Source organism: Tachyglossus aculeatus, chromosome 1 (genome assembly GCF_015852505.1).
Source record: "Tachyglossus aculeatus isolate mTacAcu1 chromosome 1, mTacAcu1.pri, whole genome shotgun sequence".
Taxonomy (NCBI): Eukaryota; Metazoa; Chordata; class Mammalia; order Monotremata; family Tachyglossidae; genus Tachyglossus; species Tachyglossus aculeatus.
This window is the reverse complement of record NC_052066.1, coordinates 155,298,450-155,435,457: the sequence shown is the minus strand read 5'-3', so window position 1 is coordinate 155,435,457 and position 137,008 is coordinate 155,298,450. Positions and strand designations below refer to the sequence as shown.

General features: G+C 46.0%; 3 protein-coding genes and 2 non-coding genes across 6 annotated transcripts; 4 read left to right on the top strand and 1 right to left on the bottom strand.

The window, feature by feature from the left end:
* The first annotated feature begins 25,354 nt into the window (after positions 1–25,354).
* Positions 25,355–66,959, top strand: CCDC197 (coiled-coil domain containing 197). The gene is given in 13 exon segments (XM_038746049.1): positions 25,355–25,462; positions 26,073–26,167; positions 27,371–27,444; positions 37,963–38,062; positions 38,064–38,165; positions 48,038–48,083; positions 48,273–48,449; positions 51,192–51,349; positions 54,555–54,637; positions 57,864–58,036; positions 60,582–60,692; positions 63,511–63,627; positions 66,700–66,959. Coding segments are annotated over 13 exon segments (1,557 nt in total). The 3' UTR covers positions 66,913–66,959.
* A 2,794-nt stretch (positions 66,960–69,753) lies between these two features.
* LOC119938025 lies at positions 69,754–69,891 on the top strand. Its single transcript, XR_005454328.1, has one exon. It is a non-coding gene; the product is annotated as a small nucleolar RNA SNORA7 (small nucleolar RNA).
* A 7,165-nt stretch (positions 69,892–77,056) lies between these two features.
* On the top strand, positions 77,057–102,980 carry OTUB2 (OTU deubiquitinase, ubiquitin aldehyde binding 2). The gene is made up of 6 exons (XM_038750774.1): positions 77,057–77,068; positions 92,029–92,124; positions 94,653–94,771; positions 99,478–99,562; positions 100,931–101,125; positions 102,750–102,980. Exons 1-6 carry the CDS (start codon positions 77,066–77,068, stop codon positions 102,957–102,959), a joined length of 708 nt encoding a protein of 235 aa, XP_038606702.1. The 5' UTR covers positions 77,057–77,065; the 3' UTR covers positions 102,960–102,980.
* On the top strand, positions 98,310–98,445 carry LOC119937755. Its single transcript, XR_005454201.1, has one exon. It is a non-coding gene; the product is annotated as a small nucleolar RNA SNORA7 (small nucleolar RNA).
* A 6,273-nt stretch (positions 102,981–109,253) lies between the features above and the next one.
* DDX24 (DEAD-box helicase 24) lies at positions 109,254–127,033 on the bottom strand. 2 transcript variants are annotated; one of them, XM_038750557.1, is made up of 9 exons: positions 126,952–127,033; positions 117,192–117,932; positions 115,160–115,507; positions 114,342–114,495; positions 113,212–113,730; positions 112,713–112,788; positions 112,214–112,402; positions 110,960–111,089; positions 109,254–109,624 (listed from the first exon to the last, which is right to left on the bottom strand). In XM_038750557.1, exons 2-9 carry the CDS (start codon positions 117,925–117,927, stop codon positions 109,395–109,397), a joined length of 2,382 nt encoding a protein of 793 aa, XP_038606485.1. In that variant the 5' UTR covers positions 117,928–117,932; positions 126,952–127,033; the 3' UTR covers positions 109,254–109,394. The 2 variants fall into 2 exon arrangements, with proteins under 2 accessions (XP_038606485.1, XP_038606476.1); XM_038750548.1 differs by having other exon boundaries at positions 117,192–117,929; positions 126,952–127,024.
* Positions 127,034–137,008: the final 9,975 nt, after the last annotated feature.

The following is a 137,008-nucleotide window of genomic DNA, read 5'->3' as shown; positions in this document are numbered from 1 at the left end:
GCTGCAGGGTGGTTTGAAGAGTAACTAATGGCAGCATTTCATCCAAAGGGAAAGCAACAGCTTCCTTTAGTGATCCATAAAATCAATATTTAGTAATTCACAAAATCATAAAATCACGCTTGGAGCGTGTTTGTCCTACAAAAATGTCTCAAAAGGAAACTGGCCTTGGTGGTGTTTGACATATATCTTCAGGGAAAAGAAGCCAACGTAAGTGAGTCTAATGTGCCATAATTTACCTGAAGCAAAGCAGCATGGGTAAAAGGAGGATGGGGACAAATTGTGGGAGCAGATCCAGGGAGCTCAGTTTAGCATTTCTGAGCCTGCTTAGGGATCCGCAACATCACCTCCAATCACCCCAACTTCTGACACTGAAGTGATGGTACTCCGTGACGGCTTGCCTCACTGGCAGAGCCCCCACTGCAGAACTGGCTTGTCCAGAAGAGCAGAGCTGGAGCAGCGAGGGCTCAGAGACTCTGGCTGGACCAGTGAAATACTTGAGAGTGAGAACTCCCTCATCAGAGCCTCTCAGCCCAGCTGTACTGCAGTAGTGGCTTAGGCAATCTCCAGAATCACAGGCCTTTCAAGAGACCTGCACCAAACTGCAAGCATCCCCGAGGAGATTAAGCCAATTCCTACTTTGGGGGCAGGTCATTCACTCAACTGTATTTATTGAGTGTTTATTCTGTGCAGAGATCTGTACTAAGCACTTGGGAGAGTACAAAATCACAATAGACATAATCCCTACCCACAATGATCTTAACGTCTAGATCGGGGGCTGGAGCGGTTCTGTCCACATGGGGCTCACAATCTGAAAGAGGGTAGGACAGATACACAGGGAGATAAAATGTGGTCTTCAGACCCCACGTACCGCACAACCCCTTTTTGAGTAGGGAAAGGTGTGCAGAAGGCAAGGATGTGCTGTGTTGGGGGCAGTGGCATCTGTTGGAGCAAGTCAGCTTGCTCTGTTTCCCATCTGCCCAGCCCTGCCCTTCATCATGCCAGTGAGGAAAAATGTGTTGTGCTTAAGGGAAGTTCTGAGCACCCTGACCCAGCCCTATAAGGAGGGTATCACATGCTTCTCCAACCCTTCTCCTCTCCAATGCCTAAACTCACACAGAAAAGCCCACACAAACTGCCAGACCCCATTTTTTTCCCATAAAGGAGAAACAGTAGGGATGAACTTATGTGGGGAGATACGGAACACACAGTAAAATTTGCTACTCGGAAACATGAGCAATTGGAAAAGGTAGATTTTTGAACTGACTGGGTTTGGAGGATCTAATGTTATGTAGCCTTTACAGGGAGCTGAGGAAACTCTGTGCTTCTAATTACATGCTAAGTTGAATAAACTGATATTTGGGTAATGAGATTTCAGTGGTGTGCCTAGTGTAGTAGCTACCTCCTGCTTAGATTGTGAGTCTCATGTAAGACAGGAACTGTGCCCAACCTCATTAACTTGTATCTACCCCAGCACTTAGAATAGTGCTTGATTCATAATAAGTGCTTAACAAATATAATAATAATCATAATAAAAATAGTATGGAAGTGGCATGGCCTAGTGGAAAGAGCATGGGGCTGGGAGTCAGAGGACCTGGGTTCTAATCCTGACTCTGCCACTTACTTGCTGTGTGACCTTAGGTAAGTCACTTAACTTTTCTGGGCCTTAGTCCCCTCACCTGCAAAATGGAAGTTCAATCCCTGCTCTTCCTCCTACTTTGACTTTGAGCCCCATCTGATTATCTTGTATCTACCCCAGCACTTAGTATCCTGCTTGGTGCATGATAAGCGCTTAAAAAATACCACAATAATAGTACCAAATGCAGTGTATCTCATGGCAATGTACTTTTTGCTCCAAAATAGTCAAGTGCTTTGTGAAAATTATAGAATCAATCAATCAGTCATATTTATTGAGCACTTACAGTTTGCAGAACACTATACTAAGCACTTGGGAGATTACAATATAATAGAGTTGGTAGACACTTTCCCTGCCAGCAACAAGCTTACAGTCTAGAGATTACTCGTGCCCGTGCCCTTTTCACTAAACCATGCCTTTTCACCAGAACCATAGAGGTAGAATCCAACTCTCCACAACCCTCTGCTCTGGCCTCCCTCTTTTTCTCTGGGCCCAGGGCTCTGATGGGAAGCACACGCATAAGTCTGTGCACATGTGTGTGTTTGTGGGTAGTTGGGCTGGGAAGCCTATGTGGTGAGGATGTTGGAGCACAAAATCCCTTGCCCCCATCCCCACCTCATCCCCTCACTGGTAACCCTGACCCCCCACCTCTCAACTACATTCTCGGCCATCCACAGCCTAGTTGTACCCCCCCTAGCTCATACCGATCAGGCTTTGCTTTCTTTGGCACCTGCTCTCCAATCTCCAACAGGTAAATAGAAAGTTGGAGAATCCTGGGCCTGGAGGTCATGAGAGATTGTATAATCCAGCCTCTGCCTCCAGGCAAATGAATGCCTAGAGCAGGTGGATGCCTGTTTATTTTTAGAGCTCTCCAGGGATAGGCTCCTCCACCCTTCCTGGCCAGCCACCTAGCCATGTATTTTCTCCCCTCAACAATTAAGAATTTCTTCCCTACAAACAGCCCAAATCCCTTCCTCTCAATTTGAAGTCCATTTCTTCTTGGGCATGAAAGGCAACTGAGCAGCATAGTGCTTGGCCTGTAGGAACTGCTTAACAAATGCCACAATTATTCATGATTACGAAAACCCTTCTTGAACTTTTAAAACCATTATTGTCATCTTTTTAGCCTTCTCTTCAAGCTCTACAATCCCTGTTCCTCCAACCTTCCCTCACACTGTTGGATAAATGAGGTCATAGAAAGGTGAGACTATTTTCCCCAGGCCTAGGAGAGTTACTGCCAAAGCCAGAAAAAGATATATGTGACATCACTTCAGCAATCATCACAGATGTCACCTCTCTCTCTCTCTCCCCCTCAGTATCTTAATTCCTTATCTTGAGAAATCTGTGGCCTTGGCTGAAGACACCTCACCAGGACACCACAGAATTCTACTTTTTTTTTTTTTGGTTGGGGTGGAGAATGTATATCATTTGCGATCATATTAAGGTGAATGACAAATATTTCTCAGTCGATCAATCTTTCAACAGATCCTCTATCTGCCAAAAAAATATCACTGGGAAATAGAAAGGCACAAGATGTGTTTTTAAAAATACATCTTCACAGATGGGATCAGGTTTAGACTGAAGCTCTTCTGTGCCCAACTAAACAAAGCTAAGGACCTTCTTGCTGAGAAAGTGTGAGTGGCATCGTGGGGGGTGGAGGTTGGTGGGTGAGAACTAGCTGCCCCTGAATAGCTTTCTCTCTGGCTGCTTCTTTTGAAATAGTCTGCTTGTGGAGGGACCCCCGCCTTCTCTCCCTCCTTTCTTCCTTTCCTCCCTCCTTCCCTCCCTCCCTCCCTCCCTCCCTCTTTCCCAGTCAGAAAAGCATTCTGCTGCCAGTGTGAAGTACTTAGCAGCACGGTCTAGGCTTTGGCAAGCTGGTAGCTGCACATAAGAACTCCATTAAAGCCATGGGAAAGCACATTCCTGACCACAAAAGGACTGACCACACATTCTCAGGCCTGCCTTTTTCCTTTCCTCTTCCTACCTGTGACAGGGCAAAGACACCCCAGAAAAAGGTGGACTGGTTGCTTATATGTCAAGAAAAAGGGGGTGGTGATGCTTGAGTTTTGTGCCAGGTCTGGAGGGGCAAGGTGGGGTGGCTCCTATTCCTTTCTCAATGACCTTCTAGACTGTAAGCTCATCTTCTAGACTGTAACCATGTTGTGGGCAGGGAACAGGTCTACCAACTCTGTTGTATTGTACTCTCCCAACCGTTTGGTTCAGAGCTCTGCACACGGTAAGCACTAAGTAAATACCATTGATTGACCAGATCCCATTTTCTTCCTAGCTGGATCTAAGCTCCTGTAAGAACACTCCACATAGAAACCTCCTTTTCTTAGGAAACCTGGGTAGCAATCGTCTAATCTGACTGGAACATCATGCACTGTGGAACACATTCTCCAGGGCTGTTAAGTGGCACCAGGTTTGGGGTAGAGGGTGTGCACACCTTAAGGTAAAACAGCCAACTTCAGGATTGGTTAAAAAATTAGGGGGAAGTAACCATTTGTTGGGGACCAGAGGGATATCACTAGCACAGCTTAATAGTTGGAAAGAGTCTAAATGCACGGGCAATTTTTTGATAAGCTGAATCCCATTAATATGAGTTATCATGGGCTAATCCCCAGAGCAAGGCTAACTGCCAGTGGAAACACTGCCAGATGTGATCATATTTTCCCTGGCACTTGGAACTCTGTGTCTGTTTATTTGCTTTTTTTTTAGACTAGCCCTCCATGCCCGGTTGAGACCAAAGCACGTTCAACTGCCAGCAATACCTGTATATATGTATATATGTTTGTACGTATATATTACTCTATTTATTGATTGATTTTATTTGTACATATTTATTCTATTTATTTTATTTTGTTAATATGTTTTGTCTTGTTGTCTGTCTCCCCCTTCTAGACTGTGAGCCCACTGTTGGGTAGGGACTGTCTCTATAAGTTGCCAACTTGTACTTTCCCAAGCGCATAGTACAGTGCTCTGCACACAGTAAGTGCTCAATAAATACGATTGAATGAATGAATGAATCAGGCCATAGTCAGTGACATCGCATTCTGCTCCTGGGCTTCCCTAGAAAAGAATCACATTAGGGGGAGTTGGGGTTGTGGCTCTGATCAGTGACTGCTGACTGACCATGGAACGATCTCGGATGGGGAATGCCACATACAGCTGGTTGAAACTGAGGATTTGGGGCTGGAGAGGAAAATGAGAGACTCCGGGAGTCCTGCAGGGTGTTTTAAAGACTGGTGAATGATTTGTAAGCTGCTGTTCCAGAATGCATTCTCTCCCCTGAGCCAGTTCACTCTCATGGAGGGGCCGGGGCAGTTGGGGTGGGGTGATACTCAGAGGTTACATTAGAAGAAAGCTCACAGGATCAAAGGTGCATCTTTTTTTGTTGGAATCGAGGGAAGGGGTTGAGGAATGTCTCTTCAGAACACTGGCAACTGCTTGCCTGAAAGCAGTGGTAAATGGTTTTAATTATTAAATGTATATGCGAATTTTGTTCTACTTCACTAAGATGGTCTAGGTCCTTATTTTTTGACTGTTCCAACCAGCTCTGATTTTGTAGTCGTAACTGTGGTCAAAAAAAATGAAAAGATTTTCAGCACTCTCTGATTATCTAAGGATGATGATAGAGTCTTTGAAATGAAAACCTGGAAGAACCCTGATTCAGGCTTTTGAAAAGTGAACAATGGAGAAAGAGAGAAAGAGAGAGAGAGAGATGAGAGAGAGAGATTGCATTGGATTGTTTGGATTTCTTTTTTTCTAGTCAAACAGGCAAGTTTGGGAGAAATCAGATCAACTCTTCCACCTGTTGCAGTTCCTATTGCTGAACTGCATTTGGAAGGAGACTGATGACAGTTGGATAATGGCATCAGTCAATCAGTGGAATTTTTTGTGTGCTTACTGTGTGCAGAAAACTGGACTAAGTGCTTGGGAGAGTACAATGCAACAGATTTGGTAAACACATTCCCTGCCCACAAGGAGCTTTCAGTCTAGAGGATGAATTTTGATTTTCAAAGGCCTGCTTGATAAAGCACCACCAAGGCTTAAGTCACTGTGCACCAGACCTCTTTTCACTCTCCTTCACCTTGGACAATCCATAGATGCTATTTCCTAAGCCCCTACTTAGCATCTAGTACTGCACTAAGCCGTGGGGAAAGTACACCAGAAGCAGAATGAATGTTCCTCTCCCACAAGGAACTCAGTTAAAGCTTTAATAAATGGGTCAGAGAACCTCAGGGTCAGGTGTATCTGGGGTAAACTGACTGGCAAACAGATTCCCTTCATTCACCTGCATTACCGAGTGATGGCCATGGCTCCCAGATCTCTCAGTGAGGCTCGAGTGAAGATCCCAAGTTATTCCAGAGCTTAGTACAGTGCCTGGCACATAAGTACTTAACAAATACCATAAAAGAAAGAAAAACAGAAAAGAAAGAAATGGAGGACATTTTTGTGTTAAACAAGGGAGGAAGTTAAGGAGACACAAAAATCTGGAGCAGATGTTAGAAAGAGGAGGCATGAGCTCTAATATAGTGTCTGAACATAATGTGTGCTTAGGATGTGGTCAGGTAATAGTTGTGATAATTATGATATTTGTTAAGTACTAAGTATGTTCCAAGCACTTTACTAAGCGCTGGGGTAGATCAAGTTATTCAGTTAAGACACAGTCCCTATTCCAAACAGGGTTCACATTCCTCAAAAATCTCCAATGGCGACCAGTCAAACTATGCATCAGGCAGAACTCCTCACCCTCTGCTTCAAGGCTGTCCATCACCTCACCCCCTCCTACCTCACCTTCCTTCTCTCCTTCTACAGCCCAGCCTGCACCCTCCACTCCTCTGCCGCTAATCTCCTCACCGTGGCTCATTCTCGCCTGTCCTGCCGTCGACCCCCACCCATGTCACCCCCCTGGCCTGGAATGCCCTCCCTCCACAAATCCACTCTCTTCCTCTCTTCAAGGCCCTACTGAGAGCTCACCTCCTCCAGGAGGCCTTCCCAGACTGACCTCCCTCCTTCCTCATCTCCCTCCCCATCCCCCCATCTTACCTCCTTCCCCTCCCCACAACACCTGTATATATGTATATATGTTTGTACGTATTTATTATTCTATTTATTTATTTATTTAACTTGTACATATTTATTCTATTTATTTTATTTTGTTAATATGTTTTGTTTTGTTCTCTGTCTCCCCTTTCTAGACTGTGAGCCCACTGTTGGGTAGGGACCATCTCTATATGTTGCCAACTTGTATTTCCCAAGCACTTAATACAGTGCTCTGCACACAGTAAGGGCTCAATAAATACGATTGAATGAATCAATCAATCAAGGAAAAACTCCTCACTCTCGGCTTCAAGGCCCTCCATTACCTCGCCCCCTCCTACCTCACCTCCCTTCTCTCCTTCTACAGCCCAGCCCACCCCACACCCTCTGCTCCTCTGCCGCTAACCTCCTCACTGTACCTCGCTCTTGCCTGTCCCGCCGTCAACCCCTGGCCCACGTCATCCCCCGGGCCTGGAATGCCCTCCCTCTGCACATCCTCCAAGCTAGCTCTCTTCCTCCCTTCAAAGCCCTACTGAGAGCTCACCTCCTCCAGGAGGCCTTCCCAGACTGAGCCCCCTTTTTCCTCTCCTCCTCCCCCTCCCTACAGCACCTGTATATATGTTTGTACAGATTTATTACTCTATTTATTTTACTTGTACATATTTACTATTCTATTTATTTTGTTAATGATGTGCATCTATCTTTACTTCTATTTATTCTGATGACTTGACACCTGTCCACACGTTTTGTTTTGTTGTCTATCTCCCCCTTCTAGACTGTGAGCCCGTTGTTGGGTAGGGACCCTCGCTATATGTTGCCAACTTGTACTTCCCAAGTGCTTACTACAGTACTCTGCACACAGTAAGTGCTCAATAAATGCAATTGAATGAATGAATGACTAATTATGAGGGAGAACAGGTATTGAATCCCTGTTTTACAGATGAGGAAACTGGGGTTCAGGGAAGTTAAGTGACTTGTCCAAGGTCACACAGGAGGAAAATGGCAGAGACAGGATTAGAACCCAAGTCAGAGGCCTCTGACTCCTAGGTTCACGCTCCTTCCACTAGTTAAGTACTTAGTGCAGTGCCAGGCACTTACTAAGCAATTAAATGCCACTAAAAAAAAAATTCCACACTACTTGACCACATCAAGCCTTAACCATAGATAAAATTCTAATCATCTCTAGCAGAGATAGGCTGTCTCAGCCATCAGCTTTCCCTGTTCTAAGCCCTTTGGAAGTGGGGGTTTCCAAAGCATGAACCGTTACATGGAGTCTCTTTCTGTTGTCTCATACTATTTAATCTCTTTGGGTTCAAACATGACTTAACTCCTGATAAGGTATTTAAACCTTTACCCTGAGTGAGCACGGTCCGGACCAATCCCAGAGAACAGGAGTTTGATGAGTTTAAATACAGCTCCCAGACCTTTACTACCGGCGGGTGGCTCCCTCAGGACTTGGGATAGAGAGTGTCTCTTGGAAACTCCATTCCTTGGTTTCTGATTAGTTCATCGTGTGCTGAGAAAAGGACACTGCCTCCAGCTGTCTGTAGAAACAGCTGGCTTTTACAGAACAAACCCTATGTGGTCCCTGACTTCAACACACATGTTCATAGGACTTAGCTGGGGGAGGGACGGGAAAAGAAGCCATGTTGGTAAAACGAAGATGACAAAGAATTAAACACTGGTCAGCTTGTTCTTAATTCTAAATTCAACAAGATAGACTTCCATGGCCTTTAATGAGTTTTTCAGAAGCAAATCTGGTTACTGATCAGTTTGAAAATGAGAGCCAAGGTAACAGGTCTAGACGACTCAAATCAGAGGTCAGTCATCTTTAGGGGCTGTGCATTAATCATTGGACAAGTACCATTCACTGGTACTTGAAGTGATATTGGCCCTGATTTATTGAGCCCCTCCTGGTTCATTCATTCATTCATTCAATCATATTTATTGAGCGCTTACTGTGTGCAGAGCACTGTACTAAGCACTTGGGAAGTACAAGTTGGCAACATACAGAGACAGTCCCTACCCAACAATGGGCTCACAGTCTAGAAGGGAGAGACAGACAACAAAACAAAACATGTGGACAGGTGTCAAGTCATCAGAACAAATAGAATTAAAGCTAAATGCACATCATTAACAAAATAAATTGAATAGTAGATATGTACAAGTAAAATAAATAGAGTAATAAATCTGTACAAACATATATACAGGTGCTGTGGGGAGGGGAAGGAGGTAGGGCAAGGGGATGGGGAGGAGGAGAGGAAAAAGGGGGCTCAGTCTGCCAGAGTACTGTGTTAGACATTAGGAGAAACTAATCAATTAATATTATTTTACCTAAGTGCTTAGTATAGTTCTCTTTACACAGTAAGCACTCAGTAAATACTATTGTTTGATTGATTGATTGATACTGAGCACTAACTTTGTGCAGAGCACTGTACTAAATGTTTGGTAGAGTACAAAATTATAGAGTTAGTAGAAATGGTTCCTACCTACCCACAAGGGAAGTAGATACTTCATTTCTTCCCTTAAGGAACCCCCATTCATTAATTTTCTTCAATGGGACAACCTATGGTCTAATGATCAGCCTCACTATTGAGTCCAGGACTCATTTCCTTGGAGAAGACAATAAGTCACCTAGATGACACTCTGCCTAAAATCAGCTAGACTCATTCATTTCACTCAGCCTTTCTATAAGCTCCTCATGGGCAGGAATCTTGTCTACCAACTCTATTGTATCATACTGTCTCAAGCGCTTATTTTGGTACTCTAATAAAAATAATAATAATGATAATAATAACAATAATAATAATAATAGTGGTATTTGTTAAGCACCTACTGTGTGCCAGGCACTATATTAAGCGCTGGGGTAGATACAAGCAAATTGGATTGGACACAATCCCAGTCCCACATGGGTCTCACAGTCTTAATCACCATTTTACAGATGAGGAAACTGAGAAACAGAGAAGTAAAGCGACTTGCCCAAGGTCACACAGCAGACAAATGGTGGAGCTGGGATTAGAAACCATAGCTTTCTGATTTGCAGGCTCACGCTCTATCCACTTTGCCATGCTGTTTCCCACAGTAAGCACTCGAATGCCACTGATCGATTGTTAGGCTTGGCCAATTCAGTGGGTCTTAAATTAGCTTGAGAGAGGCTGTTTCTTGAGATATTCTTGGTAAGAACAAGAAATTTATGGGAGCGCATTGCCCCAGGAGAATCAATCAATCAATCAGTGATATTTATTAAGTGCTTACTATGGGCAGAGCACTGTTCTAAACACTTGAGAGAGTACAGTACAACAGAATAAGCAGACATGTTCCCTGCCCATTAGGAGTTTACAGTCTAGAGGGAGAAATTCTGATCCATTTCCCCTCAGATCTTGATTCCCCACGGTGGGTCACACATGCAGAGCCCTAGGTTGTGGCTGGAAGGCTCTCTCTGTTGGTTCAGAGGTCAGATGGGGCCTGTGATTTTGGGGAGCATGAGCAATGGTCCATGAATCTGATTGTTCCCACTTGACTGGTTTTGGCTCAGTAAAACCTGTTCATGGGGAAGGGAGTACTGACAGTTGATCTTTCTTTTCCAGGAGCTAGAAGCAGATCTTTGTTTCCCCAGATGGGAATGGTGGAGGGCCCCAGATGGAGAGGATCTCAGTCTGAGTTCAAGGGGAGACAAATCGCCTTTCACCACTCTTTGGGTGGGGGATAACTGTGGGATAGCTCAGGGACTCAGACAGACTGGGGAAGCCACTCATGAGAAGTGGCTTTAGCAACAGTCAGTGAGCAAAGTGGCATCAAGAGCAAGGCTTAAGGAATTGGGGGAAGATGACTGAAAGAGGGTAAGATGGAGGAACTGGAGGAGAAACTAAGTTTTTAAAGATAAAACAAGGGGATGGGTGTGGTGGGGAGTGGGGAGACTACTTGAGACAACTGAGGATAAGGCAAAAAGAAATGAGATTCACTGGGGAAAAAGTGGCTGGAAGGAAAAAAAAACCTCTGGATAGTGAGGAAGATTAAGTGAGAGCAAGATTAAAGAGAGAACAAATGAGAAAAACAGAAAGAGGTGATGTGAGACAAGGGCAGTTTTGGATGAAGTAAACGCAAGCTTTAGAAATTTGGAGAAGCATAGGAAGAAAACAGTAGTGAAGTAAGAAATTTGCAAGAGAAGAGAAACAGTAGAATAAGGGGATAAAAGGGGGAAGAAACATGGAGTAAGAAGAGAGTGAGTCTAGTAGGGGAAATGTTTCATTTTATGGAAACTCTAATGCCAATAAATTAGTAGGCACACATGGTTCATTTTTCTCTTAGGTGTAAATTAAATGGCATCGACCTAATGAGAAATAATAATCACATCGATTATTATTTACTGAGTTGTTATTGGCCTCTGGTTTCCCCTAAGGGCAATGAATGCTGAACCTTTTGAAATTCTCCGTAGTCACTCATTCTGGGCCCTCGCCTAGAAGCCCACAGTCCCCGGGAAGGGTGGACTGTTCTCAGGTGGCCTAGGTACCCCCAACCCCTGCTGACCTCAGTCTGGTTTTAGTCCTAAAATGTCCTCCTACTCTCTATCAGATATATATACCTGGGCCTGAATTCCTACTTAGAGGACTGGGGTGTACATCGGATATTTGACCCAGTTTCTTCCTTTGCTTTGCCTTGGTTTGATCACTAGCCAAGTGCTGTTGTTATTGCAAGGAGCCCAGAAGGTCATCTGGGATAAAAAAGCTGGGCTTTCACAGTTTAGTAGAATTTGTGCTCCTAGAGGGTATTTCACTCCAACAGCTGTTGTGCCCCCCTTCTTCCCCCCAGCCAGAGCACTGCTCATAAACGTTAATTTAGCAAAGCTGACACTTTCAGGTTCAGTAAACACATGGATGGAATTAAGTCTTGCTGGGAGAGAGCATGGAAGCGGGGTCAAGGTTAATGGGGAGGTCTAGAAAGGGGTGAGTGAAAAATGCACTGAATTGTAGACTACCCTGCTCTGAAGGGAGGTCAGGGAAGAATTTGGCCACTAAAGCATAGATTTGTAACAGCAGGAAAAATCAAAGTATAACAGGCTTACTTTACAGTTTCTCTCAGCTCTGGAATGAGTTTCTCTCAGCTCTTGATTATGTTCAGCCTAGACATTATTCTCATGCTTTCTGGTGCTATGTCGAGTTTCTGTGATTTATTTTTTCCCTTAATAAATGATCCTCTGCTCCACCCCTGGCAAGATCACTGTGGTTTCAAACCAAAGTGGTGATTTTTAACTAGAGTAAATTCGAAGAAAGAAATCTCAGAGTGTATGCAGTATAATTTAGTAGCATGACTGTGAACTAGCATAATTCTGCAGTAACAGATGATGCAAAGCTTGAGAAGTCACAGCATATTGTTGAAGAAAACATCTATAGGCTTCTAGAGGAGCCTTTGCAAGTAAACACATCCCTGCTAGACCCAGCTGTCAGAACACATCCAACGAGTTTTGAAATAAGTTTGGCACATCTCATCATGCTGGCAAGTTGTGATTTGCAACAAGTTGTTGATTTAAAAGGCAATGTGGTTATCAAGCTACAGTTTAACCTAAATTCATTCATTCATTCATATTTATTGAGCGCTTACTGTGTGCAGAGCACTGTACTAAGCACTTGGGATGTACAAGTCGGCAACATATAGAGACGGCCCCTACCCAACAACAGGCTCACAGTCTACAAGGGGGGACAGACAACAAAACATGTGGACAGGTGTCAAGTCATCAGAATAAGTAGACATAAAGTTAGATGCACATCATTAAAATAAATAGAATAGTAAATATGTACAAGTAAAATAAATAGAGTAATAAATCTGTACAAACATATATACAGGTGCTGTGGGGAGGGGAAGGAGGTAGGGTGGGGGGAATGGGGAAGAGGAGAGAAAACGGGGCTCAGTCTGGGAAGGCCTCCTGGAGGAGGTGAACTCTCAGTAGGGCTTTGAAGGGAGGAAGAGAGCAAACTTGGCAGATGTGGGGAGGGAGGGCATTCCAGGCCAGGGGGAGGACGTGGGCCGGGGGTCGACGGCGGGACAGGCGAGAATGAGGCACAGTGAGGAGGTTAGTTCTTGCCTTGCCTAAGATGCCAGCAAAAAAATCATTCAGCAGTTGCTACCCTTTTGACCATACTCCCTCTGTTATATTCACTCCTGTGTGAAAACTTTTGATTCAGGTCATCGGGCAAAAACTACTCTTATTTCACTTGGAGATCCCCAAATTGGGTGGAACAGCTAGCTGCCCCCAGAAGCTTGTCAAATGATCTGGAAAAATTAGAAAGAAGTGGCAGGTAGAAACCAGAAGAACTTCAGACAGGATTGGGATAGGGAAGAAAAACAGATGTGAGTTGGGCAAGGAAAGGGCTTTTTGCAAGCACAGCAGAAAAAGTTTAGGGGATCATAGCTGTAACAATATATATGTCAAAAAACAACAACCAACCAAGCATATTGCTAGCATATATAAATAGGAGAATAGCAATTAGAAGCTATGAGATAATCCCATTTCTCTATCCAGAATCTGACGGGCTTTCTGGAAGTACTGTGTTTAGTTTGGGGTCCCATAATTGAAGCAAATGTGAAAAACTTGGAGACAGATCAGAAGACAACAACCAAAATAATTTAAAGTTTGGGAAATAATTTAAAGTTTTGGGAGAAAGTGCTAAAGGAACTTGGCTACTGAAGCCTAAGAGTGCAGTTGGAGGCAGAAACAGAATAGTCGACTCACGATAGGTGAGCTCTGCCATTTGACTCCTGGGTAAACCTTGGGCAAGTCGCTTAACTTCTCTGCTTCAGTTTCCTCCTCTGTAAAATGGGAACTGTATTTCTGTTCTCCCTTCCCCTTAGGCTGGATTATGCTGTATCTGTTCCAGTGCCTCACACAATGCTTTACAAATACCACAGCTATTATTATATAGGGTGCCTGGCTACAATATCTAAACTCAGAAGCAACTCCTCTCCAGATGAGGCATTTAGAAGGAATAAGAAATGTGAAATCTGATCAGAATCCTAAAAGGAGTCCTACCTGAGAACTTTGAAGAACTATTAAACTCATTAGTTTATGAAGCGCAATAACAACAGCCCCATCAAGCTAGTCAGTCAGAAACAGATTCCAGAAAAAAAAAAAAGGAACAGAGTCTAGTTTACTTAGGTTAAACAAATTATAGAGAATCTCTGAATTTTGAAAAAGAGTACGGGAAAGTGCTCCCAAATGGAGAGCTGATTTAATCTGCACAACTTTTAAATAGATGGAGAAAACCCTGCTATATTACCTAGAAGGCACTATGGAATATATAACCCCCACAACACTCTCTCTCTCTGTCTCCCTTGCATGCTCACACACAAGCACACACACACACACACACACACACACACACACACACACACACACACAAAATCAACTCAGTTATCTACCCTGAATGCCTTCCTCAGAGATAATCCTTTGCCTTGGGCACATGGTGCTAAAAACTCCAGTATTGTTATTATTATCGTTATTATTGTTATTATTGTTTTTAATAGCTGATAAGTATTTTTGCATTTCTAGTTTTAGAGATGGGCATTTCAAATGTGAGTTCTCCTTAGGCAAGGAAAACTGAACTCAGTATTCACTGCAACAGATTTCAACAAATCAGAATCCAAAGGAAAGAGCATTTTATATTACGAGGAGAACAAGGACCCAGAGATTAAAACAGGTCTCAACTCAATATCTGCATCAGACACATCGAGCAAAGCAGCCTTTGAGGAGTGCTGAAAAATAAAGGTGAAAGCATGCAAAGTTGTTTTACCTGCTTGGTTCTGAAACCAGAGAATTATGCAAAAAAAAGGAATTTTCTTGATTGTGTCTTAATTCAGAACATCCCCCTAAGTTTTCATCTCTCAGCCTTCCCTGGGTGTCTTGATCTACTGCAGTGCAGCTTTGAAATACTCCTCTTTGAAGCCTGGAGTTTATTTCTGGACCTCCGCATGATCGACGATGACAAGCCAAAATATAAGTTGTTATGAATCTCAAATTTCCTGTTTGAAGATTACACTAAAGAAGCTTTCCTCCACCCTTCAGTTCCTCTTTGTTGCATTAATTTGTACAACTTCACTTCATCAAGAATCCCGGAGCGAAGCGACACAGAATTGACCTTTCTATGTTACATCATCATTTGTGATCCTGGGCATGTAGGCCATATATGGATATGTTTCTGGAACTCCCCAAAAAAAGACTTGCTGAAAATATGGCTCTGAAATTGACCACGTGTAGGGGATCACTCTTTTGTTTTGATCTTTTTTTTTTTGAGAACTACGAAGCAGAGATGTGTGTTCTGTTTTAATCTGGTGATTTTGTTGTAAATATCTCTTTAAACTAGAAGAGGAGATCAAAATGGATGGGAAGAGGTGGCATTTGGTATTGTAGGCAGGCAGGGCTACAGTGCTGAAAATAATAATAATAATAATAATGGTAATAATGAGAACAATAGTCATTGTGGTATTTGTGAATCACTTTGCACCAAGCACTGTGCTAAATGCTGGGGTGGATTCAAGGTAATTGGGTTGAACGTGTCCCTGTCCCACAAGTAAGAGACTAATTGTAGAATGGCTCCTAAGACATAGGAGAACCACTGGGCATGAACAGGACTTAGGGAAGGGCTGATAAGCTGGTGAAGCATCATCAAGAAGTGGGGATCATTGATAAGAGATCTTCAAAAGGTGGAAATTTTCCACAGCATAACAGGAGCATCTTTAACAAAGTTTGCCAGTACCCGGAAGAGCCTAGGTTTTCTAAACTTTTGGTTTAAAACAGAGTCTATCCCGAACAGACTGAAAAGAAGTTGGATCTCTCAGGAGGCACGTAGTGTGGCTTAGTGGATAGAGCTCGGACTTGGGTGTCAGAAGGACCTGGGTTCTAATCCCAGCTCCACCACTTGGGCAAGTCACTTAACTTCTCTGGACCTTAGTTACCTCATCTGTAAAATGGGGATTTAGATTGTGAGCCCCACATGGGACATGGACTGTTTCCAACCTGATTAGCTTGTATCTACCCCCGTGCTTAGTACAGTGCCTGGCACGTAGTAAGTGCTTAATGAATACCATTAAAAAAGGAATGCTACCCCACTGCAGGGGCTGAGTCTCCTAATGGTATTTGTCCAAAAGATGTCAACGTTGTAGAGCTCTGACAGGGCAAGTAAAGCCAACCAGAATCATGGTTGGAGTAGACACAAGGTTCCTATAGCACCAGGATGAAGGACAGCCACTGAAGTTTGTAGGTGGCAGGTTTATCTAATAAAGATAATTATGGTACTTGTTTAGTGCTTACTATGTGACAAGCCTGTTCTAAGCACTGGGGTAAATACAAGTTAATCAGGTTGGACATAATCCCTGACTCACATGGAGCTCACACTCTTAATCCCCATTTTACAAATGAGGTAACTGAGGCAAAGAGAAGGTTAGTCGATCACTTGCCTAAGATCCCACAGCAGACATGTGGTGGAGCCAGGAGTAGATCAGGTCTGTGCTTTACCCATGCTTCTCATGCCACGGCTGAAAAAAGAGGCATGTCTCTACCGAGGAAGTAGAAAGCAAATGGAGTTCCTAGTCACAAGACATAGTACAGAAAAGAAAGGTCAATAGATTCCAGGAGGGTTTGGCTTAATTCCTGGAGGAGAGGTCCATTATGCTTTCTGAGATGAAGAAGAGGAAAAGTGTGGGGCTTTGAAGGGGCACAAGAAGAGCTGAATTTGATTTCTGAATGGTAAGTGCATGATGAATTAACAGAATGAAAACCTGGGGCTGTGAAAAAGTAGTCAAAGAAGGCAGTCAGGAAAACCAGTTCTCTTAGAACGTAGGATCGTGTTCTTGTAGAATATTGTGTGAAAGAAATCCTGTATCATGGTGCACACCCCATTTCCCCACTGACGTGTGAGCCCACAGCTCTTCCTTTATTCCCTGCATTGAGCTGAATCCAGATGCATATCATCAAAAGAATGCTCCCAAATTTGGCCAGAACCCATTATGACAACAGGTGTTCTGGCAGAACCTGTCATTTGTTGTTCCTCCACGGGTCAATCAATCAATCAATTATATTTATTGAGCACTATCCTAAGCACTTGGGAGAATACAGTACAGCAGAATTGGTAAATATGATTCTTGCCCACAAGGAGCTTACAGTCTAGAAGGGGAGACAGACAACTCTCAGAGACTGAATTCAGAGTTGGAGACAATTAGTCTGACCCAGCCAGGCCTTGAGAGTGGTCTTATGATCTTTGTGGAAACAGGAATCCTAGGGTGGGTTGGCAAATCATATACTACCAGCAACCTTTTCTGTAGCACCTGATTCCCTGATGACTCACCAGGAGGGGCCGGGGATGGGGTTGGTGTTTTCTTGGCTGAGGAGAAATAAAACACTGCCATCCAAACCACAAAAGCTATTCTGTGGCTTGGGGTTATGTCAGGGTTCACAGGAAAGTCAGTGTTCTTGGCACACGAAGAAGAAGACTAGGAAAAGGAATTCAACAGAGGAGTCAGAAGTCAACCCCATCAGAGGGGTTTAAGGCTGAACTTGGAGGGAGGGTTCTCTGAAAGGCATCCAATTGGCTGAAAACAGCCAAGACAGGGGGTGACCTCACTGAACTACCAGTTTGCCCATTTAGGGTTTTTTCTCTTCTGGATGCTTTTTCTTATTTTCCTTTCTGAAGCTCTCAGGGATTGTTCTGTTCTGGAAGGCATTCAGTAGACTGTTAGGTTTTTCATCAATCAATCAATCATTTTATTTATTGCCTGATTACTGTGTGCAGAGCACTCTACTAAGTGCTTGGGAGAGTACAATATAACAGAATTTGTAGACACGTTCCCTGCCCACAACAAGTTTTCTGTGTAGAGGGAGAGACAGACATTAATATAAATACATAAATTATGGATATGCACTTAATTAATGTGGGGCTGAGGGAGGGGTGAATTAAGGGTGCAAATCCAAGTGCATATGCGATGCAGAAGGCAGTGGGAGAAGAGAACATGAGCATTGAGTTGGGGAAGGCCTTGTGGGGGAGATGCGTGTTTAATAAGGATTTGAAGGTGGAAAGAATGATCATCTGTGGGATATATAAATGAAGGGTGTTCCAGGCCAGAGGCAGGATGTGGGCAAGGGGTTGGCGGTGAGATAGACAAGATCAAGGTAGAGCAAGTGGGTTGGCATTAGAGGAGCTAAGTGTGAGAAATGACTAGAAATAATCTAACCTTGCTTTTTGTAGAGTGAGTTTATTTTTCCAGAGTACTTTATCCTCTGAAAATCCCTGCAGGTGAGGGAGAGCCAAATATTATTACCCCCATTTGACAGAGGAAAATGAGGCCCAGAGAGGGTAGGTGACTTTCCAAAAGTCCCATAGCAGTTCAGTGGCAGTGCTGGGGCCAGGTCCCCTGAATCACAGTCCTGGGCTCCCCAGCACCACCTGTGAAGCCCACTTACAAGAAGCAGCGGGGCCTAGTGGAAAGAGCTTTGCCACTTGTTGAGTGACTTTGGGCAAGTCACTTAACTTCTCTATGTCTCAGTTTCCTCATCTGTAAAATGGGATTTCAATCCCTGTCTCCCTCCTACTTAGACCGTGAGCCCCAAGTGGGACAGGGGCTATATCTGACCTGATTAGGGATGTAGCATTATGTAGCGGATAGAGCACAGGCCTGGGAGACAGAAAGTCATGGGTTTTAATTTCGGCTCCACCACTTATATGCTATGTGGCCTTCAGCAAGTCACTTGACTTCTTTGTGCCTCAGTTACCTCATCTGTAAAACGGGGACTAAGACTGTGAGTCTTCTGTGGGATACGGACAATGTCCAATCCAGTTTGCTTGTATCCACCCCAGCACCTAGTACAGTGACTGGCATGTAGTAAGTGCTTAACAAATACCATAATTATTGTTATTACTAACTGGTATTTAACCCAGTAATTAACAAATATAATGATAATACAATTATATTATGGCTTCTGTGGAAACATGTAGCAGGTTAGTTTGTCCAGCTTCCTATGTTCCATTGAGAAGCAGTGTGCCTTAGTGAGAAGGAGTGTGGTTTAGTGGATAGAGCACAGGTATGGGAATCAGAAGGACCTGAGTTCTTATTCTGGCTTTGCCACATGTCTGCTGTGTGACCTTGGACTTGTTAATTAGCATCTCTGGGCCTCAGTTACCTCAACTGTAAAATGGGGATTAAGAGTGTGAGCTCCATGTGGGACAGGACTGTGTCCAACCTGATTAAGTTGTTTCTACCCCAGTGCTTAGAATAGTGCTTGACACATAGTAAGCACTTAACAAGTACCATTACTATTGTTAGGAGACTCCTTGATAAGGGTCCAGTTTTGGGAAAGTGTGGTTGAAGCTGCTTAGAGACCCAGGGTTGTTGATTATGGTTTCCCCCCAAAAAGATAATTTATCCATCATGAAGATTTTGTTTCTCATCAGCCGGCAAGTCTGGAAGATCCTGGAGGGAATGTCTGGAAACATTGTTTGCAAACTCTCTGGCTGTCCTTCTGGATTGTGCATTTGTGACAGTTGTGATGAAGGGAAATAAAAAAAGCTGTGAAAATAGGGGAGATCTGCGGGCTCAGGGCTTGAAATAAATCAGACTGGACTCATAAGAAATCAAGCAAGCATGTACACTAGAGCAAAAATTATCACCTGAAGCCTGCATTTGAACCCTGTCTCTGAGTTATTTTGGACTGCCCCATGTCTTCTGACAAACCTGGCCCTCCTGAACCCCCCAGACAGTGATATTAGCCATTCACCTGGAGATCTGCCTCTTAGACAACAGCCTTTGGGTCCCATTCTGACAGGCAGGAAATAACACCATGATCAGGCCTTCAGGAGCTTAGAAACTGACAGGCAGGAAGATTAGCGCCTCCCCCCATCCATTCCTTCCACTCCTTGGCAGGGTCATCCCCACAGCAGGAGGACACCTAAAAACACTCTCTGGGGCTTGGAGCAAAGTCCAAGCACCTGATGGGCAGAGGCTTCCCTGAAGGAATGAGTGTCGAGTGTAATAATAATAATAATAATGGTGGCATTTGTTAAGTGCTTACTATGTGCAAAGCACTGTTCTAAGCACTTGGGGGTGAATACAAGGTGATCGGGTTGTCCCATGTGGGGTTCACAGTCTTAATCCCCATTTTACAGATGAGGTAACTGAGGCTCTGAGAAGTTAAGTGACTTGCCCAAGGTCACACAGCAGACATGTGGTGGAGCCAGGATTAGAACCCATCACCTCTGACTCCCAAGCCCGTGCTCCTTCCACTGAGCCACGCTGCTTCTCAATGAGTATAGGTCATTGAGGACTGCTTTGCCCAACTCACAGGCTGGTGACCCTCAATGACACTCTGAGTAGAACACTATCACTTTACAGGAGGGGTGGGCCATTCTTCTGGATTCCTGCCAAGCATCCTGGTTTTCAGCTGGCCTGCCTCCTGGCTGGCCCCCAAATAACACCTCTGCCCGTTGTATTTGGTGGTAAAATGTCAAGTGCCAAGCCTCCCTCCTCTGAAGCTCCTGCTGCCAGATTTCCCTGCTCTGACACAGCCCCAGATCACATACAGACCCAGGATGGGACATGCAGTGGCTCTGGAGGAAGTGTGGAGGTTGGGGCTCCTCATGGAAAAACAAAGTACTTGTAACAATCTTGGGAGGTTACTTGGAACAAACTTGGGAGGTCTGTGACAAAGGTGAGATTTGCAAAAGAGGCATATGAAGTTGTCCGAGCAGCCTATCAATTCCACCAATCTCGAGGTGAAGGGGTGAAACTATGATCCAACATGGCCCCTCTTCCTCCTCTCCACCTCCATTTGCATCACCTTGAAGGATTTCACCTAAATAACATTTTGTAGAGCAAAGTGTGCCAAACTTTCATGGAATCAATTTGGAGTTCTTTCTGAAAAGGAGTACCTGAGATCTCATCCCTTAATCCTGCGTTTGCATGATGTGTATGACATCCTACATGTCCACCCTGTCCAAATTCCCCCCGATCCATCCATGGAGAAGTGGCCAGCTGCTGAGAGGGATTTTTACAAATTGAGTAAAAATGAGTGACTTTCAAACCTTTAAGTCAGTGGATCGGAAGCAGGGGAAAACGGACTTTGGGAGAGGGAAGCAACTGTTTACGTAAGTCCAGCCAGTCAAACTCAAGACAAACCCGTTCCAAGCAAGATGGAAGGTCAGACGGGGCCAGCTGGAGACTGGGGACGCCCCCCAGAGTGGGGACTGAGGAGAGTGGGTGTCATAAGTGACAAGCATCACTAATTTGGGGAGAGAGAGGGAATCAAGGTCCTTCCAGACCAGATCAGGCAGGCTTTCCCAGTAGCAGAGAGTCAGAAGAAGAGACCTAGAAGAGACACTCTTTCTGGATGGGTCCATCAGGTCCTCAGAGTACAGGTATCCTCTCTTCTCAGGGGAAACTGAGGCCCAGAGAGAAGCAGGGGTGGGCTTAGAGATCCCCCAAGGGGGTGGAGAGGAGCTGGACAGCAGCAGGGCAACACTGTGGCTGTGATGACGCCCTCAGGATTCCTCCTTCACTGCCCCAGTGTAGTGGGTACCCATACTTATAGACACCTGTTTGTCTACGGGCTTTAAAGACATGACCTACCCGGGCATGCCCTCATGGGCAGTCTGTGACACCCAAGGGACTGTGTGTCAGATCATGAGGACTTTAGGATACTACTACTACTTGTAATAGTGATAGAATTAATATTTGTTTGGTATTTGTTGAGCACTTGCTATGTGCCAAGCACTGTACTAAGGGCTGGGGTACATATAAGATAGGTCAAACAGAGTCCCTACCCCTCACGGGGCTCACAGTCTAAGTAGGAGGGAAAATAGGTATTGAAATACCATTTTATAGATGAGGAAACTGAGGAAACTAATGTGACATGTCAGAGAGTGATAATTAGCCACGGGATTGTCAGGGGATCAATGATCTGAGAGGGGCCCAAAACTCGTCCATAATCCCAGACATTCAGAACAGGTATCCTGTTGTTCAATTTCAAAGTATATGAGGAGAAAGAGGGGGAAACTCAAGCCAAACTCAAATTACCTGGAAACAATCAAGTTTTTATACCCTTAGAAGAAAGTTTCCCTCCCAGACAGACTATGTGTTACCTAAGCAGGTTATGGTAAAGTGTTGTCACACCCAGCACCTGGCAATTTCATGGCCCAGGTGACAAGAGGCCCAGCAGTGAATGGCAGAAGATAGGCCAGGAGTGATACTGGGCCAGAGACAGAAACCTCTGAAAGCAACAGGGCAGGTGGAGCAGCCACAAGACAAAGTCACCACCATTTCCAGTGTTCCAAAAGACCACCCGACCAAAATGGTTGCCAATTTCAGAAGCTCCTAAAATTGCAAGCCCTTTGCCTTTAAGAGATTTAGTTCCCTAGGCAAGGTTTTCAGACTTTTAGCTTGGTTTTTAAAGTCTGAACATTCCTGCGAAAACAGAGTGAGTGTGGGAAAAGATAGGGTGGAATACCTGGCTTTGAGATGCACACGACATAGTGGCAAGCTGCAAACCTATCACGTCACATCAGCTATTTTGCAAAAGTACAGAGTTCACTCATGGCCTAACAGGAGGAGCGTGGCATTGGGAGTCAGAAGACCTAGGTTGTAGTCTGACTCTACCACCCATCTGATCTTTGGCCTTGGTTGAGCCATTTAACTTCTCTGTGATTCAGTTTCATCATCTGCAAAATGGGAATAAAAAAACTGTTTCTCTCCCTCTTATAGCATGAGCCCCTTATGAGACAGGGGCTGTGTCTGAGCTGATGGTCATGTTTCCATCCCAGTGCCTTTGCACAGGGCTAGTTGCATGATGAGAACTTGAGGAAAACCATCATCCTTATTCACTGGAATGTAGAGCATTTCTATGGGGGCCCCCAGGCACCTAAAATGGCCACTCATCTGGCTTTATTCCAGACAGTCTGCTTTCCAGCGCCTCCATTAATAATAATAATAATTTAAAAATGGTATTTTTAAGCACTTACTATGTGCCATGCACTGTTCTCCCCTTCCGGTACCATTATGGAATCAGATGCTTTTTTCTCCATGTTTGGTTTTTTTTTGTTTCAGGGCCGAGTCTCTTCTCCACACAGTTCCTGCAACCGAGTTCCGTGGCTCAAATTTTCACATTGACCTGGGAGGGGAGTGTGGAGGCTAAAGAGCAGGTGGGGTAGTTCACATGTCCACCAGAGGAATGCTCTAGGATTGCGTAAAATTGGCATTCTTTCACAAATTGATGTCCATGAGGCGACATGTAACTTCAGGTGCCCAATGAAACCTATGTGAATAATAATAATAATGATGGCATTTGTTAAGTGCTTACTATGTGCGAGGCACTGTTCTAAAGGCTGGGTGGATACAAGGTCATCAGATTGCCCCACAGGAGGCTCACAGTCTTAATCCCCATTTTACAGATGAGGTAACTGAGGCTCAGAGAAGTTAAGTGACTTGCCTAAGATCACCCAGCAGACATGTGGTGGAGCCCGGATTAGAACCCATGACCTCTGCCTCTCAAGACCATGCTCTTTCCACTAAGCCATGCTGCTTTTCATGGAGTGAGAAGCACTCTATGCTTCTCATGAAGTCATCGATCTCCTGATCCAGAATTTGGGGGAGTGCTCCCATCGCTCCACAACCTTTCCGTTCCCCTCCCGGGCCCTGAGAGTGTGGATGTTGCATCTGAGCTGTGAAATATGGTGGTGGGATCCATGATGGGAAGGGGCTAGGTGCTGAAAATAAAAACTCCAGCCTCAAAGAAACCCAGTGCCTTATCTGTTACTGGAAAGGGGATTGACCTGCCAAAAATCAGATGTACTGATCTAAAATTAAATGAATGGTCCCTTCAGTAGAGATGCTAATATTTTTGAAGAATGGTTGATTTTCGAGTCTGCCAAGTTGTAATATATACCTGAGAGAGCAGCAAAAATGTATCTTGTCATTGACAAAACAGAAAATTAAATCTGAGCCCTGCCCAGCAGCCTGATAGTTTAGATAAACCCCCAAGAAATCTCACCAAGACTGGTACCTTGAAGAATGGCTTAGGAAGAGATTTTTGTGTGTGACTGAGCAGGTAATCTCATTTAAGCACAGAGCAAGAGGATTTTCTTTATGAAAATCCTATCAGTGTTGGGGAGGGAGGAAAGGAGAGAGAGAGAGAGAGAGAGAGAGAGAGAGAGAGAGAGAGAGAGAGAGAGAGAGAGAGAGAGAGAGAGAGAGAGAGAGAGAGAGAGAGAGAGAGAGAGAGAGAGAGAGAGAGAGAGAGAGAGAAAGAAAGAAAGACGGGAAGAATGCACATGAGGAAACCAGAAAGACTGTGGAAGAATGTCTTTGTTTCATATAGGATTCCGGGACATTTTTGTAAAAGTGATGGAATGTCACCTGCTAAAATAAATAAACCCCCAGTGTTAATGTTCTGGTCTGTGTTCCTTCTAGGGATCAGATGTTGCCTCATCATTTCTCTTTGGTTTTGTTTCAACAGAAGAAAAGAAATAATGAACCAAGCACCCCAGGGAGTATCTGCCTCAAAGCCATTCCCCAACTCCTGCTGTTGGGGTGAACCTCACAATCATGGAACACAAAGGGGAGTCCAAACCAAAAAGGGAAGAGAGGGAGCCAAAATGAAAACAGAAACTTCATCTCCCCTAACCCCGCCCCCCTAAAAAGTAAGTTCCTTGTCATCTGTGTATTTCCTCATTCCAGTGTAGACTGTGAGCCCCACATGGGACATTTACTGTGTCTGTCTGACCTCATTAATTTGTATCTACCCCAGTGCTTAGAACAATGTTTGGAAAATGGTAGGTTGTTAACAATTACTATTATTATTATTACCACTGATTTGCTTCCAATCAGGGTTTCCACTGAGGGAGTTCATTTCCTGCCTAGTTTCCCTTTTGCCTTTCCACTTTAGGCAATCCAGAACCAATGACTTGCAAATGGACCAAGGGTTCAAGTGAATATTTGAAGAGAATCCTCTTAGGAAAGAGAATTCTTGTCACTTAATAATCTGCAGAGAGCTCCCAAGGAGCTCATCTGGGGGTGGATGATCAGCTATTCAACTTTCCAGGTGTTACGGGCAGGTTTGAATTGGGGGCCAGGCCAGGGAGGTCAGTTAGCTGGAACAAAGGGGGTCGATTCCTGAAATGACCCAAAGTGCAGGGAGGCAGCTGAGTGGGGTGACTGAAGGGAGTTGGATTTGGGGAGCCAAGCTGACTCTTAACACTTAACACTTGGAGGCTTCTAACTATTGGAAAGCTCACCTCCTCCAGGGGAGACTTCCCAGGGCTGAGACCCCCTTTTTCTCTGCTCCTCCTCCCCTCCCTTTCACCCCGACTCCCTCACTCTGCTCTATCCCCCTCCCGGGAATTCTTCCCGAGACTCCCCAGTTCCTCTTAAGTGGCAAAATCCAGCATGCCTGGCAAGTATCTGCCTCCTATCATTTATGAGAGTACGTTTCAATCCTCAGACCCAAAGCTGAAGGTTTAAAATGCAGACACAGTTGCAGCCAGCAATTTAACTGTTTTCTAATACAGTATGTTCAACATTCCAGAAGACATCAAAAGGCTAACCTTTAGAATACCTGGTCATTTTATTACCTGTGGGGAAAGAGGGGTAAAAACCCATAAATTAAGAAAGATTTGAAAGCATTTCTCGTTAGAGGGTCGAGATGCTGGCATGAGGGCTTTGGCTGTGGCTGGACTGGGTACTGGTGGCAATGGGCCAGTCATCTCTGGTTACACAAAGATGTGTAACGTCAAACCCAAGCAACTGATCGTCCCCAGGGTGCAGATGGTTACTATAGCATTACTCTTTGTTGGCTCTGTCTGCCGAAGCAAAATAATAATAATAAGAAGAAGAACAAAAATAATAATAATAGTGGTATTTGTTAAGCATTTCCTATGTGTCAAGCACCATACTAACCGATGGGGTAGATACACGATAATCAGGTCCCAAATGGGGCTCACAGTCTGTGTGATCTCAAGAAGTCACAATTCCTCCATGCCTCATTTTCCTCAACTGTAAATTGAGGATTAAATATCTGTTCCCCTATTAAGACTATGAGCCCCTTGAAGGAGAGGGATTGTGTCCTACCTGTTTAGCTTGTATCTATCCCAGAGCTTCGAACAGTGCTGGACACATAGAAAGTGCTTAACATATGTCATAATCATAATAAGTAGAAGGGAGAACCGGTATTGAATCCCCATTTTGCAGATGAGGGAACTGAGGCACAGAGAAGTTAAATGACATGGCCAAAGTTGCACAGCAGGTTAGTGTCGGAGCAGGGTTAGACTCAGGTCCTTTGACTCTGAGACCTAGACTTTTTCCACTAAGCCACACTGCTTCTCTATCATTGCTCTAACATGTTGCTTTAAGAGGACAAGTTTTCTTCCAGTTTCAGAAGAAGCACAATACTGCCAGCCGAGCTCTTAGTTTACGAATGCCTCTGAGAAACATTCTTAGCCAGAATCTTTGCCCTCTCCCCAAAGAGTGTGTTCCCAGGAGTTCTTAGTCAAGGTCAACCTGGTCCTTAAGAGAAAGCCAAGATATGTTGAAGAGTGTCTCTGTGGGCTCTCTCTACTCTACACAAGACTAGCTCAATAAAAGTTTTTGCATTCAAGGGCCCACAAGGACAAGTGCTAACTTCTCATCCTCAACATGGAGAGGGGGTGGAGGGAGAAGAACCCAGGGAATTTAAGGGGGAATAGAGATTATGAAGCAGTGCGGCCTAGTGGAAAGTGCATGCAGCCTAGGAGTCAGAGGACATGGCTTCTAACCTTGGCTCTGCCAATCATCTAAAGAGGGGACTGTTTATCCACAATTTGGGTTAAGGTGAACATTTTATCCCTACTCAATTCATCAGGGTGAGGAGCCAGGAAATGGGGAGGAAGTGGTGGCTCTGAAGGTTGGAAGTGACCTGTAGTGACAGAGAAGGCATGGAGGTGTAGGAAGGGCAGTGGTTTGTGGGTAGTAGCTAAGGAAGTAAGACGGAAAGAGAAGCATGCAAGCATCAGAGTCACGAAGTGAGTAGCCTAGAAAGAAGCAAGAGCTGTTAGAGAGGAGCCATGGTTTGTTAGCAAAATGATTTAGCCAAATACTCTTCCTACAAAAAGATGTTGTTAGTCTGTGGGGTGTCTCGATGCATTGGATGCCTTTGGGGTCAGTGCGATCATGGAGGATCTTGGAATAAGACGATAGGAAGGGGTGGCTCTCCTTACCTCCCAAAATTTGCTCTTTTCTATCTCCAGGAACTAACCTTCTCACTTCTCTCTACTTTCCTGCTTCTGTCCCCTCCTTTTTACTGTTCTTCTGGACTGAAATTACCTCTCCCACCACACACACACCCTAAATCTGACAGGATATAGCTCTTCCCATGATCAAATCCTTCCTTATATCTAACCTCCAACCAAAAAACTTATATCCAACCAAAAAACTTATATCCAACCAAAAAACTCCTAACACCCGAAGTCATAACAAACATCAGTTACTTCTAACACAGAAATAGCATACAAATGCACACTTATATACGTTTTGACCTCCTTTGCCCCGTGTGTGTGTGTGTGTGTGTGCCTCTGACACAGTACCCTACACATCTTTGTTTTTTGTCCTTATGTTGTCTTAGTTTTTGTTTTATCTCCTCTTATGCATCACTCACCTCTCCCCCTTTTTATTTTCAGATGTGAACCCCTGAAGGACAGGAAACCTGGCAAATTTGGGCAGCTTGAGTTCTGGCAGCGGGACGCATGTTCTGAACTTTAAGCCATTAGGTGGGCTACTTGCTCTAGTGTTCTCTCCCCAGTGCCTAAGACAGGAAGAACTCATAGCACGTAGTAAGAGCTCAGTGAATTTGGATGATTGGTTCAGAGAGTACCGCCACTCCACAGGCCTCAGAGGTTGGGTCAAGCAGGCAGGGGATATAGCTTCAGGGTGATCCCCTTTTATTCCCTTCCCCATTGATTCTTCAGTTCCTTCAAAGTGGCATCCTGGAAGAAAAGGAAATTGATCCAGAGAGATGAATGGCCAGTCAGCTGAGAGAGCAAGCCGGCCATGGGGGTAACCAGGCTCTAGGCCTTGCCTAGGGCACAAATGCTGGGGGCTCAGTGCTGGGTGAGGGGCTGACACCAACTGTGTTCCATCTCTCTTGTATGCATATCTTTCTCTTGCTCCCTTCTCTGCCCTGGTTGTGACATGATGAAACCTTCTTGGATGGCCATTAATGACACTTAAGACTCTCAGACCCCTCTTTTCACTGAATTAAGAATAAATATTAAAAATATCACAAATGAAAACTAGTCTATACTTATCCCATGGAAAAAACTAGTGTTTATATTTCAGCCCATTCCTGGTGCCATTAGAGGGTTTTTTGTTTAGTAACTGATGAAAAGGTAATGTAACATGTTACTTTGTATATTCAATCAATTGATGATATTTATTGAGTGCTGACTGTTGCAGAGCATTGTAGTAAGTGCTTGGAAGAGTATACTATTAAAGAGGTGGTAGACATGTTCCCTGCCCACCAGGAGCTTACAGTCTAGAGAGAGAGACAGACATTTATTATTAATTGCAGATATGTACAAAAGCATTAAGGAAATGAGGGAGTCAGAGGCCATGGGTTCTAATCCTGGCTTTGCTACTTGTCTGGTGAATGACCTTGAGCAAGTCACTTAACTTCTCTGTGCCCGTTACCTCATCTGTAAAATGGGTATTAGGACTGTGAGCCCCATGTGGGACAACCTCATTAATATAAATACATAAATTACACATATGTACGTAAGTGCTGTGGGGTTGGGAGGGGATGAATAAAGAGAGCAAATCAGGGTGAAGCAGAAAGGAATGGGAGAAAAGGAAATGAGGACTTATTTAGGGAAGACCTCTTGGGGAAGAAGTGCCTTCAATAAGAGTTTGAAGGTGGGGAGAGTAATTGTCCGTCAGATATGAAGAGGGAGGGAGTTCCAGGCCAGAGGCAGAATGTATCTTTTTTGGTTCGGATACACGTGTGTCTCCTATCTAAACAAGCCCTGATCTACCAGAGAGGAGTGGTAAATAATGTCCAGATTTAAATATGGGAGAGGGATGACCCTGGGATGCCACAGCTGAAATGCACAGTCATGCCTACTGGCTCACTGCTGAGAAGATTATTCAGTCAAGGGTAAGCCAGTCTAATATTTGAACAGACCCAAAGTTCTCTACTTCTGCAGATACCACAAGGTTTACACATAGTCTCATCACTGACTTGAACCCAGGCTAAGTTATCTTTGATGTTTACAGCGAGGAAGAAGGCAGAAAGTTTGACATTTAATTCCTGGCTCTGTGGCAATCATGAAATGCTATATTTAGCCCAGGTGTCTGGGTAGACTATCACATGACACCAGGGCCCCTCCGTTGTGCAACTTGTCAAAGGAAAGAGGAATTTTCACCCCGTTAAAAATAGCCATCAGACTAAAGCGACAAGCTCCACGATAACAGTTCTGGAATGATTGACGATGCTACAGTCATGGAGAATAGCTGTTTAGAAAGAAATATGAACGGTGGACATGGTATTTTACAAGTCCTCTGGGCTTTGAGCTTTCTTTATTGGTGGCAATTTTCTCTCTCTGGGATAAAGACCAAGTTATGGCCTTGTGTTAAGGTGCAGTGACTCGTCCTTTAAAAATGCATTTCAGAGCCTATGGGCCAAATAAAAATAGGGCCTGAGGCTCTTCCAATTGGGCTGGCAATAGACAGTAATTCACTTGAGCCTCAGACTGCTGGGGTCACACAAATTATAGCAACTTGGGTTACATGAGCAATGGATTTTCGTTTGCCCGACTGGCAAGGTGACAGTGTGAACTTTGGTCTTTTTGAACTTTGGCACTTGGTTCCTTGTTCTTGTCCTTTAGGTTGTCCTTGCCCTCACCATACAAATAGTGCTTATCTATCAAGACTCACCAGGCAGGGTAGGTCGCCAAGTGTGCTAATGCTGAAGAAACTAATTCTGGGAGACTCTCTCGCTGGTTATGATAATAACAGTAATTGCAATTTTGGCTAAGTGCTTACCACGTGCCAAGCACTGTACTAATAACTGGGGCAGATACAAGATGATCAGGTTGAACATGATCCCTGTTCCACTTGAACTGGACTCCCCATTTGACAGAAAAGGAAACTGAGGCACAGAAGAATTAGTAACTTGCCCAAGGTCATGTAGAGGCAAGTAGCAGACACGGGTGAGAACCCGGGTCTCTTGTCCCCAAGGCTTGCAGTCTTTCCATGAGGCCACAGTGCTTCATTGTTGATTTTTGGATTTAAAAAAAAGATCTTAGTTAAAAAAGAGTCAGATGCTCCCTGAGGAGAGCATTACATTCCTATTGCATTGGTGTAGGGTTTTGGGGTGATTTTTATTTGCTGGGGTGGTATGGCGTAGTTTAACTGTTTGAATGTTTCTAATAGTGGAGGAGGGAGGCAATATCCAGCCTTTAAAAAATTGTAATGGCATTTATTACGCACTTACTATTTGCTAGGCACTGTACTTAAGCATTAAGGTAGATACAAGCTAATCATGTTAGACACAGTCCACGCCCCACATGGGGCTCACAGTATTAATCTCCATTTTACAAATGTGGTAACAGAGGCACAGAGAAGTTAAGTGACTTGCCCAAGGCCACACAGAAGACAAGTGGCAGAGCCTGGATTTTCTGTCTGCTGATGCAAAGTAGTTACTTGTCCAGTTAATCTTTAATAAGTTTTATTGTATTCGAAACAATCAAATCTAAAATGATAGAATTCTGTCATTCTAGAGCTAGAAGGTCCATTGAGAGGTCACCGGATCAATCAATCAATTAATGGTATTTATTGAGTGCTTACTATGTGAAGAGCACTGTACTAAGGGCTTGGGGAGTAAAATACAGCAGAATCAGCAGACATTTTCCCTGATCATAAAGAGTTTACACTAGCTCCCTGCTTTCTGACAGGTGAGTGAATAAACAATGTTAACCTTCTAATGCTAACTTTCTCACTGTTCCTCATTCACATCTATCTTACCGCTGCCCCCTCACCCATGTCATGCCTCTGACCTGGAACACCGTCCTTGCTAAAATATGACAATTCCTCTCCTCCCCTTCAAAGTCTTAGTAAAGGCACATCTCCTCCAAGAAGCCTTCCCTGACTAAGCCCTCCTTTCCTCTTCTCCCACTCCCTTCTCAGTCACCCTGACTTGCTCCCTTTATTCATCCCCCCTCCCAGCCCCGCAGGATTTATGTACATATCTGTAATTTATGTATTCATTTATTTATATTAATGTCTGTCTTCCCCTCTAAACTGTAAGCTCATTGTGGTCAGGGAATGTATCTTATTTTGTACTCTCTCAAGCACTTAGTACAGTGCACTGCACACAGTAAGTGCTCAATAAATACAATTGAATGAATGAATAAATGATTGAATGAAAACGATGGAGGGCTGGTCTTTAAGGTATCTAAGGGTGGAGCCTACCAGGCTTGGCCAATCCTGTCTATTTTCCTGCCTGACAGTGATCTGTCTTGCTTTCTTGTCAGACCAATTCACTTGTACAGTCATCCAATCATTTATGGCTATAGGGTGGCCAGCATAATTCTCATAGAAATCTTCCTTTCATTTAAAGATAGTGATCAGACTCCCCCTCAGCCATGTCTCTCAATCCACCGGTCACGTTTATTGAATGCCGACTGTGGCTGAGCACACTGAGCTCTCTCTCCTGGCCAAACGAACCAAATTTCTCCAGACTTACATCTAGGGACCTACTTTCCACCCCATTCATTAATTTTATCCATCCTTCCGCAACGCTTCACCTTAGCCCAGTGGGGTTCAGGTTCATCAGAGATTCCCAGAATCTGCCGATCCACCCCACCCACCAGAACTTGGAGGTCTGTGGCCTGAGAGAAAAGCTGCCCAGGCCCCATCCCATCTGGACATTTCATCCGCCTCTGTTCCAACTCAGGAAGGGAGAGGAAGCAGTGGGAGGGCAAGGCCCCAGCAGAGCTCTTTTAGCACCACATCACTGGAGCCTGCTTCCCGGTCCCCACAGCACTGAAATTTCCCATTAGCCTCAGCTCCAGAAGCAATGTGAAGCTTTCTCAACTTCAAGAATGTTGGGACCCTGCAGCCCCCCAGGGCCCAGGCCTGTCCTCCCATGTCCTCCTCCACTGGTGTCCACCCTCTGTGGTGTCCACATCTGGGGCTGCTGTGACTGTTGGAGACTGAGCCATCTGGAGTCTCTACTCCTCTAGCTACAGAGTCCTATTGCTCCTCTTTTGTATATGGACATCCCCCTCTTATCTTTTTTTTTGTGCTTTTAGTATCTTTCCGCCCTTTGTTCTTAGATTGTGAGCCCTGGAAGGCCAGGAGCTATGTCTAATTCTCATTCTTGTATTTCTTTCCAAATTTTACTTAGATTGTTTTTTAATGGCATGTGTTAAGCACTTATTATATCTTTAACACTGTTTTAAGTGCCGGGGTAGATACAAGTTAATCAGGTCAGACAAAGTACCTGTCCCACGTGGTGCTCACAGTCTAAATAATAGAGAGAACAGGTATTGAATCCATATTTTTCAATTGAAGAAACTGAGACACAGAGACATTAAGTGACTTGCCCAAGGTTACACAGCAGGCAAGTGGCAGAACTAGGATTAGAACCCAGGTCCTCTGACTCTCAGGTGCAGGCTTTTTCCACTAGGCCAAGCAGCTTACCTAGTTCAGTGATTTGAGCATAGTTGGCATTTAATAAATACTGTTACTCCTACTCATGTATTCAGTAGTACTGTTTGAGCACTTACCATGAGCAGATCACCATACAAAGAGCTTGGGAGGGAACAATAGAGTTAGTAGACATGATCCTCACCCTCACAGAGTTTACAGTCTTGCAAAGGAGACAGACAAAAACCAAATTACAGACAGGGAGAAGAAAAAGAGTTTAAAAATATTGACATAAGTGGTGAGGAGATAGGGGTTGGAGTAGGTAAGGGTTTAGGAGATGAGGGCTAAAGTGTAAAGGTGATGCGATTCTGGAGGGAAATAGGGTGGTGAGATGAGAGATGAAATAGGGCAGGCCTCCTGGAGGAGATGAGATTTCAGGAGATTGCTGAGTTCATTCATTCGTTCATTCAATCAAATGTATTGAGTGATTACTCGGTGCTGTGCACTGGTCTAAGCTCTTGGGAGAATACAATATAACAATCAAAAGACACATTCCTTGCCCACAATGAGCTTACTGTCTAGAGGGAGAGACAGACATTAATATAAATAAATAAATTAAAGATAGGATATAAATAAATAAAATACAGTTATGAGCAGAGAGAGCAGCAGTCTGCTTGCTGTGAAGGGTTAGAGAACTCCAGGCAGAAGGGAAGGTGTGGATGAGAGGTTGGAAGAGAGAAATGAGAACAATAGACTACTACCACTATGGTTACTAGTACTTGTAGGAATTTTCCAGTCTGGAAGATGTCTCCCAGGAAAAGCTGAAGAACTGGGAGGGCTGGAAGAGGAGGGGAGAAAGGTAAAGGATAGGAGGACATGTTCTGGAGGGAGAGAAGTAGGATCTTGAAGTAAGCTATGAGCCAAAAACAATGGGTCCCTTGACCCAGTGAAGGTTTGGGGACATTAGCTGAGGAGTAAAGGGTAGATTTATGAAACAGAAGCAGTGGCCTAGTGGAAAGAGCACAGGCCTGAGAGTCAGAGGACTTGGGTTCTAAACCTAACTCTGCTAGTTGCCTGCTATGATGCCTTGGGCATGTCACTTAACTTCTTTCTGCTATATTTCCCTTGTCTGTATAATGGGGCTTGAACACCTGTTCTTGATCTACTTGGACTGTGAGCCCTACATGGAATAGGGAATGTGTCCCATCAGACTGACTTGTATCTGCCCCAACACTTAGAACAGTTCTTGACATATAGTAATTGCTTAACAAATACTACACAGACACAGACACAGACACACACACACACACACACACACAGAGATCACGGATCTGGGAGTCAGAGGACTAGGGTTTATATTCCAGCTCTGATCTACATCTCCAATCCTGATCTCTCTCATCATCATCATCATCATCAATCGCATTTATTGAGCGCTTACTATGTGCAGAGCACTGTACTAAGCCCTTGGGAAGTACAAATTGGCAACATATAGAGACAGTCCCTACCCAACAGTGGGCTCACAGTCTAAAAGGGGGAGACAAACATACTAACAAAATAAAATAAATAGAACAGATATGTACAGATAAAATAAATAAATAAATAAATAGAGTAATAAACATGTACAAACATATATACATATATACAGGTGCTGTGGGGAAGGGAAGGACGTAAAATGTGGGGGATGGAGAAGGGGATGAGGGGGAGAGGAAGGAAGGGGCTCAGTCTGGGAAGGCCTCCTGGAGGAGGTGAGCTCTCAGTAGGGCCTTGAAGGGAGGAAGAGAGCGAGCTTGGCGGATGGGCAGAGGGATTGGGGGCATTCCAGGCCCGGGGGATGACGTGGGCCGGGGGTCGATGGCGGGACAGGCGAGAACTAGGCCCGGTGAGGAGATTAGCGGCGGAGGAGCGGAGGGTGCGGGCTGGGCTGGAGAAGGAGAGAAGGGAGGTGAGGTAGGATGGGGCGAGGTGATGGACAGCCTTGAAGCCCAGGGTGAGGAGTTTCTGCCTGATGCGCAGATTGATTGGTAGCCACTGGAGGTTTTTGAGGAGGGGAGTAATATGCCCAGAGTGTTTCTGGACAAAGATAATCCGGGCAGCAGCATGAAGTATGGATTCAAGTGGAGAGAGACACGAGGATGGGAGATCAGAGAGAAGGCTGATGCAGTAGTCCAGACGGGATAGGATGAGAGCTTGAATGAGCAGGGTAGTGGTATGAATGGAGAGGAAAGGGCGGATCTTGGCAATGTTGCGGAGCTGAGACCGGCAGTTTTGGTGACGGCTTGGATGTGACGGCTCTCTTTCTCTGCAGTCTCAGATTTCTTCCTGCTTTCAAGACATCTCTACTTGGATGTCCAAACAACACCCCAAACTTAACATGTCCAAAATAGAACTTCTTATCTTCCCACCCAAACCCTGTCCTCCCCATGATTTTCCTGTCAGTCTTAACAGCTCCACCACCCTACCTGGCTCACAAGCCCATATCCTTGTCGTTATCCTTGATTCATTTCTCTCATTCAACCCACATATTCAATCTGTCATTAAACCCTGTTGGTTCTACCTTCATAACGTCGCTAAAATCCTTTCCTCTCCAAACTTCTACCATGTTAATCCAAGCACTTATCCTATCCTGCCTTGATTACTGTAACAACCTCCTTGCTGACCTCCCTGCCTCCTGTCTCTCCTTGCTCTAGTTCATACTTCACTCTGTTGCCAACATCATTTTTCTACAAAAACATTCAATCCATGTTTCCCCATTCCTCAAGAACCTCCTGTGGTTGTCCCTCCACCTCCGCATCAAACAGAAACTCCTTACCATCGGCTTTAAAGCACTCAATCACCTTACCCCCTCCTACTCTACCTTGCTGCTATTCTACCACAACCCACCTCTGCATACTTGACTCCTCTAATCCCAACTACTCACTCTACTTCAATCTTGTCTAAATTGCTGCCAATTTCTCACCCATATCCTGCCTCTGGCTGGAACACCCTTCCTCTTCATATCTTACAGACAATCACTTTCCCCACCTTCAAAGCCTTACTGAAGGCACATCTCCTCCAAGACGCCTTCCCTGACTAAGCCCTGATTTCTTTATCTACCACTCCTTTCTGCATTACCCTTGCATTTGGATTTGCTCTCTTTAATAATAATAATGATGGTATTTGTTAAGCACTTACTATGTGCCAAGCACTGTTCTATGTGCTGGGGGAGATACAAGGTAATTAGGTTGTCCCATGTGGGGCTTACAGTCTTAATCCCCATTTTACAGACAAGGTAACTGAGGCACAGAGAAGTTAAGTGACTTGCCCAAGGTCACACAGCTGACCTGTGGCAGAGCCGGGATTAGAACCCATGACCTCTGACTTCCAAGCCCGGGCTCTTTCCACTGAGCCACGTTGCTGTTGCTTTATTCAGCCCTCCCTTGGATCCACAGCATTTATGTACAAATACATAATTCATTTACTTATTTTAATATCTGTCTCACCCTCTAGACTATAAGCTCATTGTGGGTAGGGAATGTGTCTACCGACTCTGTTATATTGTACACTTCCAAGCACTTAGTGTAGTACTCTGCACACGGTAAGTGTTCAATAAATATAATTGATTGATGGACTGATCACCCCACCGGTTGCTTGCTGGGAGAGCTTGGACAAGTCACTTTTCTCCTCTGTGCCTTAGTTTCCTCAACTGTAAAATGTGGATTCAATACTTGTCCTCCCTTCCCCTTACACTGTGAGCCCAATGTGGGTCAGGGACTGTGACCAAGTTGATTATCTTGTATTTACCCCAGTGCTTAATTCAGTGCTTGACACGTAGGAAGTGCTTAACAAATACCATCATCTTCATCATCATTATCATCACTATTTTCATAATCATCATCCTTGGATCCCTTCTAGACTGTAAACTTTTTTGGGCAGGGAAAGCGTCTACCAACTCTGTTATATTGTACTCTCCCAAGTGCTTAGTACTCTGTTCTGCACACAGTAAGCGCTCAATAAATGCTACTGATGGATTCTCTGATTGTTCCCCAAGGGAACAGACTGAGAAGAGAGGGTCTAATAGGTCTGCCATCTCCAGCAGCCAGATTTGTAGAACCAGATGGGAAGTTGGGGAGTTGAAGAAAAGCAAGCGATAGGCGTTCCAGGAACTGAAAATCAAATCAACTCTAAGCCTCACTGTCACCGCCTCAGTCCCTCGGGACTGAAATATTCTGCCCTTCTCATACCGAAGGTACTGGGTGCTGGGAAAGCTGGAATTTGTTCCATGTAACACGGGAAATCCTCTGTGCTCTCAACTTAAAATTGAGTTGCTGGATCGTGTTGATTTTGGAAAGCCAAGTTCCATTTAAACAAGAGCTCTCGTTTCTAAAATAAATTCTTTCAGCCCGTGTGGGACAAGAAAAAGGGTGCATTTGAACTTCAGAGTTTCCTTTGTGGCTGGAGTGAAATATTGATGCTTGGAGCAACCACGGCTGGGCCTGAGGCTTTTTCAGCCTAAGCTGTCCCTGATAAAGCTTGTCTACTCCTAGGCTGTGGGGAGGAATGATAGATAAGTGGGATTGTGAAATTTCCTGAAAATACCGAATAGCTCTAAGTGCCTTCAACACTCAATAAGAGCCAGAAACAGCCAAAGGACTAGATAAAAAGAGGAAAGGAAATGGTGGTGATGGTTGTGGGGCTGGGCAGGAGGGGGTGTTGAAGATGGAGGTGGTGGACAAAGAAATAGGTAGGTTATACAACTCCTTACCCCAAAGGCTGTCACTGGGTGAGGTGATACACAGGATCGTGGCTAAAGGCCCACTCTCAAACAACAAATCCTTCATCCTTCTTCATCAAATCCTACTTTTCCTGGAGTCCTGTTATTATGTCTCCACATGATTCAGTTAGGCGAGGGATTCGTGACCAGTTGACCGGGGTTCCTAACGGCCTTGCTGTCACCCCTCAGGAAGAAACAATACCACATTTGGAAGAGAAACTTGGGGGAAAGGAAAATGTAGCCCTATGAGAACACTACTCTCCCTCCCCATCTCCCACCCTACTTTAATTTTCTGCAATTTCAAATCAGTCAGAAATCGTTTTCCTGCATTGTTTTAGGACCAAAGAATTGTGATCTGTTAATATCCGGTTTCAGCCCAGGTTGACTTTAATGGGGAGTCAGATGGCAAATTCCTAGAAAATGGGCCTCCTCGATGCTATCGGATCCTGTCGCCGAGGTTGCAGGCAGTCCTGGCCGACCTGAGCTCTTTCTGTTAGAAAAACAGACACAGCCGGACCTGTCCTGCCCCATCCTTTGCACTTGGCCAGTCTGTCTCCTAAATGTCCTTTCTTGAATGCAGGCTTGGAGGTTACTACAGTAACGCTGCGTCCATTGGGGGAAAGCCATCTGGACATAAAAGTTGCCCATAGCAACAGTCCACTGCTTCTTTCTCTTTACCTTCCCCTGGCCTACGCCCTAGCTCTGCTGGCATTTTCTAGTTCTTAAAGTCAGTGAGGGGAACATTATTACTACAGTGAGGTAAGCTGGCCACCAGCCTAAGGAATGTCATTTTAAATGGTAGGGGGAGATGTGGGCTTTTGCGAGGAGGGCAAAGGAGGGGTGGGGAGGGGGTCAGTCGAGGGTCTTACATGACTCTCATTTTTTCTGACAGTGACTCAGTTCCCTTCCCCTCCTGGTAGTCTAAATTCAAGACATTCAGGGCAGGGAGGAGAAGGGAATCAGCCCGCCTGCTGTAAAATTCATCCGGAGAAACATGGAATCTTTCAAGAGGCAAAGCGAGCTGGGGAAGAGGGACCGCCTGCAGCTGGAGAACAGGAGGAAAAATGTGTTTGTGACTCAGTTAGAGGAACACAGGTAGGTGATTTTCCCCATTCTGTTACCTGTTTGGTTTGGCCCCCTGAAATTTATATCTGGAATTAAAGAGAAGTGTTCTTAAGCTGGCTACTTAAAGAGCTTTCGTATGGAAACTTGGTTTTTCAGCATTTATAGCCATTGAAACAAAATATCATTTCATAACTAGCTCTAGGGGAGTGTCTTGTCTTTCAATCCCACAGTAACTTGCTTTTGAAATACATGGGGCATTTGACCAAGTGCTTTTGAAAAGCGAGCGTTGAAACTCAAACCATTTTAAAGTTATTTATGAACATTAAGCCAGGGAATTATTCAGCACATAGGAGATAGCCCTCGGGAAACAGATGGGTAATGATCCTTTTATAGTTTGTATCTCGATTTCACCAAGATGAACCACAAATTACCAAAAAGTAATCATCATATATTGAGGCAAAAGCCCAAGACAATAATGTGGTGCTGTTCTATGAATAGATCAAAGTGAATAATGGACAGTGAGACTTCAATAATAATTATTGTGTGCTTAGTTCAAGTTGGAGTGAGCATCGAAAGTTGACAATTACTATGTGCTTAGATTGAGTTGGAGTGAGCATCAGAAGTTGACGAGAGGAAGAAGTGTAGAAATTTTCAACGGAGATTTTCCTAGACTATCCAGGATAACTGCTGTTAACAGACAGGCTCTGCTTTGACTAGAAGCCTTCCTGGGATGGCTTATAAGACTATTTAAAACCTAGCAATAATGACAGATGATATTTCCTGAATGCATTCTACACCGACCTTCCAAATAAGATCTTCAAATTTACCAGCCCAGTGGGCTCTTGTCAATCTGTTCTCTACTCAAGATGTTGCACAAGCAGAAAGATAAGTGAAGGCAGCAGTTCCTTGATATAAATTGCTCAGCGTGAGCGTGTGGAAAGCTTTTGGCAAGTTTTTTAATAAGCAGTGTGGCCTAGTGGAAAGAACATGGGCCTGGGAATCAGAGGATTTGTGTTCTAATACAGGCTCTGCCAATTGCTTGCTGTGTGATTGTGGGAAATTATTTAACTTCTCTATGCCTCAGTTTCCTCAACTATAAAATGGGGATTCCCTCCTACTTAGACTGTAAGCCCCATGTGGGGCAGAGATTGTGTCCAACCTGATTAATTTATATCAGCTCCAGTGCTTAGAACAATACATGACACGTAGTAAGCGCTTAACCATACCGTACCATAAAAAAAGATGGCCATGGAGCAGTTTAGGGCTTAGGTGATAAATTCCTTCAGGGCAGAGGCCCAGCCTTCAATCTGTACTCTCCAAAACTCTTAGTACAGTGGATGGAGTACCCCATCATGAGTAACAGTCAAGCCTCAGTTTAGCCATGAAGGCTTCGGGACAAAGAATTGATGTGACTCTGTGCCACTCACACTATCCTCTCCCTGCCCATCGCATTTCCCCGAGGGTGGTTGATGGAACAAGGAAGTAGGTGTTGGGCAGGGGTGTAGCACATTGCCAAATGCACACAAGAATTTGGCATATAAAAGTCATACAGTAGGCACTCTCTAAATGCTAACAATTTGTGGAAATGGCCCAAGTAGCCTGGCCCACAGGCTGAATGAACACAGACTCACCAGCCTTGTGGCCAATGTGCATGGAGAAGAGAATGAAGTGTCCCTGGGAATGCCACCAGTAACTTCATCTGCTTGGTAAACTGCAAGCCAGGAGCAACCTAATTGTGTGTGTGTGTGTGTGTGTGTGTGTGTGTGTGTGTGCGCGCGCACACGCGCATGCGCACGCTTGCGTGCATGTCTAGAGAGTTAATAATAATAATGTTGGTATTTGTTAAGCACCTACTATGTGTCAAGCACTGTTCTAAGTGCTGGGGTAGATACAAGGTAATCAGCTTGTCCCACGTGGGGCTCACAGTCTTCATCCCCATTTTACAGATGAGGTAACTGAGGTACGGAGGAGTTAAGTGACTTGCCCACGGTCACAGAGCTGACAAGTGGCAGAGCCAGGATCAGAACCCATGACCTCTGAATCCCAAACCCGGGCTCTTTCCACTAAGCCACTCTGACCGATTGATTGACCGACTCTTCTGACTCGGCAGCGCACTGCATCCCAACGGACCCATGTAGTCTGATGAAGAGCCCTAGCTCAAATGCATAGTGACAACACATGTTGGGGCAGAGTGGTACCCCCCAGAGGCTTGGTAGAGCTGGCTCCCCCCGGCCCAGTCATCAGTGGCACAGAGGTTGAATAGGCCTTGAGCAACGAAGCACGGGTCAAAGGAGAAAGGGGAAGGGGGAAGGAACTCCACCTCCATGGAGGGGAGAGGACCCCAGTTCCAAGGAAGCAGGAGAGGACCCCACCCTGCCTGTTGGTCAGGGTGAGCAGCTGGGAATCTTGTACGGCTTTTAGGAACCAGAAGGGGACCTTACCCCCTCCTACCTCACCTCGCTGCTCTCCTACTACAGCCCAACCCACACACCTGGCTCTTCTAATGCTAACCTTCTCACTGTACCTCCATCTTTTCTATCTTGCCACTAACCTCTCACCCACAGCTGCCTCTGGCCTGGAACGCTTTCCCTCTTCATGTCTGACAAAAAATTACTCTCCCCTCCCTCAAAGCCTTATTGAAGACATATCTCCTGCAAGAGGCCTTCCGTGACTAAGACCCCCTTTCCTCTTCTCCCACTTCCTTCTACGTTGTCATGACTTGCTCCCTTTATTCATCCCCCCTTCCTGGTCCCACAGCTAATATATATATAATGAATGAATATACGAATATGAATATATATATAATGAATGAATACAAACACACACACTATACATATATATATGTATAGTGTGTGTGTATTCATTCATTCAATTGTATTTATTGAACACTTTCTGTATGCAGAGCACTGTACTAAGTGCTTGGGAAGTACAAGTTAGCAACATATAGAGACAGACCCTACCCAACAACGGGCCAGCCTACTTGGGCCATTTCCACAAATCGTCAGCATTTAGAAAGTGCCTACTGTGTGACTTTTTATGCCAAAATCTTGTGTGCATGTATATCTGTAATTTCATTTATTTTTATTAATGTCTTTCTCCCCCTCTAGCCTGTAAGCTCATTGTGGGCAGGGAATGTGTCTGTTATATTGTTATGTTACACTTTCCCAAGTGTTTAGTACCATGCTCTGCACACAGTAAGTGCTCAATAAATACAACTGACTGACTGACTGACAGATTACTCGATTTGTTGTCTATTGCCTGCAGACTAGATATCTCCATGCTGGACTCAGGGACTGAATCTTGACCTTATTTGGGCCGGGTGAGGGCCTATGCCACCCCACCCTCAGCCTTCCCAGACAGCTTGTTAGGTGGAGGAGGCCCAGGTGTCAACGCCTGAGCCCTTTTTCCTCTCCTCCTCCCCATCCCTCCTGCCCTACCTCCTTCCCGTCCCCACAGCACTTGTATACGTTTGTACAGATTTATTACTCTATTTATTTTACTTGTACATATTTACTATTCTATTTATTTTGTTAATGATGTGCATTTAGCTTTAATCCTATCTGTTCTGACGATTTTGACACCTGTCTACATGTTTTGTTTTGTTGCCTGTCTCCCCCTTCTAGACTGTGAGCCCGTTGTTGGGTAGGGACCGCCTCTATATGTTGCCAACTTGTACTTCCCAAGTGCTTAGTACAGTGCTCTGCACACAGTAAGCGCTCAATAAATACATTCGAATGAATGAATGAACACAGAGCACCGAGCTCAGCAACTACCATATGATCTCTGTCACCCCCAGGGCTGATCTGCTCAGCCACCAGGCAGCTTCTGAAGTTGGGGTCATCATTCATTTATTCATTGTCGTATTTATTGAGCACTTACTGTGTGCAGAGCACTGTACTAAGCGCTTGGGAAGTACAAGTTGGCAACATATAGAGACGGTCCCTACCCAACAACGGGCTCACAGTCTAGAAGGGGGAGACAGACAACAGAACAAAACATATTAACAAAATAAAATAAATAGAATAGTAAATATGTACAAGTAAAATAAATAGAAAAATATGGAATGCTTCACGAATTTGCGTGTCATCCTTGCCCCCTTCACCTGACGCAGCTGGAGCGGCAACAGCCCCGACTTGGCTCTGGGCCAGGGACCGAGGCTGCTGATAATGGCAGTGGCAACAGCAATGGCACAGCAGTGGGATGAGGGTCAGGGACTGTGTCTGTGTTTGACTCTGTTATACTGAAAAGCAGCATATCCTAGTGGCTAGAACTTGGGCCTGGGAGCCATGGGCTCTGGGTTCTAATTCCAGTTTTGCTCCTTGTCTGCTGTGTGACCTTGGGCAAATCACTTGACTTCTCTGTGCCTCAGTTCCTTCATCTGTAAAATGGGGATTAAGACTGTGACTCCTATATGGGACAGGGACTGCTCCAAGCTGATTATCTTGTATTCATTCATTCAGTCGTATTTATTGAGTGCTTACTGTGTGCAGAGCACTGTACTAAGCGCTTGGGAAGTACAAGTTGGCAACATATAGAGACGGTCCCTAACAACGGGCTCACAGTCTAGAAGAGCTTAAAGTAAGAATACGGTAAGAGCTTAAAAAATATTATTATTATTATCGACCCAATTTGCTTGTGTCCACCCCAGCACTTAGTACAATGCCTGGCACATAGTAGGCACTTAACAAATTCCACAATTATTATTATTGTTATTACTCTCCCAAGCACTTAGGACACTGCTGTGCACACAGTAAGCACTCAATAAATTTGATTGATTGATTAATGGGAGGAGAAGAACTTCCCTCTTCTCCCCTATTCACTTTATTTCCCCCACTGTCCTAATTCTTCCCTTTCCCTACTTCCCTCATTCTTCTCCTTCTCTCCCCAGTTTTAACTCTCGGGTCCCCCCAAAGCCTTTACCTGGCTCAGCCAACATCTGTAGTGTATGAAGTGAGAAAAAGGTAGTGGAGTAGTGTGGTGAACATTAGGTCAATTTTATACCAGACAGTCTCATCTTCATCTGGTCTGTCCTCTGCTAAGTGTGGATAGGATGCATGATTCCTCATTGTCTATGTTCATTTAAATAATAATAATTGTATCTGTTAAGCATGTACCATGTGTTGAGTGCTCTACTAAGAGCTGTGATAGATAGAAGACAATCAGATCCCTGGCCTATATGGGATTTACAGTCTAATGGGAAAGGGGAACAGATGAGGAAACTGAGGTCCAGAAAAGTCCAGCAACTTGTCCAAGGCCACCCAATGGGCAAGCAGCCGAGCCGTGATTAGAACCCAGGTCTCCTGACCCCCAAACCTGTGCCCTTTCCACTAGGCCACGATGCTTCCAGTCTTAACATCCAGTGTCCCCCTGTCTCGGCTTCTGCTGCTGGGTTTCCCATTACTCAAGTTTTGAAGGACCCAGGAGAGGGTTATCAAGACTCTGGAGCTAGTATGAAGGGCAAAGGTGTCCTCCAAAGAAATACCTGAGGCTCAGGGGGAATTAGCACATAGGACATTGTTATGTTCCACTTTCTGCCCAGCCTGTTGGCCATGACATCACACGCCTCTGTCCTTCTGGTAGCCTCAGTGGCCATCGGTGGCCACCCTAAACCATTGCCCTCTTTGTGAAGATAGCCCTTACCCTCTAGGAACCCTCCTCAGGCAGCTCAACAAGATGTTGCTCAAACAAGGTGGAAACGCTATTTCTGGGCAGTGGGGAAAGGATTTTGAAGAAGTGGAAGGAAGGTTCTTTCCCAGTAAGGGAAGGTGTCTTGCCTGACCTCGAATTGACCCCAGGTTCTTCACGCTCACTATGGCATAGAAGGAAGTTTCTTCAGAAGGAACCTCATGTCTGTCACCGTCTGGAAAGTAGCCGGGCTTCAGTTACCTGGACTCCCTCTGACCCGTGGGAGAGGGTCAGCTGGAGGCTAAAGCAGCAGCAGCAACAGCAGAGCCTGGTGTGCTGCCAATCTCAGCTGTGAGAGGCCAGGAAGACAGCTAAGCTGCACCAAAAAGATGAGGTGAGCCTTCTCAGATGGTGAGGCTGTGAAATGGCCTAAAGTTGGAGCAGAGGAATTTGCACAGTTGCCCTTTGTGTTCAGGAGCACATGTGTGGCTGAAAAGGTCAATGTAGGGTCCATAGCCCTGGCACATTGGGCACACAAATAAGTTACACCCTGGGGTCTTTTGGTGCTCCTGGCACTGTTTTCTCTCTTGCCTCCTCCTCACCCTGGGCTTCAAGGCTGTCCATCACCTCGCCCCCTCCTACCTCACCTCCCTTCTCTCCTTCTCCAGCCCACCCCGCACCCTCCGCTCCTCTGCCGCTAATCTCCTCACCGTACCTCGTTCTCGCCTGTCCCGCCACCGACCCCCGGCCCACGTCATTCCTCGGGCCTGGAATGCCCTCCCTCTGCCCATCCGCCAAGCTAGTTCTCTTCCTCCCTTCAAGGCCCTACTGAGAGCTCACCTCCTCCAGGAGGCCTTCCCAGACTGAGCCCCTTCTTTCCTCTCCCCCTCGTCCCCCTCTCCATCCCCCATCTTACCTCCTTCCCTTCCCCACTGCACCTGTATATATGTATATATGTCTGTACATATTTATTACTCTATTTATTTATTTTACTTGTACATATCTATTCTATTTATTTTATTTTGTTAGTATGTTTGGTTTTGTTCTCTGTCTCCCCCTTTTAGACTGTGAGCCCACTGTTGGGTAGGGACTGTCTCTATGTGTTGCCAACTAGTACTTCCCAAGCGCTTAGTACAGTGCTCTGAACACAGTAAGCGCTCAATAAATACAATTGATTGATTGATTGGTTGATCTCTCTTTCCCTGTGAAGCTTTTGCTCAAAGACAGCTCTGGCTAGGTCTGTCCTCAGCAGTGGACTCCCAGTTTTCAGCTGAGATGCTCTATTGTCTGAGGTTTTGTTTGACGGTGTGCTGGGGAAAGATTGTCTTCAGGATGGGCTCAAGCTTTCATTGATCTCTGGAAAAGAACCAGCTTCTCTGTTTCAGAAAAATCTCTGACCCCCAAGCCACTTCATCTAATACAGTGACAGAAAAAGAAGAGGGGGCAATGGAGGACCTTGGGTTCCCATCTGCATTTTATTTTTAGTTCAGTGTGCTTCCCTAAGTGTCTGGTTAGTGCAGTGACAGCCCCGGGAACTGTGGAAATCAGGGAGAGAGATGGATAGGAGAAAAGGGAATTTCCTAACATTTTTCTGAAGGGTTCGCTCAGCATGAAGGCTCTCGAGAGATCGAGTCAGGCACCGACCCTCTTTCTCAATCTCCTTTTTGCTTGTCCCAACTGCATTTCTTCAATAGATGCCTACAAATCAAAAGGAATTAATTGACTTGTTATGGCTTCTGTTTAACAATGAGTAGAGTCAGTGCAGGGAAAATATCCTGTAAAATGTACTAGGCTTGGCCAGAGAAATCTGGACTGCTAACTTTTGCATTGGCTGAGAACTGCCTTATTCTTCAATGTGACTTGAGCTAGCTCAATGCACCCATGCTCTTAAGATGCACTGATTTTTGAGTACTTTCCCACTGGGAAATGTTCAATGAAGATGAAATCCATTTTTAAGCCAGGCCCCCGGAAAACAAGGGCATATTTTTCATTCTATCCCTAAAAGGAAAGTTTTGTAAAGCTGCAGTCACTCTTGAAATTTGAGTCTTGATGTTCAGTCTTTGGAATCACATAATACATTTGCCAGGCCACACACTTTGGCATCCCCAGACCATCCCCTATAGAGATGTGCAAGACACAAGGGGGATGGAATCAGAAATCTTTCCAGTTGACCTATCAACTCTTGCCACTTCTCCTAGGCAATTTGGAGGAGGGCCTTTGGGCATGACTCTGCCACTTGCCTGCTGTATGATCTGGGTCAATTTGCATAATTTATTTTTGCCTCCACTTCCTCATCTGTGAAGTGGGATTTAAATACCTATCCTCCCTCCCCTTCAGACCACAAGCCCCAAGTGGGACAGGGGCTGTGCCTGACCTGGTTGTATTGAATCTACCCCAGTGTTTAACACAGTGCTTGGTAATTGTAGTATTTGTTAAGTGCTTACCTTGTATCAAGCCCTGTGCTAAGCACTGGGGTTGATAAAATACTGTTGGATCAGACACTGTCCCGAGCGCTTGACAGATACTCTGATTATTCTTATTACCATGATCTAGATTACAAAGCAGGCCCAATACCTGTTCAAGTATATCAGGACCACAATCTGAGTGTAAATGGGAGAGCCTCTTACAACTACAGGGAAAGAAATCCAGGGAAATTATCTCTGAAGTCATTTGAGTCACAAAAGAATAATAATAATTACGGTACTTGTTAAGTGCTTACTGGGTGCCAAGCATTGTACTAAGTTCTGGGGTAGATACGAGAGAATGAGAGAATGAGGATGGACACAGTGTCTGTCCCACATGGGGCTCACAATTTTAAGAGAGTAAGATTTAATCCCCATTTTACAGATGAGGAATCTGACGCATCAAGAATTTAAGTGATCAAGGTTACACAGCCGACCAGTAGGAGAGCAGGGATTAGAACCCCCCCCTTCTAGACTGTGAGCCCATTGTTGGGTAGGGACCATCTCTATATGTTGCCGACTTGTAAAGCACCATTCTAAGCGCTGACTTCCCAAGTGCTTAGTACAGTGCTCTGCACACAGTAAGGGCTCAATAAATACGATTGAATGAATTTATCTGAATGGCTGATTTTTGTCCTCCAAGAGGCCTTCACTGCTTAAGCCCTTTTTTCTCCAGCTCCCTCTCTCTTCTGCATCATCTTTGCATTAGGATCTGTGACCTTTGGACATTTGATATTTGCTCCACCCTCACCCCCACAACACTTATGTACATATATTTAAATTATACATTATAAATAACATATAGTTATATTAATGTCTGTCTCCCCCTCTAGACTCTAAGCTTATTGTGGGAACATGTTCCAACTCTGTTGTTTTGTACTCTCCCAAACAGTACAGTGCTCTGCACATAGTAAGTGCTCAAATGAATACCACTGATGAACACAAGCCTTCACGCTTCACCCCAGACAGACATTTTCGGGCTAGGCTGGGAATCAGAATCCTGGGTTCGCCAATCCCGAGCCTTTCCTGGCTCAAGTCAATTCATGGACATCTTCCCAGCTTTGGCCAATAGTAAAAACAGGATAATAGAGCCTCTTGTTTAGTGGAATGGGACTTTGGAGGAAAGGTTTCCTTCAAATAATCTGGAATAAAAGACAAAGATTGTAGGCCTCTGAGTCTGGAGTAGGACAAAATGGTGTTTAATTTTTTTTAATGGTATTTGTTAAGTTCTTATTATGTGCCAGGCACTGTACTATATGCTGGGGTAGATACAACCTAATCAGGTTGGACACAGTCCACAACCTACATGTGGCTCACAGTCTTAATCCCCATTTTACAGATGAGATAACTGAGGCACAGAGAAGTTAAGTGACTTACCCAAGGTCACACAGCAGACAAGTGGCAGAGCTGGCATTAGAACCCAAGTCCTCTGACTCCCAATCTCATGTTCTACCCATTAGGCTGCAACTGCTATATTGTCAAGTGATCCAGGGAGGTGAAATCCTTGATTTCCTGAAGATTTTTCTGCTCCTTATTTGACAATAAAAACCAGAAGCCGTCCCTCAGGCTGGAATTATAGGCAGCGATCTCTCTCTGCGTGAGCTGGCTTGGCTGAGAAGACCTCTGGACATTCCACATCATCACCCCCAAAGCCTGTCCTTAGATGTGTTAACTCGTTTTCTATTTTCAGTTCCCAGCCCCGCTTTGGATTCTTACTAAAGCCCCTGATTTCAGGAGAGCTGGCTCGATTCCAGTTGGCTCACCTTCACCTAGTCTTTCTGCTGCTCTGCCTTCCATCTGTTCTTTGGATTTCAGGGAAGAGGAGGAAGAAGACATCGCCTTCACCCCCATCATTTCAGAGGTTAGATTCATTTGCCTTTGGCCAGTTGATTTTTCTTGGAGTGTGGGATTTGTTCTCTCAATTTCGAGTTGCTGCTACTTGCTACTTGGTTACACCTCCTTAGTCTGTTTATAGCCCAAATGGACTTGGTATCTGGGGACATTGAAAGTCACAAGAGTCCCACATCCCTGAAAATTGTTTGCTTTGTAGGATCCTGGCAAAATTCTCCGGACAAGTGCCAATACGCTCCAGAGAACTCTGGTCCTGAAGACACAGGTCGACGTGCACCACATGAATGAGGAGTTGGCCAGCAAAAGGCGGGAATTTCAAGGTCGAATGGAGGCCATGGCACAAAGAAGGGCAGAACTGGAGAAGCGCCAACAGGATGTGAGTATCCTTTCCTGTCCGGGTGGACATTTGGGAGAAAAAGGACCCAGTCTCCCCTGGGGAATTTATGTTCTTGAGATGATATTCTTTCTTAGCAATATTTACCTTTCAATATCTACCTGTGTAATCCCCCCAACACATATACACACAGACCTCACCTCTGGAAAGGTACTACTTTTCACTGTGAACTGTGAAGCATTCCATCAGCAGTGTGGCTGAGAAGCAGTGTGGCTCAGTAGAAAGAGCACGGGCTCGGGAGTCAGAGGTCACGGGTTCAAATCCCGGCCCTGCCAGGTGTCAGCTGTGTGACTTTGGGCAAGTCACTTTACTTCTATGTGCCTCAGTTACCTCATCTGTAAAATGGGGACTAAGACTGTGAGCCCCCCGTGGGATAACCTGATCACCTTGTAACCTCCCCAGTGCTTAGAACAGTGCTTTGCACATAGTAAGCGCTTAATAAATGCTATTATTATTATTATTATTATTATTATTATTATCAGCACAACTGTGCCTCCTGTTGGGAGTAAAATGCCATTGGTTTCATATTTAAGGAAGAAGAAACTCAGGTGCCCTCATGGTGGCCTAGCAAGCCAGCTCCCAAGTGGAATTCCCATTTGACTGTGCCAGACCTATGTTAAGGCCATTAGTATCTCATGTTCTTTGAATGAGCTGTCTCTTTTCGCATCGGGTCTCCGGGAAAATGTTTTATGAAAGTGAATAATGAACTTCACTTCTCTGTGCCTCAGTTAGTTCCCTCTTCTGTAAAATGGGGATTAAGACTGTGAGTCCTATGTGGGACAACCTGATTACCTTGTATTTACCCCAGTGCTTAGAACAGTGCTTGGCACATAATAAGCACTTAACAAGTACCATGATGACACATAGTAAGCGCTTAACAAATACTATTATTATTATTATTATTATTATTATTATTATTATTATTATTATTATTATTATCTCAGAACACTGAGCCCCAGGTGGGATAGGCACTACATGTGATCTGTTTGTATTGAGAGAAGCAGCCTGGCTCAGTGGAAAAATCCCGGGCTTGGGAGCCAGAGGTCATGGGTTCTAATCCCATCTCTGCCACTTGTCAACTGTGCGACCTTGGGCAAGTCACTTAACTTCTCTGGGCCTCAGTTACCTCATCTAAAGTGGGGATTAAGACTGTGAGCCCCTCATGGGACAACCTGATCACCTTGTATCCCCCCAGCTCTTAGAACGGTGCTTTGCACGTAGTATGCGCTTAACAAATGCCTTATTATTGTTACCCCAGCACTTAGTATGGTGCTTGGCACATAGTAAGCACTTAATAGAGACCACAATTCTTCTTACTATTGTGAATTGACAGAGAGTTTAGTAACATGAATAGCCACATCTACAGTTGTTATCATATAGCTATTTTGGGGTTACAGTCCCTATCCCTAGCCATCATGAAATCCAAAGATTTTTCTGTATTTGGTAAGTTAAACTGAAAGTATGTAGCGACCAAGTTCAAAGCAATACTCTCACTGGTTCTCTAACCCTGGAAGGTTCACCCTTTTCTAGATTCTGGATCGCTGTGATCTCAAAGTTTCAAGTGATGTATCCCCCAACTCACAACCCCCAACCATGTACCACTCTCACACCCTACTTCCTTCACCCCCTTTCCCTCCCTCCACTGGGAAAGGTTTTCTGGAGCAAAGCTGCTCTGGGGGAGCAACAACAGCAGCAGCCTGAGCTGGCAACTAGAGAAACTGCCTCCATGACTTCTGGGAGCTGAGTATGGCACAGATTCAGAAGAGCCAACAATGGCAACAGAAGCCCAGCCCTCCTCTTCTCTTGGGCCCTGTCATTCTTGCTAGACTCCCCAGAGTTTCCATTGTCTATCCATGTGGCCTGCCACAGTGGCCTTACCACCTCCAGTACAGTTGGATGACTAGAGAAGCAGCGTGGCTCAGTGGAAAGAGCATAGGCTTGGGAGTCAGAGGATGTGGGTTCTAATCCCACCTTCACCACTCATCTGTTGTGTGACCTTGGGCAAGTCACTTAACTTCTCTGTGCCTCAGTTAGCTCATCTTTAAGATGGGGATTTAAAGTGTGAGCCCCATATGTGACAACCTGATTATCCTGTATCTACTCCAGTGCTTGGCACGTATTATTATCATTATTATTAACATCAAGCTTTTAGAACACTTTAAATGATCTTCATTTCCTGGGAGGTCATTTAGATAATTTTCTGCCGCTGAAAGTGGGCGGTCTTGTTTTTCTTCTTTTATTTTTATAATGGTACTTGTTAAGCACTTATTATAGGCCAAGCAAGGTACCAAGCTTTGGGGTAGATAAAAGGTAATCTGTTTGGACGCTGCCCCTGTCCTACGTGGGGCACATGGTCTAAGTAGAAAAGAGTAGGAATTCCCATTTCACAGATGAGGGCACTGAGGCACAGGGAAGTTAGGTGACTTGCTTAAGGTCACACAGCGGATAAGTGACAGATCTGGATTAGAACCCAGGCCCTCTGATTCCCAGGCTCATGTTCTTTCCACTAGGCTGCACTGTGTAACTTGTTGGGTGAAAAGAGGTGCATGTAGGGAAAAAGTTGGTCTATTACAGTACCATCCTGACCCAGGTAGTACAGTGGCTTTTGGTCATACTAAAATAATGTGCCTTTCGCAATTGAATTCCATCTATCTCCCCAGTGGGTGGCCTTGACCTACTCAACCTCAAAGAGGTATAATTAAATATGCCCTCTGTTTGTGCCAGAGCCAGGAGAGAACACTTCAGTTGGACAAGCTTCGGAAAGACAGAGACCTGAAAAGGAGCTGGGTCATGCAGAAATGCCAGGCAGAAGCAAGACAAAATGAAATAAAGCAGGGAGAGATAGACGAATTGGTTCAAGAACTTGAAAGACTTCAAATAAGGTACGCCTCTCTCAAAGTTGCCTTCCCCAGCACTGACTGAGCCAGGTCCAGGGGGCTTTCCTGAGCCCTGTATTTGAAAGATTAATCAATCAGAGGTACTTACTGAGCACTTACTATGTGCAGAGCATTGTACTAAGTGATTAGGAGAGTACAATGCAATGGAATCAGTAGCCTATAAGTAGCTTACCATCCAAAAGGGGAGATAGACATTAAAATAAATTATGGCTATAATAATAATAATGGTATTTGTTAAGTACTTACTATGTGCAAAGCACTGTTCTAAGCTCTGGGGAGGTTACAAGGTGATCAGGTTGTCCCATGGGGGGCTCACAGTCTTAATCCCCATTCTACAGATGAGGTACCTGAGGCCCAGAGAAGTGACGTGACTTGCTCAAAGTCACACAGCTGACAATTGGAGGATCTGGGATTTGAACCCATGACCTCTGACTCCAAAGCCCGGGCTCTTTCCACAGAGCCATGATGTTTCTCTGGCTCAGTGGCTATGTACATAAATGCTGTAGGGCTGAGGGTAGGGTGACTATTAAGTGCTTAAAGGATATAGATACAAATGCATGGGTGACACAGCAGGGAGAGTGAGTAAGGGAAATACGGGATTAGTTGAGGAAGGTCTCTAGGAGGAGATGTGATTTTAGGACGGTTTTGAAGGTGGTTAGAGTGGTGATCTGTCAGATATGAATTGGAAGGAAGTTCTAGGCCAGAGGGAGAACATGAGCCAGGGGTGGGCAGGAAGGTTGATGAGATCAAGGTACAGTGAATAAAATGGCATTAAAGTAGTGTGTGGGCTGGGTTGTGGCATGAATTCAGCAGGAGCTGATTGAGTTTCTTAAAGCCGACGGTAAGGAGTTTCTGTTTGATGCAGAGGTGGATGGGCAACCACTGGAGGTTCTTCAGGAATGGGGAGACATGGATTAAGGTTGTACAAAGTTGGATCAGGTGCTGTGCATGTCAGGCTTTTAAGGATATAATGAATGGCTCATTCAGGCCAGAGACAGCCTTGTTCAGGGTTCCGGATGGTGGATTAGGAACACCGGTTATCATAGTGGAAAGTTCATGGGCCAGGGTGTCAGAAGGTCATGGGTTCTAATCCCAATTCCGCCACTTGTCTGCTGTGTGACCTTGGGCAAGTCACTTCACTTCTCTGGGCCTCAGTTACCTCATCCGTAAAATGGGAATTGAGATTGTGAGCCCCACATGGGACAGGGACTGTGTCCAACCTGATTTGCTTGTATCCACTGCAGCACTTAGTACAGTGCCTGGCATGTATTAAGCACTTAACAAATACCATTATTATTATTATTATTATCATCATTATTATTATTGTTATTATTGTTAAACGAGAGTTCCCATGCAGACCATGGAATAGTCCCCAAATGGGTCTGGTTCTGCTGATTTCCCCAGGGGGCACAGAGAGATCTAATGGAAAGTCGGGTTGCCCAGGCCCTCCCTACGATGACCAGGCCTATCCCAAGAGGGCTTGGAGTCACGATGGGCAAAGATGTGCCCAAACAGGGTACTGACAGGGAGAATTAATCAATTAAAAAAGCAGTTAGTTAATTAATTGTGGTGCTAAGCCCTCAAGCACCATGCTGGATGCTGGGGTATATTCAGGATAATCCCTCTGCAGGGCAATCCCGCCCCATGTGGGGCTCATGGCCTAAGGGGAAGAAAGAGCAGGTGTCTCCTCTCCATTGTATTAAGGTCAGTCTGTCAATCAGTCAGTTAATCGTGTTTATTGAGTGCTTACTGTGTGCAGAGCACTGTACTAAGCATTTGGGAGAGTACACTATAACAATATAACAGACACACTTCCTGCCCACAATGAGCTTACAGCCTAGAGGGGAAGACAGATCAGGAATGGAGGAGGGAATGGAGGTGTGGAGAAACTGTCCAAGTCCAGGCGTCAGACAGATGGCAGAGTAAGGACCAGGACCCAGGTCTCCTGGCTCTCGGTCTCATGTTGTTTCTACAAGACCACGTTGTGAGCCTGGAACAAGAATAATGAGAAAGACTGTGGAGGGTGGGCTATGTGGTCTTAAAATGAAGGGCTGCCACCTTTGAGAGCGCATGAAGAGTGCTTGAAGGTGTTGTGTATGAGATGAAACAGAAATCACGGTCTCTGGGTAGCTGTGGTCCAGCGGGCAATAGATTTAGCCAGTGTTAATAGAAACCTTAATAATGGCTAGCAGATCAGTGTTTACGAAGCAATTATCAATCCAGAAAGGATGACTGCATTATACTGTACTCTCCCAAGTGCTTACTATAGTGGTTGCACACAGTAAGTGTTCAGTCAACAATAATAATAGTAACGATGGTATTTCCTAAGTACTTACTATGTGCCAGGCACTGTACTAAGCTCTGGGGTAGAGATAAGCAAATCAAGCTGGGCACAGTTCTTGTCCCTCATGGGGTTGAACCTTCTTAATCCCCACTTTACAGATGAGACATGGAGAAGTGAAGTGACTTCCCCAAGGTCACACAGCAAACATGAATGAATGAATGAATGACCAGACATTTTGTCCTCCATTTTTTATTTCAGGAAGGATATGTCATATGAACTGAAATGTACTGAAGGTAAAGAGAAGCAGTGTGGCCTAATGAGAAGAGCCCAGGGGGAGGAGTCAGGAGACCTGGTTTCGAATCCTGGTTCCATCACCCATATTTACTATTCTATTTATTTTGTCAATGATGTGCATCTAGCTTTACTTCTATTTATTCTGATGACTTGACACCTGACCACATGTTTTGTTTTGTTGTCTGTCTCCCCCTTCTAGACTGTGAGCCCGTTGTTGGGCTTCTCTATATGTTGCCAACTTGTACTTCCCAAGCGCTTAGAACAGTGCTCTGCACACAGTAAGCGCTCAATAAATACGATTAAATGAATGAATGAATGAATCTGTTGTGTGGCCTTGGACCATTCACTTGACTCCTCTATGCCTCCATTTCCTCACCTGTTAGATTGCGAACCTTGTGCGGGACAGGGACTGTCCCCAACCAGATTATCCTGTATTGGCCTCAGTGCTTAGGACAGAACAGCACATAGTGAGCACTTAGCAAATATTACAATTACTATTCTTACTTGCCATTATTCCTTTAGTCATTTTTTGGCTTTAGTCTCCAAATGAAACTTTCCTTTCAGATTTTATCAGTGCTCTTAGAGTGACTAAGTTCAGATGTATTTCTGCAGGCAGAAGCAGCTGCAGAAAAAGGTAGCCAAAAACAAGATGTTTGAAGATTACCTGATGAAAACCATCAACCAATTGCCCGAGGGTAAGTTCACTCAGTACAGTATCCCGCCTCTCTTGGGGAACTGGCATTCGTTTTCACTCAGTGCAATCCATGAGAGCAGACAATGGCTATTAGCACATGATAGGTCTTATCACTAGGACTCTTTTGTGGGAGTGCCTGCTTTTGGGCCTTGGAAAGTGATAGGGAATCACACTTTACTCCCTTTCTAATGTTTATATGACTCAGTGGGAGCACTATAAATAAGATTGCTTGATTGCCAAGCAGGTTAGAATGGTCTGCAAAGAACACAGAGGGCCAGGCAAACCGGATTAGATCAGCACTGAAGCTGATGGGGGGAAGCACCTCCCCACAAAAAATGAGTGGTGCAAAAATGGTCTGTACTGTGACCCTGTAACCTCACTCACTCCCCTAACTGAGTCTCCTGGCTCCCACCCTTCCTCCTCCCTTGGCCCTTGCCAACCTAGAGCCAGAGCAGGCCTCATCTTTCCCTAAGAATGCCACAACAATTCCCCAAACTCCGTCATGCTACACTTCCTACCGAACCCCCCAAAATAGCCCTTGACCCTCCCTCCACTCTACTTTCTTCTCCTGCCTCAATTTTTCCTTCCCCAGATCCTGTCACTGAAATGTCAATCCCTCTGCTACCCATTCTCTTTCAGCACTGTGTCTGTGACACTGGTTAACCAACGGCAGCCCGTGTGACTCATTACCAACACTATCCTGGCCTGTGGTGTTACTGGGTTAGATTTCCTTCTTTCAGGCCCTTCTCTGGCCTGTCATATATTATAACCACCTTCCTTCCCTCATTCTACATTGGGTCAATGCAGGTTGGGGAACAACTTGAGAAGAGAGAGAGAGAGAGAGAGAGAGAGAGAGAGGGAGAGAGAATATGAATAAGAATATGAAACTATTCAGGGTGATGGAATAGGGCCCATGTGGAGGACGGTCCTCAGATTTTTGGTAGCTTAATGATTTTTCCCTTCTTCCCATTTCTTCCATTCCCAGGCATTTATCTCCCCCCCACCAACCCCGACTCTTCACCTTTATCTCTCAGACTCCTTTTCCAACCAATCCAATAACAGTACTTCTTGAATTCAAACTCATGAACCCAGTTTCTCCAGGTCTACTCCTCCACATAGTCTTCTATGACTAGGTAAGAGATAATAGTAATAATAATAATAATAATAATAATAATAATAATAATGACATTTGTTAAGCACTTACTATGTGCAAAGCACGGTTCTAAGCGCTGGGGAGGTTACAAGACGGTCAGATTGTCCCATGGGGGGCTCACAGTCTTCATCTCCATTTTACAGATGAAGTAACTGAGGCACAGAGAAGTTAAGTGACTTGCCCACTCACACAGCTGACAATTGGCAGAGCCAGGATTTGAACCCATGACCTCTGACTCCAAAGCCCATGGTCTTTCCACTGAGCCACACTGCAAGAGATGTATTGCACCGAAATATTTCTTATACTGTGAACACCATGTGGGACAGCAATTTGGCCTCTTTGAATATCTTGTAACTGCCCAAGGGCTTAGCAGAGTGCTTGGCACACAGTATGCATTTAAGAAGCTTCTTGAGAAGCAGTGTGGTCTAATGGATAGAGCACGGTCCTAGGAATCAGAGGACCTGCTTTCTAATCCTGGCTCTGCCACTTGTCTACTATGTGATTTTAGGCAAGTAATAATAATAATAATTATGGTATTTGTTCATTCAGTCATATTCATTGAGCACTTACTGTGTGCAGAGCCCTGTGCTAAGCGCTTGGCACTTTAAGTGCTTACAATATGTCAGACACTGTTCTAAGTGCTGGAGTGGATAAAAGATAATCGGATTGCACAAAGTCCCTGTCCCACATAGGGCTCAAAGTCTTAATTTCCATTTTACAGATGAGGGTACTGAGACCAAGGGAAGTTAAGTAATTTGTTCATGGTCATACAGCAAAGGAGTGGCAGAGCCAGGATTAGAACCCAGGTCCTCTGACTCCCAAGCCGTGCTCTATCCACTAGGCCGTGCTGCTTCAGATACTTCAGATGCTTCAGTCACTCAACTTTCCTGTGTCTCAGTTACCTCATCTGTAAAATGCGGATTAAGACTGTGAGCCTCCTGTGGAACAAGGACTGTGTCCAACCTGATTATCTTGTATCCAGTGCTTAGTATAGTGCCTGGAACATAGTAAGGGCCTAACAAATAGGGAAGCATTGTGGTCTAGTGGATAGACCATGGGCCTGAGAATCGGTTTCTAATTCCAATTCTGCCACTTGCCTGCTATGTGACCCCGGGCAAGTCGCTTCGCTTCTCTGTGCCTCAGTTACCACATCTGTAAATTGGGGATTAAGACTGTGAGCCCTATGTGGGACAGGGGCTGTGTCCAACCTGATTAACTTATATCTACCCCAGTGCTTAGTATAGGGCCTGACACAAAGTTAGTGCTTAACAAATACCATTTAAAAAAAATTGATTAAAAAAAACATTATTAGATTATTATTAGGATAGAACCACTTTTTCTGTTTTTTGTTGCCCTTACCATTGGCCTAGCTAGGTTGAGCTAGATTCATGAGGGAATGAGGGAAAATACTTGTCTGAGCATCTTCTCTGTGTTCTGACACCTTCCAGCTCTAGTCCAGTGCTATCAAGACGTAGCATGGTCTAGTGGAAAGAAACCCAGACTTGGAGTCAAAGGACCTGGGTTCTAATCCTGACTTTGTCGGTTGCCTGCTGTGTGGTCCTGGGCAAATCACTTAACTTCTCCATGCTTCAGTTTCCTCATCTGTACAATGAGGATTCCTTTCCTATTCTCCCTCCTATTAAGACTGTGAGTTCCCTATGAGAGAGGGACTGTGTCTGACATAATTAACTTACATCCACCCCAGTGCTTTGAACAGTGTTCGGCATATAAGTGCTTAGCGAATACAATAATTATTATCAAATGCCCTGTGAACACTCAGTTGGCATTCAATGACTGGGACTTCTGCCTTCTAGTGATGGTGCTCATAGTTACACTGAGTGAATTTTTCAAGCTGAGCCTGCTCATCTGGTCAGGGACTCCCTCTTTGGTCCTACCGTACTTTAGATCCATTGATTTCCATTTCTCCCCATGAGACCCTTGGCCTCCTGGGACCAAGGTGAGGAACACCTCTGCCGTGGAAAGATCGAAGTCCATTTCACTTTAAACATGGAATCCAAATCCTCTCACGGGGAGAATGATTTTCTTCCTTTTCGTTCTTTGGGTCCTGCTGCAGAGAACCAGGACAGTGAGAGGAGCTGCCCCATGAAAGCAGTCATCCAGCGGCATGAGACCCTTTCTTCTTCCAACAGCGGCTTAGCCAGGACTGTGGCCACCCTTTCTGACCTCCACAAGGAAGTCCAGCACGAACTTGAGGCTTTGCGGCTGGAGCATGAAACTCAGAGACTTGTAATGTCTTTTCTCGGGGTGATGGGTAGCTCAGTGAAGGGGTGGTTGATAGCAAGATAGTTAGGGTGGGGAGAAAAAGCCTCACCATCTGTCCATCCCAGCCACAAAACCGACCTTCCTGCAAGGGAGGTCACCCTCCCTGAGGACCCAGGAGCCCAACAGGGAAGAAAAAAGCTGTGCTGAACTGCGAGTCAAAAGGACCTGGGTTCTAGTCCCTGCTCTGCCACTTTTCTGCTGTGTGACCTTGGGAAAGTCACTTCACTTCTGTGTGTCTCAGTTACCTCATCTGTAAAGACAGTGAGCCCCACATGGGAATCACTATTCTAAACGCTGGGTAGATACAAGTTAATCGGGTTGGACACAGTCCCCGTCTCACGTGGGGCTCACAGTCTAAGTAGGAGGGAGTGGGATTCGATCCCTAGTTTACAGATGAGGAAACTGAGGCTCAGAGAAGTTAAGCGACACGCCCAAGTTTACACAGCAGACAACTGCTGCTCAGATACTCGGTAACTACTCCTTCAGTGCTCAGTTAACACTCAATATTACTCCATTTATTTATTATTTATTATTTATTTATTATTTATTTTTACTATTTATTATTTATTTTTATTTATTTATTACTCTATTTATTTATTTATTTTACTCTATTTATTTATTTCACTTGTACATATTTATTCTATTTATTTTATTCTGTTAATATGTTTTGTTTTACTCTCTGACTCCCCCTTCTAGACTGTGAGCCCATGGTTGGGTGGGGACTGTCTCTATATGTTGCCAACTTGTACTTCCCAAGTGCTTAGTACAGTGCTCTGCACACAGTAAGCGCTCAATAAATACAATTGATTGATTGATTGATAGGGACTGGGTCCAACCCAATTAGCTTATATCTACCATAGTGCTTAGTACAGTGCCTGGCATATAGTAAGTGCTTAACAAATACCATTAAAAAGAAAAAACTCTTACTTTGCAAGTGCTGCTTACGGTTTGGGCTGAACAGAGAATCCTGGCTTCTAATATAAACCTAGAGCAGGAGGTTTAGAGTGGCTAAGTAGCCTGGCTTTATTGGTGAGAAGATGATGGCTGCTGTTTGGGAGGAGCTCTGAATCTAAAGGTTTTACAGTGTGAATTCATTCATTCATTTATTCAATCATATTTATTTAGCACTTACTGTGTGCAGAGCACTGTACTAAGTGCTTGGAAAGTACAATTTGGCAACAAATCTGTAAATGCTTAATCTGTAAGTAAAAAGCAGCATGGTCTAGTGGAAATAGCACAAACCTGGGAATCAGAAGGAGCTGGGTTCTAATTCCAGCTCGGCCACTTTTCTGAGGTGTGACCTTGGGCAAGTCACTTAACTTCTCATCACTGTGCCTCAGTTACCTCATCTATAAAGCGGGGATTAAGACTGGGAGCCCTATGTGGGACATGGACTGTGTCCAACCTGATTATCTTATATCTGCCCTAATGCTTAGTATGGTTCTTGGTACACAGTAAGCATTTAACAAATGCCATTAAAAAATAATACTAATAATAATCTGTCAAACCTCTGGGGAACCACTCTTGCATGAAAGAGATTGGGCACAAAGTGGAATTGGGACTGGGGATGCAAGTCTGGGGTTGAATACCCAGGCAGTGCCTTCCACTGGATAGGAGTAATAACTGTGGTATTTGTTAAGTGCTTACTATGTGCAAAGAACTGTACTAAACCCTGGAATTGATATAAAGAAATCATGTCAGACACAATTCCTGCCCCTCCTGGGGTTCTCAGCATTTGAGAGGGAGAAAAACAGGTTTTTATCTCCATTTAAAGGTGAGGAAACTGAAGCACTGAGATGTTAAGTTATTTGCCCAGGGTCACCCAGCAGGTAAATGGCAGAGCCGGGGTGAGAACACAAGTCCCCTGATTCCCAGGCCCATGCTCTCTCCACTACGCTTCGCTGCTTCTTGAGTCCAGCTGGTCCCCCCCCCACCTCAATTTGCAGGGCTGGAAAGGGGTCCAGGCCCACCTATCTCTGTCTCACTCTGGCTCCAGCAGGCCTGGTCAGAGACAGGGACTCCTGGCTGCCTAGTGGGAGGGACAGAGGAGGTGGAGGGGGAATGAGGGGAATGGGGACGGTGGGACAGATCAGCACATGGGTTTGGGAGCCCAAGGGAAGGTGAGACTGGAGTTAAAAACCTGACGGTGGATTACCAACTTTAGACAGAGGACCCACAGTGAGTTTTGGCTAAAGAGACTGCCAACCTGAACCTGGATTCTCTCTACTGTGAAGCTATACCTGCGTGGCAAATTGACTTCTAGAATCGTTCATTGAGTAGCCAGGAAGCCATTCCGGTCCTGGAAGTGACTGTATTCCTAAAATCACTGAAATAGTCAGCTTCCTCCTAGGCTAGCTGAATGTCCCCATGGGGCTGTCGGGAAAATGAAGGTCTAGATGGGTGGAGAAAACCACCAGAAACCAGAAGCTGAACTCTCACTGATTGGCACTGTCCATCCTAGCAGTCAAATGGCCTGGGAAGTGAATATCTTCTCATTTGCTTAACCCAGGTCTTGACTAGTGAACTCTCCCAGCTGCAAAGAGAGAGGGACAACATGAAGGAGAAAAACAAGGAGCTGGAGTTGAATATTGATCATAACCAAGGTCACTTCAGATTTCAAGTAAGTCCTGGGTGCTGAGTTTGCTCTATTTCCTCCTTGAAAAACCAAAAGGAACTCAGCTCGGAGTTCAACAAGAAAGGGTCCGGGCACTTGGAACAGAAGCTCCCTAAGGATGGACTGTGATTCCAAGAGAGCCCTTCTCAGGTACTTGTATTTTCCCCGGACGTGATCATCTGGGGGAAACTTAATAACTTAGTTCCGGAACCCGGTAACCAAAATAGAAGCAACAGGGCCTAACGGAAAGAATATGGGCTTGGGAGTCAGAGGACTGGGATTCTAACCCTGACTCTGCTACTCATCTACTGTGTGACCTTGGACAAGTCACTTAATTTATACATACCTCAATATTCTCATCAGTAAAGTGGGGATTAAATTCTAATCCCTTCTACTTAGACTGGGAGCCCATATGGACTGGATCCAAACTGATTATTTTATATCTACTCCAGTGCTAGCTACTCCAGTGCTTAGTACAGTGCTTGGCACATAGTAAGCACTTAGCAAGTACCATAAAAAAAGTTTGACCTGAAGACTGGAATTAAGTTTTAGAGAAGCAGCATGGCATTCTGGGAAGAGCATGGGCCCAGGAATCAGAGTACCTGGGTTCTAATTCTGGCTCTTCATTTGCCTGTTGTGTGACTTTGGACAAGTCACTTAACTTTTCTGTACCTCAGTTTCCCCATCTGTAAAATAGGGATTCCAAACCTGTTCTCTCTCTCTTTGCTAGACTATAAGCCCCGTGTAGGACAGGGACTGTGTCTGACCTGACTAACTTGTATGTACCCTAGTGCTTAGTCCAGTGGCATTTGTTAAGTGCTTACTATGTGCCAAGCACTGTTCTAAGCACTGGGGTAGATACAAGGTAATCAGGTTAGATACAGTAGATGTCTCACATGGGGCTATTTGACTTGCTTGGATCATAATGAGTTCTTACCATATACCATAATTATTATTAGTATTAGTTTTATTCCAGCTGCCTCCTTGGGATACTCATCGGTAAAGAGGTCACAGGAGGAGTAACTGCCCCTCCCTGATGTGTTATGGAGTCCAGTTTCATCATTGGGGATCCATGGGCTGCTGGTGGTCCTATGGAATGTGAGCCCACTGTTGGGTAGGGACTGTCTCTATATGTTGCCAATTTGTACTTCCCAAGCGCTTAGTACAGTGCTCTGCACACAGTAAGCGCTCAATAAATGCGATTGATGATGATGATGATGGATGGAATCGGGGGCTGTCGGTTGGTTCAGTCACACCAATAATGGTCCTGCTGTGATCCCAGTTTGGGGCCTGTGCCATTGGCCACGAGGCAAACCAGCCTCCTCAAGCGGTGGCATCCTTGACTGAGTCAGCCTGAGGGCAGGGGTCTGGATTAGTTGATCTCCTAAAGTTCTTTCCAGGTTTCTCCATCTAAAATTGTCAGTAAGCCATTCAGAGGTTAGAAAACAACCTACCCTTAATCCTGTGAGCCAGTAGCAGGAAGCTATAGACTAGAAAGGGTAGGTTTCTTTGCTGAAATAGGTATCTGAGCGCTGTCACCATGGCCCAGTGGAAAAAGCACGGGCCTGGGTGGCAGAGGACTTGGGTTCTAATCCCAGCTCTGCCACTTACCAGCCGTGTGTTCTTGAACAAGTCACTTAATTTCTCTATGGCTCAGATTCCTCATCTGTAAAACTGGGATTCAATACCTCTACTCCCTCCTACTTACATTGTGAGCTCCATGTGTGGCAGGCGCTGTGTTCAACCTGATTATCTTGCACGTACCCCAGTACTTGGCACATAGTATGGCCTAGTAGGAAGAGCACAGGCCTAGGAGTCAGAAGGTCAAGGGTTCTAATCCCGGCTCTGCCACCTGTCTGCTGTGTGACCTTGAGCAAGTCACTTCACTTCTCTGGGCCTCAGTTAATCTCATCTGTAAAATGGGGGGTTGAGACTGTGAGCCCTGTGTGGGACTGGGACTGTATCCAACCCGATTTGCTTGGATCCACCCCAGAGCTTAGTACAGTGCCTGACACTTAGTAAGTGCTTAACAAATACCACAATTATTATTATTATAGTAAACACTTGACAGATATTACAATTATTCCCCTCTAGGCTGTGAGCTCCTTTTTTATGGTATTTGTTAACACTCACTATGTGCCAGGTACTGTACTATGCACTTGGATAGATACAAGCTAATTGGGGTGGACACAGTTCCTATGTCACATGGGGCTCAGAGTCTTAGTCCCCATTTTACAGATGACGTAACTGAGGCACAGAGAAGTGAAATGATTTGCCAGGGTAACATAAACAGATAAGGTGCAAAACCAGGATTATAACCCAGATCCTCTGACTACCAGACTAGACTTCGCCGCTTCTTCCTGTGGGCAGGGAACATGTCTGCCAACGCTGTTATATCGTACCCTCTAAAGCACTTTGTGCTCTGTGCACAGTAAGCATTCAATATCAATCCATCGATCGTATTTATCGAGTGCTTACTGCATGCAGAGCACTGTACTAAGCACTTGGGAAAGTACAATATAACAGAGGTGGTAGATGTAATAAGTATGATTGATTGATTGATCAACTTGTGGGCCTCTGTGGCACATGCCAGTACCCCAAGTTATGTGATTTTCAGAAAGCTTCCCCCATGCAGCCATCTAAGGGGGTTCTAGAGAAGTGAGGCGATTGCTCCCCAACTACACATTAGTCAAAGCTGTTATTCTTGTGATTTTTTTTAGAGGTTTCTCTTTTAGGACAATCTCGGAACGGTCTCTCCCTTTTCAGGCCCGCGCTCTTGTGCCGGAGGCCACTGGGAGCCCTAATGTTCCACCTCTGCTTTCAGAGTGGGGAACGAAGCAGCATGCTGTTAGCCATCACGGACCTGGCCGAGCGGTGTTATGTGGAGCGCTACGGCCCTCTGCAGGGAATGGGACTACTCTCCAAACTGGATATGATTCAAGTGAGTGGCCATCGCCAAAAGAATATGAGGGTGTGACAAGACCCTGAATACAAGGCCTCCCCTCTGGGGAATCCGCACTCGGGGAACTAGGGATACTGCCGGATTTGGTGGCCCCTCGAAGGTATGGGGCCTCTCCTGACCAGACCTGACTTAAGTGCTTAGTACAGTGCTCTGCACATAGAAAGAACTGAATAAATACACTTGAATGAGTGAATGAATAAATAAATACTACTGACTGACTGACTTCTCTCCTCTAATGCTAACCTTCTCACTGTACCTCAGTCTTGTCTATCTAGCCGTCAATCTCTTGCCCACATCCTGTCTCTAGCCTAGAACATTCTCTCTCTTCGTATTCAACAATTATTCTTCTCCATTTCAGAAGCTTATTGAAGGCATCTCACCTCTAAGAGGCCTTTCCTGGCTAAGCCTTCTTTTCCTCTTCTCCCACTCCCTCTGCGTCATCCTGACTTGCTTCCTTTATTCATCCCCCTCCCAACCCCACAGTACTTATGTACATATCTGTAATTTATTTATTTATATTTATGGCTTTCTCCCCCTCTAGATTCTAAGATCATTGTGGGCAGGGAATGTGTCTGTTATAGAGTTATATTGTACTTTCCCAAAGTGAGAGCTCACCTCCTCCAGGAGGCCTTCCCAGACTGAGCCCCCTCCTTCCTCTTCCCCTCCTCCCCCTCCCCATCCCCCCCACCTTACCTCCTTCCCCTCCCCACAGCAACTGTATATATGTATATACGTTTGTACGTATTTATTACTCTATTTTATTTGTACATGTTTATTCTATTTATTTTATTAATATGTTTTGTTCTCTGTCTCCCCCTTCTAGACTGTGAGCCCACTGTTGGGTAGGGACCGTCTCTATATATACTTCCCAAGCGCTTAGTACAGTGCTCTGCACACAGTAAGTGCTCAATAAATACGATTGAATGAATGAATACAGCAAGTGCTCAATAAATATGATTGACTGACTGACTAACTGACTTAATCCGGTTAAGAGGCCTTAGCCAGGGCTAGGAAAACCTTTGTGGGAGTCAGGTTCCCCCCAGGGCTTCTCTAGCTTTCTCCTTGACCCTGACTGCTGCTACCCTAGCCCTCTACGTCCACTCCCTCCTCTTAAGTTCCCTCTCCTCATCTCCTCCTGGCTTATTTTCCCCCACCACCTCCTCCATTTCCTTCCCCTCTCCTGTTGCCTCCCCTCTCCACTGCCCCTAGGGTGGCCATCCTCTTTAATCCCGGGCTGCCTCCCATTTGCCTTCCTTCTGAGTTCCATCCATCCATGGCCGTAGCATCATTCAGGGTAGCGCTGCCACTGCCATTTTTGACCCCGAGTATCCTGTTGCCTCATCCTGCCACTGGCATTTTCGTATCCCAGAGGGAGTTGGAAGAGGGCAGAGTCACATCCCGGGACTTCGGCCAGGGTGGGCTCACCCTTGCTTCCATTCTCTGCAGGGCCCAGAAGAGGCCATCAACTACACATGCCCAGATCTGTGGAAATGGAGCACTGTCAGCACTGAATGTTGGGGGTCATCTACTTGCAGATAAGGCAGTAGAGACCTCGTTTCCCTTCTACCAGGAAACTTAGAAGCAGCGTAGCCTAGTGGATACAGCACAGGCCTGGGAGTCGGAGGACCTGGGTTCTAATCCTGGCTCTGCCACCTGTCTGCTCTGTGACTTTGGAAAAGTTGCTTAACTTCTCTGGGCCCCAGTTACCTCATCTGTAAAATGGGGAATTAAGACTGTGACCCCCATGTGGGACAGGGACTCTGTTCAACCTGATTAGCTTGTATCTACCCCAGCTCTTAGAACAGTGCTTGACATATAGTAAGCGCTTAACAAATACCATAAGAAACTTAAATTATGTTGTCCTGCAAGTACCTAGTGCAGTGCTCTGAACCCAGTTGATTAGGTAGCCACTGTCCCGACGAGATTAGATTTAGAAACTACTACCAGCTTGGGGGAAGGTCAAAGAAATAGTGCCTGCTGGTGGGTTATAAATTGTCCTGTAAATTGCACTTAATAATAATAATAATAGTAATGGTTTTTTAACTGCTTACTATGTAGCAGGCACTATAATAATAATAATAATAATAATGGTATTTGTTAAGCGCTTACTATGTGCAAAGCACTGTTCTAAGCACTGGGAAAGTTACAAGTTGATTAGGCTGTCCCACGGGGGCTCACAGTTTTAATCCCCATTTTACAGATGAGGTAACTGAGGCACAGAGAAGTGAAGTGGCTCGCCCAAAGTCACACAGCTGACAGTTGGCGGAGCCTGGATTTGAACCCATGACCTCGGACTCCAAAGCCCGGGCTCTTTCCACTGAGCCACGCTGCTATAGTAAGTGTTGGGGTGGATACAAGTAAATTGAGCTGGACACAGTCCCTGTCCCATGTGAGACTCACAGTCTCCATCCCCATTTTACAGATGAGGTAACTGAGACTTCTTACCTCAACTCCCTTGCCCTCCACATGCGACTCCTCATCTCTTCCTCTATCATTTTACTATCATTTTACTCATATTACTACTATTATTTTACTCTCTCCCTCTCTGTGCCCCTACAACAATATCATATCCCTCTTCTTTCCAGGGCTCTTTTACTGTTTCCCTCGGGAATCAAGAGTCACGTGGCTGACAAACTGGAAACACATCTACCGTTGTCCTTGAATCCCTGACATTTCATGAGCAGGGGTTGGACGGGAGAGAATCTTGAAGGTTAGCAGGAGAAAAATAACTATTCACCATGTGCTGCTGAAAAGACCAAAAGGTTTCTCCCTCAGCTCTCCTCAGGGATCGGTTTGGGCATTCTATCTTCCCCTATTGAGTGGATGACAAGTGATGTTTTGTAGCCCAGTAAACCAAGGAGCAGAGTGATAGGCCAGAAACAGTAAGTTAGTTTGGAAGTTCTATTTTCTACACTTTTTCAAACTTTTTTTTAGAGTTCAGGACACGGGGGTATTTTGAATGTGGTTCTTAAATCTAGCACAATTACTGTCTATAAATATAGGCAGATGCAGGAAGAAATGAGCCAAGGAGGTGTCTCTTGTTCCTCCTAGGAATTCATGATAGAAAAAATGGAGATTGAAAAATTAGCCACTCAGCCCGGGAGATGTGGGACCCCACGACCGAGACCTAGAGGATCACCAAGGTGGCAGAAAGTGGGCCTGGAGAGAGAGAAGCAGCGAAGTGATGGATCCCGCAGACGGAAATCCTCCCCCTTCAAGATGAAGGCTGGCCTTGAGTTTCCCACTTCGCCGTCTCCAAATTGACTCGACTGTTGAAAATGGCAGAAGCCAATGGGACCCTGAATAGAGCACGAGCCTGGGTGTCAGAAGGATCTGTGTTCTAATTCTGACTCCATCATGTGTCTGCTGCGTGACCTTGGGCAAGTCACTTAACTTGTGTATGCCTCAATTCCCTCATCTGCAAAATGGGGATTAAGACTGGGAGCCCCATGTGGGACAGGGACTGTGTCCCAGCTGATTTGCTTGTATCCACCCCAGTGCCTGGAACACATAGTAAGCACTTAATAAATACCACAATTATTATTATTATTACCTAGAGCCTAACATGGTGGTGCCTCACCCCTTCTGCTTATCTCTTCTGTCAATTAATCAATAGTATCTACTGAACGTTCACTACAGCTGAGACCATCGAAGCTCACTGGGGTCAACGGTAGAGTAGACAACAGGTGGTCGATTAGGGTGTAGAAAGGCAAAATGCATCTGTCCAATTTAGGCCCAACTAACTCTATCCTGCAGTGAAACTCCATCCTCCTCCAATCCCATTTCTTGCATGAAACCTTCCCAGATCCTGTCACCCTTCCCAGCCCACACAGCCCTCATGGGAATATCTGAAACCCCGCTCATATATTTTAGGTGGCACGCCCAAACTAGACTGTAAAAGTCTAGACTGTGAGCTCACTGTGGCAGGGAATGTATCTGTTATATTATTATATTGTACACTCTCAAGTGCTTGGTACAGTGCTCTGCACATGCAGCATGGCCTAGTGGATAAAGCATGGGCCTGGACTCTAATCCCAGCTCTGCCACTTGTCTGTTGTGTGACCTTGGACAAGTCACTTAACTTCTCTGTGCCTCAGTTACCTCAGTTGCAAAATAGAGATTAAATCTGTGAGCCCCATGTGGTGAAAGGGACTGTGTTCACCTGGATTTGCTTGTATCCACCCCAGCACTTAGTACAGTGTCTGGCACATAATAAGTGCTTAACGAATGTCACAATGTCATGCTGAGAAGCAGCGTGGCTCAGTGGAAAGAGCATGGGCTTGGGAGTCAGAGGTCATGGGTTCTAAGCCCAGCTCCCCCACACATCTGCTGTGTGACCTTGGGCAAGTCACTTAACTCCTCCGAGCCTCAGTTACCTCATCTGCAAAATGGGGATTAAGACTGTGAGCCCCACGTGGGACAATGTGATCACCTTGTATCCCCCCCCAGCACTTAGAACAGTGCTTTGCACATAGTAAGTGCTTAACAAATGCCATCAAAAATTATTATTATTATTGCAATAGTGCTCAATAAATAAGATCAACTGACTGACGTCAGTCCCTCTGCCTCCCTCTCCCGCTGATCCATAAGCTCTGGGAGGACAGACACCCAGTTTCAGACTTTTCTCATTGTTCCCTTCGGCTCAGGGGACCGGGTGTCGCTCTGAGTAGCAGCTCAATAAATACTTCCACTGGGACGAAAAATCCCATTGACTGAGCCTTTCCATAGGAATGTCCCACAGTGTAGCCTCCTCGCAGATCCGATCTACCTGCAGAATAGGTATAAGAGTGGAGGCCTACCTGAGCAGAAGTGACGGGGCAGTGGGCGAATTGTTGCTTCACAATGCTGGATTGCGAGGCCCGGCTGCTCTTATTTCCAGAGACAGCGGAGCAGTGGTGGCCACGAAGTTTGTTGTTATGGACACCGAGGATGGGGAGGTTGAGATTTTGACAGATGTGTGCAAGATTGGGAATGTCAGATTTGGTCATGGGGATTCCCCTTTTCCAAACCGTGTCCAGCGAGAGTCGACGTCATGAGGTCCTTTTCTCCTCTATTCCACCTACCTTGAATTCCCCTTGCCCTTCCTGAGTTCCCTTTCACTCTCTCTCCCTCCGTCCATCCCCGAAGCCAGCACTAGTTCCAGGACATTCTGTCCGTTTTCTCTCCGCTCTCTCTCCTCTGATGCCACTCCCGGGGGCCTGGCTTCCTATACGGCTGAAAGTCTATGAGAACTGAGCAGAGAGAGGGCTCCTCCCAAGTTCAGCCTGCAGCTGGAATGAAGAGTCTGGGAGGCAGCAAAATTGGAGAACTACCCTCCTCTTCTTCTGGCCAAAACCTCTCCCAGGGCCTCTGTAGACCCCAGATCTGCTTCGCTTAGAGTACGTTTGGGCTTGGGGGGTTCAATTTCTCCGGACACAGAACAAGCTGAGAAATCCACCCATCGCTCTGAACTTCCCAAGGATATACCTTGGGCAACTGAGGCACAGAGTAGTGAAGTGAATTGTCCAAGGTCACACAGCGGACAAGTGGCAGAGCCGGCATTAGAATACAAGACCTTCTGACTCCTAGGCCCGTGCTCTACCCACTAGGCCACACTGCTTCTCTTTGATTGATTTGTGATTGATTTATGTTAATCTGGGAGTTGCAGCGGCCCTTACCTTCTTCTCTCCTCCCGGGTGAGGCGGGAAGTTGTAAAGAGTATCAACGCTGGCCAGGGTTAGAAGTTGACGGTCGATTCATCCTGTGAACCGGTGGCCACACGTATAAATGAGTCTTTCTCACTGGTCCCTTGAATGGAAGTCAGCTCCGCTACTACGATGACTTTCTAATCAATCGATTTTATTTATTGAGCACTTACTGTGCACAGAGCACTGTATTAAGCACTTGGGAGAGTACACTATAACAGAGTTAGTAGATACATTTCCTGCTCACAACGAGCTTACAGTTTGGCGGGTGGTGTGATTCCCCTGGACTTACAAAACAGCTTGAAGTCTCTACCTGGAACCTTTCTCATTCTTTTCCATTTGATGGACTGGGTGGTGTTTTTGACATGGGCTATTGATAGTAGTAATAACAATTGTGATTTCTGTTCAACACTTACTGTGTGGCCTCTCAGGGTCGCACCTGGAGAGTTTCCAGTACTTCACCAGTCTCAACTATGGGAGGGAGAGTCAAGCAGAGGCATATCCATTCCATTCCTAGCTTGGCCAGTGGCTAGCGAGCGGAAGGCAATCTGCTACAAGTCAAAACTCATCTGTGCTGGGCAGCAGCGGCATGGGAGAGAGTTGAGGGTTGACATTCAGGTTTACTGCATGAAAGAAGGCAATGGTAAACCACTTCCATGTTTTTACCAAGAAAACTCTTGGTAAAACCTTCAGATTGCAGATGGAGGCGAGGCGTTCTGGGAGAGAAGTGTCCATGGCGTCGTTATGGGTCTGACACGACTGGACAGCATAAGACAACAAAAACAACAACTTACTATGTGCCAAGTACTATACTAAGCACTGGGATAGATACAAGAATATCAGGTTGGACACAGTCCCCGTCTCATCTGGGGCTCACAGTCTAAGTACAAGGGAGACTGGGTATTGAGTCTCCATTTCACAGATGGGAAAACTGAGGCCCAGAGACATTCAGTGACTTTTCCAGAGTCAAACAGCACACAACTGGTGGACACAGGATTTGAACTCAGGTCCTCTGGCTCCCAGTCTTGTGTTCTTTCTACTAAGAGCTAAAATAAAGTTAAAGCCTTCAGGCAAATGTCCACTTGCTTATTGAATTAGCGTCTCCTGGATCCATTAACTGTGAGCTCATTGTGGGCAGGGAATGTCACTGTTTATTGTTGTATTGTGCTATTCCAAGCGCTTGGTACAAGTCCTCTGCCCACGTAAGTGCTCAATAAATATGACTGAATGAATGAATTGCGCGTATGAGAGATTGTTCTGACTGAGCTTAAACAGTAGGGGAATTTGCTAGAAGGGAACTGATCTCTCCGGATTATGCTTCTTCGATGGCTGCAAAAGAATGGTGTCTCTCCCCATCCAGCAATGGCCTTCACAGGTTCCCAGGAAGGTTTATTTGGAAAAGATAACTATCTCCTCCTCTCCAGTTTTACATCAATCCTCCAGGGGCCCGGGGAATTCTTGGGCTGCTGCCCTTTGTTTGCTTTGGCAACTAAAAGAATGTTGTAGAGCAGGAGGGGAAGTTTGAGTTTAAGGCCACAGAGCAATTGAACCATTTTAAACCTATCTATCCACATCTCCTCTAGGCCTCGAGGCCTTAGAGCAGAAGAATATTCAAAAGAGGATGATGGATGGGACTGGGAACCGAATTGAATCTGTGCAGGATGACACACTTAAAGGGATGCCTTACAGAAAGGCATGCTTTATTTAAACAGGGCTCACCTGGGCTGTGCCAGTCCTTGGATCAATCAGGCAGTTTATCTAGGGCAAGGCTGAAGAATGGCGTGGTCCCAATGGAAAGAGCACTAGAGACTGAGGAGGTCAGGAGGCCTGACTTCTGATCCAGGCTCCCCCACTTCCCTGCTGAGTGACCTCAATCAAGTCTCTTAATGTCTCTGTTCCTCAGTTTCCTCCTCTGTAAAATGGGGATTCTACACCTGTCCTCCATCCCCTCAGACCGCGAGACAACAGGTAAAAAAAATAAAAAAAAAAAACCCCACTGGATTTGTGGCACATCTCAAGCACTGTAAAAAAAATTCAAGAAAAACACAAATGAAAGATAATAGTAGTAATAACGATAACATTTGTTATGTGTTTACTGTGTGTCAGGCACGGTTCTAAGTGCTGGAGTGGAAACAAGCGAATCAGATTGGACACAGTCCCTGTCCCACATGGGGTTCAAAGTCCTAATCCCCATTTTACAGATGAGGTAAATAAGACCCAGAGACTTGCTCAAGGTCACACAGCAGACAAGGGACAGAGTCGAGATTAGAACCTAGGGCCTTCTGACTTCCAGCCCCATGCTCTATCTACAAGACCAAACTTCTCAGGGAGCATGTACATGGAAACCAAACCCCTCTGTGATTCAAAAGATGCTGATCAAACTGCTTGTCTTTGATTCAATTCCTGAAGGGTCCTGGATATTAGAGACAGGCCACGGAGGAAGAAGGACCTTGGTCAAATATTACCAGACGGTGCTGACCTCTTCCTCTATAAGAATAATAATAATAATAATGACATTTGTTAAGCGCTTACTATGTGCAGAGCACTGTTCTAAGCGCTGGAGGTGGATACAAGGTGATCAAGTTGTCCCGCATGGGGCTCACAGTCTTAATCCCCATTTTACAGATGAGGTAACTGAGGCTCAGAGAAGTTAAGTGACTTGTCCAAGGTCACACAGCAGGCATGTGGCGGAGCCGGGATTCAAACCCATGACCTCTGACTCCAAAGCCTGGGCTCTTTCCACTGAGCCACACTGCTTCTCTATGGCACCCAGGACTCAGAGCAGCATGATCAAGGTCCATGTGGCATCCCTCCACAGGGTCCATCCGGAGAAGCAGCGTGGCTCAGTGGAAAGAGCACGGGCTTGGGAGTCAGAGGTCATGGGTTCTAATCCTGGCTCTGCCACTTGTCAGCTGTGTGACTTTGGGCAAGTCACTTCACTCTCTGTGCCTTGGTTACCTCATCTGGAAAATGGGGATTAAGACTGTGAGCCCCACGTGGGATGTGATTACCTTGTATCCCCCCAGCGCTTAGAACAGTGCTTTGCACACAGTAAGCGCTTAACAAATGCCATTATTATTATCCCTCCCCTCACCCCACAAATGGGTCAGCAGCTAGAGTTGCACCCCATGACCTCTGGACATTTGATATTTGCAGCACCCTCAACTTCATAGCACTAATGTACATATCTTTAAATTAGATACTATAAATTTTTTGATTTATATAAAAATCTGTCTCCCCTTTTAAACTCAAAGCTCACTGTGGCCAGGGAACACGACTGCCGACTCTCTTGTACTGTACTTTCCCAAGCCCTTTAGTACAATGCTCTGCTCATAGTACCTGCTCAATAAATACCATTGATGATGATGATGGTGATGATGATGAATCACCTGCTGCGTCTTGATGCTCAGGGAATAATAACAGGGAGAGCCCCTTTACCAGTTTTGAATCGAGAGGGCGAAAGTCTGCCCATCAGGTCTGTTTTTGCCATGAAACTGGAAGTTGGGGTCCCCATAAAATGGGAGATTTTATGAGGCCACAGTTGGGTCCCACAGGCTCAGCCCTGAATTGGCAACACTTGCATGTACTGATATGTATGGATTAGCTCATCTTCAGAGACGAGCTCTCTCCTATTCTCCTGAGGTGAGTCATAGATTGGTCCAGACAAGTAGATCACAGTCCTGAATTCAATGCTTGAGTTTGTGCCTGCGGAGGAGTCCGGGTGAGTGGTAAGTACTGGTTAGTACTGGGTGTGGTAAGTACTCAAGAGGCCGGCCGGCCGGGTTGAGTAAGGAGGCTGGCCTCTTTGATCCACTTTGGTCAACAACTCTTTGTGATGACTAAGTAGGGGGACAGGAGCAGCATCATAGCATTCTGGGGCCGCCTGAAGCTAAATTTGGAGTCCCTGGGCCTTCCCCGCTCCCGCGCCCAAACACAGGGGAGTCAGAGGGGATGTCCTCAGTCTTTGCTTTGGAGATGGATCCATCTTCACGTCGAGTCTGGTTAGAGAGAAACCCTCTCCGTTGATAATTGAAACAAGCCCATCTATTCCTCTCAGCACTGAACGCAAAATCCTATCGTAAATGTCTCCACCAGCTGCTTACCTGCTCTCTCCTCCCATTTCAGTCCAGCTCACTCTTTCCCCCTCCCAAGCTGACGTTTTGTACCTTATTTTAGACTCCTGGGGTCTGACCCACTGAGCCTGCCCTTCCCTTCCACTGAGGGCCCCCCCATCAAAGGCACCCAGATCACATCCCTCCCAACCTTTGTTGCCAGTTGGCGTGGAGTGATCAGAGTGGTATCTATCCCCTGCATCACCTAAGATGCCCATCCGTGACATACCATGGCCAAAGAGGGGAAATTTGAGGAAAGAAAAGCAAGGCACGATGAAATTGTAAGAAAAAGATAAACTGGAAAATAAACCCGGGGTAAATCACCAATCAATCAATCAATCGTATTTATTGAGCGCTTACTGTGTGCAGAGCACTGTACCATGTGCTTGGGAAGTACAAGTTGGCAACATATAGAGACGGTCCTTACCCAACAGTGGGCTCACAGTCTAGAAGGGGGAGACAGAGAACAAAACCAAACATATTAACAAAATAAAATAAATAGAATAGATATGTGCAAGTAAAATAAATAGAGTAATAAATATGTACAGGTGGTAATAATAGGAGTAGTAGTGGCAATAATAGAATTTATGAAGTAGTTAGTGTGTATGGGGCACTGTAGTAAGCGCTGGGCGAGAATACGCGGTTGGAAATTAGATTGAGTCCCTGACATTTGGAGGTTTCAAAAACGCAATGGCTCAGTGGAAAGAGCCCGGGCTTGGGAGTCAGAGGTCATGGGTTCTAATCCCGGCTCCGCCACTTGCCAGCTGTGTGACTTTGACCAAGTCACTTAACTTCTCTGGGCCTCAATTACCTCATCTGTAAAATGGGGATTAAGACTGTGAGCCCCACATGGTACAACCTGATTACCTTGTAACCCCCAGTGTTTAGAACAGTGCTTGGCACATAGTAAGCACTTAACAAATATCATCATCATTATTATTATAAAGGGGCAGAGAAGGAAAAGCTATCCGATTCCTCTGTACTGTAAACTCATTTTAACTCTATTTTTTTTTTTAACCATCTGCTGTGTGACCTTGGGCAAGTCGCTTAACTTCCCTGTCTCAGTTACCTAATCTGTAAAATGGGGATTAAAACTGCGCCCCATGTGGGACATGGACTGTGTTCAATTTGATTAGCCTGTACCTACCCTAAAGCGCAGTGCACTGCCTGTCATATAGTAAGCGTTTAACAAATATCATTCAAAAAGAGGATTCAACACAGTGCCCTTTGCACAGTAAGATATCAGGAAATGCCACGGATGGATTGTGCAATATCCATTCATTTATTCAATCGTATTTATTGAGCGCTTACTGTGTGCAGAGCACTGTACTAAGTGCTTGGGAAGTACAAGTTGGCAAAACATAGAGACGGTCCCTACCCAACAGCGGGCTCACAGTCTAGAAAGGGGAGACAGACAACAAAACAAAACATATTAACAAAATAAAATAAATAGAATAAATATGTACAAATAAAATAAATAAATGAATAGGGTAATAAATACGTACAAAGAGAAGCAGCATGGCTCAGTGGAAAGAGCTCAGGCTTTGGAGCCACACGTCATGGGTTCAAGTCCCATGACTTTAGGAGGCCTTTCCAGACTGAGCCCCTTCCTTCCTCTCCCCCTCGTCCCCCTCTCCATCCCCCCCATCTTACCTCCTTCTCTTCCCCACAGCACCTGTATATATGTATATATGTTTGTACATATTTTTTACTCTATTTATTTATTTATTTTATTTGTACATATCTATTCTATTTATTTTATTTTGTTAGTATGTTTGGTTTTGTTCTCTGTCTCCCCCTTTTAGACTGTGAGCCCACTGTTGGGTAGGGACTGTCTCTATATGTTGCCAATTTGTACTTCCCAAGCGCTTAGTACAGTGCTCTGCACATAGTAAGCGCTCAATAAATACGATTGATGATGATGAAGTCCCGGCTCCTCCAATTGTCAGCTGTGTGACTTTGAGCAAGTCACATTACTTCTCTGTGCCTCAGTTACCTCATCTGTAAAATGGGGATTAAGACTGTGAGCCCCCCTGTTGGACAATCTGATCACCTTGTAACCTCCCCAGTGCTTAGAACATATTTGTTTGTACATATTTGTTTGTACATACAAACATGTTTGTACATCTTTATTACTCTATTTATTTTACTTGTACATATCTATTCTACTTATTTTATTTTGTTAATATGTTTGGTTTTGTGCTCTGTCTCCTCCTTCCAGACTATGAGCCCACTGTTGGGTAGGGACTGTCTCTAAATGTTGCCAACTTGTACTTCCCAAGCTCTTAGTACAGTGCTCTGTGCACAGTAAGTGCTCAATAAATACGATTGATTGATTGATTGAACAGTGCTTTGCACATAGTAAGTGCTTAATAAATGCCATTATTATCATTATTATATATAGTGAGCCCACTGTTGGGTAGGGACTGTCTCTATATGTTGCCAACTTGTACTTCCCAAGCGCTTAGTACAGTGCTCTGCACACAGTAAGCGCTCAATAAATACGATTGCTTGCTTGCTTGATTGATTGATTAGAACAGTGCTCTGCACATAGTAAGCGCTTAATAAATGTCATTATTATTATTATTATATATAGTGAGCCCACTGTTGGGTAGGGACCATCTCTATATGTTGCCAACTTGTACTTCCCAAGTGCTTAGTACAGTGTTCTGCACACAGTAAGCGCTCAATAAATACTATTGCTTGCTTGCTTGATTGATTAGAACAGTGCTTTGCACATAGTAAGCGCTTAATAAATGCCATTATTATTATTATTATTATATATAGTGAGCCCACTGTTGGGTAGGGACCGTCTCTATGTGTTGCCAACTTGGACTTCCCAAGCGCTTAGTACAGCGCTCTGCACACAGTAAGCGCTCAATAAATACGATTGAATGAATATATGAATATACAGGAAATAGGAAATCATATCCCGTCTCCCACACCAGAGCAGCCCTTACTTTTATAAAGTTGTTTGGGACGCCTTTATTGGCTAGGACGGACAGTTGAGGGCCCTTTAAATCACACTGGCTAGGACGAACCGATGAGTGCTCATTAAATTTGTACATATTTATTACTCTATTTATTTATTTATTTTATTTGTACATATCTATTCTATTTATTTTATTTTGTTAGTATGTTTGGTTTTGTTCTCTGTCTCCCCCTTTCAGACTGTGAGCCCACTGTTGGGTAGGGACCGTCTCTATATGTTGCCAGCTTGTACTTCCCAAGCGCTTAGTACAGTGCTCTGCACATAGTAAGCGCTCAATAAATACGATTGATGATGATTAACACGGCGGAGGGCGTCATCTAACAATCAAATAGGGAACCCCCTGCCGACGCTTGAAACCGGGATGCGAAGCCGCTGAGGATGATTGCCCCGCTAATTGAGGGGTTCGTGCCTCTTTAAAAGGAGGCGTGCCGACGGAACATAGGGGCATTCCCATTGGCTGGTTTTTACACCCCCTTGTTGACGTCACGGGATTCCCGGTTTCTGATTGAGAGCGGCGTGTATCTTCTTGGGGCGCGTCGGGCGTTAACCTCTTGTTTGCCGGGTGGTCGGGCGTATTCTGCGCTCGGTGGCTCCAGGTCGCCCGCTCGCCCACCGCCACGCCGGTCACCATGGTCAGTGCCTCCGGGAGGGGCGGGGGGGGGGACTCCGGGGCGCATGTGCGCGTCAATCCATCAATAATAGTGATAATAATAATAATAATAATGATAGCATTTATTAAGCGCTTACTACTACTACTAATGATGATGGCATTTATTAAGCGCTTACTATGTGCCAAGCACTGTTCTAAGCGCTGGGGAGGTTACAAGGTGCTCAGGTTGTCCCACGGGGGGCTCACAGTCTTAATCCCCATTTTACAGTTGAGGTAACTGAGGCCCAGAGAAGTTAAGTGACTTGCCCGAAGTCCCACAGCCGACAATTGACAGAGTCGGGATTCGAACCCAGGACCTCTGACTCCAAAGCCCGGGCTCTTTTCCAGCGAGCCACGCTGCTTACTACGTGCAAAGCACTGTTCTAAGCGCTGGGGAGGTTACAAGGTGCTCAGGTTGTCCCACGGGGGGCTCACAGTCTTCATCCCCATTTTACAGATGAGGTAATTGAGGCCCAGAGACCTGCCCAAAGTCCCACAGCTGACAATTGACAGAGGTGGGATTCGAAGCCAGGACCTCTGACTCCAAAGCCCGGGCTCTTTCCACTGAGCCACGCTGCTTCTGTGATGACATTTGTTCAGCGCTTACTACGTGCCAAGCGCTGTTCTAAGCGCCCGGGAGGTTACAAGGTGATCAGGTTGTCCCACGGTGGGGGCTCACAGTTTTAATCCCCATTTTACAGACGGGGGAACTGAGGCTCAGAGAAGTGAAGTGACTTGCCCAAATAATAATAATAATAATGGCATTTGTTAAGCGCTTACTACGTGCAAAGCACTGTTCTAAGCGCTGGGGGGGATACAATGTGATCGAGTTGTCCCACGTAGGGCTCACAGTCTTAATCCCCATTTTTACAGATGGGGAAACTGAGGCTCAGAGAAGTTAAGTGACTTGCCCAAGGTCACACAGCAGACTTGCGGTGGAGCTGGGATTCGAACCCACGACCTCTGACTCCAAAGCCCGGGCTTTTTCCACTGAGCCACGCTGCTTCTCTTAAGTCACACAGCTGACAAGACTGTGAGCCCACTGTTGGGTAGGGACTGTCTCTATATGTTGCCAATTTGTACTTCCCAAGCGCTTAGTACAGTGCTCTGCACACAGTAAACGCTCAATAAATACGATTGATTGACTGGCGGAGTCGGGATTTGAACCCATGACCTCCGTGCTCTTTCCACTGAGCCAAATGATAGCATTTGTTCAGCACTCACTATGTGCCAAGCACTGTTCTAAGCACCGGGGAGGTTACAAGGTGATCAGGTTGTCCCACGGGGGGCTCACAGTTTTAATCCCCATTTTACAGACGAGGGGACTGAGGCTCAGAGAAGTTAAGTGACTTGCCCAAAGTCACACAGCTGACAGTTCATTCATTCATTCAGTCGTATGAATTGAATGGGACAGTTGTTTCCAAGAGCTTAGTACAGTTCTCTGCACACAGTAAGCACTCAATAAATACGATTGAATGAATGAATGAAGTTGGCAGAGTCGGGATTTGAACCCATGACCTCGGACTCCAAAGCCCATGCTCTTTCCACTGAGCCAAATGATGGCATTTGTTCAGCACTCACTATGTGCCAAGCACTGTTCTAAGTGCCGGGGAGGTTACAAGGTGATCAGGTTGTCCCACGGGGGGCTCACAGTTTTAATCCCCATTTTACAGACGAGGGAACTGAGGCTCAGAGAAGTGAAGTGACTTGCCCAAAGTCACACAGCTGACAATTGGCGGAGTCGGGATTTGAACCCATGACCTCTGACTCCAAAGCCCAGGCTCTTTCCACTGAACCAAATGATGGCATTTGTTCAGCACTCACTATGTGCCAAGCACTGTTCTTAGCGCTGGGGAACAACTGTCAGCTGTGTGACTTTGGGAAAGTCACTTAACCTCTCTGAGCCTCAGTTCCCTCATCTGTAAAATGGAGATTAAAACTGTGATACAAGGTGATCAGGTTGTCCCACGGGGGGCTCACAGTTTTAATCCCAATTTTACAGACAAGGGAACTGAGGCCCAGAGAAGTTGTGACTTGCCCAAAGTCACACAGCTGACAGTTGGTGGAGTGGGATTTGAACCCATGACCTCTGACTCCAAAGCCTGTGCTCTTTCCACTGAGCCAACTGATGGCATTTGTTCAGCACTCACTATGTGCCGAGCACTGTTCTAAGCGCCGGGGAGGTTACAAGGTGATCAGGTTGTCCCACGGGGGGGGCTCACAGTTTTAATCCCCATTTTACAGACGAGGGAACTGAGGCTCAGAGAAGTTAAGTCACTTGCCCAAAGTCACACAGCTGACAGTTCAGTCATTCATTCAATCGTATGAATTGAATGGGACAGTTGTTCCCAAGCGGTTAGTACACAGTAAGCGCTCAATAAATACGATTGAATGAATGAAGTTGGCGGAGTCGGAATTTGAACCCATGACCTCTGACTCCAAAGCCCGTGCTCTTCCCACTGAGCCAAATGATGGCATTTGTTCAGCGCTCACTATATGCCAAGCACTGTTCTAAGCGCTGGTGGGGGGTGGGGGGGAATACAAGGTGATCAGGTTGTCCCGCGGGGGGCTCCCAGTTTTAATCCCCATTTTACAGATGAGGGAACTGAGGCTCAGAGAAGTTAAGTGACTTGCCCAAAGTCACACAGCTGACAGTTGTTCCCAAGTGCTTAGTACAGTGCTCTGCACACAGTAAGCAGGGAAGCATCGTGGCTCAGTGGAAAGAGCCCGGGCTCTGGAGTCAGAGGTCATGGGTTCAAATCCCGGCTCCGCCACTTGTCAGCTGTGTGACTTTGGGCAAGTCACTTTGCTTCTCTGGGCCTCAGTTCCCTCATCTGGAAAATGGGGATGAAGATTGTGAGCCCCACGTGGGACAACCTGATCACCTTGTAACCTTCCAGCGCTTAGAACAATGCTATGCACATCGTAAGCGCTTAATAAATGCCATCATTAAGTAAGCACTCAATAAATACGACTGAATGAATAAATGAAGTTGGCGGAGTAGGAATTTGAACCCATGACCTCTGACTCCAAAGCCTGTGCTCACAGTCTTAATCCCCATTTTACAGACGAGGAAACTGAGGCTCAGAGAAGTGAAGTGACTTGCCCAAAGTCCTGGGCCCCCCGGCCTCACTTAATCATTCATTCAGTCGTATTTATTGAGCGCTTACTGGGTGCAGAGCACTGGACTAGACGCCTGGGGAAGTACACCCCTTCCTCAACCCCTCCAGACTGAGCCCGCTGTTGGGGAGGGACCGTCTCTCTATGTTGCCGACTTGTACTTCCCAAGCGCTTAGTACAGTGCTCTGCACACAGTAAGCGCTCAATAAATACGATTGAAGGAATGAATGAAAAGCCCCAACTGAAGTGGAGAGGCTCCGGACGGGCTGTAAGCTCCTTGTGGGCAGGGAGAATGTGTCTTGTTTCCTGTTGTTTTGTACTCTCCTAAACGCTTAGTACAGTGCTCTACACGTAGTAAGAGCTCGATAACGACGATTGTACAGTGCTCTGCACACAGTAAGCGCTCAATAAATACGATTGATGATGATGATTGAATGAATTAATGGTACTTATTGAGTGCTTACCGTGTGGAGAGCTTAGTACAGTGCCCTGCACTGTGTAAGCGCTCGATAAGTTCGAGTGAATGATTTAGTGGTACTTACTGAGCGCTTACCGTGTGCAGAGTTTAGTACAGTGCTCTGCACGTAGTACCACTATGTCCTTATCGAGTGCTTACTTTGTATAGCGCTTAGTACAGTGCTCTGCACATAGTAAGTGCTTGATAACTACGATTGAATGAATTAATGGTACTTATTGAGCGCTTACTATGTGCGGAGCACTGTACTAAGCTCTGCACACAGTAAGCGCTCGATAAGTTTGATCGAATGAATTAGTGGTATTAGTGGTATCATTAAACGCTGGATAACTACGATTGAATGAATTAATAATGAAAAATAAGTGTGGTGGTATTTATTGAGCGCTTACTGTGTGCAGAGCTTAGTACAGTGCTCCGCACATAGTAAACGCTCGATAAGTTCGATTGAATGAATTGGTGTGGATAACTACGATTGAATGAATTAATAATGAAAAATAAGTGTGGTGGTATTTATTGAGCGCTTACTGTGTGCAGAGCTTAGTACAGTGCTCCGCACATAGTAAACGCTCGATAAGTTCGATTGAATGAATTGGTGGTACTTAGTGAGCGCTTACTGTGTGCAGAGTTTAGTACAGTGCTCCGCACATAGTAAATGCTCGATAAGTTCGATTGAATGAATTGGTGGTACTTAATGAGCGCTTACTGTGTGCAGAGCTTAGTACAGTGCTCTGCACATAGTACCACTATGTCCTTATCGAGTGCTTACTTTGCATAGCGCTCAGTACGGTGCTCTGCACATAGTAAGTGCTCGATAACTACGATTGAATGAATTAATGGTTCTTATTGAGCGCTTACTATGTGCGGAGCACTATACTCAGCTCTGCACACAGTAAGCGCTCGATAAGTTTGAATGAATTAGTGGTATTTATTGAGCGCTTACTGTGCGCAGAGCTTAGTACAGTGCGCTGCACATAGTAAGCGCTGGGTAACTATGATCGAATGAATTAATAATGAAAAATGTGTGGTGGTATTTATTGAGCGCTTATTGTGTGCAGAGCTTAGTACAGTGCTCCGCACATAGTAAACGCTCGATAAGTTTGATTGAATGAATTGGTGTGGATAACTACGATTGAATGAATTAATAATGAAAAATAAGTGTGGTGGTATTTATTGAGCGCTTACTGTGTGCAGAGCTTAGTACAGTGCTCCGCACATAGTAAACGCTCGGTAAGTTCGATTGACTGAATTGGTGGTACTTAATGAGCGCTTACTGTGTGCAGAGCTTAGTACAGTGCTCTGCACATAGTAAGTGCTCGATAACTACGATTGAATGAATTAATGGTACTTATTGAGCGCTTACTATGTGCTGAGCACTGTACTAAGCTCTGCACACAGTAAGCGCTCGATAAGTTTGAATGAATTAGTGGTATTTATTGAGCGCTTACTGTGTGCAGCGCTTAGTACAGTGCTCTGCACATAGTAAGCGCTGGATAACTACGATTGAATGAATTAATAATGAAAAATAAGTGTGGTGGTATTTATTGAGCGCTTACTGTGTGCAGAGCTTAGTACAGTGCTCCGCACATAGTAAACGCTCGATAAGTTCGATTGAATGAATTGGTGTGGATAACTACGATTGAATGAATTAATAATGAAAAATAAGTGTGGTGGTATTTATTGAGCGCTTACTGTGTGCAGAGCCTAGTACAGTGCTCCGCACATAGTAAACGCTCGGTAAGTTCGATTGAATGAATTGGTGGTACTTAATGAGCGCTTACTGTGTGCAGAGCTTAGTACAGTGCTCCGCACATAGTAAACGCTCGATAAGTTCGATTGAATGAATTGGTGGTACTTAATGAGCGCTTACTGTGTGCAGAGCTTAGTACAGTGCTCCGCACATAATAATGGCATTTGTTAAGCGCTTACCATGGGCAAAGCAGTGCACATAGTAAGCGCTCGATAAATTCGATTGAATGAATTAGTGGAACTTATTGAGCACTTACTGTGTGCAGAGCTTAGTACGGTGCTCCGCGCATAGTAAGCGCTCTATAAGTACGATTGGCACTTATTGAGCGCTTACAGTGTGCGGAGCACTGTACTAAACGTTTGGGAGAGTAGACTAGAAAAGAATTAGTGGACACGTTCCCTGCCCGCAACGAGTTTAGAGTGCATCTACCCCAGCGGTTAGAACAGTGCTTGGCACATAGTAATAATAATAATAATAATAATAATGGCATTTATTAAGCGCTTACTATGTGCAAAGCACTGTTCTAAGCGCTGGGGGGATACAAGGTGGTGAGGTTGTCCCACGTGGGGCTCACAGTCTTCATCCCCATTTTACAGATGAGGGAACTGAGGCACAGAGAAGTTAAGTGACTTGCCCAAAGTCACACAGCTGACAAGTGGCGGAGCCGGGATTCGAACCCACGACCTCTGACTCCAAAGCCCAGGCTCTTTCCCACTGAGCCACGCTGCTTCCCTAGTAGGCGCTTAAGAACCGGCGTGGCTCAGTGGAAAGAGCACGGGCTTGGGAGTCAGAGGTCATGGGTTCAAATCCCGCTCCGCCACTTATCGGCTGTGTGACTTTGGGCAAGTCACTTCACTTCTCTGGGCCTTGGCTCAGTGGAGAGATCACGGGCTTTGGAGTCAGAGGTCATGGGTTCAAATCCCGGCTCAGCCAATTGTCAGCTGGGTGACTTTGGGCAAGTCACTTAACTTCTCTGGGCCTCAATTTACCTCATCTGTAAAATGGGGATTAAGACTGGGAGCCCCCCGTGGGACAACCTGATCACCTTGTAACCTCCCCAGCGCTTAGAACAGTGCTTTGTAAATAGTAAGCGCTTAATAAATGCCATCATTATTATTATTATTATTACTGAGAGCTCACCTCCTCCAGGAGGCCTTCCCAGACTGAGCCCCCTCCTTCCTCTCCCCTCCCCCGCCTTACCTCCTTCCCCTCCCCACAGCACCTGTATAAATGTATATATGTTTGTACGTATTTATTACTCTATTTTATTTGTACATATTTATTCTGTTTATTTTATTTTGTTAATATGTTTTGTTCTCTGTCTCCCCCTTCTAGGCTGTGAGCCCGCTGTTGGGTAGGGACCGTCTCCATATGTTGCCAACTTGGACTTCCCAAGCGCTTAGTACAGTGCTCTGCACACAGTAAGCGCTCAATAAATACGATTGAATGAATGAATTAATTCCCCCGGCATCCCGCAGCAGAACCGCAGACCCGGTTGGGGCGGAGTGTGCACCCTTTCATTCAATCATATTTATTGAGCGTTTACTGTGTGCAGAGCACTGTACTAAGCACTTACGCTTGCCGCCGCATTCCTGCATTAGAGAAGCAGCGTGGCTCAGTGGAAAAAGCCCGGCCTTGGGAGTCAGAGGATTCATTCAATCGTATTTATTGAGCGCTTACTGTGTGCAGAGCACTGTACTAAGCGCTTGGGAAGTACAAGTTGGCAACATCTAGAGACGGTCCCTACCCAATAGCGGGCTCACAGTCTAAGAGATGTGGGTTCTAATCCCGCCTCTGCCACTTGTCAGCTGTGTGACCTTGGTGAAGTCACTTAACTTCTCTGTGCCCCAGTTCCCTCATCTGTAAAATGGGGTTTAAGACTGTGAACCCCATGTGGGACAACCTGATCACCTTGGAGAAGCAGCGTGGCTCAGTGGAAAGAGCCCGGGCTTTGGAGTCAGAGGTCATGGGTTCAAATCCCGGCTCCGCCAACTGTCAGCTGTGTGACTTTGGGCAAGTCGCAGCGTGGCTCAGTGGAAAGAGCCCGGGCTTTGGAGTCAGAGGTCTTGGGTTCAAATCCCGGCTCCGCCAACTGTCATCTGTGTGACTTTGGGCAAGTCAATTAACTTCTCTGGGCCTCAGTTACCTCATCTGTAAAATGGGGATTAAAACTGTGAGCCCCCGTGGGACAGCCCAATCAATTTGTAACCTCCCCAACGCTTAGAACAGTGCTTTGCACATAGTAAGTGCTTAACAAATACTATTATTATTGTAACCTCCCCAGTGCTTAGAACAGTGCTTTTCACATAGTAAGCGCTTAATAAATGCCATTATTATTATTATGTGGGACAACCTAATTACTTTGTATCTCCCCCAGCGCTTAGAACAGTGCTTGGCCCATAGTGCTTAACAAACACTATTATTATTATTTTTATTATTCTCGCTGGAGGGGTCCCCGGAGACCTTGCCCCTCCCCCATCCTCCAAGGGGGACACACCCTAGTTTCATTCATTCATTCATTCATTCAATCGTATTTATTGAGCACTTCCTGTGTGCAGAGCACTGTACTAAGCGCTTGGGCAGTACAAGTTGGCAACATAGAGAGACGGTCCCTACCCAACAGTGGGCTCACAGTCTAGAAGGGGGGAACTAGAAGGGACTTTCAGCCCCTGTCTGAGAGCAGATTGGGTTGGGAGGATCCCAACTCCACCACGTGTCTGCTGTGTGACCTTGGGCAAGTCACTTAACTTCTCTGAGCCTCAGTTACCTCATCTGTAAAATGGGGATGAATCAATCAATCGTATTTATTGAGCGCTTACTGTGTGCAGAGCACTGTACTAAGCGCTTGGGAAGTACAAGATGGCAACATATAGAGACAGTCCCTACCCAACAGTGGGCTCGCAGTCTAAAAGGGGGAGACAGAGAACAAAACCAAACATACTAACAAAATAAAATAAATAGAATAGATATATACATGTAATATAAATAGAGTAATAAATATGTACAAACATATATACATATATAAGACTGTGAGCCCGCCATGGGACAACTTGATCACCTTGTATCTCCCCCAGCGCTTAGAACAGTGCTCTGCACATAGTAAGTGCTTAACAAATGCCATCATTATTATTATTATTATCCCTGGGACACTAAGCGCTACTGTGCTTGCCAGTCAGTGGTATTTCTGAGTGCTTCCTGTGGCAAGAGCACTGTACTTAATGCTTAGGGGACTACAGTTCAACAGAGTTGGTAATAATAATAATAATAATAACAATAATAATGGCATTTTTAAGCGCTTACTATGTGCCTAGCACTGTTCTAAGCACTGCAGGGTTACAAGGTAATCAGATTGTCCCACATGGGGCTCACAGTTTTAGTCCCCATTTTACAGATGAGGTAACTGAGGCACAGGGAACTTAAGTGACTTGCCCAAAGTCACACAGCTGACAGTTGGCGGGGTGGGATTTGAACCCATGACCTCTGACTCCCTGCTCTTTCCATTAAGCCACGCTGCTTCTCTGCTTGGTAGAGATGACTCATTTATTCATTCATTCAGTCGTATTTATTGAATAATCCCTGCCCTCGAGGCGTTTTACAATATAGAAGATTGAGAAGCAGCCTGGCTTTCTGGAATTTATTTATTTTTCTTGTACTTATCTATTCTATTTATTTTATTTTGTTAGTATGTTTGGTTTTGTTCTCTGTCTCCCCCTTCTAGACTGTGAGCCCACTGTTGGGTAGGGACAGTCTCCAGATGTTGCCGACTTGTACTTCCCAAGCGCTTAGTACGGTGCTCTGCACACAGTAAGCGCTCAATAAATACGATTGATTGATTGATTGATTGAAAGAGCACGGGCATGGGAGTCAGAGGACCCAACTTCTAATTACGGCTCTACCTTTACCTGCTGTGTGACCTGGGACAGGTCACTTAACTTCTCTGTGCTTGTCACCTCATTTGAACAATGGGGATTAAATCTTCCTCCTTCCAGTTTAGACTGTGAGTCCCATGTGAGGCAGGGACTTGTCCAACCTGATGATAAACTTGTGTTTACCCCAGTGATTAGAACAGTGCTTGACACCTACTAAGCACTTAACAAATGTCACTTAAAAAAATTCTAGTGGAGGAGTCTTTTAGACTGTGAGCCCACTGTTGGGTGGGGACTGTCTCTATATGTTGCCAACTTGTACTTCCCAAGCGCTTAGTACAGTGCTCTGCACACAGTAAGCGCTCAGTAAATATGATTGATTGATTTACAATCCAGGCTGATGCCCTTTTTCTTCTGCCCCCACCCCGCCCTGTTTCTAATCACTGCAATAAAGCAGGGTGGCTCAAAAGGTTAAGTCAATCAATCAATCAATCGCATTTACTGAGCGCTTACTGTGTGCAGAGCACTGTACTAAGCGCTTGGGAAGTACAAGTTGGCAACATATAGAGACGGTCCCTACCCAACAGTGGGCTCACAGTCTAAAAGGGGGAGGTGACTTGCCCAGGGTCACCCAGCTGACAGTTGGCGGAGCCGGGATTTGAACCCATGACCTCTGACTCCAAAGCCCGGGCTCTTTCCACTGAGCCACGCTGCTTCTCTAATAATGATATCTAATCTAATAGTAATGATGATGGTATTGGTTAATAATAATAATAATAATGATGGCATTTGTTAAGCGCTTACTATGTGCAGAGCACTGTTCTGAGTGCTGGGGAGGTTGCAGGGTGACCAGGTTGTCCCACGGGGGGCTCACAGTCTTCATCCCCATTTTGCAGATGAGGGAACTGAGGTCCAGAGAGGTTAAGTGACTTGCCCAAAGCCACACAGCTGACAAATGGTGGAGCCGGGATTTGAACCCATGACCTCTGACTCCAAGGCCTGGGCTCTTTCCACTGAGCCACGCTGCTTCTCTAATAATGATATCTCATCTAATAATAATGATGATGGTATTGGTTAACAATAATAATAATAATAGTAATGGTGGAATTTAAGCGCTTACTATGTGCAAAGCATTGTTCTAAGCTCTGGGGAGGTTACAAGGTGATCAGGTTCTAGACCTTTAGACTGTGAGCCCACTGTTGGGTAGGGACCGTCTCCATATGTTGCCAACTTGTACTTCCCAAGCGCTTAGTACAGCGCTCTGCGCACAGTAAGCGCTCAATAAATACGACTGAATGAATGAATGACTGGAAAGAGCACGGGCTTTGGAGTCAGAGGTCATGGGTTCAAATCCCAGCTCCGCCAATTGTCAGCTGTGTGACCTTGGGCAAGTCACTTAGCTTCTCTGTGCCTCAGTTACCTCATCTGTAAAATGAGGATTAAGACCGTGAGCCCCACACTGGACAACCTGATCACCTTGTATCCTCCCCAGTGCTTAGAACAGTGCTTTGCACATAGTAAGCGCTTAACAAATGCCATTATTATTATTATTTAATGATCAGGTATAGGCCAGTGGTGCCAAAAGCTCTGGCTACAATCTACCACCACCCTCCCCAACACTCCAGGCCTCTTGTCCTCTCTTTTCTCTTCTTTCTCTGCCCCATTCTCTGCTTCCCTTGGCTCCAGCCACATGACCTATTGGGCACACCATGAGCCTGAGAGTCAGAAGGACCTGGGTTCTAGTTCCCATCTGTCTTCCCTCTTACCTTCCCATTGCTTTAGATTCTTTGTGTCTCAGAAGCCCGCAACCTTGGCATTATCCTCGACTCTCCTCTCTCTCATTCAATCCATCACTAAATCCTGTCAGTTCCACCTTCGCAACATCCTAAAATCCACCCTTTCCTCTCCATCCAAACTGCTGTATTAACCCAGTCTTTTATCCTATCCTGCCTTGATTATTTTATCAGCCTCCTTGCTGACCTCCCTGCCTCCTGTCTCTTCCCAGTTCAATACATACTTCACTCTACTGCCCAGATCATTTTTCTACAAAAATGTTCAGGCCATGTTTCTCCTCTCCTCAAGAAACTCCAGTGGTTGCCCATCCACATCCTCATCAGAAAAACACTCCTCACCATTGGCTTTAAAGCACTCAGTCGCCTTGCCCCCTACCTCACCTCGCTACTCTCCTACTTCAACCCAGTCTGCACACTTTACTCCTCCCCTCCCCACAGCACTTGTGTATATTTGTACATATTTATCACCTTATTTATTTTATTAATGATGTGTATATAGCTATAATTCTATTATGCTGATGGTATTGACACCTGTCTATTTATTCTGTTTTGTTGTCTGTCTCCCCCTTCTAGACTGTGTGCCCATTGTTGGGTAGGGACCATCTCTATATGTTACTGATTTGTACTCCCCAAGCCCTTAGTACAGTGCTCTGCACACGGTAAGCGCTTGCCCATTGTTGGGTAGCGTTCTCTATATGTTGCCAACTTGTACATCCCAAGCGCTTGGTACAGTGCTCTGCACACAGTAAGCGCTCAATAAATACAATTGAATGAATGAATGAATGAACCTTCTCACTGTACCTCGCTCTCTTCTATTTCGCCACTGAACTCTTGCCCACATCCTGCCTCTGGCCTGGAATATCCTCCCTTCTCATATTGAAAGACAATTACTCTCCCCAGCTTCAAGGCATTATTCATTCAATCGTATTTATTGAGCGCTTACTGTGTGCAGAGCACTGTACTAAGCACTTGGGAAGTACAAGTTGGCAACATATAGAGACAGTCCCTACCCAACAGTGGGGTCACAGTCTAGAAGGGGGAGACAGAGAACAAAACAAAACATATTAACAAAATAAAATAAATAGAATAGATATGTACAAGTAAAATAAATAAATAAATAGAGTAATAAATACGTACAAACATATATACATATATACAGGTGCGTGGGGAAGGAAAGGAGGTAAGGCGGGGGGGTGGAGAGGGGGAGGAGAGGGAGAGGAAGGAGGGGGCTCAGTCTGGGAAGGCCTCCTGAAGGAGGTGAGCTCTCAGTAGGGCCTTGAAGGGAGGAAGAGAGCTAGCTTGGCGGATGGGCAGAGGGAGGGCATTCCAGGCCCGGGGGATGACCTGGGCCGGGGGTCGACAGCGGGACAGGCGAGAACGAGGCATGGTGAGGAGATTAGCGGCAGTGGAGCGGAGGGTGCAGGCTGGGCTGTAGAAGGAGAGAAGGGAGGGGAGGTAGGAGGAGGCGAGGTGATGGACAGCCTTGAAGCTGATGGTGAGGAGTTTCTGCCTGATGCGTAGGTTGATTGGTAGCCACTGGAGATTTTTGAGGAGGGGAGTAACATGCCCAGAGCGTTTCTGGACAAAGACAACCTGGGCAGCGGCATGAAGTATGGATTGAAGTGGGGAGAGACAAGAGGATGGGAGCTCGGAGAGGAGGCTGATACAGTAGTCCAGACAGGATAGGATGAGAGCTTGAACGAGCAGGGTAGTGGTTTGGAGGGAGAGGAAAGGGCGGATCTTGGCAATGTTGCGGAGCTGAGACTGGCAGGTTTTGGTGATGGCTTGGATGTGAGGGGTGAACAAGAGAGCGGAGTCGAGGATAACACCAAGGTTGCGGGCTTGTGAGACGGGAAGGATGGTAGTGCCGTCAACAGTGATGGGAAAGTCAGGGAGAGGGCAGGGTTTGGGAGGGAAGACAAGGAGTTTAGTCTTGGACATGTTGAGTTTTAGGTGGCGGGCAGACATCCAGATGGAGATGTCCTGAAGGCAGGAGGAGATGCGAGCCTGGAGGGAGGGGGAGAGAGCAGGGGCCGAGATGTAGATTTGGGTGTCATCAGTGTAGAGATAATAGTTGAAGCCGTGGGAGCAAATGAGGTCACCAAGGGAGTGAGTGTAGATCGAGAACAGAAGGGGACCAAGAACTGAACCTTGAGGAACCCCCACAGTAAGAGGATGGGAGGGGGAATAATAATTTTTGTGCATAAAGCCTGAGTGTGAGATGGAGTACCAGTTTCCGCAGGGACTCAGGACCCTGGGGGATCAAATAGTAATGCCGCTACGCAACGTGAACAGGTCCAGAGTCACAATCCTGCCTCTCCCTAGCCATGCCAACGTGCAGGCTTGGGGTGGACTGTAGGCCGGGAGTGCTGTCACATAATGGTTGTGGGCGGTAGGCCTTCGACTCCTCTCCGGTGGGCCGGGAGATGGGGCCTATGTCCTCCAGCCTCCACCATCCTTCAGCCCCTGCTGGGAGGTGCCGATCCCGGGGGAGGAGGGGCAGAAATGACACGGCTGCATACTGGTCAGAATCCAAGATCTGTGATTCAGAACGGCCAGGATTGGGGCCTGGGCAGGTTTTGAGGCTGTTAAACATCAGAGGCACCAAAGCTCTCCAACAGAGCCCCCGGCTGGGAGCTGCCTGCTTGGTTTTGCTCAGGGTAGGTGTCAGGGAAGCCTGGGAATCAGAAGGACCTGGATTCTAATTCTGGTTCCGCCACTTGTCTGCTGTGTGACCTTGGGTAAATCGCTTCACTTTTCTGGACCTCGGTTACCTCACTTGTAAAATAAGATTAAGACTATGACCCCCATGTGGGACAGGAACTTTGTCCAACCCAATTAGCTTGTATCTACCCTAGCACTTAGAACAGTGCTTGAAACATAATAAGTGCTTGACAAATACCATCATCATTATTATTATTGTTATCATTATTATGTCACACCTGGGCTTACGAAAGCAAAGTCTCAGAGGCACCCTTCTTGAGCACCTGCGGCGAAAAATGTATTTGCTTTGGTCTAGACTGTGTTACTGCGTCACTAGAGAAGCAGCATGGCTCAGTGGAAAGAGCCCGGGCTGGGAGTCAGAGGTTATGGGTTTGAATCCCAGCTCTGCCACACGTCTGCTGTGTGACCTTGGGCAAGTCACTTAACTTCTCTGAGCCTCAGTTACCTCATCTGTAAAATGGGGATTAAGATTGTGAGCCCCATGTGGGACAACCTGATCACCTTGTATCTCCCCCAGCGCTTAGAACAGTGCTTTGTACATAGTAAATGCTTAACAAATGCCATCTTTATTATTATTATTACTACAAACCAAATAACCCAAGGCAGTTCATCCCTCTCCCTCCCCACCTTTCCCTCCCTTTCTACTCCTTCTCTTCCTTCATCTCCCTTTCTTCCCCATCCCACTGCCCTCTCTCCCTCTATCTCCTTCCTTTGCCCCATCTCTCCCTCTCTTTTCTTTCTCTCTCTCTCCCTCCAGGAGTTAGCTCATCTGTGGTTAGCCTCCAGGATTCCCCTTAGCTTGGCTGCTGGTTGGTGTGAGATGGAGGCAAGGATCCTCTGCTCTCTTTCTCTCTGTTTTACTCTCACGGTTTACAGTGATGATTACCAAATAAATGCAGGTAGGTACTCTGTAACTAAGCTTGGTGTCCAGTGAGTCTCATGATCCATCACAGCACAGAAATTTCTACCTATCCATCATTCATTCACAAAATTCTCAACCATTCCATCGCTCGACTAATTTTAACGCTTTTGGTCGAGCCTCACCTAGCCTCCCTTGATCATTACTGAGCAAAAAATAAACCCTGAGCTGTGGGGCCAGGTTCCCCGGGGACAGCACTAACCGGTGACTTGCTCATCCCTTTCCAGCTGTCCCTTTGGCGCCCAGCAGTCCTGGAACCCAGAAATATCCATGGTTATTTTTCTTCTTTCATCTTTCAGAACAAGCCATCTTTCAACCTGATTTCTGAGAAATGTGACATTCTGTCCATCCTCAACGAACATCCCGAAAACCGAATCTACCAGCGAAAAATTCAGGTAAGGCCAGATATTGGGCAATATCCTGATTTTTTTTTTTTTTTTTTTTGGTTTTTGTTAAGCGCTTACTATGTGCCAGGCACTATTCTAAGCACTGGGGTAGATCCAAGGTAATCAGATTGGACACAGCCCATGTCCCTCATGGGGTTCACAGTCTTCATCCCCATTTTACAGATGAGGTAATTGAGGCACAGAGAAGTGAAGTGACTTGCCCGAAGTCACACAACAGACTGTGTTTAGACTGTGAGCCCACGGTTGGGTAGGGACTGTCTCTATATGTTACCAACTTGTACTTCCCAAGCACTTAGTACAGTGCTCTGCACACAGTAAGTGCTCAATAAATACGATTGATTGATTGATTGGTAAATGGCGGAGCCAGGACCAGAACCCAGGTCATTCTGACTCCAAGACCCTTGCTGTATCCAGTAGGCCATGCTGCTTCTCTAGGCCATGCAAAGAGGTCATCAATCAATCAATCAATCAATCAATTGTATTTATTGAGTGCTTACTGTGTGCAGAGCACTGTACTAAGCGCTTGGGAAGTACAAGTTGGCAACATATAGAGATGGTCCCTACCCAACAGTGGGCTCACAGTCTAGAAGGGGGAGACAGAGAACAAAACAAAACATATCAACAAAATAAAATAAGTAGAATAGATATGTACAAGTAAAATAGAGTAATAAATACGTACAAACATATATGCAGGTGCTTTGGGGAAGGGAAGGAGGCAAGGCGGGGGGATGGAGAGGGGAAGGAGGGGGAGAGGAAAGAGGGGGCTCGGTCTGGGAAGGCCTCCTGGAGGAGGTGAGCTCTCAGTAGGGCCTTGAAAAGTGGAAGAGAGCTAGCTTGGTGGATGTGGGGAGGGAGGGCATTCCAGGCCAGGGGGAATGTGTCCTGCCAAGCAGTGGGTCAGAAAAGGCTCATGGATTGGGTAGGAGAGGTGGTAGCCTGGGACCAGGGTGCCCGTGGGATGGGCTTGGAGGGGCAGGGCTTGCCAAGAGGGCAGCGGCGGATTCGTGCAGAACTGAGTGGTGTTGGCAAGGGGATCATGCTACCTTCTCCTGCTGGGATGTGTAAAATCAGTCAATCATATTTATTGCACGCTTACTGTGAACAGAACACTGTACTAAGCGCTTGGGAGAGCACACTACAACAGAGTTGGTAGACACGTTTCCTGCACACAAGTGACTTGGGTGGACTAGTCCAGCAAGACAAGTCACAAAATCAGTCAGGGCTAGGGTTCACCTTATTCTGTAGGACCAGGGCCCGCTCTCCAATGGCAGAAGGGACAGGGCTTCCATATTTCTTTGGGAATTTTCCTCAAAGCTCCCAGTATTCCAGGTCTGTTCCAAGGGGCCGAGAATCTGCCGTCCCTCTCTCCTGTGGGAGGAATTCTACCCACGAAACTTTTCCGACTTGGGCTTCTTCTCTAGTAAGAAATATGCAGATTCCCCTGAAATGTCCAACCCCATTTTTTCCCACTCCCACCATCAATATGAAAAATGACTTGAACACATGTACTGTGTTTCCTCTGCCAAGAGGCATTCAGGGAATGTGAGTTCGATCCCCAGATTTCACATCCTCAGAGTTGTAAATTCCTTGTGGGCAGAGAACATGTTTACCAACTGTGATGTATCATAACTCTCCCAAATGCAGATTAGATTGTTCGGCACACAAAGCTTAGAGAAGCAGCATGGCTTAGTGGAAAGAACCTGGGAGTCAGAGGACCTGGGTTCTGGCTCTGCCACACTTGTCTGCTGTGTGAACTTGGGCAAGTCACTTAACCTTTCTGTGCCTAAATTATGTCATCTGGAAAGCAGGGATAAAGACTGTGAGCCCCATGTGGGACATGACTGTGTCCAACCTGATTATTGGTATCTACTCCAAAGCTTAGTACAGTACCTGGCACCTAGTAAACGCTTAACAGATACCATAAAAAAGCACTCAGTAAATACCACTGTTGAGTGATACCACTCTCAAGGCCCTACTGAGAGCTCCCCTCCTCCAGGAGGCCTTCCCAGACTGAGCCCCTTCCTTCCTCGTCCCCCTCTCCATCCCATCTTACCTCCTTTTCTTCCCCACAGCACCTGTATATATGTATATATGTTTGTGCATATTTATTACTCCATTCATTTTACTTGTACATATCTATTCTATTTATTTTATTTTGTTAGTATGTTTGGTTTTGTTCTCTGTCTCCCCCTTTTAGACTGTGAGCCCACTGTTGGGTAGGGATTGTCTCTATATGTTGCCAACTTGTACTTCCCAAGCACTTAGTACAGTGTTCTGCACACAGTAAGCGCTCAATAAATACGATTGATTGATTGATTGATGCTGTAAAAGGCAGTGCTGACCCAGGCCTCTGGGCCAGAGAGAGTTGTTGGTCAGGAAAGCTGGGGAGATGGAGTTCCTAGTTAGATCTGTCTCGCCGGATCGGCCTGCAGAAGGATATGCGGCAGGAGGAGAATCCAGGGGACTTGATCCACTTGTGCTTTCCAGGTCAGTGACCATGATTTCTGTCCACCAAGGAACTCAGCAAAAGGTTTACCTCAGTCAGGAAGACAAAAGGCGATGGGAACTGCTTTTACCGAGCGTTGGGCTTTGCCTACTTGGAGTCTCTTCTTGGGAACGACAGAGAAATTCTCAGGTAAGTCACAGCTCACGTGGTGTTCCGTCTGCAGGATAACGCTGCAGGATAATGCGGGATAAGAAAAGCAGCGTGGCGCAGTGGAAAGAGCTCGGGCTTTGGAGTCAGAGGTCATGGGTCCCGGCTCCACCAATTGTCAGCTGTGTGACTTTGGGCAGGTCATTTCACTTCTCTGGGCCTCAGTTACCGCATCTGTAAAATGGGGATTAAGACTGTGAGCCCCCCCATGGGACAACCTGATCACCTTGTAACCTCCCGAGCCCTCAGTACAGTGCTTTGTACATAGTAAGCGCTTAATAAATGCCATCGTTATAGCGCTGGCCATGCTTCTGGGAATCAAGGTTTTCATTTTCACTGGACTCTACCCTTCATCCAAGGCCGGAGGATTGCTACTATTCATTCGGTCGGTCGTGTTTATTGAGCGTTTACTGTGTGCAGAGCACTGTACTAAGTGCTTGGAGAGTACAATTCAGCAATAAAGAGAGACAATCCCTGCCCACAGTGTTAAGCCCTGTGCTACACACCGGAGAAGAAATGAGATAATCAGATTGGACACAGTCTCATCAAAGGCTCACAGTGTAAGAAGTGGAGAGAGCGGGTACCTTATCCCCATTTTACAGGTGAAGAAACCGAAGGACAGAGAAGTTAAGTGACTTGTCCAAGGTCACAAGGCAGAGCTGGGTTCTAAACCCAAGTTTCCCGACTCCCAGTCCCGTGACCTTTTCACTATATCGCACTGCCTCTTTCCTCAACAAGGGCTATTAAGAATTGAACAGCTGCCGAAGGAGGCTGAAGAAGGTGTTCTTCTCTGGAGGTTTCCGGGAAAGATTGTCATCCAGCTGAGAGGGATCTTATCTATCAGAGAAACAGCGTGGCCTGGTGGAAAGAGCACAGGCCAGGGAGTCGGAGGACCTGGGTTCGAATCCTGACACCGCCACTTGTTCGCTGTGTGGCCTTGGGCAAGTCACTTAACGTTTTTGTGGCTCAGTTCCCTCACCTGTAAAGTGGGGATTTTTTAATGCTATGTCTTAAGCTCTTAGTATGTGCCAGGTGCTGTGCTAAGCACTAGGGTAGCTTCAGGCTAATCAGGTTGGATACAGGTTGCCCCACCTAGAGCTCACGATCTTAATACCCATTTTACAGGTGAGGAAACTGAGGCACAGAGAAGTTAAGTGGCTTGTCCAAGGTCACACAGCGAACAAATGGCAGTGCCAGTATTAGAACCCAGGGCCATGCTTTCTCCATTAGACTGCACTGCTTCTCCCTCTATTAAGACTGTGAGCCCCATGTGGGATGGACCAGATTGGCTTGTGTCCAACCCATTGCTTAGTACAGGCTTGGCACAGAGTAAGTGCTTACAAAGACCACAATTAGTATTATCATTAATATTTTTATCATCGTCATAATAATGGCATTTATTAAGCACTTACTATTTGCAAAGCATTGTTCTAAGCGCTGAGGAGGGTACAAGGTGATCAGGTTGTCCCACGGGGGGCTCATGGTCTTAATCCCCATTTTACAGATGAGGTAACTGAGGCCCAGAGAAGTTAAGTGACTAGCCCAGAGTCACACAGCTGACAATTGGCCAGAGCCAGGATTCAAACCCATGACCTCTGACTCCAAAGCCCAGGCTCTTTCCACTGAGCCACGCTGCTTATCAAAGACTAATTTTGTAACAGAGACAAAGAGAAGCAGCATGGCATAGTGGATAGAGCATGGGACTGGGACTCAGGAGGTCATGGGTCCTAATGCCAGCTCCTCCACTTGTCTGCTGTGCGACCTTGAGCAAGTCACTTCACTTCTCTGTGCCTCAGTTACCTTATCTGTAAAATGGGGATTGGAACTGTCAATCAATCAATCGTATTTATTAAGCGCTTACTGTGTGCAGAGCACTGTACTAAGCGCTTGGGAAGTACAAGTTGGTAACATATAGAGATGGTCTCTACCCAACAGTGGGCTCACAGTCTAGAACACAGTCTGTCAGCCCCACGTAGTCAGGGACTATGTCCTCCCACCCAATTTTTTTGTATCCACCCCAGCACATAGTTCAGTGTGTGGCACACAGTAAGTGTTAATAAATACCATAATTATTAACGGATGACTGAGGGGATTTTCTGCCCCATTCGGTCTGCTAGAAGGAGCAGATCTCCCCATCACCACCCAGCCTGGCCAGGCTGGCACCTGGGCATTTGCTATTCATTCATTCGTTCCTTCATTCAGTCGTATTTATTGAGCGCTTACTGTGTGCAGAGCAGTGTACTAAGTGCCTGGGAAGTACAATTTGGCAACATATAGAGACGGTCCCTATCCAACAACGGGCTCACAGTCTAGAAGGGGGAGACAGACATCAAAACAAAACACGTGGACAGGTGTCAAGTCATCAGAATAAATAAAAATAAAGCTAGAAGCCAAAGTGTGCTCAGCTGCAGAACCTTTTGAGAAAGAAGGTCTGGAGGCAGGTCACGTCTGCATGTGCTGCATGGCCTCAGTCCCCGCTGCAGGGGAATAATAATGATGGTATTTGTTAAGCACTTACTATGTGCCACACACTGTTCTAAGCACTGGGGTTGATACAAGATTATCAGGTTGTCCCTCGTGGGGCTCACAGTCTTAATCCCCATTTTACAGATGAGATAACTGAGGCACAGATAAGTTAAATGACTCTCCCAAAGTCACACAGCTGACAAGTGGTGCAATAGGGATTAGAACCCAGGACCTCTGAATGCCACCTCCCTGGCCCTCCTGAGAACGCAGGGCAGGGATACTACTTCTGTCTCTTGCACTTGGAAGACCTGGACCCCCGTCTCCTGGGGTAGTAGTTCCACTGTCAGTCAGTTGTATTTATTGAGCACTTACTGTGTGGAGAGCACTGTACTAAGCCCTTAGGAGAGTATAATTTATAATCAATAAACAGACACATTCCCCGCCCACAACAAGCTTACAGTCTAGAGGGGAAGACACGCATTAATATAAATAAATAAATTACATATATATTATATGTACATAAGTGCTGTGGGGCTGGGAGGGGGGTGAAGAATGAAGGGAGTAAGTCAGGGCGACACAGAAGGGAGAGGGAGACACCCTTTCGGTGGTCCTGTCCAGGAGGATAAATTTACAGACGGAGGACCCTCGGGCTGCATCCCGACTCGTCTCCAGATCGGCAGAATGGATCCCAGGCATTACCTATCCCCCTCTTTGATCCAAAAGAATGACATCTGCTCCTGTGCCCAACACAGTGCTTGGCACATAGTTAACACTTGAATGAGTACCGTGATCTTGAGGCCCTGCCTGATTGCTTGAGAGAGCCACATGTGGCCACTCCACCCACAGACAGCAGCCCCCCCACCATCTCCACCCTTCCCTGTCTCCTCTGCCAGGGGAGCTGGGGGCTCCTCTTTAGGTGGCAGATGAAGCAGTGATGAGAGGAGGGGTTCATGAGGGATTTCCAATCAATCAATAATATTTATTAAGTGCTTACTGTGTGCAGAGCACTGCACTAAGCTCTGCAATAAATAATACAATACTACTAAGCTAAGTCCACCTCTGGGTCGCACCTGGAGAGTTTCCAGTACTCTACCAGTCTCGGCTGTGGGAGGGAGAGTCAAGCAGAGGCATACCCATTCTGTTCCTAGCTTGGGCAGTGGCTAGCGAGTGGAAGGCAATCTGCTGCATGTCAAAAGTCATCCATGCTGGGCAGCAGCAGCATGGGAGAGAGTCGAGGGTGGAGACTCAAGTTGACTGCGCAGAAGGAGGCAATGGTAAACCACTTCCATATTTTTACCAAGAAAACTCTATGGGTACATTACCAGAACAATTGCAGATGGAGAGCTGGGCGTTCTGGGAGAGATATGTCCGTGGTGTTACTACGGAAATGACTTGACAGCATAAGACTGTCCTCTCCTGCTCCACCCCCTCCCCATCCACCCGCCTTACCTCCTTCCCCTCCCCACAGCACATGTATATATGTTTGTACGTATTTATTACTCTATTTATTTTATTTGTACATATTTATTCTATTTATTTTATTTTGTTAATATGTTTTGTTTTGTTGTCTGTCTCCCCCTTCTAGACTGTGAGCCCGCTGTTGGGTAAGGACCATCTCTATATGTTGCCAACTTGTACTTCCCAAGCTTTTAGTACAGTGCTCTGCACACAGTAAGCGCTCAATAAATACAATTGAATGAATGAATGAATGAGACAAGATTAAGCTAAGAGTACAATATAGCAGAGTTGGTAGACCCATTCCCTGCCCACAACAAACTTACGGTCTAGAGGGGGAGACAAACGTTAATGCAAATAAATAAACTAGAGCTGTGTTCTTAGAACTGTGGGGCTAAAGGTGAGTAAAGGCAGCAAATGCAAGCACAAGGGCGACACAAAAGTAAGCGCTCAATAAATACAATTGAATGAAGTCACTTAATCAATGGAATTAGGCTTTTACTGCACAAGGAGCACTGTATTAAGCACTTGGGAGAATGCAATATAACAGAGTTGGTAGACACATTCCCTACCCCCAACAAGCTTACTTCCCTAGGCCTCAATTCCCTCATTTGGCAAAGGGGGATGTGATACCTGTTCTCCCTCCCTTAGTCGGCCAGCCCCATGTGGAACAGGATCCATGTCCCACCTGATTCTCTTGTCTCAACCCCTTAGCACCTCGTAAGCACTGGACAAATCCCCAAATTATCATTATTTTCTTCCTAAAGGTTTAAAGAGCTGCTGCTGAAGACCCCAAGCGATCTGGTATCCGCAGGATTTGAGGAGCCCAAGTTTCAGAGCTTCTTTGTAGCTGTAAGTAGGTTGTAAGGTGGGCCATCCTGGGGTCCTGGGGATTAGGAGGCGGGGGGTAACAAGTATCTCCCAGGAGTCCTGTCGAGAGAGCAGCCAAAACCTGGTGGGGTTTGGATCCCTAGGTGGGAAGTTATAGATGGCAAGAGGACTATTTTGGGTGTTGGCCCTGTTTTGGAGCTTCTGGATTTGGGGTTTCCATGTGCCCACCTGAGGATATCACTCAGACTTGGCACCCCAAGGAGGGGAGCCCTTTCTCGGGTGCTCCTGTTCCTGCCAGGAGGGAGTACTAGAGGAAGGACTGTAAGAGACTGTAAACTCACTGTGGGCAGAGAATGTGTCTACCAACTCTGTTGTATTGTACTCCCCCAAGCGCTAAGTACAGTATTTGTGAGAAGCAGCGTGGCTCAGTGGAAAGAGCCCGGGCTTGGGAGTCAGAGGTCATGGGTTCGAATCCCAGCTCCACCACTTGTCAGCTGTGTGACTTTGGGCAAGTCACTTAACTTCTCTGGGCCTCAGTTCCCTCATCTGTAGAATGGGGATGAAGACTGTGAGCCCCACGTGGGACACCCTTGATTACCTTATATCCCCCCCAGTGCTTAGAACAGTGCTTGGAACATAGTAAGCACTTAACAAATACCAATATTATTATTATTATTATTATTATTACTCTGCATGTAGTAAGCACTCAATAAACAAATACCATTAAAAAAACCTTGCATATAACTCATTTAAGCTTGCATATCAAACTGAGAAACTCAAGCCTTATTTAATTTCAAGTACGGTATTTATTAAGATGTTTCTATGTGCCAAAGCACTGTGCTAAGGGCTGGGGTAAGACACCATAAGATGATCAGATCAGAGATGGCCCCGTCCCACGTAGGACTCACAATCTAAGAGATAGGGAAAGGTGGTCCTTTATCATCATCAATCGTATTTATTGAGCGCTTACTGTGTGCAGAGCACTGTACTAAGTGCTTGGGAAGTACAAGTTGGCAACATATAGAGACAGTCCCTACCCAACAGTGGGCTCACAGTCCTACATCCCATTTTACAGATGAGCAAAAGGAGGCACAGAGAGGTTGAGTAAGTTGTCCAAAGTCACCCAGGAGACCTGTAGCAGAATTGGGTCTAGAACCCAGGTCCCCTGACTCCCCCGCCCACCGGGCTTTCCAGTAGGCCCCCCCACTTAGATGGATAAAAATGATTCTACCTGCAAATGGGTTTGTTGTTAACAGTGACACAGCTTAGGTTGGGGCTACCGCCCAGGGTTGGCTATCGATCCCAGGGCTCTTCTGTGGCTGCTTCAGATGGGTCCTCCCGAGAGGACCAGGAGATCCTACCTCTCTCTGATGCTCAACTTGGGTTTAGTTTTTCAGTGCAGTCGAGATGGTGGAGAAAGACAGCTCGGTTTCCAGCCTGTTGAAAGTGTTCAACGACCAGAGTTACTCTGACAGAATCGTCCAGTTCCTCCGGCTTCTGACCGCGGCCTTTATCAAGAACCGAGCAGATTTCTTTCGCCATTTTGTCAGTGAGGAGATGGACGTCGGAGACTTCTGTGCTCAGGTTGGCGCTTTGGAATAGAAGGAGCAGGCAACTGTCTCAGGGGTGGCAGGGGGTGGCGTGTCTTTGGCCATCCCTCTGACACATGGGTAGCAGTGAGGCTGTCCAGGTGGTTGGTCATGATCCTAGGGTTGGCCTCCCCCATGAGGAATTCCTAGGAGATGGTGATTCTCTACTCCATTATAAGGAGGATGGGCCTCCTTTCCACCCTTAACCCTGCCCAGGGGCTTGGGTGTTAATGGGAGTAGGTGCCCCAAATTGGTTGTGAATCATGGAAACTCTTCCATCCATGTGAGAGTGCTAGCTGAGGCAGCAGCCTCGATGGCTCAGTCTGAGTCAGGGGGTAGGGGTGGGCTGGGGACTTGGTGATCCATCCTAGTTCAGCCCAGAAAATCAGGACTGCCTCCCCTGGAGTGCGAATGGAAATGCCCCCTGCTGTGGCCGCCGATACTTGGACGATGATGATAGCTGAGGATGTGTTTTTCCCCGTTTTTCTCTGCCCTCCTTCTGTCGTCCCCCCTCCCCTCCATTCTCCCCCTCTTTTAAACCCATTGCTCTCCAGCTTTAAGTGACCATGACTTACCACTGGGTGCCAATAACCAGTACTCACTAGGGACAAGAGAGAGAGATCCAAGCAGAGACTGAATCCTGGGTTTGGGACGTGAGGTGATGGCGGCTTTTCCCGGAGGTACCAGGCCCCAGCAGCCTGGTCTCCATCTCCTTCTCCTCTCCTTCTCTGCCTCCTCCTTATCCTTCTCCTCCTTGTCCCCTTGCTCCCAGCTCTGTACAAAGCTCAGCAAGTCAGGGTCCCTGCTTCGTCTGCCTCTGTGAACGTTTCGTGGTTCTGTTTCTGGTCTGTGATTCATCAAGGAGCTCCCAAAGTGGTGCACATTTCCACAGAATGGTCTGAAACTGCCTGGCATATTTTGCATTTGGACCCTGCCCTTGAGGCTCTTACAATCTAACATAGAAGGTGGGCCAAACATACAGAAGAAATGAGAAAGCTTAATCACGACAGAGATCTAAAGCCCCAAATGCCCAGTAAAGAGAGGATGTGTGCCACCAAAAGAGGTCTGCAGCTACATTGCTTTCTTATTACCCTTCATGTCTGTCGACTAGTGAGTCGGTGTGGACATGAGTGAGACTCTGCCTTGCCCCTCTCCGTAGTGGGGAATGAAAGCAGCTCCCCCTGAGTCTAGCTTGCCGCCCCAGGCAGCTTGGGTTTTGGTCTTGTCTTATGCCGTCGAGTCGGCAGTGGTCTCTGATCCATAGAAACTCCATGGACCCATCTCTCCCAGAACGTACCACTTTCCATCTGCAATTGTTCTGGTAGTGCATCCATTGAATATTCTTGGTTAAAGTACAGAAGTTGTTTACCATTGCCTTCTTCCGCGCAGTAAACTCTCAGCTCTTTCTTATATCACTGCTGCTCAGCACAGGTAAGTTTTGACTGGTAGCAGATTACCTTCCACTCGCCCAAACTAGGAATGCAATGGGTATGCCTCTGCTCGACTCTCCCTCTCGTAGTTGAGGCTGGTAGAGCACTAGAAACTCTCCAGATGTGAACCTGAGAGGGATGGGTTTTGGTGCCAGGGCCTAAAGACCATCCCTTTGTTGGCATTTCCAGGAAGTGGAGCCAATGGCCACAGAATGCGACCACGTTCAGATCACGGCACTGTCTCAGGCTCTGAATATACCTCTTCAAGTTGAGTATGTGGATGAAGCGGACGGCGCCCTGAACCATCACGTGTTTCCTGAGGCAGCCAGCCCATCAGTTTACCTGCTTTACAAAGCGTCACACTACAACATCCTTTACACGGCAGCCGGAGTGGATTGATGCAGGGGGTGAGGGTACCTAAGAGCCTGGGCTTGGGAGGTTGTGGGTTCGAATCTCCACTCTGCCACATGTCTGTTGTGTGACCTTGGGCAAGTCATTTAACTTCTCTGAGCCTCAGTTACCTCATCTGTAAAATGGGGATTAAGACTGTGAGCCCCACGTGGGACAACCTGATCACCTTGTATCCCCCCAGCACTTAGAACAGTGCTTTGCACATAGTAAGCACTTAAACAAATGCCATTATTATTATTATTATTATTATTATGTGTATTCTAAATAGAATATTCCACTCAAGTGTTAAGATGTTTCGTTGACTAGAAGATGCATATAATCCTCTTTGGGAACATTGTTGATGATGGGGTCATTGATGTTTTCTAAAACACTTGCAAATCACTGAGCCAAAAGGTATCTGGGTGGTATTTTCAGTGTTTACCTTGGCCCCTCTTTCTTGCCCGATGTGGGGAAATGGGAGTTCTGCGGAACCTGACTGCAGGAGGCTCTTAAAGGCGAGAAGCAGTGTGGCCAGACAGATAGGGCTCCAGCTGTAATCATTCAGTAATCCCTTTTGGTACCTCTTGTTAGTGAAGTTTGGTGCTTGGTGAGAATCAGGTCAGGGCTGGGCTCTGCTGTGCTGGGGAATTTAGTGCCCTAAGGAAATTGATGCCTTGAGGCCCCTCTTCCCTTGGCTTTATAGTTTTCCATAACTAAAAAAGGAAAAATGCTGACCAGAGCTGCCCCATCCAGCCCTGGGAAAAGGCCTCGAGAGGGTTCAGAGAAGTTCTCTACCCCCTCTGGGGTGTCTCCTAAAGTTCCAGTTCTGTGAGAAGTTCTGGGGAGCGGCTGGGGCTGCCACCTGTTTTCAAACAAAAATTAAAGCAAGTAGCGGAGGGGGAGACATCTTGGGATACCATTGCTTCGCAGTAAGGAGGTGGCACTGAAGGTGATATTGAGAAAATCCTGAGTATAAATTGAGGTTATCTTTGATGAAGATGTCTGTTTGCGACTCGGCAGTGTTCCCAGAAGAGAGGGAGTTTGATCAACTGGGCCTCCTGGATCTCCATGATTTCCTGTCTCCTGCCCTCTGAGCTGGTTCACGTTATGAAAATAAAAGTTTAGGCAACAGGGACTACTCGACGAGTGAGGTTTGACTCACGGGGACTCTCGCTTTCCCTGGACAGGTTGCGGTCCTGGTTGAGCCAGATGATAGCGTTCCCCAGAAGCCTGGCCCTTCCTTCCATGGTGCACATAGTCCTCTGCTGAGGGAAATTCACAATCAGAAAATTGGGGCCTAAGGAACAGAAGCATGGAGGCCTCTGTGGTCAGTTTCTCCCCATGGACATGAAGGGGACCCCCAGGGTTGTTCTCTCCCCAGAATGGGGCAGCGCTTGTCCCACCATATTCTAGATATCGTCTCTTTGGGGCTTTATTTTCACAAGCATTTAAGAGGAAATACAAGAGGATGTGATCATTAGTAATGCTTCAGTTGATCCCATTTTCAGTCTTGGGGGAAAGGGCCTGAGAAGATGCAGAATTTGGGCCTAATCCCATTGGACCGTGTGCAATTCCTTGTATGGTAAGTAACACTCCATATGGTATCTGGGCAACTTGGTGTTTCATTCATTCATTCATTCACTCAATCGCATTTATTGAGCACTTACTGTATGCAGAGCACTGTATTAAGCCCTTGGAAAGTACAATTCGGCAACAATAGAGACAATCCCTAACCAACAACGGGCTCACAGTGTTTGTTGTAAAGTGGGGCAAACTGGGTCTTGATGTTGCTTGCCATCTTTGTGGCACCACCCTAGATCTCAACGGCTTTCTGTGATCATCAAAACGGCTCCGGCAAGAATCGCGTTTGTGCAGTTTGGCCATTTTACTATATTGCTAGCCTACCAGAAATGAAGCCAAGCATCACCTGGACTACTTTGTCACTGGTGAGTTAGCCAGGATGACGGGACAGAGAATGGGCTGGTGAGTTTGAGTTGCTTTTGTAGGTGGATCGGGACACGATAGGAAAGCAAGCACTAGATGTTTCACTGCAGTGAAGGCATCTGGCCGCTCAGTCTCATAATCACTGGGAGACGAGAGCCTGGCTTAGCTGAGTGGGCTGGGCAAACGTGAAAGGGTGGCTAGGGCAAACCATTTATTCGGCGGGCCACTGGACGGCATGGCACCAGAAGGGGTTGGATGAGCCGAATTCTCTGATCTTCTTTCCCTCGCCTCTTTTGGGACCGCATCCACAGCCTGCCTCCAAATGACTTACCTGCCAGCCAGAAGAGGCTGAGCAACTCATAGGGCGGAATTCAGGGCTGAGGCAGTGGTCTCGTTTGGGTCCAAACCTAACCAACTGTCTCCATCCTTGGCTTTGTTTTCCTGGCAAAGGCCTAGCTATCTACAGCAGAAGAGCTCAGCCTCAGTTGTCTGGGGGTTTGACCCAAAGACCTGCTTTGGCTGGGCTCATTTGAGGTAAGCCTACAGCTGTCATGAATTTCAGCCCGGCTCCTTGCCCAGTCAGAATTGTTTGACCACCTCACTCCAGCAGTTTCTCAAAATATGAAAATATCCTTATTGATTCTTTTCTAACTTAGTAGTAGCCCGATTTTTTAAGACAGTAAGACAGTGTTATTGTGCAGCATAGCCAAAAGCTCCCTAGATTTCAGTAACCTCAGGGGGAGTGCTTTTAGTGAGGAGCTAGAGGACATAGCTCTATCTGCTGCTGAGGCCTGATGGATTTTCTGGCTGGGAAAAGACTGCACCCACCTTTACCCCTGCCAAAAGACTCACAGGGTGCCTTCAGCCATGTGGGGACTGGGGCAAATAGTGTGGAAGACCCACTAAACCCCATCAATGTAGCTGGAAAAATAAGCCAATGCTGAACTTGCTGATGTTCAAATATTCCCCCTCATCCCTTTCCTCTGTCCCTCCTCTCCAGCTATAAACTAGAAGTCCATTTAAGCCCAATTCTGATAGCTTGGGAGTAGGAGAGGGAGAGAGAGGGAGTAGGAGTTGGAGTGCTTTAAAGCTAATGCTGAGTTTTTGATGTGGAGGTGGATAGGCAACCACTGGAGTTTTTTTGAGGTGGGTGACATGTCCTGAATGTTTTTGTAGAAAAATGATCTGGGCATCAGATTGAAGTATGGACTGGAGTGACGAGAGGCAGGATGCTGGGAGGTCAGCAAGGAGGCTGAAGCAGTAATCCAGACGGGATAGGATGAGTGATTGTATTAACGAGGTAGCCGTTCGGATGGAAGGGAAAGGGGGGATTTTAGCGGTTTGAAGGTGGGACCGACAGGATTTTGTGATGGAATAAGACCCAAGTCACATTAATGTTTGTCTTCCCCTCTAGACTGTAAACTCGTTGTGGGCAGGGAATGTGTCTGCTAATTCTATTTTATTGTGTTCTCCCAAGTGCTTAGTACAGTGCTCTGAGCATACTAAGCACGCAATAAATACAATTGATTATGCTGTGGGAGTGGAGTCAGATGAATATCACACCTATGTACATATCTGTCATTGGTTTTATTGTTTGTATCCTCTAGTCTGTAAACTCCTTGTGGGCAGGGATCTGTCTACCTACTCTACTGAGCAAGTACTCTGAAGAACACAACACTATGCTTGGGAGAGAATCAATCATTAGTATTCATTGTATTGTAGATTATGCAGACCCAGCAAGAGGGTCACATGTCCCACTTTCCCAGGCTTAATCATGGTTAAGACAACTAATGAGGAAGGGTCACACATGAGCCTCAGGGGTCCTGCTAATGCCAGCTGCTTCTTTCCTTCTTTTGGCTGCACAGAGCATTTATGACTAGTGCTGCTTCCATTCCATTAGAGAAGAAGCGTGGCTCAGTGGAAAGAGCTCGGGCTTGGGAGTCAGAGGTCATAGGTTCAAATCCCTGCTCTGACAATTGTCAGCTGTGTGACTTTGGGCAAGTCATTTCACTTCTCTGTGCCTCAGTTACCTCATCTGTAAAATGGGGATTAAGACTGTGAGCCCCGTGGGACAACCTGATCACCCTGTTTCCTCCCCAGTGCTTAGAACAGTGCTTTTGCACATAGTAAGTGCTTAACAAATGCCATTTATTATTATTATTATTATTATTTCTCTCCTCAGAGAGTCAGAGATGGTGGACAACAATGTGAGGCTTCAGGAGGCACTTAATTGCTCTTAAATTTAACATGAACAATGACTTTCACTTTTCCCCAAATCCTAACCTACCCATATATGAATGGGGCCCGGAAGCAAATTAGATTTAAATAACCAAATCAGGGTTAAAAGGGCAACAGGGCTGTTCAACAGCAAAAGTATCTTATTGGGAAACCAGTGGAAACACTAAATTTTCCATAGTTTTAAGGTTATTTGGTTTTAAGACCATGTGCTGACTGGGAGACTGCACATAGCTAAAATACCTCAGACTTTTCAAAGCAATTCTGGTTTGTTTTCTTTTCCTATTACAAAACCCATCTCCATTTCAGTTGATTTTCCTGGTCTACTTCTTACAGGTAAGTCCCTACAATCCTACATGTCTGTTGGTGTAAGGCATTTTTTTTATGGTATTTAAGCCCTTTACTATATACCAAGCAATGCGGTAGATACAAGCTAATCACTTTACAGTCTTAATCCCCATTTTCCAGATGAGTTCATTGAGGCACAGAAGTTGTGACTTGTCCAAGATCCCACATAAAAGTGGCACAGCCGGGATTAGAATCCAGGTCCTCTGACCCCCAGGCCTGTGCTCTATTCTCTAGGCCAGGCTGCTTCTCTGTTGGGTTCTGGGAGACATTATAAGAGCACACAGAAAAGTAGGAAATTTTTCTTGCAGAAGCTACTGCTGCCGCCAAAATACAAGATTTTGAGTAGGTTCAGTTGGGGCACAACTTGCTCCTGAAATGTGGGCAGGGAATGTTTCTGTTATATCGCTGTGTTGTATTTCCCCAAGGCGACTCTCAGGATCGCCCCTGGAGAGGTTCCAGTACTTTACCAGCCTTGCATATGGGAGGGAGAGTCAAGCAGAGGCCCACCCATTCCAATCCTAGTCTGGGCGGTGGCTAGCGGGTGGAAGGCAATCTGCTAGAAGTCAAAACTCACCTGTGCTGGGCAGCAGCGGCACAGGAGAGTCGAGGGCAGAGATTCAAGTTCACTGCGTGGAAGGAAGCAATGGTAAACCACTTATGTATTTTTACCAAGAAAACTCTGGACACGCTACCAGAACGGCTGCAGTTGGAGATGGGGCATTTTGGGAGAGATGTGTCTATGGTGTTGCTCTGCATGGGAAAAGGGGTCGCCAGCCCAAGACTCTCCCAAGCACTTAATACAACTTTCTGCATACAGTAAGCACTCAATAAATACAAGTGATTGATTAAATTGGTAAGTTTCCTCTGCCTTTCACTCCCTTTTAGAAGAGGCTGACCTCTGATTCCTTGTCATCTGTGGGAGTGGTGCAAACTGCACTTAACCTACTGGAAAGAAGGTGGGTCAGGGAGATCGAGGATCTGGGCTGCAACCCCTACTCTTCCTTAAGCCTGCTTTGTGACCTTGGGCAAGTCCCAGAACTTTTATGGGAATTCAGCTTATCTGTAGAATGGGGATAAAACCCCTGTTTCCCCTCCTCCATCATTAGTGAACCCTTTGTGGACGGGGACTGTCCCATCTGATCCTTTTAGCTCTAGCCCAGTGCTTGGTCTCTGTAAGCACTTAAATACCATGACTGCTTTTATGCTGACATTTTAGGTTTTTTTGTTCCCCCTACATAATCCACCTTTTCCTCTCACCCAAACTGCTACTATGCACACTTTACTCCCCTAATACCAACCTACTCACTATACTTCGATTTCACCTAACTCACAACCCACCTCACCCAGGAAAGGCATGCCTCTTCATATCCGACAGATCACTCTCCCCACGTTCAGAGCCTTAGTAAAAGCATATCTCCTTCAAAAGGCCTTCCCCAACTAAGCCCTCATCTCATCTCGCAAACACTTGTACTTCATTTGCACACTTTATTCACCCTTCCCTCAGTCCCACACGCTTATAAATTATCCGTAATGTATTTGTTAATGTCTGTATCCCCCTCTATACTGTAAACTTGTGGGCACAGAACGTGTCTAACCACTGTTATACTGTACTCTTCCAGGGGCTTAGTACAGTGCTCTGCACACAGTAAGTGCTCAATAAATACCGCTGATGGAATCAAACTGATGCCCACAAACAGGAAATGAACACTTTACTCGGAAACTGTTTTTTTGGATCCTGGAAAGGGAACTCTGCAACCCTGAAAAATGTGACAAAAGCATTATCTTAATTTTTATTCCAGTTCTCCATCTCCTCCCCTCCCCTACCCCGCAACCTACCAAGGGGCAGGAATAGCTCATGGGAAAAGCAGGAGGCCAAGACCACCATGTTGTCAGCCACAAGACTCAAACCATATAAAGTTAATTTCCTTTCTTCTTCTTCCTCTTCTTTTGTTTAGAGAGGGTGCCCAAAGCAGATTCCTTGCCGCTGAGGGTCCAAGTGGGCAGGACCAGCTTTCCAGACTGGGTAGGATACTTGGTCTTTATGAGATTTCTAAATACTGGTTGGGAGAGCAAGTGTTTCAGGTGTTTCTTCATGCCCTTCATCATCCTTTGTTTCTGACTCTCTTCTTGCTCATTAGATTTTCCTCCTTGAAACAACAAACCCAGAGTTGATGATCATTTTGAGAAACATTTCATTCTTTGGATCTGTACCCTTTAAGCAGCTGATAGTCACCCCACCTTCAGCCACATACATGGTCCTTACATACATATCTGTAATTGATATTAATGTCTCTCTCCCCCTCTAGACTTGTAAGCTCCTTGCGAGCATGGAACATGTTTATCAACTGTGGTGTGTTATACTCTCCCAAACACTTGGCTCAGTAAGTGTTCAATGAATACCATTGATGGATTGATACATGCCTTTACTGATACGATTTTCAAATGTGTCAGATGGTTCTTTTCAGGGGCAGATCTCAGAAGGGCCAGGCCCAGCTAGCATTATCCCCATTGCCTTGAAGGGGAAAACAAGGTTTTAGTTTTCCAAAACTCCTCCAAAGGCTCGGTACCTCGCCCGGTGTGGACGTGTGCTGTTCTCACACCCTGTAGTGGTCCAGGGGTGTTATCAGGGAAGGTTTCTGGCTGAACGGCTACCGAGGGCATCCGGCGAGACCGACGGCCCGGGCAGGAACCCCAGCCAAGAGCTGGTCGACACAGGTGGTAAAGGCCCTGCGGCCGCTCCCTGGGTGTCCTGGCATTGGTGCCATGATGCAATCACCACATGCTATGCCCCTGCTCATGGCCTTCTGTGCCCCTGGGGGTGAACACAAAGCACAGGGACAAGAGTGTGCCAATGGTGCCGCACAAACCACGGCCCAGACGAATCCCACAACACGAGCCTTGGCCCAGAAGTCTGTCATTGGCGAGGGGGGATGTCCCTGATATAGGTCCCTAAGCAGCCCTCGCTTAAATTCCTGGTTTTGACTCAAATGAGAAAGAAGCTTATTTAACCACCCTGGGCCCCTAGAGCCCATGATGGGCAGGTTAGGTGACTTGATCCCAGGGTTTCCTTGATAACAATAATTCTGGTATTTGCTAAGCACTAACTTTGTGTCAGGCTAAGTGCTGGGATGGATATAAGGAAATCGGGTTGGACACAGTTCCTCTCCCACATGGGGCTCACAGTCTTAATCCCCATTTTACAGATGAGATAACTGAGGCACAGAGAAGTAAAGTGACTTGCCCAAGGCCACACAGCAGACAAGGGGCAGAACCGGGACTAGAACCCATGACTTTCTGACAGCCCAGGCTATGGCTGCTCAACCTATAGCCACTAGGAGGAAGTGGCATTGCAGAGATTTTTCTCCTTCCTTTTGTTAGACCAGGAGAGAGGTGAAACTCCCAAACTAACAGTCTTAGCAACAAAGTGAAGCCCCTCTGACTGTGACTTTTGGTCTCAACTGCACATAATTTACATCACTTACCCATCAATATGTCCTCGCTGAGATCTACTTCCAAAGCTTCTGCCACTTGCTGGCACCAAGAATTATGTTGCTTGGCTCTGCTATTGTAATACTCCTCCTTCTCTATCTTTCTTGCAACATTCACTCTCTCCTGCAACAGAGAAGGTAGGTTTCCAAACTGGCCCAGACTTCTTGTCTGTTTATACACCTACTTTTTGATCATTTTCATTGGCTTTAAGCATCAGTGGCCAATGAAATGCATAGATTCCAGTGACATATTTCGCCTCATGCAAAACACAAGTGGAGGCATGTCACACACACACACACCCCCACCCACCCCCCCACCCACCCCTCTTCCCCCCCTCCACCTCTTTCTCCACCCCCCGCCCCCGAACAAAAGACTATTTTAGAGTAACAAATGAGTCAGACCTTCCTATCCTGTGATGGTGAGGCAGATTTAGGTTGTAGGGTGCCCGCTAGACGGTTGGAGTCCCACGACAAAGCCTGTCACCTCAAAAGCCATGAACTTGACCCTACGCACGAATGTTACACTGACAGACTACATTTTCACCAGAAAGCTGCTCTTTCCCATTCTGGCCCCTGAAATGCATCTCAAATCTTCTCTGGTGGAAAAAGGACGACCCGAGCCATCTCACCTCGGGCCTCGGTGGGGCTCCAAGTGGTGCTGATCGCCAGATTCAGCCCCCCGAGCCCTCCGGTTGTCAGTGGCACGGTGCCCAGCTGCCTTCTGGATCCCTAGGATGCTCACTCAATCGGATAGCTACACTTTCATGCTGAAATCGTTAATGCCTTGTAGTTGGTCACTTATTCCCAAGTCTCGTTGGGTGGGGGGCGGGGTAGAATGAGCCTAAAGGTTTTCCCGACCATTCTTTGCAGAGGCTTTTTGCACAGGAGGGGCGTAGAAAGAAACTGAGCTGAGGGATCCAAACTGGCTCCAAAGGAGGTGACCTGTAAATTTTCATTCTCTCTCTTCACATCTTCATAGTTTGTCACTGACCCAACCTGGAGGATGGGCATATTGCACCAATATGGCACAGTGAGCCCCCAGCAGGGTCCACCCTGTCCCCACCAGCTATATGTCTCGAGTACCAACCCACTAGGCTCCTACTGCCTGTCCAGTCAATATCCTCCAACACAGAGAGCACTAAGCATCCCACAATGTTCCACCTTGTCGGAGAAAGGAACACGATCCCAGTCAAGAGCTCCAGGCTTTGTCACCCTAACCTACAGCCGATTCCATTTTAGACCTCCTACCTTAATGACCGCCATGCATTTGGTCTCAACTGGGAAAAACGGGATCTCCTCATCCTTCTGCAAGGTCTTATAAATCTTCCTGAAATTGAGCATGTCATTCGGGCCGATGAGCAACAGGCTGAGGCCCTCTTTGGCGGCGCGGGCCGTCCGGCCGCTTCGGTGGACATAGATCTCCGAAGTGCGGGGAACCTGTGGGGACCCAAGACAGCCCTGTCTAGAACCGGGAAGCAAGGGGTGGGATGAGAGAGGGAACGGCTGGGGATGGGAGGGCCGTCGAAAGAGTGGCGCCTCCATGCCCCAAACGAGATGGAGACCCAACCTCCCCCATCCTCAGGGAACTTTCCCAGTCTGCCCTGGCGATTCAGATTCCTGCAAACGGAATCGCAAGCGTTTGACAGCCATTTGTGATTCGTGACTGTAACGGGCACAGAAGAGATCCCCCTCTGGGCTAATGGGAGGCGCAGAGGAAGAACCTGCCGGAAGATCGTCTTTTCCCTACCTGATAATGGATGACGTGCTGAATGTTGGGAATGTCCAAGCCCCGGGCGGCAACGTCGGTGGTCAAGAGAACGCAACTGCAGGAGACAAAAGGGATTGGTCAGCGTGCAGTTAAATGAGACAGACTGAAGGGGCTGGAATAGCAAATTCAGGCACACAAAGCTTTTATGGTGAACACAGCTATGGTGTTTTGGCAAGGACACAGGTCGACATCCAGGGCTACAATCTCTGAGAACCAGGGCACATCAAAATCGTCCTCTGATCACGCCGATTCACAGCTAGGGTGAACTATTTACACAAAATTTGTGTTTCGGATCTCATGAACGCATCACACCTTTGGAGTGATTTCCTAGGGACGGCTACACTTCACATGGGGCTCTTTTCCTCATGTGGCTCTTCAAGGAACCACTAAAGAGGGTGGTATGGGCTTTTTCAGGATCCAATTATCACCCGCAAGGGCCCTCCGCTGCCTCCCGGGAACCCCAGGACAGTCGACTCACGCTTCTCTTTCGGCGAACCGCTCCAGGTTTTTCAACCTCTGCTTCTGGTGCATATTGGCGTGCAAAGGAAGGGGATCCAGCTCCAGGATGGTAAGGAGGGCAGTCAGGCGTTTGATGCAGTCGATGCTGTTGGCGAAGACCATGGTCCTCCCCAGATACCGGAGCAGGAAATAATAGAGGTAGAAGTCCTTCTCTTCGGCCTCACAGTGGATCCTCGTTTCCGTCAGGGCCTCTACGGTGGCCTCTTTGCGTGTCAGGTCTACCACCTTGGGCTTGCCCCGCATGCCGATCTTCTGCACCAGTTGGTCTAGCTTGGTCTTTGTATCAAGTTTGTGGGCGTTCTTCTTCTTCTGAAAGACTCGGGCGGGGACCTCGTGAACCAGGGTCAGGGTGGCCGAAAACACGAACGTCTGCCTCCGCGGATTGTACTGGGAGTCGTTCAACATCTCCAGCAGCTGGGAGAGTTCGGCAAAGTGTCCCTTCTCCACCATCCTGTCCGCTTCGTCAATCACCAGGCACCTGTATCAAGCCAAAGTCAAAGGTCCAGCGGCCGCCGGGCCCAAAGGGCCAGGGAGATGGCTCGAGCTTCCCCACAGGACATCTCCCCCCTCACCCAAGGCCCTTTCTGTTGCCCATAAGAACAACAGGTGATTAATAGGGCCCGGTCTGCTTTCTTAATAGTAGTATGCTAAGCAATTATTATGTGCCAGACATTTTTCCAAACGCTGGGGTATATACGAGCAAATCGGATTGGACGCAGTCCCTGTCCCACATGGGGCTCACAGTCTTAATCCCCGTTATATAGATGAGGTAACTGAGGCACAGAGGCAAGTTAGATGACTTGCCCGAGACCACACAGCAGACACGTGGCGGAGTTGAGGTTAGAACCCAGGTCTTTCTGACTCTCCTCATGCTCTACCCACTAGGTCACACTGTTTCTCTGCTTTCTTGAGACCCGCGTGTAGGTGGCCTCCATCTAATCCTTTGTGGGGGAGGATTCAGGTAACCCCATTCATCCCCAACGTGATGCCACGTGGAAAACGGCTGGGTCGGTCACAAACCACGCGCCAGATATAGCAACCCTTGATACCCAGGACCCCGCGGCCTCCCATACCAGACCTCTCTCTTACCTGAGCCGCCGCAGGTTAGACAGATGGGGATGCTTCTCCTGAATGAGTTCCCACAGGCGCCCCGGGGTAGCGATCACAATTTCCGGCCGAAGATTCAAAACCCGCTGCTGTTTCTGAGCAGCCATTCCCCCCACTAATAGAACGGTCTTGATTCCTGCAACTCAGAAGAACACGGCATCATTTAGTGCCAACGGCTGACCTCCTAGAGTCAGAAGCCCTCTGGACTCGAGGACGGGGCAGGCCGTCTCAGTTGTGGGGTCGACGATAGGACAGCGGTCAGTTAAGCTAAGGCCGGAAGAATAGACCCTCTCACATAACAGACGTGTCTAACTCTGCTGTACTATTCTCTCCCAAGTGACTGGTATTGCTCTGTTCATAATAAGCACTCAGTAAACAGTCAACAATGACTGATGATGAAGAGGGTTTTAGTGGACAGGGAGCCACCACGTGCTGACCGTCGGGGGGAAAAAGCTATCGTTCATAAGATGAGCCAAAAAAAATGAGAAATCGATTCACCCCCGCTTGCCGATGCCTAGGTGGAAATGCGACTCCCTAGCTCTTTTCAGCCTCTTCAGTCGAAAACCCTTTACCCTTTGGGTCCTCGGAGAGCAGGATTTCCTTCTCCTCTCTGCTCATGTCATTAAATCCTCTCCCCATCCTGCCCTAATGACCCCCTTTCTTGTGACCCGATCCTCGTCATGACGTTCTTTATCGCTCAAGCCAATCTGAAGGGCGGCGGGGGGTGGGGCAGCATTTTTAAACGCCCCCTCTCCCCCCGACACCCCACACACCAATTGGACAGGGTTAGGCCACCTCACCTGTGAAGCGGGCCACGGCATCGATGTGGTTTTTGACTTGGACGGCCAATTCTCTGGTGGGAGTCAGGACCAGCCCCAGCAAAAACCTCGCTTTCTTGGCACCAGGGGCGGCCCCGGCACCATCGCCAAGCTCTGACTTGGGATCTCGGGGTTCAGTCTGGCTGCCTACAGGGCCAGACTGGTCTCCGTTGCTCCCGTCCCCCTCGGCGTCCGAGTCGAGGGCTGGGTCCCAGCTGGCGTCTTGGCAACCGGGTCCGTTCCCGTCCGAAGCTTTCGTATCATTTTCCTTCCGCCACTGCAGCACCGAGTGGATCATCGGAATAGCAAAGGCGAGGGTTTTCCCACTCCCTTAGAGAAAAAGAAGACAGCGGGTGAAGACGTTGAGGCCGGCACTTACAGTTTCGTCCGCTTCGAACAGTCACGCTTACAGCGACCACCTCCCCATTGGTTCCATCCACCATTTAAGGCTCCCGATTTCTTTCCCCCACAGCTTTGGTGACCCTCGATAGTCATGACTGACTGGGTGGGATGCGAATGCTGGAACACCTCAGGGTCTTCAGACACCATGTTATCACCATTCGACTTTCCACACCTCAGGTTACCCCACCGGCTACCCAACTCCATCTGTACCCATCAAGGAGTCTCCCCGCCACGGTCTTCGATCAGCTGTCCCGCAGTTCCGTCTTGGGTTTTTCCAACCAGGCCTCCTCCCCACCTGCCGCGCGTCTGCTCCCACCAACATCACCGACCTCACTAGGCACAGGACACTGGCCTCTCCAACTCCCCTCTTAGGCCATTCTGAAACCTCGTCCCAATCGAGCAGTTCCTAGTTTCCATTCACCCTCCATGTCAAAGGTATTTCCCAAACCTTTCCTGATTATTTCTGGCCCCACCGATGGTCCAGCGGAAAAAGGAATGGCTCTAGAAGTGGGAGCCCCCAGTCTCGCCTGCACAGCAGCACCCCAAGCCCTCAGGGGATCCCTGGCCCTACCGGAGAACGGTCTTAGGTTGTTGAGGGAAAGGGAAACGCGTTTGACCACAGGATACCAGACACTTAGTACAGAGCTCTGCACATAGGAGATGCTTCGCAAATCCAGCTCTACGGTTTAACTGATCTTCCAGCCCGTCCCTGCCTCCATCGGCCGTGACACAAAGCTGCCCAAGAATACCTTAGGTCATGATTTCGATTTTCCTTCCCATTCCAATTTGCTCGCAGCCAGATTTATTTTGGGCCCATTCTAATTTCTTTGGGGACCCGGGCGTGCGGATTCACCCTGGCCGGGGCTGTTCCATAAGGCCCGAGTCAATACCGGGGATCGCCAACTTACAAAAGTCTCAGCACACAACAGCACCGCACAGCAGCCGATGGGCCACAACCAGAGAAAGGAGGCAGGTGGAGGCAGCAGCCCTGGACTTTCCTATCGACTGAATCTTTCAGGTGTGAGCGGGTTCCTGGTTTTGGAACGCTGTCAACTCCACCGCCCACACCTGCCAAAGTCTGGTTGGCTTTGTCTTGAGATGCCCGAGCCTGCGGGAAACCGTGACCGATGCATTGCCCGAGAGGTCTGCCTGAACTACCTCGTTTCCCCAAGGCCTGAAGAGCCCCAAAAGCATTTATTCTGGTCGTCTGAACCTTCCACCGCCTAAGACTCTGGGCCGCATTGTCAGACGGTGTGTCAAGTCCGGCTTTCTAAGAGTGAAGCAGTAGCCATGTGGCGGCAGGGCTCCCTGACATCTATCCCGCTGCAAAGGCTGGCCAACATCTCTAACCACCCTCTCTACCTCACTGGCCCGCTTTCCGGCACATCGTAATTCTCCACTAGCCGGGGCTGAGAAATTTGAGTCATGGGCCCCTTGTACGGCAGCCCAGCAGGAAACCCGCTCTCTTCCCACCCAAACAGGGAAAATGACTAGAAGCCCACTGTGGGCAGGGACTGCTTCTCTTTACTGCTGTATTGTACTCTCTAAGTGCTTAGTTCTGTGCTCTGCACATAGTGAGCTCTCAATAAATACGACTGAATGAATGCGATACCTGTTTCCGCAGCCCCGAGGATGTCCAGGTTGTCTCGGATTGCAGGCGTCAAGGTCAGGGCCTGGATGGGAGTGGGAGCTTCGAACCCCAAGGAGCTCAGCGCTCGGAGAACAGGCTTTGGGACAAACAGGCCCTTCCAGGCAGACACGTCTGTCTTCCCATCAGCCGATCCAGATAACGCCCGTGTCGTCCAATTCTTTCCCTTTCCAGGCACTCCAGAGGTCGGAGGGGCTCCCGGAGGAGTCTGTGTTTTCCTTTTCTCTTTCATCTTTTTCTTTCCCTTCGGCGCTTTCAAGGCCCTGGGCCTTCCCGCTCCCCCTGTTTCATCTGTCCTGTCCTCTTCCTCAACGTTGACCACATCTTGCTGCTCAACTTCTTGGAAGACCTGAAATTCTTCATCTTCCCCTGAAGAAATTTCAGCTGCCTTAGTTCCCTCATCTTTGGGGTTCCTTCTCTTCTTCTTCTTCTTCTGGGGTCTGGGTTCTTCGTCCTCCTTCGCCTCGGCAGAAGACGCATCTGATTTCCTCTTCTGGGCTTTTTTTTCCTTTTCAGAAAGCTTCGAGCTGCTTACCAATTCGTAATCTGTAAGTTCCTCAAAACAGACCAGACTTTCAAGCTGCTCGTCACCAAACAAACTGGGATCGATGTCGACTGGCTTCCACTTCCCCACAGCTCGGATGGCGCGTTTCTGAAATCGAACGGAGCTCTTCAACTTCTTTCGCTTCCTGACCTCCATGGCTGCTTTAAAAAGAATCACAAAGCACAAGTTGTTCAAAAACGCGCACAAACTCATAGGTTTCAGACCCTCCTTTCTGAGTACGGCCAAGGGCCCCGGCCTCCTCACCCTCTCTGTGCCTGGTTTTCAAGTAAAAGGAGGTAGAATACTTCACCAAAATTTTTCATCAGTCTGAAAACACCTAAGGTAGAGAAGTAGTGTGGCCTGGTGGAAAGAGCACAGGCCTAGGAGCCAGAGGATCTGAATGCTAATCCCAGCTCCGCCATCTATCTGCTGTGTGACTGTAGGCAAGTCCCTTAACTTCTCTGTGTCTTAGTTCCCTCTGTACATATTTACTATTCTATTTATTTTGTTAATGATCAATCAATCAATCAATCGTATTTATTGAGCGCTTACTATGTGCAGAGCACTGTATTGAGCGCTTGGGAAGTACAAATTGGCATCACATAGAGACAGTCCCTACCCAACAGTGGGCTCACAGTCTAAAAGGGGGAGACAGAGAACAGAACCAAACATATCAACAAAATAAAATAAGTAGGATAGAAATGTACAAGTAAAATAAATAAATAAATAAATAAATAGAGTAATAAATATGTACAACCATATATACATATATACAGGTGCTGTGGGGAAGGGAAGGAGGTAAGACGGGGGGATGGAGAGGGGGACGAGGGGTTAATGATGCGCCTATAGCTTTAATTCTATTTGTTCTGACGATTTTGACAGCTGTCTACGTGTTTTGTTTTGTTGTCTGTCTCCCCCTTTTAGACTGTGAGCCTGTTGCTGGGTAGGGACTGTCTCTATATGTTGCCGATTTGTACTTCCCAAGCGCTTAGTATAGTGCCCTGCACATAGTAAGCGCTCAATAAATAATAATAATAATAATGGCATTTATTAAGCGCTTACTATGTGCAAAGCACTGTTCTAAGAGCCGGGGAGGTTACAAGGTGATCAGGTTGTCCCACGGGGGGCTCACAGGCTTCACCCCCATTTTACAGGTGAGGTCACTGAGGCCCAGAGAAGTGAAGTGACTTGCCCAAAGTCACACAGCTGACAATTGGCGGAGCCGGGATTTGAACCCATGACCTCCTGACTCCAAAGCCCGGGCTCTATTGAATGAACGAATGAATGCAGAATGAGTATACAAAACTCATTCTCGCTCCTATTTAGACTGTGAGCTCCATGTGGGACCTAATTATCTTCTATCTACCCCAGTGTTTAGTACAGAGCTCGGCACTTAGTAAGTGCTTAACATATACCACAGTTATTATCATTAGGTCCTGGAATTTAACTTCCTTTGGGGAAAAGTTCTAAATAGGGAAAAGCGGGGTATGTTTCCAAACAGCAGGGCATTTATGTCCCATTGAGCAATCAGTGGAATTTACTGAGCTCTTACTGTGTGCAGAGCATTGTAATATACACTCGGGAGAATACGACAGTTAGACAGGGTCTGGTCCTCTGCCCTCTTCACTGAACTCAACTCTCTCACGGGAATCCAGACATCAGGCTGACCTTTTCCAACTCAAACGCCTTCACTAGATTGTAAGATCCTCATGGGCAGGAAACGTGTCCACCCTAAACGCTAGGTGCAGTGCTCTGCATGCAGAAGGCACTCAAATATCACAGACTGACTGAATCCGAATCCTTTGGGCACTAGGTAATCACCCTACTGCATTTACACACACACACATATCGTCATCAATCGTATTTATTGAGCGCTTACTGTGTGCAGAGCACTGTACTAAGCGCTTGGGAAGTACAAGTTGGCAACGTATAGAGACAGTCCCTACCCAACAGTGGGCTCACAGTCTAAAAGACACATATCCCTACAATCTGCCATTTCCCCCCCGTCTGTAATTTAATATCTGACCTCCTTTATAAACTGTAAGTTTCCTGTAGGCAGGGTTCCTGACTGCCGACAATACCGTAGCGTACTCTCCCAAGCGCTTGGCACAGTGCTCTGCGCGGAGGAAGTGCTCGAAAACACCAACTGATCGACAGATCGAGAGGCATTACGGGACGAGTGCGGCCCAGTTGAAAGACTACGAGCTTGGGAGTCAGAAGACTTGGATTCTCCTTTTGGCTCTACCACTTACCTGCTGTGAAACCACGAGCAAGTCACCTAACTTAATAATAATTGCGGTATTTGTTACGGCAGTGTGTGCCAACTGCTGCGATAAAAACGAATTAAATCAGGTCGGGCAGAGTACCTGCCCCACGGAGAAATCACAGTCTACGAACAAGGGAAAAATCGTGGCCCAGTGGAAAGAGCCCGGGCTTGGGAGCCAGAGGTCGCGGGTTCTAATCCCGGCTCCACCACTTGTCAGCTGTGTGACTCTGGGCAGGTCACTTCACATCTCTGGGCCTCAGTTACCTCATCTGGAAAATGGGGATTAAGACGGTAAATCACCTTGTATCCCCCCCGGCGCTTAGAACAGTGCTTTGCACATAGTAAGCGCTTAACAAATGCCATCATCATCAAGGGAGGGCAGGTACTGAATCCCTATTCTGCGGATGAGGCAACCGAGGAACAGAGAAGTCGAGTGATTTGGCTAAGATCACACAGCAGGCAAGTACAGCTGTTAGGGCTGGACCCCAGATCCTCTTACTCTCGGACCTGTACTCTTTCCACTGGGCCACCCGGCTTCTCTTGGCCTGTTTCCTCACCTGTAAAATGGGGGTTAAAAAACCTATTCTCCCTCCTACAACATAAAGGGAAGCGGCCTTTCCTACTGGACAGAGCACGGGCCTGGGAAGCAGTGTGGCTTGGTGGAAAGAGCCCGGGGTCATGGGTTCTAATCCCTCCTCCGCCACTTTTCATTCATTCATTCAATCGCATTTATTGAGCGCTTACTGTGTGCAGAGCACTGTACTAAGCGCTTGGGAAGTCCAAGTCAGCAACATCTAGAGACGGCCCCTACGGGTGACTTTGGGCAAGTCACTTCACTTCTCTGAGCCTCAGTGACCGCATCGGTAAAATGGGGATGGAGACTGTGAGCCCCATGTGGGACAACCTGATCATCTTGTATCCTCCCCAGCGCTTAGAACAGTGCTTTGCACATAGTAAGCACTTAATAAATGCCATCATCATCATCATCATAATAGCATTTATTAGGTGCTTACTACATGCAAACCACTGTTCTAAGCGCTGTGGAGGTTACAAGGTGATGTTGGGTAGGGACCGTCTCTATATGTTGCCAACTTGTACTTCCCAAGAGCTTAGTACAGTGCTCTGCACACAGTAAGCGCTTAATAAATATGATTGAATGAATCAGGATGTCCCACGGGGGGCTCACAGTCTTAATCCCCATTTTACAGATGAGGTAACTGAGGCAGAGTTTTCCAACGCTTAGAACAGTGCTTTGCACATAGTAAGCGCTTAATAAATGTTATCAAAAGAAAAAAAGTGACTTACCCAAAGCCACACAGCTGACAATTGGCAGAGCCGGGATTTGAAACCATGACCTCTGACTCCACTCATTCATTCATTCAATCCTATTTATTGAGCGCTTACTGTGTGCGGAGCACTGTACTAAGCGCTGGGGAAGTACAAGTTGGAAAGTACAAGCTCCAAAGCCCGGGCTCTTTCCGAGCCACGCTGCTTTCATTCACTTATTCAATCGTATTTATTGAGCGCTTACTGTGTGCAGAGCACTGGACTAAGCGCTTGGGAAGTCCAAGTTGGCAACATAAAGAGACGGTCCCGACCCAACGGTGGGCTCACAGGCTAGAAGGGGGAGACAGACAACAAAACATATTAACAAAATAAAATAGAGTAAATACGTACAAATAAAATAGAGTAATAAATACGTACAAACATATATACACCCCAGTGCTTAGAACAGTGCTTTGCATGTGGTAAGCGCTTAACAAATGCTATTATTATTCTTAAGTATTATTATATACGATTGAATATTTATTATTCATTCATTCAATCGTATTTATTGAGCACTTACTATGTGCAGAGCACTGTACTAAGCGCTTGGAAAGTACAAGTTGGCAACATACAGAGACAGTCCCTACCCAACAGTGGGCTCTCAGTCTATTAGGGGGAGACAGACATCTTATTAAGTAAAATAAATAGAATAAATATGCACAAATAAAATAGAGTAATAAATACGTACAAACATATATACACCCCCCAGTGCTTAGAACAGTGCTTTGCACGTAGTAAGCGCTTAACAAATGATATCATTATTATTCAATATTATTAAATACGATTGAATATTATTCATTCATTCATTCAATCGTACTTATTGAGCGCTTACTGTGTGCAGAGCACTGTACTAAGTGCTTGGGAAGTACAAGTTGGCAACATACAGAGACGGTCCCTACCTAACAGTGGGCTCACAGTCTAGAAGGTGGAGACAGGCAACAAATCATATTAACAAAGTAAAATAAATAGAATAAATATGTACAAATAAAATAGAGTAATAAACACGTACAAACATATATACACCCCCAGTGCTTAGAACAGTGCTTTGCACGTAGTAAACACTTAACAAATGCTATTATTTTTATTATTATTAAATACAGTCTAGAAGGGGGAGACAGAGAACTAAACATATTAACAAAGAAAAATAAAAAGAATATGTACAAATAAAATAGAGTAATAAATACGTACAAACATATATATACCCCCAGTGCTTAGAATAGTGCTTTGCATGTAGTAAGCGCTTAACAAATGCTATTATTATTATTCTTAAATATTATTATATACGATTGAATATTATTATTCATTCATTCATTCAATCGTACTTATTGAGTGCTTACTGTGTGCAGAGCACTGGACTAAGCGCTTGGGAAGTCCAAGTTGGCAACATACAGAGACGGTTCCTACCCAACAGCGGGCTCACAGTCTAGAAGGGGGAGACAGAAAACAAATCATATTAACAAAGTAAAACAAATAGAATAAATATGTACAAATGAAATAAATAGAGAAATTAAATACGTACAAACATATATACACCTCCCCACCCCCTAGTGCCTTCTAGACTGTGAGCCCACTGTTGGGCAGGGACCATCTCTATGTTGCCAACTTGTACTTCCCAAGCGCTTAGTCCAGTGCTCTGCACACAGTAAGCGCTCAATAAATACGACTGAATGAATGAACGGTGCTTTGCACGTAGTAAGCGCTTAATCAATCAATCAATTGTATTTATTGAGAGTTTACTGTGTGCAGAGCACTGTACTAAGCGCTTGGGAAGTACAAGTTGGCAACATAGAGAGACAGTCCCTATCCGACAGTGGGCTCACAGTCTAGAAGGGGGAGACAGAGAACAAAACCAAACATACTAACAAAATAAAATAAATAGAATAGATATGTACAAGTAAAATAAATAGAGTAATAAATATGTACAAACATATATACATATAGATAGGTGCTGTGGGGAAGGGAAGGAGGTAAGATGGGGGGATGGAGAGGGGGACAGGAAGGAAGGGGCTCAATCTGGGAAGGTCTCCTGGAGGAGCTGAGCTCTCAGTAGGGCCTATTAACAAAGTAAAATAAATAGAATAAACATGTACAAATAAAATAGAGTAATAAATACGTACAAACATATATACCACCCCCCAGTGCCTTCTAGACTGTGAGCCCACTGTTGGGCAGGGACCGTCTCTAGACGTTGCCAACTTGGACTTCCCAAGCGCTTAGTCCGGTGCTCTGCACACAGTAAGCGCTCAATCAATACGACTGAATGAACAGTGCTTTGCATGTAGTAAGCGCTTAACAAATGCTATCATCATTAAATAATATGATCATCATAATAAAGTAATATCATATCATATTATTAAATACTATTTTTAAAAAAGCATTTATTAAGCGCTTACTATGTGCAAAGCACTGTTCTAAGCGCTGGGGAGATCACAAGGTGATCAGGTTGTCCCACGGGGGGCTCGCAGTCTTCACCCCCATTTTCCAGATGAGGGAACTGAGGCCCAGAGAAGTGAAGGTCACCTTGTAACCTCCCCAGCGCTTAGAACAGTGCCTTGCACATAGTAAGCACTTAATAAATGTCATCATTATTTCTCTTCAAGGCCCTACTGAGAGCTCACCTCCTCCAGGAGGCCTTCCCAGACTGAGCCCCTTCCTTCCTCTCCCCCTCGTCCCCCTCTCCATCCCCCCCATCTTACCTCCTTCCCCTCCCCACAGCACCTGTATATATGTATATATGCTTGTACACAGTTTTTACTCTATTTATTTATTTTACTTGTCCATATCTATTCTATTTATTTTATTTTGTCAGTATGTTTGGTTTTGTTCTCTGTCTCCCCCTTTTAGACTGTGAGACCACTGTTGGGTAGGGACCATCTCTAGATGTTGCCAATTTGGACTTCCCAAGCGCTTAGTACAGTGCTCTGCACATAGTAAGCGCTCAATAAATACGACTGATGATGATGATTAAATAATACGATCATCATAATAAAATCATATCATATTATCATTAAATACTATTTTTTAAAATAGCATTTATTAAGCGCTCACTATGTGCAAAGCACTGTTCTAAGCGCTGGGGAGGTCACAAGGTGATCAGGTTGTCCCACGGGGGGCTCGCAGTCTTCACCCCCATTTTCCAGATGAGGGCACTGAGGCCCAGAGAAGTGACTTGCCCAAAGTCACCCGGCTGACCAGTGGTGGAGCCGGGATTTGAACCCATGACCTCCGACTCCAAAGCCCGGGCTCATTCCACTAAGCCCACGCTGCTTCTCCAATATTGAATATAATACAATATTGAATATTATTATTATGAGGCGCTTAACAAATGCTATTATCATTACATTTATTTTTTTTTATTTTGTTAGTATGTTTGGTTTTGTTCTCTGTCTCCCCCTTCTAGACTGTGAGCCCACTGTTGGGTAGGGACTGTCTCTATATGTTGCCAATTTGGACTTCCCAAGCGCTTAGTCCAGTGCTCTGCACACAGTAAGCGCTCAATAAATACGATTGATTGATTGATTGAGGTGACTTGCCCAAAGTCACCCGGCTGACCAGTGGTGGAGCCGGGATTTGAACCCATGACCTCCGACTCCAAAGCCCGGGCTCATTCCACTGACCCACGCGGCTTCTCCAATATTGGATATTGAATTGAGCCCCTTCCTTCCTCTCCCCCTCGCCCCCCTCTCCATCCCCCCCATCTTCCCTCCTTCCCTTCCCCACAGCACCTGTATATATGTATATATGTTTGTACAGATTTATTACTCTATTTATTTATTTTACTTGTACATATCTATTCTATTTATTTTATTTTGTTAGTAGGTTTGGTTCAGTTCTCTGTCTCCCCCTTTTACACTGTGAGCCCACTGTTGGGTAGGGACTGTCTCTATCTGTTGCCAACTTGTACTTCCCAAGCGCTTAGTCCAGTGCTCTGCACATAGTAAGCGCTCATTAAATGATTGATTGATTGAATATATTATTATTACAAGGCGCTTAACAAATGCTATTACATGGAGAGCTCACCTCCTCCAGGAGGCCTTCCCAAACTGAGCCCCTTCCTTCCTCTCCCCCTCCTCCCCTCTCCATCCCCCCATCTTACCTCCTTCCCTTCCCCACAGCACCTGTATATATGTATATATGTTTGTACAGGTTTATTACTCTATTACTTTATTTTACTTGTACATATCTATTCTATTTATTTCATTTTGTTAGTAGGTTTGGTTTTGTTCTCTGTCTCCCCCTTTTAGACTGTGAGCCCAATGTTGGGTAGGGACCGTCTCTATATGTTGCCAATTTGTACTTCCCAAGCGCTTAGTCCAGTACTCTGCACATAGTAAGCGCTCATTAAATGATTGATTGATTGAATATATTATTATTATAAGGCGCTTAACAAATGCTATTACATTGAGAGCTCACCTCCTCCAGGAGGCCTTCCCAAACTGAGCCCCTTCCTTCCTCTCCCCCTCCATCCCCCCCATCTTACCTCCTTCCCTTCCCCACACCACCTGTATATATGTATATATGTTTGTACAGATTTATCACTCTATTTTACTTGTACATATCTATTCTATTTATTTTATTTTGTCAGCATGTTTGGTTTTGTTCTCTGTCTCCCCCTTTCAGACTGTGAGCCCACTGCTGGGTAGGGACTGTCTCTATATGTTGCCAACTTCTACTTCCCAAGCGCTTAGTACAGTGCTCTGCACACAGTAAGCGCTCAATAAATACGATTGATTGATTGATTGAGGTGACTTGCCCAAAGTCACCCGGCTGACCAGTGGTGGAGCGTCTTACCTCCTTCCCTTCACCACAGCACCTGTATATATGTATATATGGTTGTACATATTTATTACTCTATTTATTTATTTATTTTGCTTGTACATTTCTATCCTACTTATTTTATTTTGTTGGTATGTTTGGTTCTGTTCTCTGTCTCCCCCTTTTAGACTGTGAGCCCACTGTTGGGTAGGGACTGTCTCTATGTGATGCCAATTTGTCCTTCCCAAGCGCTTAGTACAGTGCTCTGCACATAGTAAGCGCTCAATAAATACGACTGATTGATTGATTGATTTGAACCCCTGACCTCCGACTCCAAAGCCCGGGCTCATTCCCCTGAGCCCACGCGGCTTCTCCAATACTGAATATAATATCATTACCATGAGGCTTTTAACAAATGCTATTATCATTAAATAATATTATCATAATGACATCATCATCAATCGTACGTATTGAGCGCTTACTGTGGTGCAGAGCACGGCACTAAGCGCTTGGGAAGTCCAAATTGGCAACATCATCATCAATCGTATTTATGGAGCGCTTACTGTGGGCAGAGCACTGGACTAAGCGCTTGGGAAGTACAAATTGGCAATATATACAGTCCCTACCCAACAGTGGGCTCACAGTCTAAAAGGGGGAGACAAAACCAAACACACTGCAAAATAAAATAGAATAGATATGCACAAGTAAAATAAATAAATAAATAGAGTAATATCATAATAAATAAATAAACAGAGTAATCAAATCAGGTTATTATTATTAAATATTATTGAATATTATTATTGCTATGAGTCTGCCGGAGGCAGTGTGCTCACCGGGCCCAGGCAGGCCTCCCGGGGGCGGCCGAGGACGCCTCCAACGCCACGTGCAGCCTCTGCCGCGAGCGCCCCCCGGCGGCCCAGGTCCACCCCGCCCCGTCCACCCCGCCCCTTCAAAACAAAAGCAACTTTATCAGTCCGGCCGGCGACACTGACGGCTACGCGCCCGGGCGACCACGTGCTCACTGGTTCGTACATTCATTCGTTCGGGCCCCCGCCAACCCCGCCCCTTCAATGCAAAAGCAACTTTATCAGGACGTCCAGCGCTGCACGCATTGGGGCGACCACGTGCTCCTTCGTTCACTCATTCATTCGTCCATCCGCTCAGACCCCCGTCAACCCCACCCCTTCCAAGCAAAAGCAACTTTATCAGGACGTCATCATCATCATTAATCGTATTTATTGAGCGCTTACTGTGCGCAGAGCACTGGACTAAGCGCTTGGGAAGTCCAAGTTGGCAACATAGAGAGACGGTCCCTACCCAACAGTGGGCTCACAGTCTAGAAGGGGACGTCTAAAAGACGTCCAGCGCTGCAAGCGCCCGGGCGACCACGTGCTCATTCATTCATTCGTTCATTCATTCATTCGTCCGTTCGTTCATTCGTTCAGGCCCCCATCAACCGCGCCCCTTCAAAACAAAAGCAACTATATCAGTGCGTCCAGCGCTCCACGCGCCCGGGCGACCACGTGCTCATTCATTCGTTCATTCATTCATTCATTCGTTCATTCCTTCCTTCATTCATTCATTCATTCATTCGTCCGTTCGTTCATTCGTTCAGACCCCCGCCAACCCCGCCCCTTCAAAGCAAAAGCAACTTTATCAGGACGTCCAGCGCTGCACGCGCACGGGCGACCACGTGCTTGTTCACTCATTCATTCATTCATTCATTCATTCATTCATCCGTCCGTTCGTTCAGGCCCCCGTCAACCCCGCCCCTTCAAAACAAAAGCAACTTTATCAGTATGTCCAGTGCTGCACGCGCTCGGGCGACCACGTGCTCAGGCTACCACGTGCTCATTCATTCATTCATTCATTCATCCGTTCGATCATTCGTCGTCCAGTGCTCTGCACACAGTAAGCGCTCAATACATACGATTGAATGAAGGAATGAATTCGTTCATTCGTTCAATCAATCAATCGTATGTATTGAGCGCTTACTGTGTGCAGAGCACTGGACTAAGCGCTTGGGAAGTCCAAGTTGGCAACATAGAGAGACAGTCCCTGCCCAACAGTGGGCTCACAGTCTAGAAGGGGGAGACAGAGAACAAAACCAAACATATTAACAAAACAGAATAGATATGTACAAATAAAATAAATAAATAGAGTAAGAAATATGTACAACCATATATCCATATATACAGGTGCTGTGGGGAAGGGAAGGAGGTAAGACGGGGGGATGAAGAGGGGGACGAGGGGGAGAGTCCCTTGTGGACAGAGAACATTTCTACCATTGCTACCAATTTTCATTCATTCATTCATTCATTCATTCATTCATTCATTCATTCATTCATTCAATCGTATTTATTGAGCATTCGTCCGTCCGTTCATTCATTCGTTCAGGCCCTTGCCAACCCCGCCCCTTCAAAACAAAAGCAACTTTATCAGTACGTCCAGCGCTGCACGCGCCCGGGCGACCACGTGCTCGTTCGTTCATTCATTCATTCATTCATTCATTCATTCATTCATTCGTCCGTCGTCCAGTGCTCTGCACGCAGTAATAAATACGATTGAATGAACGAATTCGTTCATTCACCATTCATTCACTAATAATAATAATAATAATGATGGTATTTGTTAAGCGCTTACTATGTGCAAAGCACTGTTCTAAGCACTGGGGGAATACAAGGTGATCAGGTTGTCCCACGTGCGGCTCACAGTCTTAATCCCCATTTTGCAGATGAGGGAACTGAGGCACAGAGCAGTTAAGTGACTTGCCCAAAGTCACACAGCTAATTGGCAGAGCTGGGATTTGAACCCGTGACCTCTGACTCCAAAGCCCAGGCTCTTTCCACTGAGCCATGCTGCTTCAATGATGATGGCATTTGTTAAGCGCTTATTCATTCATTCATTCAATCGTATTTATTGGGCTTTTACTGTGTGCAGAGCACTGTACTAAGAGCGCTTATTCATTCATTCATTCATTCATTCAGTCGTATTTATTGAGCGCTTACTGTGTGCAGAGCAGTGTACTAAGCGCTTGGGAAGTACAAGTTGGCAGCACATAGAGACAGTCCCTACCCAACAGCGGGCTCACAGTCTAGAAGGGGGAGACAGACAACAAAACAAAACATATTAACAAAATAAAATAAATAGAATAAATAAATACATAAATTAAATAGGATAATTATGTGCAAGTAAAATTAAAATAGAGTAATAAATACGTACAAACATATATACATATATACAGGTGCTGTGGGGAGGGGAAGGAGGTAAGGTGGGGGAAAGGGGAGAAGGGGGATAGGAAGGAGGGGGCTTACTAATGATAGCATTTTATTAAGCGCTTACTACATGCAAAGCACTGTTCTAAGCGCTGGGGAGGTTACAAGGTGATCTGGGGAGGTTACAAGGTGATGCACTGTGCTAAGCGCTGGGGAGGTTACAAGGTGATCAGGTTGTCCCACGGGGGGCTCACAGTCTTCATCCCCATTTTACAGATGAGGGAACTGGGGCTCAAAGAAGTTAAGTGACTTGCCCAAAGTCACACAGCAGACATGTGGCAGAGCCAGGATTAGAACCCATGACCTGTGACTCCCAAGCCCGGGCTCTTTCCACTGAGCCACGCTGCTTCTCAATCGTATTTTTTGAGCGCTGACTGTGTGCAGAGCACTGGACTAAGCCGTCTTGTACTTCCCAAGCGCTTAGCACAGTGCTGTGCACAGTCAGCGCTCAATAAATACGATTGAATGAATGAAGTACAAGTCGGCAACAGAGACGGTCCCCACCCAACAATGGACTCACAGTCTACTCCCGGCTCCGCCACATGTCTGCTGTGTGACCTCGGGCAAGTCACTTTACTTCTCTGAGCCTCAGTTACCTCATCGGTAAAATGGGGATGGAGACTGTGAGCCCCACATGGGACAACCCGATCATCTTGTATTCCCCCAGCGCTTAGAACAGTGCTTCGCACATAGTAAGCGCTTAACAAATGCCATCATCATTATCTTTACAAGGGGGAGACAGACAACAGAATGAAACACGTAGACAGGTGTCAAAACCGTCAGAATAAATAGAATTATACCTACATGCACATCATTACTAAAATAGAGTAGTAAATAGGTACAAGTAAAATCAATAGAGTAATAAATTTGTACAAATACATACAAGTGCTGTGGGGAGGGGAAGGAGGTAGGGCGGGGGCGATGGGGAGGATGAGAGGAAAAAGGGGGCTCAGTCTGGGAAGGCCTCCTGGAAGAGGTGAGCTCTCAGTAGTTTGTTCATTCGTTCATTCATTCATTCATTGTCGTATTTATTGAGCGCTTACTGTGTGCAGAGCACTGTACTAAGCACTTGTAAAGTACAATTCGGCGACAGGTAGAGAGAATCCCTACCCAACAACAGGCTCACAGTCTAGAAAAGCAGCATGGCTCCGTGGAAAGAGCACAGGCTTGGGAATTAGACATCATGGGTTCTAATCTTGGCTCCGCCGCTTGTCTGCTGTGTGACTTGGGACAAGTCACTTAACTTCTCTGGGCCTCAGTTACCTCATCTGTAAAATGAGGATTAAGACTGTGAGCCCCAGGTGGGATATTGATTACCTTGTATCCCCCCCCCCCCCCCCAGCACTTGGAACAGTGCTTTGCATATAGTAAGCACTTAACAAAAGCCATCATTATAATTACTACTATTATTATTATTAGAAGGGGGGAGACAGGCAACAAAATGAAACAAATAGGCAGCCATCAATAGCATCAAAATAGATAAATAGAATTACAGCTATATGCACATAATTAAAACAGAGTAATAAATATGTACAAATCAACACAAGTGCTGTGGGGAGGGGAAGGGGGTAGAGCAGAGGGAGGGAATCGGGTGATGGGGAGGGGAGGAGGAGGAGAGGAAAAAGGGGGGGCTCAGTCTGGGAAGGCCTCCTGGAGGAGGTGGGCTCTCAGTAGGGCTTTGAAGGGAGGAAGAGAGCTGGTTTGGTGGATGTATGGAGAGAGGACATTCCAGGCCAGAGGTAGGACGTGGGCCAAGGGTTGACAGTGGGACAGGGGAGAACGAGGTACGGTGAGGAGATTAGCGGCGGAGGAGCGGAGGGTGCGGGCTGGGCTGGAGAAGGAGAGAAGGGAGGTGAGGTAGGAGGGGGCAAGTGCGGTGTGTGTTAAGCGCTTTCTTGGTATTATACTGAGCGCTGGGGTAGATGCAAGCTAGGGCCACTGGAGTGGAGGATGGTTGGGCCCGGGAGCCCCCTCCCTGAGCTTCCTCCAGTCAGTTAATCCCATATACTGAGCGCTTACATTCATTCGTTCAATTATATTTATTGAGCGCTTACTGTGTCTAAGGCACTGTACTAAGCGCTTGGACTTACAGTGTGCAGAGCTCTGTACTGAGCACTTGGAAGAGTGCAATATAACAGACATATTCTCTGCCCACAGTGTAGTGGATAGAGCAGGCCCTGGGTGTCAGAAGGTCATGGGTTCTAATTCCAGCTCCCAAGGCTTATCTGCTGTGTAGCCTTGGGCCAAGTCACTTCACTTCTCTTTGCCTCAATTATTTCATCTGTAAAATGGGAATTAAGCCTGTGAGCCCCATGTGGGACAGGGACTGTGTCCAACCCAAATTGCTTGTTTGCACCCCAGCTCTTAGTACAGTGCCTGGCACTTGAGTAAGCACTTAACAGAGACCACAATGATTATTACTGTTATTATTTTATTAGTGTTAGGTAGCGTGGTATGCAGTGGTATGAGAAGCAGCGTGGCTCAGTGGCTTTGGAGTCAGAGGTCATGGGTTCAAATCCCCGCTCCACCACTTGTCAGCTGTGTGACTTTGGGCAAGTCACTTAACTTCTCTGGGCCTCAGTCACCTCATCTGTAAAATGGGGATTAAGACTGTGAGCCCCCCTGTGGGACAACCTGATCACCTTGTAACCTTCCCAGTATTTAGAACAGTGCTTGGCACACAGTAAGCACTTAAAAATGACGTTATTATTATTATTACCATGTATTGAGCACTTACTATCTACAGAGCACTGTACTAAGCTCTTGGGAAAGTACAATACACTTAGCAGACGTTTTTCCTACCTATAAGGGGCTTGATTTAGGACCTGCTAGTGAGCCTTGCACATCTTCCGTTTGGATCCTGATTCTTTTGGAACCTGTGCCAGGCATTTGAAGTTCATCGGATAGTGTGGAGGAGGGCACCTCTGTCCGATGGCTAGGAAGAGGTCAAAGCCCTGTGTCTTTGAAACTGTCCTCTCCCATTTCAATAGTGCTTCCAGCTAAATTAAGTCTGTACAAAAATTGTATTCACTGAAGTGATGTTGTATGGTCACAATGACGTTAAAGAGCTAATGAACAGACACAGATAGAATTGAATGCTAAGGAAGTCTTATACATTGCCAATAAATGTCAAATGTCTGAGCCTGTGGGAGGGCATATTGAGCCAAAAGAAAAATTCCTCTTCAGTGGGGGAGTCTGAAACACTTCACATTCATTCATCTGTATTTATTGAGCATTTACCATGTGTGGAGCACTGCACTAAGCACTTGGGAAAGCACAATACAACAATAGTGACATTCCCTGCCCACGAAGAGCTCACAGTCTAAAATGGGGGAGACAGACATGGGGCTTACAGTCTCAGTCCTCATTTTACAGATGAGGTAAATGAGGCACAGAGATGTTAAGTGACTTGCCCAAGGTCACGCAGCAGACAAGTGGCGGAGCCAGCATTAGAACCCAAGACCTGACTCCCAAGTCCGTGCCCTTGCCACTAGGCCATGCTACTTATTAAAATCACATCCCCTCCAAAAGGCCTTCCCCAAATAAGCCCTTATTTCTCTTGCTCCCTCTCCCTTCTGCATCCCCCTCACCTCTGCGCTTGGATTTTTATCCTTCATTCACCCCACCCACATTACTTATGTACATATCTGGAATTTAATATAATGTCTGCCTCCCCCTGTTAACTCTAAGTTCCTCGATCCTGTAGCTTATAGAAACTGTAAGCTCCTGAGCAGGGAACATGTCTATCAGCTGTCTCCCAGGCACTTAGTACAGCGCTCTAGAAAAAGTAAATGCACTAAATACAATTGATTGTACTCTGCCTTAATTGTAGGAAGCAGCCAATCTTTTGTCTTTCACACGTTCCTCAATCAGTGGTCAATCAATTCAGCACTTACTGTGTGGGTAGTATTATAATCATTACTTGGGGGAGTACAATACAACAGAGCTGGTAGAATCATTCCCTACCCACAAGGAGCTTACAGTCTACAGGGGAGACAGTCATTGAAAACAATTATTCATTCATTCATTCAATCGTATTTATTGAGCGCTTACTGCGTGCACAGCACTGTAGTAAGCGCTTGGGAAGTACAAGTTGGCAACATATAGAGACGGTCCCTACCCAACAGCGGGCTCATATTATATAGATCTGTACGTGAATACTATGAGGTGACTCGAGTACTGAGCCAGAGTTGCGATTTGAATGACAGTCATTCGCAGAGACCCAATCTGGCAATTCCCTAAACGAACCGCTGCTAAATGGGATCATTGCAAAGCATTCCGCTTCATTAATATATCATAGACAAAGTCCTTCAGAATGTCATGGAACCCCTAGCTGACAGTACAGTACAGTTAGTACAGTGCCTGGCACATAGTAAACGCTTAACAGATAGCATTTTTTTTTCTACTACAACTCAAACTGCACACTTAGCTCCTCTAATGCCAACCTGTTCACTCTACCTTGATCTCGTCTGTCTCGCTGCCGACCCCTTACCCACGTCCTCCCTCTGTCCTGGATCACCCTTCCACCTGCCTCTGTGATAGACCCGAGCCCGGGCTTTGGAGTCAGAGGTCATGGGTTCGAATCCCGGCTCCGCCACATGTCTGCTGTGTGACCTTGGGCAAGTCACTTAACTTCTCTGAGCCTCAGTTATCTCATCTGTAAAATGGGGATTAAGACCGTGAGCCCCACGTGGGTCAACTTGATCACCTTGTATCCCCCCCAGCGCTTAGAACAGTGCTCTGCACATAATAAGCGCTTAAGAAATGCCATTATTATTATTATTATTATTATTCAGAGCCTTATTAATATCTCATCTCTTCCAAGAGTCCTTCCCCGACTAAAACCTCATCCCCACTACACCCTCTCCTTTCTGCCTCGACAATGCTCTTGGACCTGTACTCTTTAAGCACTAGATATTCAACCCCATCCTTCCCCATGTAGCCCTTATGTCCAAAACTCTAGACTCCAAGCTTGTCTTTATATTGTAAGCTCATTTTGGGCAGGGAACATGTCTACCAACTCGGTTGTATTGTACTTTCCCTAGAGCTTACACAATAGGCACTCAATAAATAATAATAATAATAATGATGGCATTTGTTAAGCGCTTACTATGTGCAAAGCACTGTTCTAAGCACTGAAGAGGATACAAGGTAAGCGGGTTGTCCCACATGGGGCTCACAGTCTGCATCCCCATTTTGCAGATGAGGTAAATGAGGCCCAGAGAAGTTAAGTGACTTGCCCAAGGTCACACAGCAGACATCTGGCAGAGTTGGGATTCGAACCCATGACCTCTGACTCCAAAGCCCGTGCTCTTTCCACTGAGCCATGATGCTCACTAATCCATAAATTATTTTAATGTCTGTCTCCCCCTGTAGACTCTAAGCTCCGTATGGGCAGGGAACATGTCCTTCCTCTCCCCCTCGTCCCCCTCTCCATCTCTTACCTCCTTCCCATCCCCACAGCACCTGTATATATGTATATATGTTTGTACATATTTATTACTCTATTTATTTATTTTACTTGTACATATCTACTCTATTTTATTTTGTTAGTATGTTTGGTTTTGTTCTCTGTCTCCCCCTTTTAGACTGTAAGCCCACTGTTGGGTAGGGACTGTCTCTATATGTTTCCAACTTGGACTTCCCAAGCGCTTAGTACAGTGCTCTGCACACAGTAAACGCTCAATAAATACGATTGATGATGATGATGATGATGATGATAATGTCAACCAACTTTATTTTAATTATGGTACTTACTATGTGCCAACACTGTTCTAAGCACTGGGTTAGATACAAATTAATCAGGTTGGTCACAGTGACTATTCTACGTGATGCTCACAATCTAAGTAGGCGGGAGTAGAATTTAAGCCGTGGAAAGAGCTCGGGTTTGGGAGTCAGAGGTCATTGGTTCTAATCCCAACTCTGCCACTTGTCTGCTGTGAGATCTAGGGCAAGAGAAGCAGCATGGCCCAGGGAAAAGAGCACCGGCTTTGGAGTCAGAGGTCATGGGTTCAAATCCCGCTCCACCAATTGTCAGCTGTGTGACCTTGGGAAAGTCACCTAACTTCTCTGTGCCTCAGTTACCTCATCTGTAAAATGGGGATTAAGACTGTGAGCCCCCCATGGGACAACCTGATCACCTTGTAACCTCCCCAGCCCTTAGAACAGTGCTTTGCACAGAGTAAGTGCTTAATAAATGCCATTATTATTATTATTATTATTTAGACTGTGAGCCCACTATTGGGTAGGGACTGTCTCTACATGTTGCCAACTTGTACTTCCCAAGTGCTTAGTACAGTGCTCTGCACACAGTAAGCGCTCAATAAATACGATTGATGATGATGATTATTATTAAGTCACTTCCTTCTCTGGGCCTCAGTTACCTCATCTGCAAAATGGAGATTGGGACTGTGAGCCATTCACGATACAGGGACTGTGTCCAACCCAATTTGCTTGTATCTACCCCAGCGCTTTGTACAGTGCCTGGCACATAGTAAGTGCTTAGCAAGCACCATAATAATAATGATTATGATTACACCACTGATGAATGAGATAGCAGAGATTGAGGTACAGTGAGCAGATGGGTGTTAGAAAAATAAAGTATGCAGGCTGGGTTGTGATAAGAGAGGGGGAGAGCAAACAGTCAATCATCACAGTTTTATTTGTTGGTTCATTTTTTATTTTTTAATATTGGGTTTCCACTGCATGCCAAGTACTGTCTTGGGTGCAGAAATGGTTGGCTGCAAAGAAGATCACCCCACTCAGTCGGTACAAATTTAAAGTAGTCCAATTTTTTTTTTCAGATCTGGTCTATTTTGACTATCCATGCTCACGCCTGAACTTGATTTTTTAAGCCAACCTTGGTTTCTACAAATAGAGTTGTTCCTCCATTGTGCTAAAATAGGAGGACAAAACCCATTAGCACACTTTCATTTTAATGGAAAAAGATGCCTTTGATAAACCTTACTCTAACCATAAATAGCTGCACCAAAAAGCAGTCTATTCTCTGTCCCAGTTTAGAGTATCTCAAGACAAACTGGCCAAAGTGATTGTGGGGACCTTTTCCTTATTTAACGTGGCAATCAGAATGATCTAACTTGTTATAAAGAGGTGAATAGGTCAATTGGAATTTATTTGCTGAGTTGATTCACTGACATTAATTCGTTAAGTAGATGGATTACCATTTATTTTCTGAATATGCCAAAGGCATCATTTTGAAAGAAGCCATCCTACTGAATAGAGCATGGGCCTGGGAATCAGAAGGACCTGAGTTCTAATCCCTACTCAGCTCCATGTGGGAAAGGGACTGTGTCCAACTTAATTTGTGTCCAGTGCTTAATATAGTTCCTGGAACATAGTAAGAACTGAACAAATATTATTATTATTATTCTCCTGAAGATCCATCGTTAGGGCTCTGCTGCTCTCCCCACAGCACTCTTGTACATATCTTTATAGTGTTACTTCCCCTCTGTTTTTTATTTTGATGTCTGTCTCCTCCAGTAGATTGTAAGCTCTCTGACTGTAGGGATAATAATAATAATGATGGCATTTGTTGAGCGCTTACTATGTGCAAAGCACTGTTCTAAGCGCTGGGGAGGATACAAGTTGATCAGGT

Bases quoted from the DNA above. Each gene is read 5' to 3' on its own strand.
- OTUB2 (XM_038750774.1), top strand. The intron at 92,125-94,652 runs GTAAGGCCAGAT...CTGTCCACCAAG, and splicing joins TCTACCAGCGAAAAATTCAG to GAACTCAGCAAAAGGTTTAC. The intron at 101,126-102,749 runs GTTGGCGCTTTG...TGGCATTTCCAG, and splicing joins TCGGAGACTTCTGTGCTCAG to GAAGTGGAGCCAATGGCCAC.
- DDX24 (XM_038750557.1), bottom strand. From the start codon at position 117,927: ATGGAGGTCAGGAAGCGAAAGAAGTTGAAGAGCTCCGTTCGATTTCAG. The intron at 112,789-113,211 runs GTGAGTCGACTG...TGTCTCCTGCAG, and splicing joins CGGTTCGCCGAAAGAGAAGC to TTGCGTTCTCTTGACCACCG. The intron at 109,625-110,959 runs GTAAGTGATGTA...TGTTGTTTCAAG, and splicing joins CAGCGAGGACATATTGATGG to GAGGAAAATCTAATGAGCAA.